We start from the raw sequence: 142,011 nt of genomic DNA, 5'->3' as shown, positions 1-142,011 counted from the left end.
TTATTGAACTTCGTTTTGAGTCAGGGTCTCATGGAGTACAGGCTGGCCTGGAACTCAAGAGTGCAGCTGAGAGTGACCGGGTGACCCCGATCGCCTGCTTCAGGCTCTCAAGTGCCAGGGTTATAGAGCTGTGCCTGGCGTCAATTTTTATTTTTAAAGATTTTATTTATTATGTATACAATACAGTGTGCTGCCTCCATGTATGACTGCAGGCCAGAAGAGGGCACCAGATCTCATTGTAGATGGTTGTGAGCCACCATGTGGTTGCTGGAAATTGAACCTCTGGAAGAACAGTCAGCATCCTTAACCTCTGAGCCATCTCTCCAGCCCCGCCTGGCGTCAATTTGCTTGCTTGCTGGTTTGTTTATAGACTGGCCTTGAACTCCTCTTGTTCCTGCCTCCCGCTTGCTGGGGTTACAGGCACGTGCTACCACATCTAGTAAGGTACTTTCAACACTGAATCATCTTCCTAAGACAGGAGTGCTGATATTCACCTGTAAATCCCAACGCCAAGGGTCTCCAGGGGGAGGGTCAGGAGTCCCTGGACAGTCTAGGCTATATAGCAAGATCCTGTAACCAAACAAAGCAAGTCCACAGGCATATTCAACAAACGGAGTGCTACACGGCAGCCAATTGCTTCTTCCGGGCTCCTCTTCCTTCAGCTGTTATCAGCTCTGTCCCGCAAGGCCGGGGCCACACCTCTCCTTTCCCTGTGGTCCTCCCTGCTTCCTCCTGGGGAAGGCAAGGACTTTGTCACCTTATCCTCCTTTTCTGCCTTTTGCGGCCTGTGCTTTGTTTGATGCTGGGCTCCTGGTGAGGTAGCAGTTCCTGTGTGTCCCCTGTGCTCCAGCTCGGTCTCTAAGTTATCTGGGATGATCACCAGTGTGTGGAAACCGTTGGATGTTTAGGTGGACACCCACATTAGGCCTGACTTCCAGCACTTGCCACGGCTCACTCTGCTCATCACGCCCCCCTCTGTAGACAACAGCACTCTGCTTCCTCCTGTCTGCAATCCATCCCAGGCCCAACACCTGCAATGCCCTCCCTTTCTCTTTGCTAAATCAAGTAAATGCCCTTTGAACAATGTGCTAACTGTCTCCCCTACTCCGGGAAACCTTCCCCAAATAACCTGTCAGCCGTCTTCTCCCTTCACTCCCAACACCTTGCAGACTATAACAGGACTGGCCTCTCTGTTGCACGTGCATGTGTGAGTTATGTCTGTGGGTTTAAATAATAATAAAAGCAGTGTGTGTGTGTGTGTGTGTGTGTGTGTGTGTGTGTGTGTTTGCCAGACAGCACACACAGAGGTCAGAGGTCAATTTATGGTCACACTGTGCAACTCCTTCCACTCTGTGCAACTCAGGTTGTCAGGCATGGCAGCAAGCGTCTTTACCTGCTGAACCACCCTGTCCGTCAGACTACGGCTGTTAAAGATCATCCCTTCCAGTGGGACCATGACACTGGTTCCCAATGGTGAGTTAGGCACAGGCTGCTGACCTATTGTGAGGAAGATGGCCAGATCAGGCTTGGCATATAGGAAGACGGGACAGCGACAGTGTCAGGTGTGGCGGCTGCTGTGACCTTATGCAGGGTGACTGGAAGCATGACCTTTCTATGGAAGCAGGGCCCTTCTGACCCTACTCCACAGAACTCACCCTCACAGACAGGGCTTGTAGATGAGCTGCAGACCCCATCACTGTCATCCCCAGGGCAGCTCAGAGAGCCCAGGCTCTCTGCACTGCGGAAGGATGAGGCTGGGCTATTCCAGTGTCCGTGTTTGGCTTAGCACATAGTCCTAGACTGTTATGTGGTTTTACATTCAGAGATGCCAAGCTCGAAGCACGCTTGCTGCTCAGTCCGGCCATCAGGCCCGGAGTAACCTTTAGGTGCCTCCTGGCCCAGCAATTGCTTTGTTTATGGTTCTGGTTGGAAAATGAAGATCCCTCCCTGCCAGCAACTAATCTACCAAAATAAACAAGATTTCTGCTTTCTCGTGACAAAGACAGTCCCTGCATGCCAATCTTAGGGCTGCCAGATTGCCATTTCAAGTGGGTGCAGCCAGAGGGCTTGTAACTCGCAGGTGACTGCACAGGAATGAAGAAAACTCAGTCAAGAGGGAGCAGAGAAAAGCGTTTCCTGGGAGTTCCTGATTCATCCTTCACTTCTCCGCCAACGAGTCTTCATGCCCTTGGCTCGATGCTTTCCTTTTAGCCACAGCAAGCAATCCTTGTTTTCCCCCTGTTCTATTTGGTTTGTTTTCAGCTCTCTCCTGAAGCAGCGCAGCCTGGCTGTGCTTCCAACCACACCAGTGCCCCGTGGTTTGTTTACTATTTTTTAATTTAATTTATTCTAATTTTTGTTAGTTTATTATTACTTTTAAATTTTTATTTAATGTGTATGGCTGTGCACGCTGTGTGTGCAGCACCCACAGAGGCCAGGAGAGGGTGTCAGACTCCCTAGGACAGGGCTCACATATGGCTGTGAGGTGTTGTGTGAGTGCGCTGGGAATAGAACTTGGTTTCTATAAAGAGTGCTCTTTAACCCCCAAGCCATTTCCCCAGCCCCCTCTTTATTTATTTTTTGAGACAAGGTTTTACTGCATAGTTCAAACTGGACTAGGGTTCACTTTGTTGTCCAGGCTGGTCTCCAACTCATGGCAATCCTCCTGACTCAGATCTTGAGTGCTAAGATTGCAAGCATGAGCCACTAAACCTGCCTTAACAAGATTTGGACTAGCATATTGCCTGCCTGCTTGCCTTCCTCTTTTTGTCCCTCCCTCCCTTCTATTTTTTTCTTTTTCTTTTTACTTTATTAAAAATAACAACAACAACAAAACAGCCAGGTGGTGGTGGCTCATGCCTTTAATCCCAACATTTGGGGGCAGAGGCAGATGGATCTCTGTGTGTTTGAGGCCAGCATGGTCTACAGAGTGAGTTCTAGGACAGCCAGGGCTACACAGTGAAACTCCAAAATAAAGAGTTATTTTGTGTGCGTGGGTGTTATTGCCCGCCTGTGTCTGTGTAGCACGTGAGGATCTGATGCCCGTGGAGGCCTGAAGAGTGCATCAGATCTGCTGGAACTACAACTATGGAGGATTGTGAACCTCCTGTGGGCACTGGAACGGAACCCAAGCCATCTGCAAAAGCAGAAAGTATTCTAAAAGACTGAGCCATCATTCCAGTCCTCCCTTTTTCCTGAGAGTATTTATTTACTTATTTTAATTTTTGCGAACTCAAGTCCTCTATAAAAGTGACAAATAATCTTAGCTTTTGGGGCCATCTCTCCAGCCTTTTTGTTTTTTGAGACTGAGTCTCATGCAGCCCAAGCTGGTTCCATACTTGCTATGTAGCCAAGGATGACTTCGAATTCCTGATTTTACCTCCCAAGTACTGGTGTTACAGGCATATCCCACCACACCCAGATCTTTCTTTTAAATTTCTTTTTATTTGTTTGTTTTGCCTATTGGCACTTTGCAGGCCTTTGTCACCAGGATTCTTGGCTTGCCACATTTTTCTGATGGGTCTGGTCCTTTCACCTAAGACAACAAGCTAGAAATGGCACCTAGGTGGAGGGGTCACTCTCTCTCTTTCCTAGGACACTGGGAAGGAACAGAGACCACTCTTTGGAACAGGAGGCACAGCTGTGCATCTGCCATGCAGAACTGCTGAAAGTTGGCATGGTTGTGCTCAGGTAGACAAAGCACGAAGTGTGGGGCCAGGAGGGAGGGCGGCAGGGGTGGCACCAGCCAGGGACCACGGAAAACGACATGGGGAGTTGAGAGCGAAGAACACTGTCCCCTCCTTCCAGTCCCTGCTGGGAGCCAGGCTCTGTGATCACACTCCTGCCTCTGGGAGCCTCTTGGGTTTAGGTCCCTAGTTGGTGGGTTGATTAAGAGAGGACAAAAAGGCCCCTCCCCCAGTCCTCACACACCTCTCCAACTCCTTGCCTTCTCTGCCTGCTCCCGATGGCTTTGGCATTTGGGTGTCTCTGGCAGGATTTTATCTATAGGTATTTTATCTCTGTAGATCCCAGGAATTCCCGGGGCCAGCCAGCCAGCCAGCCTTGTGTGTGTTTTTAAGGTGCCTAGTGTTAACACAGAGTGAGGGCTTCAAGGGGCTCATGGTTGTTCCTGGGGTAAGGAAAACACAGATAACACTGGAAACACGAAGAGCATAATTTCCTTATAGACAGCTCAGGAAATTTCATTCTCTGTCTTCTGCTTTCTTCTCACTCCTATCAATACTATGCTCCCCTCCCCCCACACTCTCCCCTTCTATTTATCCTGGAATAGTTTGGACACAACACCTCATGGTGCCTCTTTATCTAGATCATTCCCAGAGAGACAAAGAAGTGGCCTCAAGTGTCTCTGGAGTGTCTAGGCAGAGAGAGGAATCTAGATGAGATCTAATTAACAATTTACAGGCTAGACTGATTGTGCTGTTTGCTGTTGTGAACGCACAACCACCATGCACACCAGGCGCTGTGCTGGGTTTTGGTGGGAGCAGCGAGCGGCACAAAATGAGCAAGAACAGCTCTGGCTGGCTTCAAAGTACCCGTTCTCTATGCGTTTCTGGCATTGCTTGAGCTCCGAAACTTCATGCTGCTCGGAGTCCTCTGGAGTATAGTGCTTTGAGGTGCTAATAGAAATAAGATGGGCGGTGAGGATTGACGCCCACACCTGCTCACACATGCACTAGCACAGATGCCTGAGTGCACATGCCACACGCGTGCACCATACACACACCCAGAAGATGGGTGCAACCCGAAATCACCTGCTGGAGTCATGGCATTAATGTCGGCGAAAAGCTCACCTGAGCTTTCTGGGTTGGGATTTCCTGTAACCCAGGGTGGCCCTGAACTGGATATGTAGATCAAGCTGGACTCGAACTCTTGATCCCGTCTGTACACATGGCCCTCATCGGAGTTTTATCTATCTATCTATCTATCTATCTATCTATCTATCTATCTATCTATCTATCTATCTATCTATCATCTATCTATCTTAGCTATTTAGTTATTATTTACATTTATTATGTATACAATGTTCTGTCTGCATATGCTCCTGCAGGCCAGAAGAAGGCACCAGATCTCATTACAGGTAGTTATGAGCCACCATGTGGGTGCTGAGAATTGAACTCAGGACCTCTGGAAGAGCAGTCAGTGCTCTTAACCACTGAGCCATCTCTCCAGGCCCCCATCTGAGTTTTGATCATCGTAAGAAATTTATATTCTATTCTAAAGAAATATAGGTTTTCTTTAATTAATTAAATGTAATCATTTATTTTACATCCCAATTGCAGTTTCCCTTCCCTCCTCTCCTCCTATTGGAGTCCCCCCTCCATCCCTGCCCCCCCATCCACTTCTCCTCTGCCTCCTCTCAGAAAGGGCAGTCCTCCCATGAGTGTCAACAAAGTATCTAGTTGAAGTGGGACCAAGTTCCTCCTCTGTGCTATGGGCTCTGTGCTCTGGGTCAAGGCAACCCAGCATGAGGAATAGGTTCCTGGAAGCCAGCCAAAGCGGTAGGGACAGGTCCGTCCACTAGGAGTCCCACAAGTATACAGAGCTAGACAACAGTCACACACATGTAGAGGGAACTATAGGTTTTAATGTAAATGAGCCTCCCCTTCACTAGCCCCCCCCCCCCAAGTGCAGCTATAACACAGAAAAGCGGGAAAGTGGGTTCATGCTTGCTTTGTTTCTTCCTCCCTCCCTCCCTCCCTCCCTCCCTCCCTCCCTCCCTCCCTCCCTCTCTCCCATCTCCTTCTCTCCTCCCTCTTTCCCTCCCTCTCCCCTTCCTTTCTTTCTTCTTTTGGTGTTTCCAAGACAGGGTTTCTCTGTGTAGCCCTGGCTGTCCTAGAACTCACTCTGTAGACCAGGCTGGCCTTGAACTCAGAGATTTGCCTGCCTCTGCCTCCTGAGTGCTGGGATTAAAGGTGTGCATCACCACCACCCAGCTCATGTTCTCTCTCTCTCTCTCTCTCTCTCTCTCTCTCTCTCTCTCCCCCCCCCCTCTTTTTACCTGGTCTTCTTGATACATTATACCCAAGGGACACAAGTGTCTTGAGGTCCTCATCCTCCTCTCTCCTCAGGCACCTGCTAGCCCTAACTTTTCCTGCCATTTCTAACCTTTTTCTACCAGGATCTCCCATCCTCTCAAGCCTCCTAGTCTGGGAATCCCTCCCTCAACTTCCCTTCTTTCTGGGCCTTCCTTAGACAGGCTCCCTGTTTGGTTCTGGCTCTGGTTTGTGTGTTTGGTATTGTTCTGGGGCTGGGGACACAGAACCATTGAGACCAAGGCAAACAGTGGTAGAATAAGAAGGCACTGGTGATCCCATTTACACTTCTGGAAATTACCTCTTGGGTGTGTGTGTGTGTGTGTGTGTGTGTGTGTGTGTGTGGCACGTGCAGGCAAGCATCTGTGTATTCGAGTGTGCCTGAGTGGATGTGGGCGCCACTCTTCGACTCCCACCTTGATTCTAAGGTTTTTATTGGTCACCTGCTCCTTAGATTCTGAGCTGTGCTGGACACTGGGAGCAATGTGAAGGCAAAATGGAAATGTTTCCCTTGTTTTGCCAAGCATGGTGCTGCAGGCACTTCTTCCCTGCACTTGGGAAGCAGAAACTGGAGAATCAGGAGTTCAAGGCCAGCCTCAGCTACAGAGTCAGTCTGTGTCAAACATGCGCACACACATACACAACCAACAGAAACAAATCATTTTGTATGCCAGTGATGTTTGTGAGTTGCTGGGGAAGATCCTCAGGGCACTGTGTAATTCTGAACTGTCCTACGAAGCCAAGAGGATACAGTGTTCTGAGAATTACAGCCAGCGCTTGGCCTGGTCAGGGGAGGTGGCCAGGAAAGGCTTTTCCTGAGGAAGAAACCTTTCAGCAAAACACAGCAGGGGTTAGCAAAAAGAGAAGGGGCAGGATTGAGGGCAGAAACCCTCTGGCACAGCAGATACCTGTGTGTGAGCCTCGAGGCTGGGAAAAAGAGAACATGAGGAACTAAAAGGAGACCAGTGTGGTTGGAGCCAAGACAGACGAAGGAGAAGCAGAGTAAGAACTGGATCGTAACTGTATGTATTAGCTTAGATGCCAAGCCAGCAGAGAACCAAACAGGCCGACTTGTTCCAGAGTAAATTAAGTAGGAGCGACTTTAAGTAAAATAAATTAGCCAAGACTGGGAGCTCAGTAGGAGGTAAACTCATTCTTATAAATACTCTAGCCAGGACAAATGCCGTAATACCGGTGCTCAAGGGGCTGAGACAGGAGGATTGCCAAAAGTTTGAGACTAGACTGGGCTACCTAGTTAGACTTTGCCTCAACAAACAGAGCAGCTGGGGCTGGGGAAACACCCACCATGCAAGTCTGGATCCCCAGCATCTACATAAAGAGGATGAGTGTTAGGCAGTGGTGGCGCATGCCTGAAGTCCAGCATTTGGGAGGCAAAGGCAGGGGGGATCTCAGCATTTCAGACCAGTCTGGTGTACAGAACAAGTTTTAGGACAGCCAGGGCTGCACAGAGAAACCCTTTCTCCAGAAGCCAAAAATAAATAAATAAAACAAAAACAAACAACAACAACAAAGTATCTGTAACCCCAGGGCTGGGGATCAGAGAGACAGATGGATCCCTGAAGCTCACTGGCCAAGAGTTTAGGTTCGGTGAGAGATCTTAGTGCCAAAAAAAAAAAAAAAAAAAAAAAGTGGGAAAGTGGTACAGGAAGGTGTTATACCCAAATCCGCAAAGTCCCCACACAAGCCAACCAGGAAACTAAGAGTTTCCTGGTTTGCTATGGAAAAGCAAAGAGCCTTTATTTTAATCAAGTTTGCAAACTCGGTCTCTCCGCATGTTCAACGTATTGGAATAACTGGAGAGCCCCGAGCTCAATTAGAATTGGGTTTTTATAGTGGTAAAGGTGGGGGAGAGGGGTTTCTGAGGTTCAGGGCCCCTGATTGGCTGACATTTGTCTAGGGGTGTCCTGGTGAGGTGTGCTGGCAGGTGTTTCTATCTATAGCACTTGGAATGCCAGGCATTTCCTTTGAATGGTCTGCTCTTGGGTGGGGGTCAGGCAGTGCCTGGCTGTGGTTCCTCCTGCAACCAGGCATTGCCTCAGGGTAAACTACTGAGACTCAGACCTCTTATTACATTTATCAAGGGCCGAGTTCTACTCTGGCAGGTGATAATGGTTGGAAATAAAGAACTTCCTTTGAGTGACCTGCCCATACTTAGCTTATCATAGCTGGCCCTGCACAGGTATCCAATGTTGACTTCTGACTTCCACATGTATGTACACACATGTGCATAAAGATGCACATGTGTTACCCGCCCCCCCTACACACCACAAAAAATTTTAGAGGACAGGAAGTAGGAACATGAACTGGAGAGATGGATCAGAGATTAAGAGCATTGGCTGCTCTTTCAGAGGACCTGAGTTCAATTCCCAGCAACCACATGGTGGTTCACAACCATCTATAATGAGATCTGGTGTTCTCTTCTGCCATGCAGGCATACATGCAGGCAGAACATTGTATACATGATTAATTAATCTTTTTTTGTTTGTTTTTCGAGACAAGGTTTTCCTGTGTAGCTTTGGAGCCTGTCCTGGAACTCACAGAGATCCGCCTGCCTCTGCCTCCCAAGTGCTGGGATTAAAGGCGTGCACCATCACTGCTCTGCTAAAATAAGTAAATCTTAAAAAAAAAAAAAAGAGTGAGGAGCAGATTTATTGAGTGAAGGAGTGGCCAGATGATAAATGGATGAAGATTAGGTTCAGTATTCCGTGTCCTATTTCCCAGCCGCGTTGCAAGCAGAGGCCCAGCCTGGCTCCTTTCTCAGAGCAAATCACCCACAGTGCTCTTCTTTCTCGTTGCCATGGCGTTCTGTCTACTTGGCTGTCAAGCCACTGTCCCATTGTATTAGCGATGGCTTGCTGCTGACCTCTCTTCCCTGGACTCTGATCTCCTTGAAGACAGGGGCTTCTTTAAGATTTTGTAAAAATCTCCAATGCTTAACACAGTTCATGGCGCGTCAAAGGTGCCCAGTAAAAATTGGTTTGAAAAACCTCGCCCTGACCTGCCATACAAATTTAACTAGACTGCATGATAATCACGATGGATGAAGGATACAATTGTCCATGATTTCTATATCCTAAAAAAAATTATTTTAAGAGGGTTGGCTACCTCACAGATCTGCTTTACAACAGTTTCTAGCCGGGCTTGGTGGCCCAAGATTGTAATTCCCACTGGGCAGGCCGAGGTAGAAGATCGTACGCTCACAGCCTGGTCGCATAGCAAGTTCTAGGGCAGCCTGGGCAACTCGGCAAGACCTAGCTAGAAGAGGATGTAACTCACTGATAGAATACCTGCCCAGCATGTCCAAGGTCCTGGGTTCAGTCCTCAGCACTGCCGAATACAAATTGTTTTAAACTTTTTGTGATGTGTGTGTGTGTGTGTGTGTGTGTGTGTGTGTGTGTGTGTGTATGTAGGGTGTGCATGCGAAAGCTGGTGCTCTCAGAGGGGAGAGGTACAGGATCAGCTCTGGTGTGGTCCTCTTTAAGAGCAGTACACACTCTTAGTCACCAAGTCTGCAACCCTCCAACATCTCTGTATCTGTGAGGTGATCGAATCTAGGTCATTGTTTTTCTAGCGTATTTTTCAGATTTCTGTGGGTGTGCTCAGCTGGCTCCTCTAACCAACAAGACCCAAGTCGGAAAAGCCAAGGGACTGAGTCCTCAGGCCTCTCGTTTCCAAGCTATGCGTACACAAGTATCCTTTGTTTTGTCTCTACCATACTTCTGGCGGCGGCACATACCTTTAATCCCAGCCTGTGGATTTCTGTGAGTTCAAGGCTAGCCTGGTCTGGTCTACTGAGTGAGTTCCAGGACAGCCAAGGCTACACAGAGAAACCTTGTCTCAAAAAACTAAACCAAACAAATGATACTTCTGTTAGGCGTTTAGCTAAAAGGTTAAATGATTTGCGCAAGATCACGCAGGAAATGGGTCAGACCCAGAGCCTTTCCTTTTGTCCTCCTCCGCTGTATTCCCTAACCCCAGGCTTTCCCACCAGCCACCTAGAAAGGGCACAGTTCTGAGCTTCGACAGTCCAGGCCAGCGGTTCTCAACCTGGAGTTCGAATGATCTTTTCACAGAGTCACATATCAGATATCCTGCATATCCGATATTTAAATTGCAATCCATAACAGTAGCAAAAATTACTTACAAAGTAGCAATGAAAATAATTTAATGGTTGGGGGTCACCACAACATGAGGAACTGTATTAAAGGGCCACGGCGTTAGGAAGGTTGAGAAGCACTGGTCTAGCAGATGCTCCTGGGCTCTTTGGGCTTTGTTCCCACTAAACCACGCATTGGCACTGGTGGGAAGTTGCAGGGGCCCATCAGAGGCTGCAGACATTCACTATACCGCAGGGGAGACAGCTGCATGAGCCGGATGTGCTTCCTCTCACCCTCTCAGAGACACAGTATGACTTACAGCTACCGAGCTGGAGACATCACAGCGTCCTATCTGGAAGCCAAAGGGAGGGGAGGCTTTGTGTACTGAAGATGGTAGCCAGAGGGGAGGGAAGCTGGAGCCAGGGAGCCGTTAAGCCAGCCGGAGATGAGGCTGTGTTGGCAGTGAGTCACAGATGCTGATGACGGTTGGCTTCCAGAGGATGTGACCCCGAATTTGCCTACCTGGGACAGGGTACTTCGGTGTCCTTCACAAGAATGAAACCAAGCCAGCTGCTACTCTTTCCCTCATTCTTGGAGACCAGGTGGCTATAGAATTTAACGGTCCCATTCAAACCCCAGAGAAAATGGCACTTGTCTTCCATAGAGACAATTATATAAGTCACTCTGAGTGCCGGGCATGGCGGTGCATACCTGTAATCCTAGAACACGGTAGGCGGAGACAGGGAGATTACAAGTTCTGGGTTAACCTCAATCACACAGGGTCCAAGGACAGCCAGAACTATGTAAGACGCAGTCTCAAAAAATAAATAGAACAAAAAATTGCTGAGCTCTGAGTTCTCGCCATTTAGTCAAAGACTAAAGGGCAGTCCCCGTTCTCAAACTGTTTATAATCTAATAGGAAGGTAAGCGCTCACACAAACATTGTACCTCAAAAAGGATGTTACAGTCTGGTTTAATGGAGGCAAAGCAGAGCAGGCGCCTGGGAGGACATGGGGCTTGAAAGGGGCCTGGAGTTAATCTGGGAGCCAAATGCAATCACGTGCCTATGATTCCAGGCCTCTGAACAGCTTTTGTGGCTGCAACCTTCCTCATCAAGGGCAGTGATGATACTAACATCAGTGGAACTCCTGAGAAAGGTGGTGGGGATTGAGAATGTTACGGCTGAGGAAACTGAGGCCCTAGGAGGTACCCAAAGTCAATCAACTGGAAAGAGTTGGCCGGGAGATGCAAACCTAGCTAAATTCGATCTGTAAGCAATGGCTGCCTCCCAAAGTGAAGTCCCTTCCCAGAGATGCTGGTGGCATCTGTCTCTCTGGTGCCAAGCTTCTAGGCTGTAAAGCCCCTTGGGGGGCTAGGTTAGGAGAAAGGACACCACACATCTCAGAGTCCTGAAGAATGAGATGAAAGTTCCCTAAGCCAAGCATCAGGGAGGCGGCCTGTCAGTCAAATGCCTTCTAGGCCTTAGTCTCAGTCCCAAGCCTCTCTGGATTCCTAAGGTCTTCCTCACCCTCACAGGTAAACGAGCTGTCAGTCTGTCCACCACGCTCAGATGTTACCTTAGGATCCCGATGAACCAAGGTGGTTCGTGCTGAGGCCTGGAGGTGACCTAGCTGAATTCCTTCAGTCTCTACCTTTATAGCAACAGTGGCTAATGGCACAGCCACTAAGAAGCTTCCTCTTTGCTCTCCCTGGCCACAAAACAGTGACGTAAGAGTCATTTCCCTCGATTGTGCAACACAAGACTCCTGTGACCATCACTCCGATACACTGAGCAGCCCTGCCATATCGTGGGTTTTTATACTTTGATCCACCTGGCAGAGGCACGCGGGTGCACGGGGTGCGGGGAACAGAGCGAGGCATTCCTCTCACGCTGAGAGCAGGCTGCTGCCGCTGGCCCATCCTTCTGCTTTTTGATCCAGCACACCCAGCGTCTGCCACGTTCAAGGCCAGCAGCCATCCATATTGCCTGCCGAGTTCCTCAGTGGTCTGACCTGCTGGCAGCCAGGAGTTAAGTGGATCCCTTCACCTGCTGGGTGTTTATCTGGGACACACGGTTTGTGGAGAGGGACCCACCAGAGAGAGCGAGATTTACCTTCTCAGAGCTCCTGGAGGGGAGGGTGGTAGCGCTGGCATGACGAGATTGTTCCAGAATCTGTGCCCTTACTGTCCACAGGGACAGGCCCCTGTGCTCTGTGACCACGGTGTGGGACTCTGGAGGCTCTCATGCATATGACCCATCCTCTGGTGGGTCCCTCACTCACACAACTCAGAGCCTCGGTTCCTCGGGGTCTTTCCAGCAACCAAACCCCTGGTCTGGAGAGCATGGTAGGTTCCTATGGCAATGGGCCTTTTAGCTGTTTCCATGGCAACCAACACTCAGACCATCTAGTTGCTAGTCAACTGACAGCTGTAAGTGAATCGGATTGAGTTTACATGAGCTGAGGGCTAGGCCCTGGGATCCTCTGGAGAGGAAAAGCTACGACCACCCTAAAATAACTCAACTCCTCAAGACTTTTAGACAACACTTAGGGAAACACACAGCCACTTTCTACCCTGGATCGCACAGTTCTATCCACATTCCCAACACACACAGCTGAGCATCTTGGGCCTTTCACCATGGCACACACTAGTTTATTCCCGGCTCTGTCTCCGCTCAGAGGGCTACTGGGGCCAGCGTAGCATGAATTTCAAATGATGCTCATCCCACTGACTTTTCGACACTCTGCTCCATGTCAGCGTTGTTCCTGGGTACCACACCTTTGTCGCCAAACCAACCCCCTGTGGGAGCACTGCTCTTGGATCCTCTAAGCACAGGTGCTTGTCCCTACGGACAGTAAGAAAATGGTAATGCAAGATCATCTTGTCTTAGTTGCCCTCACCCACTTCAAGTCCTTTTCTATGCCTGGGGCATTCCCAGAGACCACTCCCCTTATCAATCTCTGTGAATCATCATCATATTTTCTCCTTCTTTCCTTCCTCCTTCCTTCCTGAGACAGGATCTCACGTTGCCCAGGCTGGCCTTGAACTTGCTGTGTAGCCAAGGATGACCTTAAACTTAACCTCTAGCCTCGACTGCTTAATGCTAGGACTCTGAGCATGTGCCATGCTTAGATTATTACTTATTATTGTTTGTATTTGGTAAGGACATCAGTACCCCATTGTCCTTGTACACAGATGACAACCTCGGATGTCAGTCCAATTTTGAGACAGATGTTGTTTGCCACTGCATATAGCAGGCTAGCTGGTATAGGCATGCTGGGATTATAGCCAGCATTTTTGCAAAGTTTTTCCCCCAATTTTATTTTAGGTGTACCTGTGTTCTGCCTATATGTTAAGCACTATGTGTGCAATGCCTGAAGAGGGTGTTGGATCCCCTGGAACTGGAGTTACAGAGAGCTGTGAGCTGCCATGTGGGTCCTGGAAAGTGACCCCCGTCCTCTAGAAGAACGGCCAGTGCATTAGCCAGTCATCTCTCCAGCCCCACACTGAGCTTTATAAGTGGGGTCTGGGGATGGAAGGTGGGGTCCTCATACTTGTTTGGCATCCCCAGTCCTCACTGTGTCTTTTTTTTTAATATTTATTTATTTATTATGTATACAGTGTTCTGTCTGTATGCCTGAAAGCCAGAAGAGGGTACCAGACCTCTTTACAGATGGTTGTGAGCCACCATGTGGTTGCTGGGAATTGAACTCAGGACCTTTGGAAGAGCAGGCAGTGCTCTTAACCACTGAGCCATCTCTCCAGCCCCCCTCACTGTGTCTTAACACACACACACACACACACACAAACACACACAAATGACTTCAAAATCAAGCACACAGGACTTCATTGTTCTACTTTTTTTTTTTTTTTTTTTTTTTTTTATCAGCATGAATAACTGGAGTCCTGAGATCTACCTGCCTTGGATTCATGTAAGGCAATGGTTCTCAACCTGCGGGTCTCAAACCCTTCGGGGGGGGGGGGTCACATATCGGTATTCTGCATATCAGATTTACATTACAATTCGTAACAGTGGCAACAAAAATGATTTTATGGTTGGGGTCACCACAACTTGACTGTATTAAATAAAGGGTCACAGCATTCGGAAGGTTGAGAACCACTGATGTAAAAAGAATTGCTCAGAAAGCCGGAGGCTGGCATTGAAAGTGAAGAACGCTTTGTATACCTAGGAGTCAATGCCTCTGTGTTAATGACTGTGAACTTTCTGCAGAGCTGACCTTTCAAACTAATCCTCCGGTGGGAGCCCTACCTATCTCAGAACTGCAGGCTCCACTGAGCCTCCCAGTGGCTGGTAGGGCAACAGTTCTAAGCTGCTGGGTCCCCTCCCACTCTGATTGTAAGGACACAAGGACATAGGCTAACGGAGCTTTTTGTTTCTTTTCTAATATTTTTTCACACGAGGGCAGGAGTATGAAATTCGGGGTTGGGAGCTGTTAGCGTCTATGGAGCTAAAAAGAAGAATATTTTAGGAACTGGGAGATAGAGAACTGAGTTTTCTCTTTCTCCTGGCCCCTCAGCAAGTTTCCACACAAAGATGATAGCTTTATTTTTCAGAGGAGACACATCACCACACATCAGACTGAACCTCCCGATTTTCCTATTTCTAGACAAGAAGCAGCCTAGCCCAGTGGCTCCCACTGACAAGAGTGTAGACCACACGGCCGGACTCACGTAAGTCTTCCACGTAGCCCCATTTCCCTTTGTATTTGACTGCACTGTCATTGTCCCTGGCCAGTGCAGTAGGAAAATCAAACTGAACACGGAGGAATGAAATCATTTAAAGTTCACATTCACAGCTGATTGACTGGCGGAGCCAAAATGTACCCATAGGCAGTTGGAAGCAATGACCTCAGCAGGTAGCTCTTTTGGAGTTCACGTGACTCTGACTCACAGAGCATCCACGTAGGAAAACCAGGGTGGGCTAAGCATGAAAGAACACACAACAGACACCATGCAGTGGGTGGGCCGCTTGCTGTTAGTAACTTCATTACTGACCCGCTGCTGTCCCCTGGTGGTTGGCCTGGGAAACTCACAGGTGGGGAAAGCTAAGGATCTAGGCGATGTATGGGGCGCACACCTGCATTCCCGCATTTAGGAGGCAGAAGCAGGAAGATCAGGAAGTCAAGGTTCTCTGATACATTATAAGTTCAAGACCAGTCTGAGCAACACCAAACCTTGTTACAAAAATTTAAAAATGGGGGCTGGAGAGATGGCTCAGTGGTTAAGAGCACTGACTGCTCTTCCAAAGGTCCTGAGTTCAATTCCCAGCAACCACATGGTGGCTCACAACCATCTGAAATGAGGTCTGGTGCTCTCTTCTGGCCTTCAGGCATACACACAAACAGAATATTGTATACATAATAAGTAAATAAATAAATATTTAAAAAAAAATTTTAAAAACGGACACGGATTTCATACAGCAAACTGAGACCCATGACCATACTTCTCACTTCAAGATTTAATCAACAAACTATTATCTGTTTTAATGCCCCCCCCCTCCGCACCCCAGACTGGGTCTCATTTAGCCCAGGGTGGCCTTGAACTCATTATGTAGATAAGGTTGGTCTCAAAGCTTTGCAGCAATCCTCCTGCCTCTGCCTTTCAGTGCTGAGATTATGTGTGTGGCTGGAGGTAGCAGTGGGAAGATGAGTTCAGGCACACCTGGAGCTCATGATCCTCCCGCCTCTTGTGGGCAGGGCCTACTTATTTATTTGAACAGGATCTCAGTACGCTACTCAGACTGGCTTGAAACTCACAACCCTCCTGCCTCCTCAGAGCCCCTAATCTTTTACTTTTGTTTCTAGGCTTGCGGATTATGGCAGGTGATGTCCCAGTCACCACGCTCCTTCACTCCTCTTAAGGTATCGCTATTCATTAGGTAGTGTTTGCTGCTCCAAGCATGCTTGGCGGTGTGAGATTGTGTGCAGTGAAGCAAAACAATGTCTCTCTCTTTCTCTCTCTCTTTTCAAGACAGGGTTTCTCTGTAGCTTTGGCGCTTGTCCTGAAACTCCCTCTGTAGACCAGGCTGGCCTCAAACTCACAGAGATCTGCCTGCCTCTGTTTCCCAAGAACTGGGATTAAAGGCGTGCGCCACCACCGCCTCGACAATGTCACTTTCTATGGATAAGGTCCAGCTCATAAAAAAGAAAATGAGGAAAAGGGCAGTTTCCCCTGGGTGCCTGCTTGCTCTGGCCCTGAACACAAATGCAAGAAAGGCAAGCTAGTATTTATTTATCAGAAGGTTCAATCTTCCCTGCAGAGGGAGGATACATGTTAATACTGTTTAAAAAAAAACAAAACAAGCACCTGCAACCAAGTATCATCTTTAATGAAAGCCTCTGAAGAACAAGAAACAAGAGCTGACCACAAAGAAGAGCGGAAAGCATTCAGAGCCAACTTTCTGCTGCACCTCTCAGCCAGTCTCTGACGTCATCTTACGGCACTGGTTTAATTTCAGGTTTGATTTCTCTTCTATTTCTTCCCTTTCCTCCAGCCATGGCCTCTCACCCCACACAGATACAGGGTGCCAAAGAGTTTAGCTTTTGATCTCCACTGGAATCTCCCAGCAGAAGAGGTTTTGCTTTTTGTCATCTTCAAGCTCCCATTTCACCACCAGCTTTATCTGGAAAAAGAAAAGGAATTGGGAAATATGAAGCCAGAACCTGATTTTTGTTCTATAACTGGCTTCAGTTTGTACCTTCAATCCTAATTCTTTTTAAGTCATATCATCTTGTAGCCCGATTAGGATATGACCTTAATCCAAAGAGTGAGCCAAATTATACCAATGATATCATTTAATCTAGTCCAATTTATCAATGTAATTTTTCAAGTATAATATTTCTTTCCTCTCTCCTCCTCTTCTTTTCTGTTTAGTTTTTATAAATTTTATTTTATGTGAATGAAGTTTGCCTGAATGTATATATCTGCACCACTTGTATCCCCGGTACTGGAGTTACAAATGGTTGTGAGCTGCTTCTTGGTGCTGGGAACTGAACCTGGGTCCTCTGCAGAGCAGCCAATGCTCTTGACCACTGAGCATCTCTCTAGCTCCTCTTTTCTGTTTTCTTTTTCCTTTGAATAATTTATTTTTAATGCGTATGTTTGTTTGAGGGTATTGGATATCCTGGAACTGGAGTTAAAGACAGCAGCGGCCACCATGTGAGTGCTGAGAATTGAACCGGGATCATCTGGAAGGGTGGCCAGTGCTGTTCACCGCTGAGTCATCTCTCCAGCCCCTTTCTTTTTCTTTTTTAAAGACACAGTCTTCATAGCTAATCCAGATTAGCTTTAAATTTACTATGTAGTACGGCCTTACATTTGTGGCAATCCTTCTACTTCAGCCCCCTGAATTCTGGGATTGTAGGTGGATGAGCACACCTATCAAATGTAATTCTAAAATCCTTTACCTCTCTTTCCTTTCTTCTTCCCTCCCTCCATTTGTTACACAGCTTTACTGACCCGGAACTTGCTATGTAACTCAGGCTGGCCTCGAACTTCTGGTCCTCCTATTTCTGCCCCCAAGTGCTGAGATTACAGGTATGCATCACTGAGTTTCACTCTTAGGTCAGAGTCATGTAAATAGAGCCTTACAAATATAATAATTTTAAATTTAAATAGCTTCTCACTTAATTGGCAAACTTCTACAGCCCCTTTCACTCTTAGGTCCTTCAGTGTAAAGAAATTTTCTTGTCAGCTAGGAATGGAAATGCCAAAGCAGTGGTCTCAGCCTAAGGGCCGTGACCCCTCTGGGTGCGGGGGTCAAGTGATCCTTTCACAGGGTCACCTATGACCATCAGAAAACTGATATTTACATTATGGTAGCAAAATTACAGTCATGAAGTAGCAATAAAAATAATTGTATGGTTGTGGTGACCACCACAAGAGGAATTATGTTAATGGGTTGCAGCATTGGCAAAGCTGAGAACCGCTGGTCCACAGCCATGTGGAACCGATCATTTCCAGGACAACTACCCTGTATAGCTGTGTAGCGACAGAGTTTAAGGTAACTTCCCCCACCCCCACCCCCTGGCCTCGCCTCTTCCAGACTGACCTGGAACTCACTGTACAGCCAGTCCAAGCTGTTTTGAATGCACATCAATGAGGCCTCAGCTTTCCAAGTGCTAGGATTATACAGGAGCACACACCGCTGTTGTCTTAAACTGATTTCTGTTCATTATCTCATTTGATAATCTCAAAGATCTCAACTTTGACTTGGTACAGTCAAACTAGGAGCTGTGTGGTCACTGTTGTTTGTTTCTGGAGCTACGGTCTCACTTCTGCATCACAGGCAGCCTGGAACTCTGGAATTCCCTAAATAGTCTTGTGCTGGAGAATATTATTTTAACCATGCAAAGGTGTGTTGCATTTTTTTCTGCTGCTTTTGTTAACAATGAAAAGATGTGTTGTATCTGTTTGATTGAATAAAATTAACCTGGGATTGAGGAGCAAGAAAAGAAAAAGGAGAGAGGACACTAGGAACTGGCTACCCAGCCACACAGCCTGCCATGGAGCAGGAAGGACAGAAAAGTGATACAGATACAGAAAAAGGTAAGACTGGAGAGATAGCTCAGTGGTTAAGAAACAGAAAAAGGTAAAAGCCCAGAGACAAAAGGTAGATGTGATTACTTAAGAAAAGCTGGCTAGAAATAAGCCTAGCAAAGGCCAGGCATTCATAAGCAAGAATAAGCCTCCGTATGATTTATTTGGGAGTTGGGTAGCAGGCCCCCTAAAAGAGAGAAAAAAAAAAACAAAAAAAAGTCTAGGCTGGCCTTCAACCTATAGCAATCCTCCTGTCTAAGCCTTCTAAGTGTTGGAAGTGTGAGCTATTGTCCCATCTGATTTTGTAATTTTTTTAGGTAGGTCTCACTATGTAGTCCCGGCTAGCCTTGAACTCAGAGATCCTCCTGTCTCTGCCTGCTGAGTTCTGGGGTTAAAGATGTGCACTAATATGCCTTTTCTTTTTTTAAAGATTTAATGAGCCACCAGGACTGGTAGCCACCACCGCCCGGCTAGCTAAAATCTTTTAACCCTGCACAGGCTTTGGACTTAGAGACCCGTCTCTAAATCTAAGCACCAGGACTTCTTGGTAAAGCATATTTGGACTCTGTCTGTAGTACATGAATTCAGAGGCTTAGAATTCTTCACTTATAAGTCAGAAATAATATCACCACTGCACAGGGAGGCTCTGAGTGAGGAACTGGTCTATAAAAATGGCATCCTCGGGTCCCTCAAACTTATCTCCTTTCGCACAGGCCTTTCCAGCTTCACCAGAAATGAGAGGCCCTTTGCCCCAGTCCCTGTTTCTCACTCCCAGCCTCCGCATCTGACCCAGCCCCAGGGCGTCACTTACAGAGGGGTATTCACTCTTCACTGGGAGTTTATTCAGGTAGCTGTAGGTCTTGTCTTTCTGGATGGGGCAGTTGATTCCAGACTTACAACCGTCGGACTCAGGGATGGGGAAGAAGACGGGAAGTCCTGCCAGGATGCCGTACACTGTGGCAGAGCTGTTCTCCGACTGAGTGCCTAGGAAGACAGAGAGTCAGGCGGTGAAGGTGACTGTATTTGTAAATTCTAAGGCAAGCCATCAAATTCACTCTCAAATGCTAGAAGGGCTATAGCAGTAGACCAGAGGCCTCTTCCTTCCACCATCTCTGTCTTCATGGGTCACCATTAGCAACGAGCTATGGTCCACGTGATAAAGGAGCTGGTTTCTTTCCTTGCTCCCCATCAAGGGAATCAGGCTACTTAGACAAATAACCTTATCTACCACTATAAGGACCACTGGTTTCTGCCAGAGTGTACTGTGGGTTTTAAATGACGGCAGAGACAGGCAATCCTTTAGATACTTTGTAAAATTAAAAGAGCTGTTAATCTCTTGGTCCCCTCCAGCGTCCACACTGAAGACAGTCAGGAGGGGTAAAGTATTATCAGATTAGGGCAACTAGTCACTGCAATTCTCAGGCAGGACTGAAGAGGTTCTCAAGAGACCGCTGTGCTCCTCCCTCTGACCATCAGGCTATTGAGACAATGTGCCCCAAAGAAATGAAATCACACCCCCTCCAGCCCTGGAAGAGAAAAGATGGAGCCCAAGGTGTCAGGAAAAGAAGGGACTTGCCCTTGCGATGCAGGAAGGGTAATGACAACCTGGAGACAGGCCAGGAACTGAGCATATCGAGGATGAGGCTGGGCCTCCCTTGTCAGGCTGCCAGGGCCCAGACCTGTACCCCCAAACCTTTAGTAATGTTACATGCTGTTAATGATATTTTGGAGATCCAGCGTACAGGCTGTGTTTCAGTCTTTTAATTTTTAATAATAATTTTAAAAAGCCTAAACTCAATTTAGTTAGTAGGGAGGGGTGTGAACATGGCACAGCAACGCATAGGTCAGAGGATAACATCTGGGAGTCTGCTTTCTCCTTCCACCATGCAGATTCTGGGGTTCACCGTTAGCTGTAAGTCATCTCACAAGCTCTTCATTTTATTTTTTAAAATTTATTTATTTTTACTTCATCTGCATTGGTGTTTTGCCTGCGTTAATATCTGAATGAAGAGGGCTGGAGAGATGGATCAGAGGTTAAGAGCACTGGCTGCTCTTCCAGAGGTCCTGAGTTCAATTCCCAGCAACCACATGGTGGCTCACAACCATCTGTACTGAGATCTGGCGCCCTCCTCTGGCGTGCAGGCATACATAGAGGCAGAATGTTGTGTACATCATAAATAAATCTTAAAAAAAAATCTGAATGAAGATGCCAGATCCTCTGGGAATGGAGTTATAGACACCTATGAGCTGCCATGTGGGTGGTGGGATTTGAACCTGGGTCCTCTGCAAGAGCAGCCAGTGCTCTTAACGCTGAGTCATCATTAATTTTATTTTTATAAAAACACGTTTAGTCAGCATCATAATTAGACTCTTTCTTTTCATGCTCAACAAAACAGCTGAAGAAAAGTATCCATTAAAACCTTTCCCTGGGGAGAGGGCGCTGGAGAGTACCAGCTGCCCTTCTGGAAGACCCAGGTTCAATTCTTAGCACCCACATAGTGGCTCCTCACACCCATATCTCCAGCTCCAGGGGATCCATCACACTCTCCTGACCTCTGTGAGCACCAGGCACACACGTGCGCACATACATACATGCTGGCAGAAACCTTATACACATAAACCTAAACAAAAACTAAACACTAAAGACAAAACAACAATTATAAAACAGAACAAAACACAACCCCCCACCGCTGGAATGCTATCCACCTTCCACACAGAAATGAAAATAATCTGCTCTACAGTTAGTCACAGACACTGCCCAGACACACGAGAGAGTGGGCCCCGCTTTGCTGAGGTCACAGCTGTTGACCTGTGGCTTCCTGGTCACTTGCACGGCTCGCCTCTCCTGCCACGTTACGTTTCCTAGCAGCAGCTAGATCCTCTGCCACAGACAGCTGCTGTGGAGCTGCATCGACAGCTTGGTTCTGTGGTTCAGCTAAGTACACTTACCCCACAGGGGCCAGAGCTCCTGCCTGCAAAGTCTCCTCCAGTCAGAGGGCCAATATTTGCAGACAAATTGTTGTAGCTGCCAAAATCACCACAGCGTCCACAGCCTCCAAATGGCTTCCATCATTACCAAATCCATTATAGCTATCCCACTGCCATCATATATACCGCCACCACCGAAGCCACCATGACCACTAAAGTTCCCTCCACACCTAAAACCACCACCAGAGTCTCCAGAACAGCTCTGACTTTTGGGCTGGATGAAGGACTAGCTATTTCTTGCTTCCACAGGGTGGGTCTTACTTCACAGCTGTGGGTATACGTAGGATGGTGTTTTTGAATGGCAGTCTTATCCAAAGGGTCTTGGTTGTTAAAGATAACAAAACTAAGTTCCTCTTTTCCTCCCTGCCTGTCACTCATGATTTCAACCACTCTGGTCTCAGAGGTGATGCTCTTCAGTGTCCTCTTCGATACTGAGAAAGATCTTTCTCACGGGCGAGTGGGACCTGGTCTTTGAGGGTCTTCTCCTTTGGCTCTCTGGCTCCATGACTCTTCCAGACACCGTATGTGGCCCTGTAGTTATGGCTGTACCCACCTCCTCCACAGTGGTGTAGTGATAAATACAAAGACCTAGAGTGTTGGTGTTTGGGGGAGTGTTCTCTTTTGCTCAAATGGCTCCTCACTCTCGTCAACCGTACTGAAACTCAAAACTAGAAAACAGAGCTTCTGTAGCTGTTGGGGCACCTCAGGAGACTGTATTTTTATTATTATTATTTTTGAGATAGGGTTTCTTTACATACTCTGGCTGTCCTTGAACTCACTATGTAGCCAGGCTGGCCTCTGGAGGTTCTCTTGTCTCTGCCTCCGGAGTGTTGGGATTAGGGCTGCGCAGCACTCTGACTGATTTAGGAGGCCCAGTGCTGGGGCCACAAGCCTATTTCCAGGACGACCATTCCTGGCATTTACATGGATTCTGGAAATCAAACTGAGGTCCTCATGTTTTTGGTTTTGTGTTGGTTTTTTGAGACAGCGTTTCTCTGTGGAACAGCCTTGGCTGTCCTGCAACTCGCTCTGTAGACCAGGCTGGCCTCCAGGTCCCTGCCCTGACTTCCTTCAGTAATGAACAGTGATATGGAAGTATAAACTGAATAAACCCTTTTCTCTCCAACTTGCTTTTTGGTCATAGTGTTTCATTTCAGCAAAAGAAACCCTAACTAAGACACTAAACTGGATGGAGCTAGGCTGGCGGCCAGCAGGTCCCCATCCCCCAGCCTTTGCACTCACAGTACTGACTTACAGGCATGCGTGTGGCACACCTACCTTTTCATGTCAGGGCTGGGATCTGAACTCAGGTCCGCATGTTTGGGCAATAAGTGCTTTTTCCCAACTGAGTCATCTCCCCAGCCTTTAGTTTGTTTTTTTTTTTTTTTTTTTTTAAACAAACAAGCTAAGGGGATAGGATAGATCAAGAAAGAAAGTAGGGCGCTCATTCTCTGAGCAGAGAAGTGAGCAGTGCTAAGAACTCTGAGTTCTAGATAGTTCATGGGAAAGCAAACGAGGGAAGGAGTCCAGACAGTTGCTCTGTCCTGAAATAAGCATTCTGTACTTGTCTAGATTCTTTACATTTTTAAAAAATTTAATTTCATTTATGTTTATGTATGTGTATGCACACACTATGTGCGGGTGCCTGTGCAAGCCAGAGGATACCCTGTAGCTGGAGTTATAGATGGTTGGGGGTTCCATGTGGGTGCTGGGAATCCAACTCAGGTCTTCTTGTTTGTTTGGGACAGGGTTTCTCTGTGTAGCTTTGGAGTCTCTCCAGGACCAGGTTGGCCTTGAACTCACAGAGATCCGCCTGTCTCTGCTGGGATTAAAGGTGTGCAGCACCACAGCCCAGCTCAGGTCTTCTTTAAGCAGAGCAAGCTCTCTTAACTACTGAGTCATCTTTCTCTGGTGCAAATCTGCTGTCTTTAAAGTGTGTGTGTGTGTGTGTGTGTGTGCGCACGCGTGTGCACAATGCACTTGTAGGAATCAGTTCTCTCCTTTGACTATGTGGCTTCTAAGGACTGAACTTGAGTCATCCAGCCTGGTGACAATTGCCTTTACCCACAGAGTCACTTTACACATACCTTTTCTCCTTTGAGATAAACCATCAGTTCTCAACATGTGGGTTTCAACCCCTTTTGGGGGCAAACAACCTTTTCACAGGGGTTGCATATTAGATATCCTGAATATCAAATATTTACATTACGATTCATAACAGCAAAATTACAGTTATGAAGTAGCAATGAAAATAATTTTATGGTTGTAGGTCACCACAACATGAGGAAGGGTTGCAGCATTAGGAAGGCTGAGAACCACTGAGATAAGATCTCTCTCTGTAGCTGTGGCTAGCCTGGAATTTTCTATAATGAGGCTCCTTTTGGGCTCATGGTTCTTCCACTGAGGCCTGGCTTGAAGGAACAGTACGCAGAATGTTAAAGATTTGTTTCTCTCCTTTCTTCACCCCCTTGCTGTCTCAGTCAGGTTTCCAGGACCAGGCTGCGCTGGACACAGCAGGAACCCAACATGAGAAGGGTGTCTGAGGACACAGTTGTGGCCCTGAGCGTTTCCTGCTGAGAGACATCACACAGACAGCCCGCAGCAGAGAGCTCTCACATGGCTGGCTCTGACTCAGCGCAGTCTGCACGGCTCCTGGGTTTCGCAGTCTGCATGGCTCCTGGGTTTCGCAGTCTGCATGGCTCCTGGGTTTTGCGTCATCCTCTTCTACGTTGTGAAACTACTACAGGATTCTCCCCTCCCCACTTCTAGTCAGAGCTATAACTTAAAAGCGCTCCTTTTATCAATCCAGCCCTTCAGGTTTCCTTTTAGAACACGAAAAGTAGTAGCTACGGAGCCAGACTCGGTCCTGTCCAGCAACAAAGTGAATTCTAGTTTTGTGCAGGTCAGAAAGGACGTTGACAAATCCCTGCCAACCAAGCCATGGTCTCCCCTGCTATATCACGGTTCAGCGTGAAGGGAAGGCAAGAGTCACAGTTACTCACCACTAGTGAAGGTAACATTGACACTGTAAGACTGGCCTTTGTGTAGCTCACAGGGCTGGGTGGGGCATGGGCTCACATTCACCTCCTTTATAACTCCGACCTTAGAACCTGCAAAAAAAAAAATTAAATATGAAGAAAAGACTGCACTGAGGTTGCAGGTGCCTCATGGTGAAGTGAGTATTTTCTGACTGCTTTCCTGAAACGAAGTCCTTAGGACAAAGTACGGTTAGATTTGGGGCTGGGTAGATGGCTCGAAAGGTAAACAAAGCACTTGCTGCACAGTATGAATCCCCAGAACCTTCCTAAAGCTGGCTGCAGCAGGGGGCATTTGCAATCCCAGCGTTCTTACAGAGAGATGGAGGTAGAGAAAGGGGAATCCTGAAAACCTGCCAGCCAGCCAGCCTGTAGGATGCTGCCAGCATAGCCGCAAAGAGACCTATTTCAAACAAGGCAGAAGGCAAGGACCCACATCTGAGACTTCCTCTGGTCCCTACATGTCCCTAGATGGGCACCTACATCATATCCCGACATCTCCCTCCTCCTTCCTTCCCCCCCCCTCTCTCTCTCACACACACACACACACACACACACACACACTAACACAAAAGTCGAGAATCTTGGCACTACTAAAAATCAAACTTATAAAATGAATGAAAAGCAAATTGATTTCTTGGCAAGCAGAATACTAATATTTATCAAATTAAGAAATATAGTGAGACAACGTTTAGACAACACTATATGAAAAGGACTCTATTTAAAAAAAAGGGCCAAAAAGAAATAAGAAAAAAAAGCCAGGCATGGTGGCACATACCTTTAATCCCAGCACTTGGGAGGCAAAGGCAGGCAGATCTCTCTAAATTCCAGGCCAGCCTGGTCTATCAGGACAACCAGAGATATATAATAAAACCCTGTCTCAAAAAAACCAAAAAATAAAAAATAAAAACAAAACCCCTAAATGCTTCCAGATTCTTGTCTTGCTTTTTCTCATTCTCTCCCCCTTTCCTGTGAGGGTACTTGGAGATGAACTTGGAAATCTTTATATCTTGAATTCCTTTTTTAAAAATTAATTTATTGTGGGTGTACATGCCTATGTTCCACAGTGCATGTGTGAAGGTCAGGACAACTTTTAAGAGCTGGTTCTCAGCTGGCGATGGTGGCGCACACCTTTAACTCTAGCACTCGGGAGGCAGAGGCAGGCAGATCTCAGAGTTTGAGGCCAGCCTGGTCTACAGAACGAGTTCCAAGACAGCCAGGGCTACAAAAAGAAACCCCGTTTTGAAATACAAAACAAACAAACAAAAAAGGAAAGAAAAGACAGAGAGAGAAAGAAAAAAAAAGGAAATAAAAGAGTAACATTAGTGGTCTGGGTTAGTTAGTCAAACTTGGTTTTTTAAACCAGTGGCGCCTGAACCCCACTGTTTTGTGAGAGAGTGCTGTGGGACTAAGAGGAGCCGCCACCTCAATCCTCAACAGAGGAATGGCCCTGAAAAGAAGAAACAGTTCCCTCCTTAAAGCTGAAGTTCCCCACAATACTTCTGCTTTCCGGCCAGTCACGTTCTCCAGGCAGCCGCTAAGAGGCTCGCTCAGGGAGTCATGAGGACTCTGGCTCTCACAGGCAGATCTCAAATCTTGACTAAGCCATTAAACTTGGACTTTTCCCAGAACCAAACAGAGGAAGACAGAGGTCAAGATCTTTATAGTTCCAAAAAACACTCAGGGCCCCAGCTGGGCGAGGTACCAGGTTGGTCAGTACCTGCAGCTCTTGGACAGTTGAGGCAGGAGGAGCCCAGTTTGAGGCGAGCCTTGTTTCAAACAAGTAAACAAACGAAAAACAAACTTAGGGCCCAAGCAGGGCTGATTCACTCAGTCAAGACCAGCTTCACTAACTGGTACAGTAACTGTTGTTCTAGCAGAAGAGAAGGTATTTGAAAGAGATACTGGGGGGCTGGAGAAATGGCTCAGAGGTTAAGAGCACTGACTGCTCTTCCGGACGTCCTAAGTTCGATTCCCACAACCACATGTTGGCTCACAATCATCTGTAAGCACTCTTCAGGCATGCAAGTATAAATGCAGACAGAACATAGCAAATAAATAAAATCTTTAAAAAAAAAGATACTGTGTTATCAAGACTCCCAAAACAATGGACCACAATGGTGGTGGTGTGTGGGGGCGTGTGTGACATGCTGGTGCCAGCCAGATGAGAAACCTGCTTCCCAGGAAGAGATTTCAGTTCCAACAACAGGTCAGACCACCTTGTAGGTCAGACTTGAGCTGACTACCTTATTATTCATACCTCTTACCCTCAATTTAAATACGAACCTCTTAGTACCCCCAAAAACTGACTGGTGGTTCCTTTGTTATGTTCTTCTTTCCAATACTGCCACACTGAAAAAGCTCCTTTCTCAGCTTTTCAATATTACTTACTCTTTTCCAAAAAAATTTTAAGGTCTATTTATTTATTTAATGTTTTTTTTTTTTTTCGAGACAGGGTTTATCTGTGTAGCTTTGGTTGTCCTAGAACTTACTCTGTAGAGCAGGCTAGCCTCAAACTCATAGAGATCCACCTGCCTTTGCTTCCTGAGGGCTGGGATTAATTGTGCTAGGTTTATTCATTTTCTTGGGTGAGAATATGCTGCCTACACATATGTATATACACATGGTACCCATGGAGGTCAGAAGAGGGCATTGGATTCCTTAGAACTGGAGTTATGGATGGTTGTGCGCCACCATGAGGGTACTGGGAACCGAACCTGAAGGAAGAGCAGCAAGTGCCCTAAACCACTGAGCCATTCCTCAGGCCCCCTTTACTTGTCTCTTCAACTGGCATTTGAGATGAGCAGCCAGGGCCCAGGCTTTTAGCCTACACACTCCAGGACAGTTGCAGTTATGAGAACTCCATCCTAGATTTATTTTCCTCGCCAGTAAAATTACCAGGCTAAGGGCTGCACAGTTGCTGAAAATAATATACTTGTAACTACTATTTATGTTTAAAAAACAATGGTCAGAAACACAAAGGTAATTCAAGCCCCTGACACTGGCCAGCAGAATGGGAGAGAATGAGTGAACAGCCTGGCAATAGTGCCCGGGATAGCGGAGGTTAGCAATGCTTTTTGGTGATACTCCTCAGCTACAGTAACTGAGGGGGCAGACTTACGCCTATCACCTGGGTCTGACTTCTTACCAGCCCAGCTTCTTACTGTGCAGCCCGCAGACAAGACACTCAACATCTGGGGCTGCCCTGAGGGCAGATCTGGAACACGGTGGCACCACTGAAGTTGCTGGCTGTGATTACCATTACTTCTGATTCGGTTCAGGAACTAGAACAGCTGCTCCTGGGTGAGTAAGCGAAGCCCCTCTGGCACAAATGCTAAGCTTCTCACCTTAAATATACTTCGTGGGCCGGCTATGTAGTTACCAGGCTAGCTTACAACTGTCCATGCAGAACACATGACAGCGCGTGCACTTGATCCTCTCTCCCTGGGCTCGCCCTCAGGCTGGAAGTGTCTCTTCAAAGTCCCTCTCTTATCACACCAATCCTTTATTACAGACCCTGGGGGTCAGTAAATGACACTCCGCAGTCCCTATCTCCTAGCTTGCTCCCACTCGTACTCTCGGCACCCTCGGCAGTACGAGAAGCACCCTCCCACTCCATCTCATGATAGGTGTCCAGGAAAGTTGAAAATTGGTGCTTGTGTCCAGGCTTCAGTGGCCAACTCTACCTGCTTCTCCAAAGGTAGGTCACATGATCTCAAGGGATCAAAGGAAAGGGTACTTACAGTCCTTTTGTGCAGTTTTTTTCTTCCTGCCCCCTGACAAGAGGTTCCCGGACTTCAAATGTCAATAGAACAAACCCCTCAGTTCCCACTGCAAATATTGCACAAGTAGCTCACTGGCTTCCATGTTTCCCGTGAGGAAATTCCACCCCAGGAGAAGGCAGGCACAGAATGGAATACAAAAACTTCTCATCTGGGCCCTGAAATGTTCACTTTGTATTTCCTAATTCAAAATCTGTCACAGGAACCCCCCTTTCTTTCAAGTTCTCTAGGGCCGAGAGACAGCTCAGAAGGTAAAAGTATTGTTACCAAGGCTGGCACCTGAGTTTCAATTCCCAGAACCCACATAGAGGGAGGGGGAGATCCCTGCAAGTTGTCCTCTGACCTTTACATATATGCTGTGCCTGTGCGGGCCCTCCTAACATACATATACACAAATAAACAAATAAATAAAACAGGAAAGACAAGTTCTTCCCAGAGGTATATACCTGCTTTAAAAAAAAATGCAGGCATGATGGCACATGACTTTGAACCCAGCACTCCTTAATGTAGAGACAGGTAGATCTTGGTGAGTTCAGGCTGGTCCACAAAGCTGTCTCAAACAAAAACCACTAGCAACAACAAAAGTACTGGAGTCCAAAGTGGGTCACAGAGACTTATCAACCTCCTGCTCCCCAGCTGCTGGATTTTAGACAAGTTAGTCCATGTGCTTGGACTGCCTTCCTGTGACAGACGGTGAAGAATGAGTTAGTAAAATTAATTGGGTGTCTTCATCCAAGTGCTGGTCCTAAGCTCACAAAGGAGGGGTGGGAGGGAATAGCTCTGTCTTGCAAGCATAAGACCAGAGTTTAATTCCCAGAACCCACATAAAAATGCCAGGTAATAGTGGCACATGCCTTTAATCCCAGAACTCAGGGAAGCAGAGTAAGCCTGGTGTACAGAGTGAGTCCCAGGACAGCCGGAGCTACACAGAGAAACCCTCTCTCAGACAAACGAAAAAACCACTCATGGTGGCACAAACATGTAATCTTGACCTGGGACAGGTGGACAGGAGGACCACAGGGATCCTTGGCTAGCCAATCTAGACTAATGGTGAGCCCCAGGCCAATGAGAGACCATGTCTCAAAAGAAATGGATGACCATGTCTCAAAATGAGTAGATGGTGTTCTTGAGGATGACCCCTGAGGACTGTACTCTGGCTACCACATGCTTGGGTACACATGAACACACACACATTAAAAATAGAATAAAAATTTAAGCAGCTTTTTTTGTTTGTTTCGAGACAAGGTTTCTCTGTGTGGCTTCGGAGCCTGTCTTGGAACTAGCGCTGTAGACCAGGCTGGCCTCGAACTCACACAGATCAGTCTGCCTCTGCCTCCCAAGTGTTGGGATTAAAGGCGTGCACCACCACCTGGCAAAATTTAAGCAGTTTAACAAAGGGAAAAGCAGTACTTTAAAGGAACAGCCACTTTTAGCTAGTCTTCTAGATTAGCATCAGTGAAGGCAGTGGTCCTTAGTGATCAGTCTAGTTCCACAGGACCACAGGGCCATCTTTGCTTTTGCCTTAACAGGAGCTTTGATAACACATTAGAAACACTATTAATTCCTTCATCTACCTTTTTAGTAAGTATTTACTGAGTAGTTAATATTACCTGGATACTGGCTACAAAGAAGCATACTTAACTTGGTTCCCCATTCAGTTGTGTGACTTTAGCTACCCCACCCCTACCTACTCAATAAGAGTTACCTGTGTGCCTTTGAGTGACCTGTGTGCCTTTGACTGCTGTACCTGAGGAGGCCAGAGACACTGGACTCCTTGAAGTTGGAGGTACAGACAGTTGTGGGCCACCTGATGTGGATGCGGGGAACTGAACTCTAGTCTTCTGGAAGAGCGGGCACTCTGAACCACTGAGCCATCTTTCCAACCCACCTAATAACTCTTTAATTCAATGATGCACTGTGGTCTCCAGGTTTTCCTCCTGCTCACATGTTTTACAAAATCAGTTTTTGTCTTTCGTTTATCACTGCTCCTTTCCACCTCTAACCCCCGCCCCTATCCCCCACTGCTCCAGCTTTGCCTCAGCAATTACTTGTCTAGCCTGACTGGATGAACTCGGGGTTTCTACCCTCTCTTATATTTTCCAGTAGAAAAGAATCCAGCGGCAGCGTCGGGAGGGACTTTGGTGTCACAAGGAATCACTAGAAGTAGGAGTTTTACAGGAGACACGATCATGAAATTTGTTAGCCCAAAGGAAACCCTACTTTGTCAAAGAATTAATTACGAGAACTGGCTTTTGTCTTGTCAGTAAGAGAAAGGTGGGGAGGGGGAGCTCTGAAAGCCAAACTGGGCTACAAAGTGAGACTGCCTCCTACCCACCCACTCAAACCCCAACCAAGGAGAAAACTTCAAACGAACAAAGGAGAAAGGTGAAGATGCAAGGAATAAAGCAAAAGAAATTCTCCGCCCATCCCCTCAATTCGTGTCGGATGCAGGCTCGCTGTCTACCCTATTGTTTTATTTTTGCTTTTATTTATTTATTTTTTCAGGCAGGTCTCACTACATAGCCTAGGTTAGCCTTGAATTAGCAACACTCCTGTCTCCACCGTAGAGTGCTGCGACTACGTGCCGGCTTGATTGATGTCCACCCAACAAACTTTAGAGAACTTCAGCCCAAAGTTCGCCTTGAGAGTGTAGAGATTACCCCAAAACAAGCGTGGCAAGGAGAGTCTAAGTTGTACGGAGGGTTAAGTTTCAATCAAAGCTGGTGGTACCTTCGGACCCAACCCAGCCCGTTCCACCCTGGGTCTGAGGCTGAGCCCCCACGTTCTAGTAACCCGCCCAATCCAGCCCGCGGGTCTCCTCGAGTGGGCTCAGTGCTCACCGCAGTCCTTGAAGCGCAGGGGCTCGGCCCGGATGACGGCGACGAGCGCCAGCAGAAGGATCGTGCAGCGCAGGAAAAACATGGTGGAGAAGAACGCTCCGCAATCTAGGAAGAATAATGCAGCTGCGGCGGCAGTCACAAGATAAACTTGCGGACCGAGGGAGGAGCCGGGTCAGGCCACTTGTGACCAGTCACCAGCGAAGGTCCGCCCGCGCCCCGCCCGGAGCTCCAGGGCGCCAGGCGCACAGCTGGCTCTTTATCTCCGCCCATCTCTTCCCCTCCCAGGCAGGGCCTGCGGAGATCCCGCTCTTCTTTGCGGTCGTCCCACTCTATTGGTACCGCCCCGCGTCGGCAATTGGAAGTGTTTTCAGCCAATCAAAGTCATCTTATCTTGTTATCCAATAGGCACATTTGGGGGCGGGGACTCCGCGCAACCCCGCCCCTGCCCTATTTCCTCGCCTCCCGAAGCCCTGGCCAAGGCGGGGATTTGGACCAATGCTAGGGGCGGAGCTTGCGGAGCAAGATGGCGGCCACCAGGCCCTTGTCCCTAACGGCTACGGCGTTCAGGGCGGTCATTCCCTGGCGCCAGGGCAGGTACCAAGAGTGGACAGTCACTTAGGAAGGGTGTTGGGTTCTGCGCCTCCAGGATAGATGTGAGACTAAAGCTCCCGGGGGCAGCTTTAGTTTGGCAGTTCAGATACAGGCGTCACCAGGTTTGGGTGCGAGGCGGCCGTAGAGGGCATCAGGTGCCACTTCGGTCCCCGGACTTATCCTCCTCCTCATCGCAGGCTCCTCGCGCCCTCTCCCGGGCTCTTGACCCGGTGGGAAGCGACGTCCTCCATTCCAGAGGCTGGCGAGGGACAGATCCGCCTCACAGACAGCTGCGTCCAGGTAGGAGGCCGGGCGCGGGGCGGCGGTGCCCAGGAGCGCTCTAGAAGAGCTCCCTTTCATCCACCCCTTTATCACCGCTTGCATGGCCTTCTAGATCCTCTTTCCTCCATTTCAGAGGCTTCTGGAAATCACCGAGGGGTCAGAATTCCTCAGGCTGCAAGTGGAGGGAGGTGGATGCTCCGGATTCCAGTACAAATTTTCACTGGATACAGTTATTAACCCCGACGACAGGCAAGGAGGACGGATGGGTCGCTAGAGGCTATCAGAGGGATACAAGTGACCCCAGTTTAAGACACACCTTTATTCTAAACTTTAAAGTGTTTAAATATGCTCAACGCCACCACTCTCCCCATACTGTGAAAATCAGCAAAGATTTGTCCTATTATTTCAAAATAAGGAAGGACATTGGCTTACGTAGGGTCATTTGAGAGAGGCTGAAGTAGATTCAGGCCAAGTCCCTAAATGTTTCTCCTGTTCATTGCATTGAACTTTTTCGCTTCAGATAAAGTCAGCACCCGGTAGAAGCCCTAAGCAATATTCCGTGGGTTGGAGAACAGAACGTGCACCTTTGGCCCCAGGGTGTTGGGTTCTTGGCATTGGTTATATTCGTCATTAATTGCTTTCCTCTTGTCTTTTCAGGGTATTTGAACAGGGTGGGGCAAGAGTGGTGGTTGACAGTGATAGCTTGGCCTTCGTGAAAGGGGCTCAGGTGGACTTCAGCCAAGAACTGATCCGAAGCTCATTCCAAGTGCTGAATAATCCTCAGGCCCAGCAAGGCTGCTCCTGTGGCTCATCCTTCTCCATCAAAATCTGACACAGGGACAGGTGACCTTGGGATTGCCATCAGATTGTACCAGTGTGGAAAAACTTGGGAATAGTAGAGCTCTAGAAGTTTCTTTCTTATCATGTCCCACTGTCATTTTATTTAGTTTAACCCGGGAGCGTTTTATTTTACCACTATTAATTATGGAACATGAAGCTTTTACTCTTGGCCGCAATACTCTCCCCTCTCCCAGCACAATGTTAAGGCCACGTCCAAGTGTTGTTACCTCAACTTTAAGCACTGATTGGAACCCAGTATAGCACCTCCAAGACTCCAGAATTTGGAGTTAACGTCTCTACCTTCAGACTTGTTTGTATATATGTGTATAGCTGTATATAAAACATCTTCCTAAACTATTCCTTATGTTTCAATCAGGGTCACTGTTTGGGCAGCTTGAACACCAGTTACCAGAATCAATTAGAAAGGCAAATGAAATATTCTCTTTTTTTCCTTTCTTCCTTCCTCCCTTCTTCCTTCCTTCCTTCTTTCAACAGTATTATAGGTAACTCTGGTTCTGAACTCTCAGTTTTCCTGTCTCAGCCATGTTACTACTGGGACTGGTTCATTCCTTTTTCTTTTCTTTCTTCCTTCCTTTTTTAATTTTTTTTTTTTGAAATTTTTTTTGGTATGTGTGTGGTCACACCCTCTCCCCCCATTGGACCCAGGGCACTTACCTGCCTGGCAAACCCTCTAGCACAGTGTTCTCCTATCAGTCCCATTGGGTGTCACACATCAGATATCAAATATTTACGTTAGGATTCATAATAGTAGCAAAATTACAGTTTTGAAGTAGCAAAGAAAATAATTGTATGGTTAGTGTGCCACCACAGCCTGAGGAGCTGTGTTGAAGAATCGCAGCCTCAGGAAAGGTGAGAAGCCCTGCTCCAGCACTTGAATTATGAGCCTAGACTGCTTTATTTTTTTATCTGAAGCTAGGTCTCTCAGAATTTCCCCGACTGGCCGTGAATTCCCTCTAGTTCTGGCAGGCCATGGACTTTGAGTGCCCGGTCTTAGTGTCCCAATTAGCTGGGGTGTCAGGCCTGTGCAGCCCAGCTGTATGGCAGTCTTTGAACGTGTTAGGGATTTCTCGTGTCCTATGAAGTCCATTCTCCACTTATATTATAGGGAAAATACATTCCGTTGTCACACTCATGAGTCTGCTAGGTTTTCGAAAACCAAAAGAGTCCTCCCAGCCCACTGAAAAACAATTTGGCCAGACCTCTGTTGATGTCTGAGTTACCTGAAAAATAGCCTTTCTATTCCATGCCCAAGAGGTGCTTCAAGATTCTGTGACCATTTAGTAATTGAATTCATGTAGAATATTTTGCTTCACCTACTTATTCTATATAATATCTTTGGTTTTATGATTAGGGGAAGTGGTTCCTTCATTATTTGTAGATAATAGAAAGGACTTTTTCAAGAGTGCATTCAATATAAGATGAACAGTAAAATTTGGATTTCAGATGTATAAGTAATTTTGTGTTATTTAATCCTTAATATGTATCATACTTATAGGTCTATTAGACGTATATTTGCTAAACCTTCTATTGCAAGCCATTGATCATTAGAGTGAAAGCTGTTTTTGTTTTTGTTTTCTGAATCAGGATTTCTCTATATAGTCCTGGCCGTCCTTGAACTCACTGTGTAGACCAGGCTGGCCTTGAATTCACAGAGACCCCACTGCCTCTGCCTCCCAAGTGCTGGGATTAAAGGTGTGTGCCACCACCTCCAGCCAAAAGAAAAGTTTTCTTTTATAGAACATCAAAAAGTGGGCTGGAGAGATGGCTCAGCAGTTAAGAGCACTTGCTGCTCTTCCAGAGGATCTGGGTTTGAGTCCTAAAACCCACACAGCAGCTCACAACTATCTGTAGCTGCAGTCCCAGGGGATGGGTTTGATACTTTCTTCTGGTCTCTGGCACAGGCACACACTTGGCACATACATGCAGACAAACATCCATATACACAAAATAGAAATAAAACTTTAAAACCCAAAAATGCCACTAGAAAAGGGACATGTCACCTTCCTCACACGGGGCTCAAGAGCAGCGTGTTTTCACAACCGTGCTTCTTTACGAGTCAGCATTAGCGTAGCAGTAACTATGGAAACCGTCAAGAGGAGTTCCAGTTATATTATGCTGGGCGCCCCGGGTTATTTTAAGTCTTCCATTTTAATCTCGGGGCGCTAAGAACATCTTTGCTTTAATTGGTTTTCTGTTTCCGTTTTCATCTTCATAATTGGCACAGTCCATCTTGGCAAGCTTCCAGTTATTCCCAGCAAAGTCTCGTGTTTTCTAGACATTTCTTCATCTGTTTCTTCATTTTCAAGTTCTACTGTGGCATCTTGATAATCTTCTGCTTCGTTTGTAAGATGTTAACTTGTTAGTCTCAGGATTAAGTCCCTAAACGCGTTTGTCCATAGAAAGGAGTCCTGCTCTATAATAGCGCGCTCGCTTCCAGTTCTGGAAACCCGAGCACCAGTGCTCTTCCCCAGTGATGTTTCTTGTTCCCTGGGTTCAAGCCCAGTGCCCTCTGCACGAACTTCATGCACTGTAGACTTTTGGATAACTCAGTCCTGTACTCAGATGCCATGAGCCCCACTCCACCTAAGAAAAGCTTTATAAAACACAAATTCTAATACTTTTTAAGGTACTTAGGTGTGACATTTAAGTGGACTACAGAACTTGAAACAACTGTCTTGAATGCTGTGGAGCCCAGAACTGTTTAGATGGGTATTAGAAAAAGATTCCACACCACGTCACAACAGATAACTATTAATACTGTGGGAAACCATAGACATCTGGACTCTGGAAGAGTTACTGGTCAAATGTATCTTTTCTCCCTATCCTAAGAGTTTGTTGTAGAGAAGAGAGGACCTAAATTTTGTTCTTAGCACTGTGTGAGGAGACTCATAACCTCCTTTACCTCCACCTTCAGGGGACCAGACACCTTTCTGGACTCCAAGGTCACATTGCACTCATGTGAATATATCCCCCCCCCCCCCCATAATAAAAGCAATTTAGCTGTGCGGGTATGGTGGCACACATCTTTAATACAAACACTCAGGAGGCAGTGGATCTCTACTAGTTCAAGGCCAGCCTGGTCTACACAGCAAATTCCAGACCAGCCAAGGTTATATAGTAAGGCTGTTGCAAACCAACCAAAAAAGCTTATTACAGCGAAACATTTATATATGTACTAGATAGGAATTAACACCATCTAGTAAGACAGTTTGCCAAAGAAAATGGAAATCAAGTTTGGAATCAGAAACTGACATTTTCAGTGTGGGAAAATCTTGGAAGTAGTAAGCAGATCAGAGGCATAGGGGGCAGAAGGGAATTCTGGGAAGTGAACAGATTCCTTACCTGCTTAGGAGCAGCTCACTGTGTGGAAGCACTTGTGTGTATGAGTTACTAAGACTGAAAGTCAGTGACAATAGCTGGGCCTAAGATTTTCAGTTCAGACTGCTAACAGCCTTTTTCATTATTAGAAGAGATTTTACTACATTTTAAAGATTACAACCTATTATTGTTGCCAGGTGGTGATGGTGCACACCTTTAGTCCCAGCACTCAGAAGACAGAGGCAAGGGAGTCTGTGAGTTTGAGGTCAGCCTGGTCTACAGAGTGAGTTCCAGGATGTCGAGGACAGGCCTTGACAAAATTACTTCTTACCAGGGTAGGGGCGTGGGAATTTAGAAACATAAGTAAAGAATATGAAGACACACACACAAAAAAAAAAAACAGGACAAAACCCATAGAAAGTATCGGGAGGGCATTCCAGGGACTGAAATCACCTGCGTTTATTTTTCCACAGTTTTTATACCCAGTGTAAATGGGGGGGGGGGTTAACAAAAGATTTTATCAACATGATACAAAGGACAACTCAAATAGTCAATTGCACTAACTCTCTGAGACATCAAGTCATTAGCATTCTGTTGTCTAGGTAGCGAAGCTGCTCTAGATCACATATCCTGAAGGCTGCCTCTCTCCAGGTGACCTCATAGTTAAAAAGAAGGAGCAGAAGTACATTTGCCTATCCTTACCACCTGTCAGGATGGCATGGATCTACCTAAATGAGCTATTTTAATGTTAAAAAAAAAACAAGCAATCACATCCTGAGTTGGGATGTGCAACTATGCTTGTCTATCATTTGAGCAACCTCCAAACTCTCTGACCATCAGACAAGGTGGAAATGGGCCCACATTTTTTGGGCCTCCACACCAGAACAGACAGGGCTACACAGAAAAACCCTGTTCCAAAAAACCAAATAAATAATTTTTTAAAACTATGTGTATGGGTTTTTGTATATGTTCCACATGTGTGTAGTGCCAGTGAACCAGAAGAGGATATCATGCCCTGAGACTGAAGTTAAAAATAGTTATGTGCCACCATGGGGTCACTGGGAATCAAATCCCCATCCTTTGGAAGAGCCGAACAGTGCTCTTAACCATTGACCATCTCTCCAGCCCCCAGCATCTCTCTAGCCCCCAGCATCTCTCCAGCCCCCACCCAGCATCTCTCAGCTCCCGAGCATCTCTCCAGCCCCCAGCATCTCTCCAGTCCCTGACCATCTCTCCAGTCCACAGCTTCTCTTCAGCCCCTGAGCTTCTCTCCAGCCCCTAAGAGCCTACTCTTCAAGAATGTTTTTATAGGTTATTGATATAGTAGTTTTAAAATTTCCAAGCACAAGCAGAATAGCTCTTGTTGCTAAATATTCTCCACTAAATGGCAGTGGCCAAGCAGGCAGAAACAAGGTCCCCTAGAATGTCAGAGCCTATGTCACTTGGCTTCTGGTAATGGAAGAATTGAATTCTGTATTTAGAAAAAGGCAGGTTGGGGAAGTGCAAAAGTAGTCATTCTTCTTATTTATGGAAGAATGTCTTTCAGAGGACTTAATCCTGGCGGTGGGGACACCTCTTGAGGCAGCTAAAGTGTCAGAAGTCTCAGAAGAGTGACTCCCACCCATGGCATGATAGGAACAAGGGACACTGGGCTATTTGCTTGCACTAACAAACAGCAATATAATTCTCTACAAGCCCTTTCTGACCAAATGCCCTCTTCCTGACAAGCCATAAAGGCTGGCAGACAAACATTGCAAATTTTACTCACTGCTAATACATATCAACAGAAAGATTTTTTCATTCGCCTTCCGCCCCGGGGCCCATTTTTTTTTTCTCTTTCATTTCTTGAGCCAGGGTCCTGCTTGGTCACCCAGGCTGGCCTTGAACTCATTCTATAGTTCTAGCAAGCCTTGATTTTGCACTCCTTTTAAGAGTAGGTGGGATTACAGCTGTGTGCCACCAAGCCCAATTTACCAGAACTTTTATAAAAAGACTTTTATTATTTGTGTGTATGAATGTGTATCTGTGTCAATGTATGTCATGTATATAAGGGTACCTGTAGAGGCCAGCATAGTATGTTGGATCTCTTGGAGCTGGGGTTATAGGCATTTGTAGAACTAACCAACATGGGTGCTGGGAACCAGACTCCAGTTCTCTGGAAGAGCAGGAACGCATCTTAACTACTGAACCATCGTTCCAGTCCCACTAGAGCCCTCATTAATCCTTTTCGCCTTTTTGAGGCAAGAATTTTAATGTGTGGCCCAGGCTGATCTTGTTATACCCTGTCAGTTCACATTGGCCTCAAATTCTTGCTCCTCCTACCACAGCCTCTTGGGTGCTGAGAATTACAGGCATGTGTTCCCATATCCTGTATGTAAGAGCTAGCCAATAAGAGGCTGGAACTAATGGGCCAAGAAGTGTTTAAAAGAATACAGTTTCCTTGTAAACTGTATGCATTCACCTATCTGTGTGATGGGACCGCTGATTTTAAGAGATTAGGTGGAAGAGATGAACAAGGACTGCCCATGCTTGAGAGTTTGTTTGAGGATGATTGCTGTGTGGTGTCATCTTCCACTTGCTATTTGGATCCCTTGTACAGAATTCTCTGCCTTTGTGTATGACAAGAGGAAAAGATTTGATGACCACAGCTGACTGCCAACAGCCGAGCCTTGGAAGTCAATGACTTGAAGATGTGGCCATGTGCTGCACTACGCATGATTGACCAGAAGACCCTTGCAGGGATGTGATGCAGGAGAGCTTTGCACGTGTGGCTTTTCTGGGGTGTATGTCAAGACTAAGGAAACACGCCCAACTAGCTGAAAGGATTGTATGCGAGGAAAGCAAGCATCCCTCTAAGCCGGCTGTGCTGGGAAGACAAGAAGGTGTATTTCTTACCTAAGTATCTGTTTGCAAGGGACCAAGATTAGAGAGTCATGTTAGGTGATGTCAAGTACAGTTTTCTTTGGTAATCATATGTATTTCCATATATGAGCTTTGTAGTTCATTGAAGTTGCTTTTTGATGGGGGATGGGGAGAAAGGGTGAAAAAGGTGTTTGGGTAATGTTTGCTGTAACTCTGGAACTGAGTTCTGTTCTTTGGTCTTTTGTTGCAGCGCCTCAGAGGAGGGCTGACACTTAGCAGGCACAACCAGAGAGAAGGAGTAGGTTAGGCCTCCCTGTGTCTTCTCTGAGCTGATGTTACAGATCTGGCCTTCAGGAGGGCCTAATATCGCCCAGTGAGTCACACAGTTCGTGTGTTTGCTGAAAGGCAGAGATTTCCTTTGCTTCCCCCACCCCCCTCTAGGATTGCAGTCTGCAGTTGCTCTCTTGGAGTTCTTCCCCTGATGTCAGGGTCCAGCCTCAATGGCTCTATGGGTTTGCACGTTCCAGGGAAGGACTTGCAACAACAATACCTTAGACAGAGCATCCTATAGGCAGTCACTCCCTGGGTCAAACCTCCTGTCATATCCTTGAATGAGCAGGAATAGGCTTGAATTTTCTGACCTTTGGTCAGGGTGGAATGGATCCACTTCTGTGGGCTCCCACACCCTATAAAAGCACTATAGAGCTGTTTGATGGAAATTTGCTAAAGAGATTTCAAAATGATTACTTTAATTAAAATATAGATAAATATATAAAAGGAGAGGGCATTGAAGCAATGGTTAGCCAGCAGCTGTATTTAAAAATATTTTATTTTTTCTTGAGTAGGTAATACATCTACAAATTTAAAGGGGGCAATACAATAAAAAACAAAACTCAGTATTTTATTTATTCCTCTGTCACTCTCCCCATACACCATATTGTTTTCAGGAGTTTAATCTTATAAATATAACATTTAATAACACATGTACAGGAGTACTTGCTACAGCATTGTGAGCAAAGGTAGGCAATGGAATTGGACTGGTTGAGAAAGTTCTGGTTTATTCGTTCCACAGAATAGTATACAGCTATAAAATAGAATGAGACCATTGTTTATTATTTCGTCTCGTTTTGTAGTTCAGGCGGCTCTAGCTCTAACGGTCCTCTTGCCTCAGCCTTCTGAATGTAGGTTTGATGAGTGAGTGCCCCAACACTAGGCCACATGAGATAATTCTTTAGGAGGAAGTATAGAAGAACAAGAATATAGCTGGATGTGGTGGGCCATACCTGGAGTTCCAGTACAAAGGAGGAAGAGGGTTGTTGGTTCTAGGCTAGCCCGGCCTACTTGGTAAAATCCTGTCTCCAAAGAGAGAGGGGGGGGGGGCACTGTGCAGAGCAGAACAGCAGGCACATTATTCCTGTTTTAATAAAAGACACTATGTGCGTGCAGCATGACTGAAGGCTGAGCAGGGACACGGGTGGGGGCTCTGAGGGCAAGTGCACAGTGCCAGCAGGGCATGCTTGGGCAAAGGATGGGTGTAAGGTGGAGTGGTGAGGATGAGGTTACAAGAGGCCCACTCCCCTCTTTACACAGACAGCAGCTCACCTTCCACCCTGTCTACAGCCTGCTCCCCCATCTGGTCAGGACATCTCTCTTGACAGGGTGTTTAGCCCGCCATCTGTTTATGAGCACACGGTAGCAGTCGTTTCTAATCTTCTGCTATTACAACAGTGTGTGATGGCATCTTTGGTGAGAGTAGATCTGAAGGTTACAGTCCTGGGAGTGGGATTTCTGGGTCAGAGAGCTAGCTTTGTGCCTGCGAAAGCCAGCCATAACGTGTTCTTCAGGTGCCACGCAGCATCTGCCTCCCCCGGTTGCCGCGAGTGTGCCTGCTTCACCAGAGCCTTGCCACCTTAGCCCATCTCTAAAAAGTGTCCTCGCTATTCTTCCCCCTCTCCTGATGCATTAGGAAGGGAACCCCAGGATCTTAGGTACCCCAGGTGAACACTCTTATCAACCGAGCTAAATCCCCAACTAAATAGCATTTCTGTTAGGAACAAAAGAATATTTTCATTGATTTTTGTCTGCTGAGGACACTTCAACTGGGATAATGGCCTAAAGAAAATTATTTAAGCTTCCTGTGTCTCAGTTTTCTTGCCTGTAAATAGGAATAAGGTAGTAAATGAGGTTGTTGTATGATTAGATGAACTTTATGCGTAACCCTCATTACAACACTCAGATACAGCAGGCATTCAGTTTGAAGTTACATGGCGCTGACGACCAGAGCAGCAGGCAGGACAGGGCGGATTTAAGAAGTAGCAATCTTCTCCATGGCTTCTGTCACATGCATCCTTGTTACATCACTGCCAATCTGGGAAATGCAGCAAGTCTGCCTTGTCTTAGGACAGTATTGAGCCACCCACACTGGAGTCCAGTCCCCGGGGGCTGGGGGAGCTGGACATGGAGCACCTGCAGGCTCATTTCTAATCTAATCTTCAGACCTAACCAACATGGTAAAGTTGGTATAACAGGAAATAAACACAGGCACAGGAAAGTCCGGATGAGCATTCCTTTATTCCACCATGCTCCTGAACTCCCAGCTAGCCTGTATGGAGGTTCATCTCTCAGAGGGGTTCCAGACATTCATTTTTTCCTGAAGGGAACAAAGGCAAGGCTTTCTGAGTAGAGGGGATAAGCAACATTGAAAACCTGGCTTCCTTAGTCAAGACCAACTAAAAGAGAGACCTTGTGTTGTTAGTCCATCAATCATAAAAGCCCAGAAGAGATGTGGTTTCTGACGGGAGCACGTATCTAACAAAGGTCTTTGGAGATGGGCACTGTATCTTGTGGCAGCCCTCGCTGCTGGTGCAGAGCGGCTCTAAGGTGGCTCCAAGTACTTATTTCCCCAAAGCTACTCGGTGTTTGTAGATTTGTATAATCCTAGCTCCTCCTTCCATTGCAGCTCCCCATGTTTTAAGCCCTCTCTTGCTGCTTTCTCAGCTCATTCCTCTTCGTTTGTGTTTCTTGTACTCAGCAAGTTAGAATTAGTCTCCATCCTTGAGACGAGGGAAACAGGTCCCTTTCTGGGGCCACAGACTGTTACAGGGTGGAGATGTGGCAAAAAGAGGCCACACCAGCTTGACTGGGTGGTTGTAGTTCAGAGAGGTGGCGTTGGAGCTGCCCCCCAAACTTTTCCAAACCCTGTCTTGCTCCACAGATTGTAAAGGGCCCTCCCAGGGCAGATGTAGCCACTGTCCCAGTTATGGAACCGTCAGGATGATGTGTGGATCACAGCTGGAAAGAGGTGCCTGCAGCTTTTGCACAGCCTAGGGGAGTGGGTGAGGACTCTTCTGATGCGCGTCCTCCAGCGAGGCCCCAAGGACAGGTGGTAGGCTGTGTCTCCTGGCCAGTGGCTGAAGCATTAAAATACTTGTGGTGTCTGAGCCAAGCAATGGCATAGAGGCAGTGGCGGAAGCTCACAACCAGAACTAAGCTGGAAGAGAGTTTGAAAAAAAGCAGGCAAGGCTGGCAGAACTTGGCTACAGAGCCCTGGCCTGACGACATCACCTTGTCTTCCCAGCCGCGATGTTTTCCCAGATGGGAAGCCATCTTAAGTTCCCAGCCTACCACTGAAGCCATTTCCAGATAGCTGCCACCAGTCATCCCTCACTTCTCCTCCTTGGCCGCACAGTGTGGGGGGCCTGGCTCTGCCACATAACCTGGGGAGCAGTGGCAGCGATAGGAACCCTCTGTGTTCTCACAGTGGCCATGTGCACAGAGTGCTGCAGGTCCGTTCAAGTCTTCACACTCATTCACGTCTATGGAAGCAACAAAGAAAGCTGTAGGGGGCTCTCTGGCCGTCTAGTCACCAGCCCCTACTCCCTACCCTGGATATGACACCCAAACCAGACAACTCAGGGACAAAACCCAAGAAGCAGCCATCTCTTAGCATACCCAGGACCATGACTTCTTTCCCTGCTTCTCCTCTGTTGGGGACTATCCATCCAATGATTTTCCCAGGAAGCGTTAAACCCTCCTTGGTGTTTTTTGCAATCACTACCTTGACACATGCCCACTAGGGGGCAGCAGCGTATTTCCAAGCTTTCCTAAGCTCCCTCCTACGGTAGCGGTCATTCTCAGAGCTCCAAACTTACCCACACAGGCCATGTGGGCTGCATCCAGCTGGAAGCCTTCAAAGCAGTCACAAGTGTAGCCCTCCCGCACGCGCACACAGCGGCCATTCTCACAGCCATTCAGGATGCCACATTCCTCAGCCTGAAGTCCTTCGAAGGAGGCCAGTGGTTCTGAGAGAGGGTCAGAAAGAATAATGCTGAGGCCTGTGCTTAGACCCCAGTCTCTCCCTAGGACCTACACCCTCTAGAACAAAGGTTTTCACTGTTGAGTGCCAAGGGTGGGGTTATATTGGTCTCTCTCTCTCTCTCTCTCTCTCAGATTTACTTATTATATTCTGCCTGCACATATGCCTGCACACCAGAAGAGGGCACGAGATCTCATTACAGATGGTTGTGAGCCACCATATGGTTGCTGGGAATTGAACTCAGAACCTCTGGAAGAGCAGCCAGTGTTCTTAACCTCTGAATCATCTCTCCACCCACCTCCCATTTTAAAAGTTAGTCTTTTCTTTCTTTTTAAAGATTTACTTATTTATTTTATGTATACAAGTGTTCTATCTGCATGTACAACTTTATGCCAGAAGAGGGCATCGGATCCCACTATAGATGGTTGTGAGCCACCATGTGGTTGCTGAGAATTGAACTCAGGACCTCTGGAAGAGCAGCCAGTGATCTTAATCACTGAGCCATTTCTCTAGCCCTCGTGTTGATAGATCTTAAGAGTCCTAAAGAAAGACACGGAAACCGAAAGCCATACTGTCCTGAAGGTTTAGAGCGATAGCCACTTGTGGCAGTGTTGGACCCAAGCCTTTTAATGTGAAGTCTTGACTGACCATGACCAGTGTCCTTCCCTTTCCCATCTTTACCCCAACAGTAATATGACTGGCAGGCAGATGAAGGGGATGAAGGAATGGTAGTGCCCATCTTTTCTCCAGTTTTGCTACACGTACCGGGATGACTGGCCACATAGTGAGGCTGGAGTTCAGAGGGCTGCAAAGGAGGCTCCAGGACCGGCGTGTTGTCTCCTAGCTCACTGGCTATGTTGGAGAAGGGAGGCTCGGGAACAGTGTCCTCTGGGCCCAGGTAGTTGTAGAAAGGGGTTCCATCTGGGCCATAGAGATTGTAGGGCAGATCGTCTGGGCCAGGGCCATACTCATAGCCTGGCCGGAAGTGGATCCCTGCTTCCCGCTCTGCCTCAATCCGAGCCACATTGCACAGCTGAGCATAGACTTCTGTTGGGGAGGAAGGGGAAAGGGAGCCGGACTTTAGCTCCAGCTAGCTAAAACTTGGCAAACTGGTTCATTGGGCTCTTGCCCAAGCCGAGAACATGTGGGGATTCCTGGCCACGCTTGCGCCTCTCTCTGTCCTGAACAACTGGGATGAAGGATGAAGCCACTGCTCAAATTGCTCTCCTCCTCCTTCCAAGGTGACAGCACCCCTTCCCAGAGCCACACCAAGACCCGCAGGCACCTTCTTACCAGAGCTCCTGGGGGGGCACAGGGCACACTGCTGGCTCCAGGCCTCGCCATCCTGGCAGCAGCATTCTGTGTAGGTAGTACGGCGCCCACGCAAGGGTTGGCTGCACACGTCATTGGTGACTTTCTTCCAGCAGATGTCCATGTGGATGTCATGGTCAGGGAAGTCCTCTGGTGGCACAGACCCCAGAAGCAAGTGAGTCCCAGATCAGGCCTGTGCCACCCGGTGCCCACGCCCCCATCCAGTCACCTGTGCTGCTGGTACTATTGACACAGCGTTGGCCACTAAGGTCCAGGATGAGGGGAGGACTGCAGAAACAATGGAAGGAGCCTTCTGTGTTCATGCACTCCCCGTTCTCACAGACCACGTCCTGGCATTCGTTGTGATCTGTGGCGTCAGGGAAAGGTGCAGTGGGTGAGTGACCTTTGACAGGCAATGCTCAGGGAAGGATTTGCCTCAGGAGGCTCATGAAGATGCCCATCCCAGAAGGGCTCTCTCTAGAGACAATATCTGACAGCGTAGAGCTCCCCTCACCTCAGACCTGCCTGCTGCAGTGGGCATCTTTCCCAGGAGGGGGGACTCCCTGCAAGAGTGGGACTTGGGGTTAGCAGGCCCTTGTGAGTCCTCACCCTGGCACTTCCTGCTGGAGGCATCGTAGTGGTAACCAGGGTTACACAGGCAAATGTAGCCAGGCACTGTGTTGAGGCATCGGCCATTCTGGCAGAGAGCAGACCCGAACAGGACACACTCGTCGGCATCTGACGGAGGGCAGGGTGAGGTAGAAGGGAAGACACGGCAGGAAGGGAAGCTTAGAGCCTACATCCAGCAAGTTGTTTGTGTTCTTCTTGACTTAGCTTCTCTAAAATACTGTTTAACCTCTTGTAATGAGGATTAAGAAATGCTAATACCCATAAAGCACTTTAAGTAGTTCTTGGTATATAGCAAGCACTCCAGGAAAGCTGCTTTTTTGACTAGGGCGTTCAGTTGGTACAGTGTCTGCCTTGCATACATGAAGCCATTGGTTTTATTCCCAACAACACACACACGCACACACACACATGCACACACACACATGCACACACATATACACATACACACACACACACACACACACACTTTCTGTTTCCATTATCTCCTTCTCAGGACTAGCTTCTCAGGACTAGTCCTGAGACTAGTCCAAGGGGCCCAGTACCTGAAACTCTCCAATGAGAGTGAGCTCCCCAAAGTGTCTGTTTTGGTGGGGGGAACCTGTGTGGCAGTGCAGTACCCTCGCTCTGTCCCTCTGTCCATGTATGGGAGAGGTGAGGTTAGACACCACAGAGCACCCTCTAGACTTGAGGGCACAGGGAAACTGAGCTTAGGGTCATGTGAACACTCTGGGAGAAGCTTAGTTAAAACTTTCCAGTTAAACATATCAGGAATAGAAGTGTCCCAGAGCCCAAAAGAAAGAAACTACCTGGAAGCCAGGGCTGGGTGTAGATTTCCTGGGACCTTACAGAGAACCAGGCCAGGGTTTACTGGGGGCAAGTGGAGTCTGGGGAGGAGGGTGTGGAGGCTGATTACCTGTGTACATGTTGTGCCCAAATGTCCAGGTTCCTTCCACAGGGATGTAGCCTTGACCACTGGGGCAGAGCTCACTGAATTCAACTGTGTAGGAAGGCGTCCAAGCTCAGAGAGGGAATGGTATGTCTCCCCACCCCCACTTTTTTACGGTTCTAATTATATAAGAGAGGCTGGCCTGGAGCTTTGCTATGTAGCTCAGACTTGCCTTAGACTTTCTTTCTGTTCCAGCCTCCCGAGGGCCGGAGTTACAGGCATGTGTAACCCCTGGCTCCTTTCCCCTGTTAGGTGTCACCCTGCAAACGGACCCCAAGGGTCTTGGGAGCCCTTGAAGCCTTACCTGAGCCCTCAGATGGGCAAGGGTCACAGGCTTTTCCCCATCTGGCACCCTGAGTACAGCAGCACTCGGCCTTTGTGGAGTTCCATCCCAGGATGCTAGAGCAGGAAGGACCACCATTACTCTCAGAGTAGCATTCCATGCGGATGAGGCCTGGAGTTGGGTCCCCTGTTGGGACCTCTGGGATTCTCTGAGCTGTGTGTGACAGAAGCCCCTTATTAGTGTCTGTTCATGACCCTCTGAGGTATCCCTGCCATCAAGTTGGTCTTTGAAATATAATGTCTGTACAGAGCCTTATGGTGTACATGATCTCATGTAGTACCCCAGCATCCCTAGGACTGGCTAGTGTTATCCCCTGCTACAAAGACACGGCACCTAAGAAGTTACATTATTATGGAGTGAGATGGGGCTCTGATGCCCAAACACCTGATGTTTCTAGTGTACTATTTGCCCACAACCCCCATGGGCAATATCCATCTCTGGCATGGCATACCTTCTGCTCCTCAGGGACCCCAAGCCCTTCTCCCTGACCCCCATTTTCCCTTACAAAGTTCCCCTTGATTTTTTTCCCAAGTCATTGAAGCCAGCAGAGTCCTGGTCCAGCCTGAGGTAGAGTGGCAAAGGGGAGGGTCGGGTCCATCTGAGCTCAGTTTCAAGGTCTCCTTAATCCAAAAGACTCATCCAAGGATTGGGTGGATTCTGGGTCTCCACTAAACTCAACCTGAGGTCCTTGGGGGCTACTGTAAGTACCATAGCACCCCTAATTTCCCTAGGTCATCCTAGACCCTCAGGGAAATGTCTGGAAGTGAAGGGGCCTGAGTCTCCTGGGTCTCACCTCCAGCCACCCGAGGACGACAGCGTCCTTCTTGTGCGTCGTATTCCTCAAGGTCGCTCGTGCAAAGGCACAGGAAGGAGCCTTCCACGTTCTCACAGAGTGCAGCCCCACACACCGCCAACATGAGTTCACACTCATTCACGTCTGCCAGGCACAAGGACAGCCTCGTGTACAGAGAAGACGTAGCGAATGCACCCTGCCCCCAATTCCAGCAGGCTCTCATCCCACTGCCCCCCACCAGGAGAACCATGCTCGGAAGAAGCAAAGGTGGGTATGAATTAGCAGGGAGGGCATCGGTGGGCAGAGAGCAGGGGAAGGAAAGTGGGACAGAGTTGCTGAAAGTGGCTTTGACCGTGAACAAAGAGAGTGCCCTCCTCTGGGCACCTCTTGAGCCCCCAAGTTCTCCAGGGAATTGAATGGGGCAGAAGGTCTCTTCCTTCTTGTGCTTGCTCCTTATGTGGCCGGACTGGCCGTTCTCCTACAGCCCAGCAGCAGAGCTAGCTGGAGGGGATTCTACCTCCCTTGAGCTTGCCTTGCCCACCCTTTGGGATCCTGTCATGGAGCTGTGTGAACATGAGTGGTTGGAAGAGGGCCCTATCACTTCCTTTCAAGAAAGAAAGAAATTGGTAGACATAAGAAGGTCCCAAGGGCCTTTCCTAGCCCAGACCTTGGGTAGCCCGCAGGCTTCTCACCAACACATTCCCAGCCTGAAGGTGAGGTCTCAAAGCCCTGGTCACACAGGCAGCGGAAGGAACCGTCCGTGTTGTCACAGAAGCCATGGTTCCCACACACAGTGTCATTGGCACATTCGTCTATGTCTGTGGGGTGACGGAGACTAGGGTAGAGGGCATGCACGCTCACCTGTGTGCTGGGAATACTAATGTATCTGGTCTGTTAACACTAAGATTTGCAAACAAAACAAAACAACCCCCCCCCCCCCCGCCCCGGGCCCAGCACAAGAAAGCTTTGGCTATACATTCTTCTTCAATTTTTGGGACAGCTTCGCTGTATGGAAAATACACAAACAACTGCTCAAAGGGTACCAGCGGGAGAAACTGTTTCTAGTTGGATGCTTGGAAAACCAGATGTCCTTAGCCTTCCTCCTTCCTTTACCCTCTCCACCCCCACCCCTCACCCCACACCACCGCCCGGTTCTACTCACCAATGCAGTCTCCGGTTGGGGCCATGTAGAAGCCAGGCTGGCAGCCCAGGACACAGCGGTAGGAACCAGGGCTGTTTTCACACCTCCAGGCTCCACACACTGGCTCTTCCTCATCCTCACACTCATCAATATCTGTCCCCAGAGCCATGAGAGGGGGGCAGATGTGTGGCTAGGTCACCATTCTGGCCCCACCTTGCTGACCTGACAAGCTCAGAGCCCACAGCTTCTGAGGTCCGCTTCAGATCAGCATGCTCAGCTCACCCCAGGAGATTAACTCAGGGGGGATTTCCCTGACCTAGCAGGGCTGAGCCTTTAGGAAGAGAACTAGACACCATTTGGGAAGCCTCCTCCCCTCTGATCCCCAACAGAGCACTTTGCCATTTTCACCACAATGGAGTTCAGGGAGTTTCCATCAATGTTTATCTCCCTTATTCAATTTCAAGATCATCTGTAATCATCTGTCTTACCAAAAGACATCGAACATAGCAGGTGTTTAATATCTGCTGAATGTTTTTGGCTTTTAAAACTACTTTGTGTCTTCTGCTGGCACAAAGATTCTGTCTTTGTTAAGCCAGTCCTTGCATCATCAGAAGCTCAATAAATGCATTATCCTTTGAATCCTGTAGAAAATGCTGTATTTCCTGGGAAGCTATGTTCCTTAGTTTAGGGAGCTAAGGACCACGGAGGGACAGAGGTGGGTAGAAGTGAGGCAGGGTCCCATCCAATCCCTAGAGTCCTTACCCACGCACTCTCCGCTGTCTGGGGACGGCTGGAAGCCGGTCTCACACAGACAGTTGAAGGAGCCCTCTGTGTTGACACAATGCCCTCCCAGACATGGGTCTGTGGCTGCACACTCGTCAACATCTAGGAGAGAGACACCAGTCAGCAGATGCAAGCGTGGTTCTCTTTAGAGCTTGTTTGAGCCCCGAGCTGCTTCCTTTGGACCTCAAGAAGCCCATAGGAGATCCAAGGAGAAGCTCAGGGCAGGAAGATCAAGGGACAGCCCAGGCCATGCTGTGGGGAGGCTTTAGTGCTGGCCTCCGTTAGCAGAAGAGTGACACCGAGACTCTGGAGAGCACGCACAGTGGCCACAGGCACCACAGAGAGGACCCTGCAGACTCTAGTCCTTCCTTACAAGCCGGGATCGTTTCCATCTCCCCAGCCTTCCCATTTTCTCTTCCTTTGGTAGGCCGTTAGCAAACGATTCACTTCAGCAATGGTGTTCAGATAAGACTCTAGACATAGCCTTTAGCTCCTGTGCTGGTGGACCTTAGACACGACCACACTGATGTCTTACCCTGGCATCTGGTTCCCCCCTCAGCGCTGACAAAACCGGGTGCACAGAGGCAAAAGAAGGACCCCTGGCTGTTGAGGCACTCGCCGTGAGGAGCACAGTGCTCCTCCTCAGAACACTCGTCCATGTCTGTAGAGGCAAGATGAGACAGGGGTGACTCCAGGGTGCCCTCACCTCTGCAGATCCTCACTGTCCCCAGCTCCCGATGGGGAGACTTGGGGTGCTCACCTTCACACATGGTGCCATTGACCAGTTGGAAGCCCTGGGGACAGAAGCATTGGTAGGAACCTTCCGTGTTCTTGCACTGGCCTCCGAGGCAGCTGTTCTGGGGACCTTCACACTCATCCACATCTGTAGGGTCACACAGGGAGGAGGCAGCTGATGGTGGCGCCTTCCAAGGACAGGTTCCAAGGGAAACATCGCTAGAGGCCCTATCACCTGCCTGAGGGGACAGATCCTGCTATGTTTATCTCCCTTCTCCCAGGTACCTGGGAGAAGCTAATGAGAGAGCCATAGGGAGAAGGACAGCAGCAGATCTTCCCATTTGGCTCGGATCTGACTGGGCTCCTTCATGCCCCGTAGTCCTGGCCTAGGGAAACCAAAGCCTCCCTCCTGTGTCTTGGCTGAGAAGCAATGGGCAAGAAACCAAGGAAACAGATGCAGGGAACCTGAGAAGGTAACAGAAACTCCCTTCTGCTTGTTCGTGAATTTGGTTTGAGATAGGATCTCGTGTAGCTAGCTTTGGCCTTGCCTCTCACTGGCTAGATAGCCAAAGATGAGCTCCCGACTCTCCTCCTAAGTCCTAGAATTGTAAGCCCGGGTCATCACACCTGACCCGCCCTCCACCTACCCTACCCCTCTCTCCCTCTGTAGCTTTGTTGGCCTTAGACTTTTAGTTTTCCTGACGAGGTTTCCCAAGTGTTGGGATTATAGGCATTATTAACCCTATTACAAAGCACCAATGGCCACTCTAGAGCAGTGGTTCTCACCCTTCCTAATGCTGCGACCCTTTAATACAGTTCCCCATGGTGTGCTACCCCCAACCTTAAAATTATTTTCGTTGCCACTTCATAACCATAATTTTGCTACTGTAACAAATTGTAATGTAAATATCTGTGTTTTCTGCTGTTCTTAGATGACTCTTGTGAAGGGGTTGTTTGACCCCCAATTTGAGCACCACTATTCTAGAGTCTTGTCATAACAGAGTCTCAAAAGTCTAGGCCAAGGCCCAAGAAACGCAATGTGTCTCTGTCTCTTGTCCCTTGGTGCTGCTGAGACCCCGCAGCCCGTGCACCAGTGCCTTCATGGCGGTGAGACTCGGGTATCTAGCCACTTTCCTGACTGCTTTCGGGGAGCGGGTAGGAATACGAGTCCTCAGCCCCCATCCTAGGTTTAATGAGGAGCTCTTGTTCCTTTTCATAAAGGCTAGGTTGGTCTACTGTGTTCCACTTGTGCTTTCCTTGCGGGGGAGGGTCTCCTACCTTCACAGGTGTTGCCCAGGGCACTGGGCCGGTAGCCCTGCTCACAGTCACTGCAGGAGAAGGAACCCACAGTGTTCGTGCAGACTCCCGCGGGGCAGACTCCAGGGAAGGCACATTCGTCCAGGTCTAGGCAGACAGACGACCGTGGCTGTGGAACCAGGAACGCAGTCCTACCACAGCTTTCTCTCACAACACCTCTTGCCTATCTCTGGGTTGGAAGAACACTCTGGACCTCTAGACAGGGCGAACACTGGCCATATTCTATAGTACACTCCCCCACTTCCTTCCTAGAAAGCTCCATGGGTAACCCCACCCCCAGCTTATCTCTTTTGAGACAAGGTGTCACGTAGTTCAGGCTGCCCACTGTGTAGCTAAGGCTGGCCTTGAATTCCTGATCCCCAAGGCTGGGATCATAGGCAGACACTATTGTACGTCGCTTTAGATTCCCTCCTGTCTCTGGGACCATTTGTCTCCCCTCTGAACTTGGAAGTTATAGCAATAGAAGCTCTCTTGCGGCTATGTCTCCCAGAGTTCTCTCTAACCTAACCTGGAGGATTAACCCCTGGGATCAGCCCGAGGCTGGAGGACAAACAGATGTTCTTTAAAAGGGAGGAAGGCCTATATTCTGTCCCTCCTATCACCGGCTGTCTTGTGTTACCTTCACAGGCAGTGCCGGCTTCGTTCACCCAGTACCCACTCTGACAGACTGAACAGGTGTAAGAGCCTTCGGTGTTGAGGCAGAGGCCCGTGGGGCATGAGGCTCGGCTGACACACTCATCCACATCTGAAACAGACCATTGAGTTCTGTATGGGATTCTGCAGAGCAGACATGCCAGAGACTCATAGGTAGGCAGGGAGGGTTAAAAGGTCAGGTCGGGCCTGGAGGGCTAGTTCAGGAGTGGCTTCAGGGACTGGCAGCCAGAGGGGAAGATGCTGCGGGTTAGATTTGTCTGTGGAAGAATTGGTGCTACATCTTTGTACCTTGGCAGCCCTTCTTGTCCGGGGTGACCTCATAGCCCGGCTCACAGGAGCATCTAAAGGAGCCTTCCACGTTGATACAACTTCCATGGGCACAGATCCCAGGGGTCAGGCACTCGTTCACATCTGTGGATAAAGTCCAAGATGGGGCACTGCCTCCTCTCTTCCTTGCATTGTCTGCCGCTCTAGCAAGCCTAGATCATCTCAACTATGAGTCCATGGAAGCAGCCTTCAGAGGGAAACTACACAGCCCTGCCCCTTTATTTCGTCTAGGCAGAACAGGGTCACACCCTCCTTAGTGCTCCTCAGCCCCCCATAGTCATACAGAACACCCTGCTTAGCCCTGGAAAATGAAGCCACCTCGAACGCTAGCAATAAAGCATCCAAGACCCTGATTCACTCCATCGTGAGTCTAGTCCTCATTAGTCTCTCACCTGCCACTAAAAAACCCCAATGTTTTACACCCAGCAAACAGTTTCAGTACATGGGTGGGCAGTGTGGAGAGAAGCCAGGCCATGCCTGGGTGGCTGTGGCTGTCCTGAGGGCCTGGGAACCGTCTGCCCTCTCATGAGCTTCAAAGCGTCTATTCAAAGCATGGCCCCTCCTGGCATCAGAGCGTTGGGCCTTGTTCTCTGCGGGGGCTGAGGGAAAAGAGCACTCCTCTTCCCACTGACACGGGGCTGTTTGGGAACAAGAAGCGCTACTGCTATTCAGTGTCCTTTTGTAGAACTCCAGTGTAGAAAAGCAGAGGGCCTGGTGGCTGGCTCTTGTCACCACTCAGCTTCTCACCCCGATCCACAGAGGCCAACCACAGAAGCTTCTGGAACTTTGGGATAGAGCATCAGAACGGATGTGGCTAAGCCCCAGCAGAGGGGCCCACCCTAGCTGATTCAGAGGGCAGAGTCCCATAACCGAAGCACACCCACGTCGTGCTCAGTGTTGTCTGAGAACCCAATCCGATGATGGGAGACAATGTCCTCTAGGTCACTGCTGTCTGCCACCTCTTCCCCTCCCTGTCTGTGGGCTCAACCAGCCATCTCAAGGCAAAACAGCCCCCTCAGTGCCTTGGCAACCAGCCCTTACCTACACAGTTCCCGCTCTGGCCTACGTAGCCCTCCTCACAGGCTACACACGTGTAGGAGCCAGGGGAGTTGACGCATCTCCCATCAGGGCAGCTACTAGGGTGACGGCATTCATCGATATCTAGAAAACAAGAGCCCCTCCCTTGGTCATCTCCGAGAACCACAACCCATGGGTATTTCATGTCTGCAAATCTTTGGCCCTGCCCTGTATGGCTAAATGGATGTCAATTTCCATATCTGAACACCAGGAAAAAATGAGTTTCCCTGTGTTCCCAATGCACCTCCCACACACAGTCCTAGAGCAAAGATAAACGAAAGGACTTAAAAAACGGAAAGACGGCCCAGGTCGCTGCAGGAGACTGTGGGTACTGTTAGCTGTAGGAAGTCAGAGAACTGCATGTTTCAGACTGGATCATTTGGGACAGTCCCTCATATCACCCTTGGTGACATCAGGCAAGGTAGGAAGATTGCACTGGCCAAGAGGAAAGGACCCTGAGTCTGCCCTACCTGCCGTGTGTCAGGTACATTTGCGGAAAGTGTGTGTAGCCCTGGATGTCGGGCATTTGGGAGATGTAAAACTCACTCATCTTCAAACAGTAGCTTACATCTTCATTTTCGGGGTATGTATGGTTTTGTTTCTGAAAGATTAGTGATAGCCAATGAGGTACGCATGGATATGACGTAGGTAACTTGGGAACCAAAGCATTTCATCGCACGCAACCCTTGAGTGTCTTCTTCCTTTCCTGGTGACTGGGCACAGTCCAAACATTGGCTATTCTTTCTGTCTAGTACCAGAGTAAGGAAGCCTGGGTCAGAGTTCTCAGCTGATTCTTGATGGACACAGGACACTGGTGAGATATAAGATTGACTGTGTGCTCTATAGCTGATTTGGAGGTTGGTTGTTAGTGAAGCAGAACCTAACGCGAGCTGCAATGATCTGCCCAGACTTCTTCTTAGAGCAGAGCCCCGGGGAATGACAGTGATGTTAATATGTGAGCAGTCTGTCAGGGAGGGAAAGAGAGAGAGGTCAGAAGACCAGAACAGCCCTTAGTCTCCCCCCTCCCCGGAGCCAGGGGAGCCTCTCCTGAATGGGGAGTGGCTAGAATTGCACCATTAGATAAGCTCATCAAAGGAGGCCGAGGAAAATTCTGGATCGAGTGGACTCCATCCCCAAACAACCTGAGGCTATTCCACGGAACTCACAGTAGCTAAAGTGGGGCTTGTCACCGGATAGAGATCCTTCTGCCTAGTCAAAGGTTTGAACTTTAACCTAAAGTTATGGAACGCCTTGGTAGATTCCAATATTCTGGTTTGTTTTGGGAACTAATTATTGCTGTATTCCCAGCCCACGGATAACACACAGCTGGCACCCAACATGTGTTTGCAGACCAGAAGAAGAAACAATGTGCCTAAAATAATACACATTATCCTCTTAGTGTAAGGCTGCTAAAGAGACTGCTAGAGGGATCCAAGGAAAGGTCGCACAGGACTAATCTGTGAACCTGCCACCCATACTCTGGGAGGACACTGTGGCACCTTTCCAGAGACCAATCTCTGTGTGGGGAACTGAGAGGGGACCCACCTGTGTTCCTGGTGAGAGTACGAAGTGGGAGTGATGGGCAGGAGCCAGAGTTCAGGGGACCTTGGGTGAGAGTGGGGGACAGCCAAGGCCCTGACAGTGTAAAGGAGAATCATACTCTCTGTCCCTGGGAACCCAGAGTCCTGGGTATGATGGAAATGTCATTGAGACTGTTGCACGGGCCACTGTCCAAACCTCACAGTCTCTCACCAGAGACCTCGGGTTTCCATGGAGAGAGTAGTTCCTTCGTTGGAGACAGAAGAAAGGGAGAGGAAATTGCCTGGGCTCCCGGGGTGATGGGCAGGGTCTGTGGTTTCTGATGGAAACCCGGAGAAGCGTACAAACTACATCATTCTTTCAACAGCCCCAGAGTGTCTGCCCAGGGCCAAGAACTCAGCCTGACCTCCCAGATGAGGTGTCTGTCTAGAAGCTTTCCTCCTGATGGGTCAGAGCCATCCAGAGTAGGACATGGATGTGGGGGAGTTGGGGCATGACAGAGAGGGGGCCTCACAGTGTGCTTGGGGTGGCTCTGCACATCTTGTGTATGAGAGCCGATCAGTCCTCGGAGAGGAGTGTGGCAATTTCTATTTCCAAACATGAAACATTAATACAACCCAGACCTGTCTGCTCTGGAGCCTGTGCCCTTAATGCAGACGGTTAGTATAAACCTGATCTTTTCAGTGTTCTGGCATTCCCTGGTTCATTTCCTTTTCCTTTTTTGTAAGTCCTGAGGTTAAATGCATAGCGCTGTGATGCCCAATGAGGCTCTCTTAGCGCGGCCAGCTGGCACTTAGCAGGGTACCTATCAGGAGCTGCCAGGCTATCTTGTTTCTATTGATCTAATCAGGACAAGGGGATGGGTTCCAGCTTGGATCATGCCTAGGCCTGAGTTTGAGGTGGAGGGGCACTAAGAGGGGATCCCTGAGAGAAGGTGATCCCTGGGGTGAAGACAGTTTGTTCTATACCTGTAGATGTTTCCCCTCTGCTTAGATTTTCTGGGGCCTTGCTTTCCTGGTAGTGGACTGGGGAGAGGTCTCCCCTTCACAAGGTCCACGAGTTCACCTTTACTTCCAGGACTCTCTGGAACCAGGTAGGACAGATCAGACGTTATCCTGTCTTACCTGGTTCCAGATAGGTTAGTGGCAGGTCCAACCTTGTCTACAAGGAGACGGGTTAGCAATGTCCTAGCCCATCTATTAGCTGCCTGTGAGGAGGGGGAGATCTATTTGTTAATTCATTCGTTCATCAACCAGCATTTGCTGGGTGACTATGCACATGCTAACTACATACATGGTCCACCCTCTGGGAGTTTATATATTAACACACTTCAGTAAGAAGACTAAAGGTGCCAGAGAGATCAACTCTTCTCTGCTATCTACAGAGAGAACACATTTTCCAAGGTGATGGGGACAAAGATGTGCAAAGATGCGCATTTCTGTGGTGTCACATAGATTTGCATTTCCCTGCTACTGGGGAAGACAGGATGCTGATGTACCACCCAAAAGGCAGGAGGGCTCAGGGATTCATAGACATGTCTCTGCCAGTGGGAACTGGCTTAGTGACAAGGGACTCGGTGGAGGACAGCTAGAAGGGGAGCTGGTGGTCTGTAGTGTGTGGGGCAGCAGGTCGGTCTGTTATCCTCGCTCCTTACCTTGGCAGTGTCCTTTCCTGACCATGACATAACCCCGATGGCATTCACAGTGGTATGAGCCCTCAGTGTTGCTGCATTGCCCACCGCTGCACACCCCAGGCTGCTCACACTCGTCTATATCTGCAAACACACAGGGTGGTCCCGAGTCAAAGCCTGCCCTGGAGGATGGGCATCCTTCCCAGAGGCCGTGAACAAGGCTGCTAGCTAAGGGAGGCACGGATTCTTTGAAGGGATTCTTAGGTCAGCTCTGAGACTGTGGTCCCTTGAGTTCTTTTCTCCCAGGTGTAGCTACTTCTAGGGCTCATGGGAGCCCTTTTTTCCTCCTGATGGAAGGCCTGGGCTTGAGGTCAGGTATCAGTCTGTATAATGTTCTCCCTGCCCCAACGTTAGTACAGTAGACACGGAATCTACCACTAGAATGCTCCTCAAGGATGGACCTTCTCAGAAGGACAGAGAGCACTGCAGGCAGCCCAGGGTCTATAAGGTGCACCGACACCCCCCTCTGAGACTCTCCACTGCCAACAGAGGAGAAGAGGAAAGGATCTCATAGGCAGAGCAAAAGGCGGAAGTCTGATGGGAAAACCTGATTGACCCTAAAGCCCAAACTTGGTCAGGCCACTCCCCTGATGCAGTTCCCCAGCTCCTTGCCACCCGGGCCCTACTTGCAGTTTGGCTTCCAAACCCGGCCCCAGTTCTGATGTATTTGCTCATCTGCCTGCCCTCGCTGTTATAATCCTAGCTATGGCAGATTCCCATGAGTTCAGCCTCCAAATCTCTGTTCACACGCATGCCTCTGCTGGGAGTGTCTCTTCCCTCCTGGTGACCAGCAGATTCCTAGTCCCATCTCAGACAGTGGCTCAGTGTACCAGCTCTGTCCTGTGACCACTCCCTGACTCCACCGCAGACCCATCCGGGTCTCATCTTTGCCCCCTTAGGGGAGTGCCTGGCAGTAAACATGGAGGAACGCTTGCTGGCCTCGATCAGGCATAAATCCAACGTGCTTTCACCGCGGACATCCTTCCTATCATCCGGTTCACAGTGGAGCCTCCGGCAGAGCCGTCACACGCATCCTCACTCAGCCCCCAGGGAGATCCTGGCCTTCAGTATAGCGCAGACCCAAGAACCTTCCTGGCAACAACTCTCCAGGGAATTCAGGAACAGCTGTCTGAACTCTCGGAAGCTCTACTGCCAACGCAAAAGGAAAGGGAAGGCTCTCGAAGACAGAATGAACAGTGGAAACCTGGTGGAAAAAACCGGGTGAAGCCAGAACCACTCCCTAAAAAACAGATGGTGCTGGGAAAACTGGTCATAGAGAAAAATGGAAATGAAAAAGGGGGTTCCTAAGAGCCATGCAAAGGCGGACCCCAGTTGGAGAAAGCATCCTGGAAAGAGTAAATAAAGTGCACAATGTCTTTGTGACATAATAAAACCACCATGCATTAAAAATAACGCAAAAAAGGGGCCAGCCATGGCTCAGTGGGCAAGAGTTTGTCACCCAAGCCTGGCAACCTGAGTTCAACCCCAGGACCCACAGAAAGATGGAGGAGAGAACCAACTCCTCAAAGCTGTTCTCTGACTTCCACACACATAAAACAAATAAGATGAAGCAGAGTACACAAACTACACCCACAAAGTTATGAGAAAAGGCAACAACCGCACTTGGAAAACAAGCAAAGACGGGATCACGGATCCTGTTTACAGGCTGAGGAAAGCAGCTCACAAATGAGGAAACCAAAGGCCGGAGTGCAGAGATACACTTATTCCAAGGAAGGTCATATGCAAGCTCTTAGATAAATCCTTAATGTTGAAATAATTTACATTTATTTCTATTTAAATGACCGTTAAACTTGTAATGGTTTAGAATGATTAATTTATACATACGAATCAATGCTAGATTAAAATAATGAAACGCTGTTTTGTGAGACTGGCAAAACTTAGAAAGTAGATGTTAAATTGGATTAGGGCCTTCAAAGTGGCAGCCAAGCCCCAGTGGAAGCTCTTCAGCTGACCTCAGGTTCCTCCCGTTCCTACAGCTGTCGGGGCTGGCAGAGACATCTAGACACCAGACTGGCAAAGGGCAGAGCCTCTTGTCTGGGTCAGTCCTTGCAATACTAATCCCCGTAGCCATAACTTGTCTATGGCCAGCTCCCAGACTGGACCTTCAGAGAGAAAGGCCCCTCACCACAGCACCCACCCAGGCTGCCTGAAGTTTGGAAATCCCCTGTCCCCTGCCTTTCCCCTGGCTCTGCACACTGCCATATGCGTCACCCCCTTCCTAACAGCCAGACGACAGAGCCATCTACCCTTAACAAACCCTCCTGGCAGCTACTGCCCACAGGACAATGGCCAAGAACTTCAGCTTGGCCCCGGAGTCACATCACAGATTGGCCTCAGCCCCGCCACTTCTGCTAACAAGCCCACACTCCAGTCACCCTGACTTCATCCTAATTCCCAGGGCATGCCAGGCCTGCCCAACATGCTTGCCTGTGCAGAAACGGCTTTCTCTGGACTAGTGACCCCGTCCACTCCTGCTACTGCTCCTCAGGTACCTGGTACTGCGCATATAAAGGAGGGGATCATGGGATGCAAACCATGCTTTGGAGACGGCGTGATTTTGAATCTATGTCCTGTCCTGCTATAATAAGGCGCAGTGTCCGTGGGTGTTTCAGCTCACCTCTCAGAGCTTCCTCTGCTAAAGCATGAAGTGTGGAACTGAGGACTGCCAGGGTTGAAATGGCGGGCCTTATATATAAAGTGCTCAGGGTGGCTCTGTGTATACGTGCTCGTCAATGGGACCTGCTATTACTCTACCCCAGTTCAAGGACCCACTCAGGGAAACCTTCCCAGATTCTCTGCTCTAGTCAGTTGCTTGCTCATCTAACTCGACAGCGCCATTATTCCTGCTCATGCATTTGGTTATCTTCAGACCTTCAGCCCAGGGCCTGGTACCTGGCCTCTCAGAGCTGGAGTCCTCGCTGAGCGCTAACCTGGCTCCCTCACACCGCTATTAAGCGGGGCTTCTCTGCCTCCCTTCCTCACATAATGAAGTGAGAGGACTTGGATGGCTTTGGATTCTGAGGGCCAGATCCTTGGAACCAGACGCCGAGGAGACTCTGCCAATGGAAGGATTCATTGCTCCAGGGCCACGCCGGGGGAACAAGTGATCACGGCCAAGCCCATGACTGGTGCCAGAGATGTGAGCCCCCAGAACAGGTAGGGCCGTTCTCAAGGTGCAAGTTTCCCAATTACTTCTGGGTCTCCAGGCACTGTGTGGAAGAGACTTCCTTATTTCTTTGTGAACTTATTCATTTAAAAAAATGTACAGGAGTGTTCTATGTTATAAAAGGGTTTGCACGGGGTGCTGTCTTGTTTTATGTCAACCTGACATAAGCTAGAATCATCAGAGAGGAGGGAGCAGTAGTTGAGAAAATGCCTCCCTAAGATCAGACTATAGGCAACTTGTAAAGGCATTTTCTTAACTGGTGATGGATGTAGAAGTGCACAGCCCATCATGGCTGGGGCCGCCCTGGACTGGTGGTTTGGGTTCTCTAAGAAAGGTAGCCATGCAAGCCCTGAGAAAGCCAGTGAGAAACCCTCCTTGGCCTCTGCATTATCTCCTGCCTCCGGGTTCCTGCGCTGTGGGAGTTCCTGCATTGGCTTCCCTCAATGAACTGTGATTCAGGTTATGGAAACCAAATAAACATTTCCCTCCCCAAGCTGCTTTTGGTCACGGTGTCACAGCAATGGTAACCATAACTAAGCCATACAGGAAGCCTGCTTAACAAGAGTTGCCTAACTGCAGCCAGGCCTTCTTGGAAGACGGTCAAAGCCTGCAGCTATCCCCACTGCTGGGGACCAGAACTCCTTTCCCAAATGTACAAATGTCCCCTGGTCTGCTGAGAGTCCAAACTCCTATCCTGATGGTCACCCTCATTCCCCAAAAGAAAAGTCTCCTTGTCACTCGAGTCCTGGCTTTTGGTCCCCGTCACCAGCCAAGTCTCTGGCTTCCTCTTGGCTCGAACCACACAATTCCTTGAGATCTTTGCAAACATTGCCATTTTCTGGGTTCCTCTTCTCCCCTGTGATCCCAGCATAAACTCAGCTTCCTCGCAGATCAAGGTCAGAGTGCTGTCTCCTTTCCCACAGCTCTGGTACTCCCCAGTGGGAAAACTCTGCATGCCTGCCTCTTCTTCCACCCCCACTGCAGGGCCTAGCCACGAGGTGTTCTCCTGTGCCATCCCAGGCCTAAGGTGGGTCCAACTTACCTTGGCACTCCTGTGTGTCTCCCAGAGTGGCTAGTGAGTAGCCGGGATAGCAGAGGCAGGAGAAGGAGCCCACACTGTTGACACAGCGCCCTCTTCCCGCACAGGGATTCCTCAAGCACTCGTTGTCATCTGATGAGGAGGAGGCAGGGAAGAAGGTCATGGAGGCCAGTGTGCCTTTCTCTGGGCATCTGCCAGCAACTTGCCCACACTAGAGGATGGTGCTATGTGACATGGAAGGGGTGTGGAAGCAGAGGAGGTAGAGGCGGAGATGAAAGTCTCCAAGGACAAAGCCACAGGTCAGCCTGCTGGGGCCTCTTAGGCCCTAGGAATCCTTGGGTGATGATCAGTGCCTCCTCCCTGCCCATTGTCCCCTTCCTTCAGTGACCCCACAATCATTTCCTTTCTCCTTCAAGCCCACAGTGAATGTTTCTCCTTTACACAAAGTACTGATCAGGAGAATGACACATTTGATGATTTTTCTTGGCTTCAAACATGTTCCCAAGGGGCAGCCCTGGTGAGGCCTTGGTCTGCTCTGTAGCTGTAGGCAGAAACATGGCTACTTTGAGGTGGGGGAATGCTAGTTCTGGCTTGGGACCCTTTCTCCTAGAGTCTGTTGGCCCTCACAGTCTGGTCATAGCCTGACTTAAGGTCTAGTTAGATGTGTCCGCAGGAACTGCTCTCCTAAGCTCATCAATCATAGCACTTTACATACATCTTATGCAGCCTGACTTCTTGACTCAGACCCCACACCCTATTCGTATTTGCCTCCACCACTCAGCAGTCACAGGACACCCTGTAAATACCCGTGCAATAGGCCTGGCTGGGGTGGAGCCGGTAGCCAGGGTTGCAGAGACATCTGTATCCATCTGGAAGGGTCACGCAGGTTCCAGGGCCACAGATGTTGGAAGCCCCAGCGAAACATGGATCAAAGCCTGCAGAGATGGGGCAAGCAGAGATAACGGCTGAGTGAAGGACGCATGAATGCACTCGAACCGGGTGGGGAGACAGCAGGGGCAGGTCCAGGGGTCTCAGAAGACTGCTGGAAGTCTACCTACCTTTAGCACACCCTCTCATACCACTGTATAACACGGTCTCAGAAGACTAATGGCACCTGTGCCTGGGCTCTGAGTCACTTGACAGAGACCTAATGGCTTCTGGTAACCCATGTTTCCTACAAATGACTCTCACCCTCATCCTAAATGTGGGCATAGCTCTTACCCAAAGAACCAGTGCTAGCCACCCCCAGAAACTCTTACATATCTTCGCATAGACTGACAGGTCTTGTGAATAGGTTACAGAGACTGAAGAAACTAGCTTATTTTTTCTCGTATCTCTAATATTAGAGAAGTACCTGACACTTATGATGAATGAATGAAGGAATGAATGAACCAATAAACAATAAGGGAGCACTGCTCTCATCTGTGTCCACCCTGTTGTCTTATCCTATAACCCACATACCTAGGGGTCCCTTCCCTGCCCCACCACTCTGAGAGAAGCCAGAAGCCCTACCAGAGTGGGTAAAAAATGGTCCAAGTTGGAACACAGAGGGGCTTCATGGCATTGCTAATGTGCCCTGAACTGAATGCCTACAGTGGCCTATGGAGCAAGGTCATCTTCTCTCTAGCTTGGTTCCAAGTCTGTATTAGCTGTCCCCAACCAGAACCCAAGTGTCCACTCAGAAGGTGAGGTTGGAAGACAGCAGGGCAGCAGCTGGATTAGACACAAGATTGAAACTGCTGCTGGTGGCTCTGCCACCCGCATGGTTGAGGACCACTGCTGGGCCCAGTCTGGCTTCTCTGCACTGTGGTCTTTTCTCCAGGAGTATTTCAGCTGTCAGTCTGAGTACTCCCCAGTAGAGCCCCACACACTCAGCCCTTCCTGCCTCCTTGGAAGGAGATGCTTCCTGAAGTCCCAGGAGACTTCCTCTGAATCCTGGGAGAGGTCATCTGAGACCGCTCAGGAAAGCCATGCCCCATCCCACCTGCAACTTTCTCTGCACCAGGCTGCAGGCATTCTTCTTTCAACGCAGAAAATCCAGAACTCGAGCCACCCTCGACTCCTACTCAAGGTGACCTCCTAGCTAAGAGCAAAGTTAGGGAAGGCAGGCAAGAGAGCACAGGTGTGCAGAGAACACAGGCGACACTACTACACTGGTAACCTTGTAACCTGTACACGACACTACTGCAATGGTAACCTGTAACTTCTACAGGACACTACTACACTGGTAACCTGTAACCTCTACACGACACTACTGCAATGGTAACCTTGTAACCTGTACACGACACTACTGCAATGGTAACCTTGTAACCTGTACACGACACTACTGCAATGGTAACCTGTAACCTCTACACGACACTACTGCAATGGTGACCTTGTAACCTCTACACGACACTACTGCAATGGTAACCTTGTAACCTGTACACGACACTACTGCAATGGTAACCTTGTAACCTGTACACGACACTACTGCAATGGTAACCTGTAACCTCTACACGACACTACTGCAATGGTAACCTGTAACCTCTACACGACACTACTACAATGGTAACCTTGTAACCTCTACACGACACTACTACAATGGTAACCTTGTAACCTGTACACGACACTACTGCAATGGTAACCTTGTAACCTCTACACGACACTACTGCAATGGTAACCTTGTAACCTCTACACGACACTACTGCAATGGTAACCTTGTAACCTCTACACGACACTACTGCAATGGTAACCTTGTAACCTGTACACGACACTACTGCAATGATAACCTTGTAACCTGTACACGACACTACTGCAATGGTAACCTGTAACCTCTACACGACACTACTGCAATGGTGACCTTGTAACCTGTACACGACACTACTGCAATGGTAACCTGTAACCTCTACACGACACTACTGCAATGGTAACCTGTAACCTCTACACGACACTACTGCAATGGTAACCTTGTAACCTGTACACGACACTACTGCAATGGTAACCTTGTAACCTCTACACGACACTACTGCAATGGTAACCTTGTAACCTGTACACGACACTACTGCAATGGTAACCTGTAACTTCTACAGGACACTACTACACTGGTAACCTGTAACCTCTACACGACACTACTGCAATGGTAACCTTGTAACCTGTACACGACACTACTGCAATGGTAACCTTGTAACCTGTACACGACACTACTGCAATGGTAACCTGTAACCTCTACACGACACTACTGCAATGGTAACCTGTAACCTCTACACGACACTACTGCAATGGTGACCTTGTAACCTCTACACGACACTACTGCAATGGTAACCTGTAACCTCTACACGACACTACTGCAATGGTGACCTTGTAACCTGTACACGACACTACTGCAATGGTAACCTGTAACCTCTACACGACACTACTGCAATGGTAACCTGTAACCTCTACACGACACTACTGCAATGGTAACCTTGTAACCTGTACACGACACTACTGCAATGGTAACCTGTAACCTCTACACGACACTACTGCAATGGTAACCTTGTAACCTGTACACGACACTACTGCAATGGTAACCTTGTAACCTGTACACGACACTACTGCAATGGTAACCTTGTAACCTGTACACGACACTACTGCAATGGTAACCTGTAACCTGTACACGACACTACTGCAATGGTAACCTTGTAACCTGTACACGACACTACTGCAATGGTAACCTGTAACCTCTACACGACACTACTGCAATGGTAACCTTGTAACTTCTACACGACACTACTGCAATGGTGACCTTGTAACCTCTACACGATACTACTGCAATGGTAACCTTGTAACCTCTACACGACACTACTGCAATGGTAACCTTGCTTCTCCTGAACGAAGTCCCCAAACAAAGAGCCTCTGTGAAAGGCACATTCCACAGACAGGTGGACTTTCCAGGGACCTCCCTCATACCACCCCTCATCACTATGGTACACCATAGGGAGCCAGTTCTGGACACTTGAACAACCCTGTGCAATATAATTCTGTCCCTTCTCCAAAACCTTCCATGGGAAGGTGACAGCCACTGCCAGGGCCCTCACTGACTCAGCCCCCTCTCACCTTGCCTCCTACTCTATGAGTTCCTATTCTTCAAGAGGACCCCACCCCCACGTCCAGGAAGATCCATGGCTTCCCTGAAGCCCTCTGAGTAGGACAGTCCCTCCAAAGAGCGTTAGTGCCCAGGCACAGCTCCTGTCTTTTCTAGGTAGGCTTTGTGACCTTTGGAGGATCAGACCTGGACCACAGCAAGATCAGAGTTGCTGGAGAGTGTTCATGTGATTGAAGAAGCAAGAGCCTTGCCCTCAAGTTTGCTTCTGGGCAACCACATCTCCCAAAGGTGGGGGCAAAGAGCCTCCAAGAACTTCTGTAGCTACCTGGGGGACTCTGTGTCGCCAGGACATTACCGGAGGGAATCACTTTCTCTTCCTCTGGGCTTTCTGGAATGCCCTGTCCAGGCAATGGTGGTGTCGGTCTCCCGGTGGCATCCCCTGGAGAGGACAGAGGGGAGGAAGTAGGGTCCTTGGGCTGGCAGTGGCCCATCTGTGTTCTCTGATGTTCAGAATCCTAAGAACCCTAGGGCTCCCACCATCTTTTGGCATATCTGGTCTCCTCCCCTTGTAGTAAAACCAGGGACTGCAGAAATGACTTCTTGTCTAAGGCCTGCCAGCTTGCTGGAGGAAGAACTGCTCCATGCCCAGTTTAACATTCTGCTTTCACTTGTAATGCATCTTGCATCTCACAAAACGGTGCTGCAAGCACAAGCACCCAGTTGCCATGGGAGGCAGCAGGTGTCATGTTCACATCATGGCAGGGAAAACTCAACATCCTTAACTCTGAGCCCAGCTCTGGGGAGAGGTCAGCTCAGGGTCAGGAGGTAGGATGAGGCCACTGGAGGAGAGGATTCTGGAGCCCCATCAAGCTGCTCCTTCAGCTAGCACCTCCTCTTTGACCTGATTGTCTTATGTGTTGAGTGGTGTCATGAGATTAAGAAAAGAGTTCAGTAGGTAGGAAAACATTTGCAAAGCATCATGGGATCACTTGCTAACTGTACAGTCCCTTAGGGACTCAGTGTTCCTGGAAAGGGTGCTGACAAGCCGCATCACACGCTACCTCTGATTGGAACCCACAGGCCAGTTCTCAGGTACTCATTCCATAACTAAAACTAGGTTTCTTCTTCTGGAAGCTTCTAGGAGGAGGAACTCACCTGGTACCCAGGCAGGTAGGTGGGGAACACTGGTTGTGATCTGCACAGAAATGAAGGTTATTTTGGGGGGGCTAATCTGTTACTCCTAGGACACGTTTCTTTCTCCTCTTACCCCACCTCCTTCCTGTCCAGCTCTCTCTGGTAGTGAGTTTTTACTGCTGGCATGTATTCTCTAGGTGTTTTCTATCCTTAACTGACCAGCTCCGCTTCCTTCTAAGTTGTAGCAGTTAAATGTGTGCCCACTACCAGCTCAGTGTTGGATGCACAGCAGAATATTAGCACTTATCAAAGCTGCGATGTTCATGTCATAGATAACGTAACAGAAATTAATTAGACCATCCAGGGCCACAAGTCCAGTGTGGCAAAGCCCGGAGTCACAGCCATACTCGGTGTCCCTCACCACAGTTACGGACAGAGACAGCTGGGGACAGGGAAGGAAAGAAGACCAGCAGAGGACAGAAAGGCACTGGGGCATTGCCGGGACTACGAGGACATGGAGGGAAAGTTTTGGCCTGAGAGGACAGCACATGGTTGTTTTGATTTTAGACAGGGTTTCTTTGTGTAGCCTGGATGTCTTGGAATTCCACCTATAGCCCAGGCTGGCCTCTGCCTCCCAAGTGCTGGAGTTAAAAGTGTGCACCACCCTGTCTGGCTTCAGCACATGGTTCTTAAGCAGGAAATCAAGGCTACTGGAGAAGCGGTACATGGAGACAGGTTAGCTCATCACCATCGGGAGATGAGTAGGAACCAGCAGACTGGTCAAGGTCTGGAGGAGGATGAAGCAGATTCACTCCTCTGGAGGAGATGCTCAGAGATGCTAAGTCCTGGCTGCACAGGGGGACCTGGGCCCAGGGAAGGAGGGCAGATGCCCTCTCCTCAGTGAAATGGCTGGAGATGTTCACAGCCGTGCTTTTGCTTTCCCACGAGCTCCTCACAGAGGGTATGTGTTAAACAAGCTCAGAAAACATGCCAGATTCAGGACCAGCTCTAGGCTTCATGCACAGCCACCAAGCTTGAATGGCAGCCAGGACTAAGTACACAGACACATGGGCCCTTGACTCCACTTTGTGATTTCTCCAAGTAAAATCCGGCATATGCTCCATCCTTTTTTCCTGCTCTCCCGAGACTATGCCTGCGGTCTATGTCATTCTCCATCTCACCCTAATCAGGCTCCCTGGCAGGAAGCCTCACTCACCTGAATAGCCTGGGAGTCACCTGGGGAAGGAAGATGACATCATGAGCTCCAGGAGGGGAGGCAGTGACCTTTGGCTCTTCGCTCCCAGCCTGGCTGCCTCACAGTCTACACTCCCCCTGCACTCCCCGCAAGATGAGCATCACACAGAGTGCAACTCTTTTTAGTCGCCTCAGCCTGTCAGCTCCTTTTGGGGACCCACCACCCCAGAAATCCAAGGTTCTCACAGAGCATACAGGTAGCCCAGTTCACCTGTCAGTTGGAGAAAGGAAGTCCCCTGCATTCTTTCCAAGTCTCCAGGGACAGACGTTCCCATCAGCCAGCCTCATTAGACCTATAACAGATCTCTCTCCTGTGGCCCTGATCAAATGGGTTACTCTCCATCTTCCTTGCTCAGGCCATGGACTAAGGGAGGACTTCCAGGAAGGAAATGCATTGCCTCTGACTGGGCTAGTGCCCGCATCTGTGGCCACTGAGTTCTGTCCTCACTTCTCTGTCCCAGATTCTTGGAGTAATTCTGGCAATCTCCTAGTTTACTTGGTCCTAACAGCTTTCCGGCCTCCTGGACTGGGTGACTTGGGCATGATCCGGCTGTTTTCCAGAGCACCAGCTGGAGAACTCAAGCATAAGCTCTTCCTGGACCACACGTCTTGAGCCCCAGAAAACGGTGCTGCAGTTACCGTCCTAAACCTAAGACCTGGGCAGGGAACTATACGGAAAAGGAGGGTCCTTAGGTATCTCCCCCAGCTCAGATACCTTTGTCAGGGAGGGTTTCAGCCTCAATCCAGGTGTCGGTGACTGCCCGGAGTGGTTGCCTCTCGGCTGCCCCAGGCAGAGGTCCACTGACCCTCTGGATCTGTTCTCTGAAGGGGCTAGCCAGTTCCTCCTCCTCCGCTTTCCTCATGGACAGGCGGATGTCTGAGCTCGAGTAGGTGTACCCATGGCCAGCAGGGCAGATCTCCCTGAAGGCCTCTAAAAAAATGACAGAGGATGAACTGAGCCATGCCACTTCCCAGGGCCTTGTTCCCCACCTTCCTTCCCTCTAGGGGATGGGACGATTGTGGCTGTAAGTGGATTCCCGGTCTGGAACATGGAAGGGTAGACTGAGCCTTCTGGCTTGAAGCTAGGGGCGGGGGAGGGGAGGTCTACCCAGGCTGGGGAAGTGGCCATTGGCTTTGAGCAAGTATCCTGGTGGCCAGAGCTGTGGTGAGGATGGGGTTACCTGTGCCAGGCAAGGGGCACTTTTCACACTTGCTGCCCCAGGCTTTGCCCACGCGACTGCAGCAGCAGATCTGCTTGGTGATCCTGTGTATCAAAGGCAGGGTGCAGGTGCCAGCTCCCAGCGAGCGGTAGCATAGTCCCTGTTGCATGGAGACAGCCTTGTCCGCTGCAACAGACAGAGCATGTGGGACTGGGCAGGGAGCCGGTGGGAGGAGGAAGCACAGAAGGCAGTGGACAGAGGTGGGGTCAGTCATTGGCACCGAGACTAGCCCGGCTCATGTCCCACTCTGGAAGTTCGGATGCTCACGGGAGCTTTGGGAGGAATGGCTGTGGTGGAATGCCCCCACATCACTTCATAGTGTCCACCTGATGAGGCCCTGCCACCCGCATGTGAGGGCAGGACCTGGGAATACAGGTGCTGCCTTCACCTGCTGCCCTTGAGTGTTTACTAAAGGCTCCATGTGCTCTTTAAGATGAGCAGAGAGCAGTGTGCCCTGAGGGCCACAGAAAACCTCTCTGGGAAGATGAGATGAGGTGAGAACCGGAGGATTGTCAGAAGCTGAGAGGACAGCGATCTTGTCTGGGTCATCCTTGTCACTCAGGGCCATCCACGTGTCTGGGGTATATGTTGAATCGATCATGGATGGCTCACTTAACTAAACAACCAGGACTGAATCCAGGTGTGTAGCTCAGTGGTGGAGCCCTTGCTGAGCACGGCTAAGCCCTACACACATACACATAAACACAAGACAAAAATAATTCAGAAAACACTGAAACCATACATCCTTTGGAGCTAGAAGCAAGTGAATATTAAAAAATAGTCTCTTATTCTCTCAGTAGGAAAATGTATGACCAACAGGTTGGAAAGAGGCTTAAATCTTTAGAGGCCAGACCAGACTGTCAGAGGACAGAGGTGTGACAAGAGCAACAGCCACAGTTGAGAATTAAAGATTCTGAGGAGCCCTGGTCAGTTCGAATATCTGCTACCCGCTGGGCTACACAACGCCCTGGGCCGCAGCTTCTTTATGTGTGGAGTAATGATGCCAAGGGCTGCAGGCACTCGGGCTGATCTGGCATGTATGCCAATGCCTCAGAGTTGTGGCCCACCACCCTGGGCTACTTCCTGATTGTAAGACTGAAGTTCATATCCCTGGTCACAGTGATTGGGACAGAGAGAGGCACTTGAGAAAGTAAGCCCCCTACTGCTCAGCTTGGCGACTTTTCTTGGATTATTAGAAAACAGGTAACCATGTTCAGACTGAGAGCCTAGGGTATGTGGAAGCTAATGTGGGATGTCTCTCTGTAGGCTGCGAATACATCTTTTTCTTTTTTTCATTTTGGTTTTTTGAGACAGGGTTTCTCTGTGTAGTGTTAGGGCTTGTCCTGGCACTAGTTCTGTAGACCAGGCTGGCCTTGAACTCACAGAGATCTGCCTGCCTCTCCCTCCCTAGTGCTGGGATTAAAGGCACGCGCCACCACCACCTGTCCTGCGAATATGTCTTATTACCATTGATTAGTAAAGAAGCTAACTTGGCCAATACCCAGGTAGAATAGAGCCAGGCAGGAAATCCAAACAGATACAGAGAGATAAAGGGCAGAGTCAGGGAGATGCCCCCAGTTGCCTGAGAAGCAAGATGTTAGGTAACAAGCCATGAGACTCGTGGTAAAATATAGAATAATAGAAATGAGTTCATTTACGTTGTAAGAGCTAGATAATAATAAGCCTAAGCTAATAGGCCAAGCAGTATGTAATTACTCTTAAGCTCAGAGTGGTTATCCAGGAACTGGTGGGTGAGAGAATTCTCCAGTTACAGAGGCCACCTTTGAAGGAGCTGGGAAACTAACCCAGGAAGCAGCAAGGCAAAACTCCTGGTCATTGTGGGGAGTTGAATCCAACCAACAAGGTCACATTTGCTCCCTCTCACTTCCTAATTGTGCTCATCCATTAAAGCGGTGGGAGTTGGGTTTCTGTGACTCCTGACTGAAGAAGCCTTCTTCACAGGGTCACAGAGATGAAACACAGCAAAGCAGACAGTCACACCCTGGCAAAGGTCAGGTACCACATGCATACCCATCAGCTCCTGAGTCCTACATCCTCAGGGGCAATCTCTGCCTTCAGTGGTCGCTTCCCTTGGGTTACTGTGGGGACACGCTCTATCCCTTTGCATCCCAAGGTGGGATATAAGGAAGCCAGATCAGCTTCCAGAGATGGCTTTATGCCCTAGTCAGGTGGCAGGAAGTCACCAGCTTGCCTTCTCCAATGAAGGTGGGGGAGCATAGTGAATCCTTGGAGGAAACTGGAGGGAGGAGCCTTGGGAAGGGAGAGAAAATAAAGACAGTGGTCCCCTGCTTCTCCAAATTGTTGTATTGGGGTGTCTTCCTGGCATTCAGACATGTCGGGTGTTAAGCACCTGATAAAGCTTTGTTTTGTTTTGTTTGTTGTTGGTGTTGTTTTGAGACAGGGTTTTGCTATGGGAAACTAACCCAGGATAGCCTGGATATCACTTCATAGACCAGGTTGGCCCCTGCCTCCAGAATTCTGGGGTTAAGGCGTGCACCACCACGCCCAGCTTGATAAAACTTTAAGGGACCTGGAAAAGGAAAGACTATAAGGTCCTTGGGGCCTTGATTAGCTATTATGGCACCACAAGCTGACTGACCAGTTCTCCCATCCTGGTTCTCTTCCTCTCTGGACTCTCACTGTCTCCTGTCCCTAGAGATGTCAGGTCCAGCCATCCTTTCTGCAGACCACTACCTCTGGGTGGCAGCAGAGTTTTGTTCCTCCCATGGCCTTCCCAGACCCCATAGCGGGCACTTTGCTGCCAGCCAGAGAGCTCTGTGAGCTAGAGGTGGCCTTTAGGGGCGGCTTTTATTGTGCTCTGCTCAGGTCTTCCTTCCCAAGAAAAGCCCCCTATGAGCTCTGGGCACGAGGCCACGAGGTCTTGGGAAATTCGCCACTCTGGGTCTGGACTGTTTCCCCGGAGGGTGTCTCTCGCCCTCAGCCCCACCATCACTCACATACACAGCGGCTCCTCGATGGGTCCAACATGAGGCCAGGCCTGCAGGTGCACAGGTAGCTGCCCCTGGTGTTCACGCACTCCGAGTCCTTGCACAGCCCCAAGGTCAGGCACTCATTGATATCTGCAGGGGTGGAGGAATGTCGGAATGCCCATTCAGCCGAAGCCAGGGAGCTGGGAGGGAGCTGCCATCCCATAGCCAGGGTGGCATCTCTCTGTGTGCCTTGGTCTTCTCACTCGCCAAACATGGGTCCTAATAGTAACCACCCGACCACGCTGGTAGAATAATTCAATAGGAAAACTGCAAGCTGCTTCACTAACTGGCACATAGTAGCCACCTTAGTGTGAAAGCTAACATTTGTGGAGTGACTACTGTATGTTTCAAACTCTTTTAATATTTGAATATGACACCCCCATTTAACCTTATAGACCGTTTTGCCTGGTTCTTTTGTCCTAGTTTTATAGGTGAAGAAAAGCTCCAGGACTAACTTGCCCAGAGTGACTCAACTCTTGGTGACTCCGGCAAGTGGCATGGGGATTGAGGAAACAGGTGGACAATACTGTCTGGACTGGAGGGTGCCTGACGGGCAACCAAGTCCCTTCTAGTTAGCTCTCTTCAGCGTAGGTCTGCAGGAAGCTGGAAGCAGGAGGCTGTGGGGACAGTGCTGAGGGACTGGTGAAGAAGCGGCAGGGGTCAACAGGAGGGTAGGAAAGCATTTGTCTGGTAACCCCTGCCCCAAACAGGCTACATGAACCCCGAGCCCATCAGAGGCTCTTATTCACCCTCAGGTAAGAAAGGGCAATAGCTTAGTCCTGGTGTCTAAACTTCTGTTGCTGTAAAATGGGAATTCAAAGCCTCATAGTCTGAGCTCAAAATTGGGGGCATCTTGGTGACGGTTCCTCTGTTGGTGACCATAATTGCCACTTGATGCTGAATGGGAAACACCTGTGAAGAGCTTCTGGAGCAGGGTGTAATTTAGGCAGCTCAGTGCTGTCAGAACTACCTGCTCATCCTCAGGCCTTGAGGAGATTGGCACAGATGAGGCCGCAAAAGATGGCCGCTGAGAGGACATCCTTGGTAGGATGCCTCACAGCAGCAGAGGCACTGAGCGATGCCCCTGAGAGCTGGGAAGCAAGCCGGCCCATATCCCTCCAGACTGTCACCAGTCACATCTAAACGCAAGCCTGATTTGCCTCCCCTGTGCTTCAAGAGCTTCAGGGCTCCTCTTCCTCCTCCTCCTCCTCCTCCTCCTCCTCCTCCTCCTCCTCCTCCTCCTCCTCCTCCAGGGAGCCCTAAAGCATGATGCGGTATCCAAGGCCCTCCCAAAGCCCGTGGTGAGCAGGTCGTTCTCATGAGACATTGTCACCTCCTGTGTGCATATAGGCTGTTTGCCCAGTGTCCCTCAGATGCTTCAGGCAGCCCAAACTATCCCTTGGCTTCTCTTTCTGCTTAGAAGATCTGCAGCTGAAAGATTTACATTCACTGGTCTAGTACTACCTCTTCCAGGAAGGCTGGTTCTCCTAGCCTGGATTGGGTTCTACCAGGGGATCCCATGCGATCCATCAAAAACCTGCTCTGGTTGTATTTAACTAGGCGTGTTTAACTAGGCATGCTTAACTAGGCGTGTTTAACTAGGTGTATTTAACCAGGCATCTGCGTTCTCCTGGTCATGGACTGGGTCTTTCCATTGCTGTGTACTTAGCAACTGGCACAGATTGGATGTGGCACCTACCCTGGCCCCATCCTCTTGTTCTCCATTACTTCAGAGACAGAGAGATGGTGCATGGGGGTGAAGAAGTAGGGTCTGGAGCTTGGGAACCTTCCCAGAAGCTCCGTGGAGGACAGGCAGGGAGGGAACTCACTGAAATTCTAAGAATAAAAGGCGAAAATAATTCTCCTCACACCCACTAAGATTCTGGATCCACTGTACCCTGGGTTTTAACGCTGGGTTAGGCAGGGCTAGCAGTCTGCACTTAGGCTGGACCAAGCACCTTTTCTCATCCGTGAGTCAAAAATCCCTTCTGTGGTCTGGCACCCCATAGGTGGTCAGCCACTAAGGCTTCTGCAGGTCCCTCTCTCCGGGAGAAAACTTCTGAAAGGGGCCTTAGGGGCATTCGCCACAATATTACCTCCAAGCCAAGCTGTTTGTTTTACCTCAAGCCACACAAACAGCTCTCTACCCCGTCGCTGGAAGTCCTCTGAAGGGAAGTGGCCCCAATTCCCACTGACCCTGCCATTTCTAGAGACACTCACCACAGGAGGTCAGTGGTCAATACAGCTCCAAAATCAACAGAGCCTTCACTCAGGGCCTCCCTCTGTCACAAGGTCTAGTCCCTCTGTGGTCTCTAAAGCAGACCATCCCTGCCTCAGTTGGCCCATAGATACATCAGCGAGGCCATCAAGATGGGGCAGGATTAGGCTTCATGGTCCACCTACCCATGCCGCCTGTGCCCCCCTACTACCCCAGTCCCTGGCTATAGGCTGAGGCAGCTGGGAAGGAGGCCCAACCACCTAGCCGTGCTCTGACGGGAGGAGCCTACAGAGGTTTCATGGTGGTGGAAATGTCCCGGAAAACTGAGTGTGTGTGTAGAGTTTCCAGGTAGGGGTTAAACAGAAGTGGGCAAGGATGGGTGACCCCAGCACCCTGGATCTCTCAGCACCCTCAAGTAAGACCTGATAGTCTGAGATCCCCAGGACCACAGTCGCTTCCACAGTTCCCTGACCAGTAGAGGCCTCCTAGGCAGTGGCAGGTTCTCATCCTTCCTGGGGTGCATATCACCCCAGCATTAGCAGGCAGGATCGCACCCCCACCCTTCCGCTTCACCCAGCCCTGGGGTCATCTTACCTTGGCAGTGGCTGAGGTTCAGTCTCTTGTACCCCTGGGGACACTCCAGCTGACCATTTTCTATCACTGGGGAGGCTGAGGAATGAAGATAGACAGGTCTCATGGGAGGGCCTTTGAACTTGTCTACCCTGTGGTCACAGTCTGGATGTCTCAGGGTCTGAGAAGCCTGAGTTCCTCCAAGCATCTCCCTGGACAGCTGTTCCACCTTGCTTGATCCTCCTAGCTTATTTTGATTTTTTTAAAAGACAGTATTGAGTGAAACGTACCAGGCCACACAAAGACAAGCCCAGCCTGATCACAGTATTGGTGTGGAATCTGAAAAAGGCAAACCTACAGACTCAAAGAGGGAAATGACAGGTATTGGGAGCTGGTGGGGCAGTGGGGAAAAACCACGGAAGCGGTTTGGGAGCTGGGAGTCTAAGGGTGTGAATTTCAAGACAGGTAAGATGATTCAGCAGGTAAAGGTGCTTGATGCCAAGTCTGACAACCTGAGTTCAAGTCCCGGAACCCACAGGTTGGCCCGAGAGAAGCAACTCCCACAGTGGCCCCCTGACTTCCACATCTGCATGCCGTGGCAGGAACACACCACACATACACACCATGCATGAGTATGAACACATACAAAACAAACAAATAAAGAAATTAGAGTTATGAATTTCAGAAGGGAGAAATACTATCTAACTAATAACAAGGCATTACATACTTGAGGATCGCTAGGAGATTTTAAGCAGTCTCACCCTTCCCCCAAATAAACACAAAAAACAATTGAGCCTATTAGCACGCATATCAATGCAAAGCGATACACATATTTTGTGTCTGTGCATATGTATGTGTGGCATATGTACTTGTTCATATGGGTGTGATGCAGGGGGGTGTATGTCCGTGTAGGCACATGCACAGGACGGAAGTCAATGTTGACCTGTCTTCTTTGATTGCTTTCCACGTTGTTTTTTTGAGGCTAACTAATGTACAATGTATTCTCATTTCAAAATATCATATTGTGTACAATATATACATATATATTTCAGTAAGAAAATATTTTTAGAAACTGAAGGGATGCCTTATAACCATAATCCCAGCACCCAGGAGGCCGAAGTTCAAGCTCAAAGCCAGCCTGAGACAGAGCACAAGACTCCATCTCACATAACAAAAATAATTTGTTTTTTTAAATACTAAAAAAAAGTTTTGTCTGAGTTTATACCACATATATAGCTATAATATTATATGCAGAATACACTCTACCACATTCACATTTTGCAATATAACATATTGTCAAACATGCTTTTTTGTGTTATTAACTTTTTATTTGGAAACCATTATAGATACACAGGAGGCATCTGAATGGCCAACAAGGAAATGATATCAGTATTTTGATGCTAACACACATCCTGCTTTGATTTAACAACATCCCTCTTATGTCACAAAGACAGAAAGCCCCTCTTGATACTAAATAACAAAAGGAAAAACATTGTTTTAAAGTGACAGCCCAGTGAGTGTGGCCACCTCTTGGGTTTGATCCCCAGCACTGATGAGAGAGGAGATTGAGGGAGGGAGAACTTGAGCTGATAATTCCTGAGCTAAGAAGAGAGACAAGGAGATGATGACTCAGTGGCTCAACACACTTGCCACCCAACCTGCAACCTGAGTTCAGTCCTGAGGAGCCACATGAAGCAGAGAACTGATTCTCTGGTTCCAGGGCATCCAGCACCCTCTACGGCCTCTCCCGTCCACTCAGGTGCATATACCAGCACATAGACATAACTAAACATAATTTTTTAAAAATAATGCAGTTTTTCTGGGCATGGTGGTTCACACCGTAATTAGGAGGCAGAGGCAGGCAGATCTCTGTGAGTTCAAGGCCACTCTAGTCTACATAGCAAGATCCTCTCTTTCTCAAGAAGAAAAGGAAGCAGGATTGACGCCTCCATCAATTGTACAGCCAAGTTTGAGGAGACAGAACTCAGGGCCTTGTACTTACCACTAAAGTCCCAACTCCTCTTGCCCCATTCCTTTGATTTTTTAAAAACAGGGTCTCACTGTGTAGTGCAGATTCAACTCTCTATCCCCACCTGCTTCAGACTCCCAGTGCTAGGAATCCTAGTGAGCTACCGTGCATGCCTGGCCGGAAAATGTTTTTCTGAGTACATAGCTTTTACTTATTAGCCACTTCTCATGGTACTTAGGGGGAGGTTTGTTACCAATGGGAGCCGAAACAGTTTTGCATCTTACATAGTCTTCTTAGCCAGTTAGCTTTCGCTATTCATGTCGACATATATGATAGGCCCTGACTCTTACCCTGTGCTCTGACTGATAACATGTCATTACACAGAGTGTCCTTGCTGTGTTTCTCAGGACTGCATGTGATTATGTCACTACTAGTTTCTTGGGACCACAGGTTCTTAGCAGGCATTTTCTAGAATCATTCCTCTGCTCTGTCAAGACTGATTTAGGCGGCTGGAGAGATGGCCCAGAGGTTAAAAGCATTGACTGCCCTTCCAGAGGACCTGGGTTCAATTCCCAGCACCCCACATGATGGCTCACAGCTGTCTTTAACTCCAGTTCCAGGGGATCTGACTCCTGCACACAGACATACTTGCAGGCAAGACTGATGAAGTCAACAGAGCAATCGGAACCACAGTAATTGTAACATGACAAACTCAGACACATTAAGTGCCAGTTGCCTGGAAACCCCACCCCAGGACATGTTGCATGCCAAGCAAGACATGTGGACAGATCAAGTGTGGATATACACTAACCAGGAAAGTTTAATGCTTTCTTTACTACTGAAAAAAAATATAAGTTGAGGTTCTAATTTTTCAATGACTTGACCCATCTTCTCTGAAGTTTCGCATGAGGCTGAAACTCTGGACTAGGACACCACTCTGACTAAGCGTGGATTCTGACACACAAAGTGAGACAGAAGGATGGGACTGAAGCTGGGGACATACATGTCCCTGGCCTGGGGCCTGATGGCATGTGCTGAGGACAGAAGGGAGGGGCAAATGAAAGGACCGGAGAAGTCAGAAGACTAGTGGATTGGATCCCGGCAGCAGACATTGCCAAGGGCAGAAGCTGGGAAAGAATAGTTCAGAGTGACTGCCAGGGCTGAGGAGTAACGCCAAGTGAGCGTTTGCCTGATGCCTGAGCAGCGAGGACACTGGGCCATGCCGTCCTCTCTTCTATCTCAACAGTCAGGAAGGGGTTTTGCCCCCACTTTTCAGAGCAGGAAAGCACAGCTCAGGGGGGTAAGGAGACTGGCAAGAGCTGAGTCAGGGTCGAAAGCAGACTTCTGCCACAAAGGCCAGAGGGAGACAGAGACACACAGAGAGACAGAGACAAACAAAGAGACAGAGACACACAGAGAGACAGAGACACACAGAGAGACAGAAAGACACACAAAGAGACAGAGACACACAAAGAGACAGAGACACACAAAGAGACAGAGACACACAAAGAGACAGAGACACACAAAGAGACAGAGACACACAGAGAGACAGAAAGACACACAAAGAGACAGAGACACACAGAGAGACAGAGACACACAGACAGAGACATAGAAATGCACAGAGACACACAGAGAGACAGAGACACAAGAGAGACAGAGAGAGAAAGAAGAGGAAAGGAAGGAGAGGAGAAGGCTGCGAGGAGAGGAGGGAAATGTGAAAAACTGCACCAGGTCAGAGGAGGAGAGGCTCTGTGATCAGGAGATCTAGAAAGAGAAGGTGGCCGGAGAGGTGGCTCAGAGGTTAAGAGCATCTGCTGCTCTTGCAGAAGACCCAGCTTCAATTCTCAGCACTGATAGGGAGGCCTTAGAAGCGTTTGTAACTCCAGCCCTAGGGATTCAACACCTTCTTCTGGCCTCCCCAGGTACTTACTGCGTGCAGGCGGTGCACAGATGTGCACAGACATACAAGCGGATAAAACATACAGACATATAAAAATAAATAAACACAGAAGCTGGCTACGATGTGACTCGGGTGAACATGCCAAGGACACGGAGCCTTCAGTGGTCTCACAGTCGGTATTCTGACACCTGACAAAACCCAAGTCTCTCTGAAGGGCCCAGTCAGGATCAATTTGAACTCTAAACATTTGAACCATGTAGGGCAGATGTGGGTAAGTGCTCAGATAAAGAAAACGGCCACGTGGCTCTGGGCATTTCTGGCCTCTGCCCTTGCGTTTGCCCATCCCCCGCTCTTCCTGCTACTCACAGATGGGGCAGAAGAACAGAGCACCCATGACTGTAGTCTGTCTTGCTCTGCTCATTCCATCCCTCAGCTCCTGGGATCCCCCAAGGAGTCCTCAACAAAGACAAACTAATTGCGGAGACAGTTTTGGCCCTGATTCCCCAGCAGAGCTGGGAGGAGACAGTGGAGACATGTCTGGCCATAGGGCTATTTACACAATGCCAATGTTGGCCTGTGATGACAGGTGCCCACAGCAGGGAACTATGGAGGGTGCCTGATGCATCGCTTCCATGAAGAATAGACTCATATTTAGCCTGGAAGGCCAAGCTTGGGCTTCTGAGCTGGCTGGAGGCTTGCCCCGGGTTTGCACACCTCAGGCACCTGGGCGTGCTGGAGGGCAACCCCACTCCTCTGGGAGGAACAGTGTGGGAGCACATGGTAGCCAGGACAGCCAGACACACAATGAATTCCTAGATTGGCTCCAATTCGGAGCACTGTTCCTCCTCTCTTCTGTAGTTCAGCTGTAGAAGACGGGGTGGGAATTAGTTGGTAGGGATGCCGCGCTTTGCTGAAACAATGGCTGTCGGAAAGATATTCAAAATTGGCTCAATCCCAGGAGTTAGTTCCCTTTTCCTTCCCCTGCCATACCCTTCTTTCTTTCCTCCTTCCCTCTTTCCCTCCCTCCATCCTTCCTAACTTCTCTCCCTCCCTTCTCCTCTTCCTTCCTTTCCCCTTCAGCTGCTCTTGATCACGGTGTTTTATTACAACAACAGGAAGCAGTCGATAAGGAAGATACCAAGCTCTTTCTTGTGGAATTGAAGCAAACTCTAAGCCTGTGAGACCCTGAACACAGCAGCTATTACATCCTAGCAATGATCACACTGTCCACGATGTGGACTTTCTCTTTGGTCCAGTGCCATGACCCCCTCAATGAGAATGGACATTCCCTTCAAAGATGACCCCCATCTGTTTCCTCGGAGAGGCCCGAGAGTCATCATCACTACAAATAGCGAGATGGAGAGTGGTACCCAGTCTACCTAGTCACCCATGCTCCAGCCCTTCCTAGAGTAGGTCAGAGATGCCACATATCACATTTCCACCCCTGCAAAGCAGGGCGGGAGCTAGCTAAGCCTGGGACACAATACCCAGGTGGCTTCCAATCCTTTGGAAGAAGCTCTCAGAGCACCACCCAGCCAGAGATAACAATTCCTCAGCTTGACTGGAGTTTACATCCCATTTCTCTAGGACAGGGGACTAGTGTCTCAATCTAGGTCCCGAAGAATAGAAAAACCCTCCCCCATTACAGCTATTCTCCAAGCTGAGGTCCTCCAACTTTTAAATACCTAAGCCAGAGCTCCATAAATTCACGTACAGACAGTGAATTACAGAGCACTAGAAGCATCAGGAAAAGACGGACTTAGGCGTCACGTCCTTCTGAACGATGGATATGGTATTCCATGACACCTGCAAGTATCATATGGATTCACTGCAATGCGAAGTCCTTCCAAATGCTCCAAACAAACAGCTGCTAAGGGTGGCGCTGACAATACTGTCATTGCTGCTGTAACTTGTCCTAAGGCTCTCTGCCTCAAACCTCCGCAAAGCCTCACAGACGCAACTTTCCCCAGGACTGACATCACAGAACTACCCCCATCACACTCCTTATGGAACAGAGCTTTTGTTCAGTGAGTTGGTGATGAACCTTCAGCCACTCACATAGATCCTCGTCCTCTCAAGGCAAGCTACCTCCCCCCTCTGGAACACCTGTTCTCGATAGGTGTAGCACTTGCAGGAAGGATCTTGGTACCTCCAGGCACAGGGCGTTTTATTGCCGGGCATTTGCAGTCTCTAGTAAGACGCACCCTTTCTCAGTTTCCAGCTGAGCTCTGCTTTCCAGAAACAGCTACCCTTTTACTTTTTTTTTCTCCTTGGAACCCCTCAGAAACGGCCTCCCTCCTTCTGTCTAGGGCAATTATTTGAGCATACCTCCATTAACACTTAGGCCTGGGTTACACGCTGCCAACTGGCCTGCCTGCCAATTTTGATGGGCAAGATCCTTCACGCACAAGTCACTCATGGACTACGAGGCTGGCGTGCATACTCCTTCCCAGTCTAGTCCCCTAGATTGTGTTTCTTGCAAGCAGGTCCAGGTCTTCCCAGGACGATAAGGACCAGACACACCGTGCTTTAAGCGCCCTCACTCTCTGCAATCGTAGATGAGTTCTTCAGCCTTCTCGGGGCTGCATTTCCCCATCTGTTACACGGGCTTCAAGATCCCCAGCTTGAGCTAGTGCCAATTAGATGAGACAATCAGGTAAGATGACAGTTCAGCAAGTGGCCGGCATTAATGTTCACAAGATGCTGTCTTTCCTGGAGGACAGAGGGACAGAGTCCCTGGTCCCCCGAGAACCAGAGAGGGGGCCTGGGTTCTGAGGTAAATGCATCCCAGGCCAGGCAGATGGAAAGACATTTTCGTGGCAAACAGCTGGAGCCCACCACTGCAAGTGGTGCCAGCCCCGCCTGTTCCAGCAAAGGGGCCTTGGGGTTGACATAGCCAGTGCCAAGCCTGATGAGGCAGCTGCCAACTTTCCAGTTAACCCAGATGTCTGTCTTATATGGAAAGTCAAAAATATGGCCTCAATCAAAGTGCCTCTCGAGAGCGGTGTGTTCCCAGACTTTGGCAGGACACTGAAGACACTCTGGGCTAGGACCTTGTACTAACTCCCAAGGGGTCAGGAAGGCAGGGTTGGAGCTAAATCCCAGAGGTCACAGGGGGACGTGCTGTATCAGTCACTCAGAAGGAGGCAAAAGGCGGGGCTCACAGTGGGTCTAAGCTGACTCCTGGAGCCATCTCCCTGAGGAATAGGGCTCTGAAATTCCTGGAGAAGAAAAGGGAATTGTCTGTGCTGTTAAAATTGTGACTTCAAGGCAGTCCTTTTGTATGTTAGAAATAGTAGCATGGGGGGCTGGAGAGATGGCTCAGTGGTTTAGAGCACTGGCTGCTCTTCCAGAAGTCCTGAGTTCAATTCCCAGCAACCACATGGTGGCTCTCTACCATCTATAATGAGATCTGGTGCCCCTTTCTGGCCTGCTGGCATATGTGCATACAGAACACTGTATACATATTAAAAATATCAATCTTAAAGAAAAAGAAATAGTAGCATTTTACAGTGACTATCTTCTACAGTCGGGCATGGAGCCTTGAAAGACCGATATGACCTGGGAGAAGTCATGGAGTCATGTGGGTCCTAGGCTTCCCATTCTGTTGCTGCCATCATGACTTGACTCTGCTGGGGAAGAAAAAATTTCCCCTCAGAGACAGAGTCCCATTTTATCAGAGGAGAAATAAAAGTAAAGCCGTGAAGGATGAGAATGTTCTCGAATCCAGAAGCTCTGCTTTTCTGGCCAAGCATTGCCCCAAACTCCTTCAGCAGCTTCTTTTGTTCTCCGGTGCTTGCGCAGTAGCTTGCTTGCTGTGCCACTTAAAGGGACAGCCCTGCCAGCCTTGGGGGCAAGGTGTGGCGCTAGATGTCTTGGCAAACTGTCAGAACGAAGAAGGTTCCTTAATGTTCTGCCCCTTCCCCAAGCAGGGCGCTGCTGCAGTTTCATGTGTTGGAAATGTTTACGTTGCCCTGGTCTTTGTTATTTCTTGCTCAGTATGCTGGAATGCTTGCCATTCCAGGGTCTGTACCCTGCTGCCCAGCTTGCTGAGCTGTGCCAAACACTGGGGAGGGTGGGAGAAGGTTGGGGCACCACCTGAGGGATGGAGGGAAAGAGCTGCGCTTTAAGTGTACATATGGAGGTTCAGCCTGAGTTTTGCACCGCCACATACGTGTAGTGTAACTGCTCCAGAGATCTTCTCCCATCTCCACTGGGGCTGAAGTCCAGGCTCTGACTGGTCAAAGATGGCCAGCTCCGCTAGGATCAGGGTCCTTGGTCAACCAGTGGGCTAAACTCACAAGACTGGCATACAGCCCAGACCTTGAGTGGGGCAGAAAGGCAGGCAAACAGGCCCCGAAGCACAAACATTGGCCTTCTCACTCATTCCCACCTTCCAAGTGAGAGTGTCTTTCAGAACTGGTATTCCGGTCACTGTGCACTCTAGCCCCTACTAGGAGGAGCAGGCCAAGGATTTCTTACTGATGACAGCCATCCCTACAGCCTGCCTCTCTACATCCTGCTTAAATCTCATGACCAGTAGATAAGACATTGAAGAGAAGAGGCAGGCTGAGCCGGGCGGTGGTGGCACACAGCTTTAATCCCAGCACTCGGGAGGCAGAGGCAAGCGGATCTCTGTGAGTTCGAGGCCAGCCTGGTCTACAAGAACTAGTTCCAGGACAGGGTCCAAAACTACAGAGAAACCCTGTCTCGAAAAACAAAACAAAACAAGACAACAACAAAAGACCCTAGTATAGAACCTATGGGAATCCTCTCACGTAACTTGAAGTCACTTCTAGATTGATTATAATATTTTATGCAATGTAAATTATGTGCAAATTAGCACTGTGTAGGTTTTAGGGACTATGACAAGAAAAAGTCTTGTGTGTTCAGTAGAGACCCAACTATACAGCAAATGAGGTGTGAGGTGAACGGAGCTCACGTGACTGCTGTAGACACAGGATTACAGAGCGGGGGAGGCTACGAAAGCACATGATCACATAGCAAGCGCTTCATTTCGTGTGGGTTCAGCATCGGACCCTGCGAGAGGCAAATTCAAGTTTTACTTCTCGGAACTTGGATGGTCCTTTAAATATTTTTTTAAATTCATTACATTTTTGTTTATTTTTGCATATGGGCTTGTGTATACGTGTGAGTGTGTGAGCATCACACTGGCCATGTGGAGGTCACAGGACAATGTGTGAAGTCGGCTCTCCCACCGTGTGGGCTCCACCGTGAAGGACTGAAAACAAGTTGTCAGGCTTAGTGGCAGGTGCCTTTGCCTGCTCAGCCATCTTACCGCCCTGTCTTTCAGATATTTTTGACGACCTGAAATGGGTTGAGTCTGCAGTTACAGAATTGCAGCTATGGGGCACCATCTATAACATATACCATGTAGTCCCTCTCATGTAATAACCAAAGCAACCCTGTAAGGTGACACTATTACCCTTCAGTGCCAGACTTCACAAGGAAGGGGACCAAGGTAGAGAGAGACGAGCAAGCAGGGCAGGGACTGGCTCCTGACGTGTGTTGAATGCTGAAGTCTGAGCTGAATACCACCCTTCACGGTTTTCCAGAAACACACCGTACTGGGAAACCATCTGCACTCACGTTTAGTGTGGAAGATTTCGTCACCATGGCATTGTTGAGTGAAGCTGGGGACATCCCTGCTCCTCCCACCTTTGGGCTGTGCTCCAGGCCCCCCACAAAACCAGCTCACAGAGCTGACTGCTGACAGGTAAGAAGAACACATGCCAGGCCCAGGCCCAGGAATGAGGCCTGGGAGTGGGGGCGGGGAGACAGGTTGAGTAGGAAGAAGCCATACTTAAGTACAGGCACCCGATCACCCCTCCAGACGACAGAATAAGACCTCTATGAGCAGTGTCAGTGACTTTTTGCTGACTGAATCCTCAGTGTCTGGCACGTAAGAGATATCCAGCTAAGCCTGGCATGGTGGCACACATCTTTAATCCCAGCTCTGGGGAAGCAGAGGCAGGTGAATCTCTGGGTTCGAGGCCAGCCTGGTCTACAGAGTGAGTTCCAGGACAGCCAGGGCTACACAGAGAAACCCTGTCTTGAACAAACAAACAGGCATCCAGCCCATATCTGCTGAATGAACAAAGGAATGAGTATGTGTTGCGTTTTAATCAATCATCCAAAAGGGGACAAGGAACTGGGGCTCTCACACCCTAAGGTCAAGGGCATTTTCAGGCAGGCAGGCACTCAATTTTGGTTCAGGAGGGGCAAAGGAGGCCTAAGGCCCTCGGAGAAAGGAGGGAGACATTCTAGGTTCCTGGGGCCTAGGTGAGCGCTTCCCCCTAGCCCTCCACCTTGGCACCAGTACTCACCTGGTCTGGGTGGGCATGGAGTACATGCGGTCACCCCCCAGAAGGTCCCCACACTGCCACAGCAGTCCTCCTGAGAAGTCAGCTCCACCAGGGGGTTAGCACACTGGAAGAGAGACCATAGGCACCTCCTGTGACAGCTGCCGTCCGCGAGCCAAGGGTCCTAGCCTCAGCTCACAGAAAGCCAGTATTTTTTGAGTCCAAACTCTAGGTGGCCTTAGACGGGTACCAGTGACAGCTAGCTCCTCTACAAGGGACTTCTGTGGCCCCCTTCCGTGGTGGCTCAGGGGGGAGACCCCGCCTCTCCACATTCAGCACCCCCCCCCATTTAGACAGAGACTTGGTAGCTTAGGCTGGCCTTGAATTCACTATGGAGCCCAGGATTACCTTAAGCTTTTGATCCTTCTGCCTCTGACTCCTAAGTGTTGGGATTACAGGCCTGCACCACCAGGCCTGGTTTATGTGCTGCTAGGGATCAAACTGTGGGCCTTCCGCATATGAGACCAGCACTCTACCGACTGAACTGCATCCCCAACCCACTCAGGTACTTTTGTGCTGTGCCTTCACCCACATGGGAAATGGAATGAAGAAGAAAGAGAAAACTATAGACTGGGGAGCCATAGCCGTCCTGGACACCTGAAGAGCTGAGATGGAAGCTTTGTCCTCACCTGTCCATTCACAGTGCTCAGGTAACACCGGCCTAGAAGTCCCTGATGTCTGGACAGCACTGGGGGCGGTGGCCGAGGGGCCTCTCCAGCCTGAGCAGGTATGCTGTTGCTGGCCCAGTGGCTGTGGCTTGGGCTGGCAGGGGACCGATGAGAGGCTCTGGTCTCCACACTGTTCTCGCTCAGCACAGGATCCACCTCACCCCGGACCCGTGCCACCTGGTGGATCTGCACAGAGGCCTCTGGCGGGTGTTGAATATGCACCTTCACCAACGAGGGGTTCACAGAGGCTAGGCAGAAGGGCTGGGGTCAGAGCCAAGACGCAGGCCACTACCTCATTTTTCTGCTCTAGGTCGGGCAGTCACACTCCAGACTGTGTGAGTCTCCAAAAGCCCCCTTCCATTTTTTTTGGCCTGTCTTGTGGAACAGGAACAATGCCCCGCCCCAGATGGGAGGAAGTGGTAACTCCTCCGTGGAAGGCTCTGCAGTGAAAGCTACACAGTTCTTTCTGATATCTCCTTTGTTGCCGTGTGCAGCCCTGAGTACCATCGGACCACAGACAAGCCACGGTCAGTGAATTCCTGGGGGTCATCCCAACACACAGCCTTCATAGACACTCTGGGGTCAGGCCCTTCCCAACTCCTAGAGAATCCTGTATGTTTGTACCTTGAATTTGTCATGTATTAACCGAAGGCAGGGAAATGAAATACATGTAGAATTCTACCCCAACCCCTTCCCCCTCTATTGCCCAGGCTGGTTATAAGCTGTGCTGTCTTCCCCAGCGCAGGGCACACACACGGAGGAACCGTGATGGAAAGCAGATGTGTGGGGGATGCCGTGGAGACTGGTACCCACCCAGCGTAGCGACGGTGACAGCACACGCTCTACCTGGTGCGCCTCACAGGCTGGCTGCCCCCACACTGCTGGCACTCACCGAGTTGGTTGGAGAGGGGCAGCATGAAGGTGGATTGCTTCAAGGGCCCTTCCAGCAGGGCTCTGTGGTGGGAGCCTCTCCCTGGACGCTCCCTGTCAGGCTGTGGGGCAGGCAGATGGCAGAACTTCCCCGTGGAGTTGGCTGGACACCAGCACTCGTCCCGGCCAATGCAGCGTCCTCCATTCAGGCAGGGGATCTGGCAGAAATCTGCAACGACACTCTAGGTGATTGACAGCTGACCTCCAGTTGGTGACAAGTAAGCAGGCGGGTGGGGGCTTGGAGGGTGTAGAACCCCTTGAAATGTGGGGCCTTTCCTTGAAGCCCTGGAGTAAAAATAAACAACTAATAACTAGCCTTTTAGAGAGACCTCCTCGTTTCTCTCCTGCCCGTTAAAGTAACCTAGAGCAAGGTAGGGGCTTGGTTCTTCCCTATCAAAGCAACTTGGACTTAGAGAGGTTGTGTGACTTGCCTGGAGTCACACAGCCAGGCTGGGACAGAGCTGGGGGTAACATTCACTCACTGCCGTGATAGATAACAACCAACAGAGCTACAGGACAAGAGGTTCCACACCAAGGAGTCCCCAAGAGGCAGCCCCGCCCCCACCGCCCCCACCATGCCTAGATCATCTGTTGGAAGGGGACTCACAGATACGGAAGCCAGACTTGGGGTCATGCCCGTGGCCACCCTGGCTGTACAGGGTGGTGGTGTGGCCCTTCTCGCAGCTGTTGGCACAGCGCCCGCGGGCACAGGTCTGCTTGCAGATGGTGGGAGTGAAGACCACCTTGATCTTCTTGATCTTCTCGGTGAGGTTCAGCCCTGCAGAGAGAGGGCTTGAGTCCTGGATGGAGCCAGAGCATACGACTGATCTCCAAGCCTGGTGCAAAAGGCCCTTCGAGTGAGAGCGCATCCTACAGCACTTGCTGAGACCCGGACAACAGGCCTGCAGACACAGTAGGGCGAGGGTGTCAAGAAGTGCCCAGAGATGCCCCCGTAAGCTCATGCCGTGTGCACACTGATATGTACTGCAACGAGAGGAGCCACTCAAAGCTGCAGGGCAGTTCTCACATGTCTACCAGATATTTCATTTCACTGTTGGGCCAAGGTAGAGCGATATCCAGGCACCCTCATTACACAGTCAAAAAGTACAGACCCAAGCCTTGAGCACAAGGACAGGGAGGGCAACATAGCTCCGACGGACAGAGAAGGGGTTCCCTAGGGGACATAGAGGCAGAGAAGGCCTGAGGCATGGCTAGAATCAGGTTTGGGAGATTCGGTTACGAGCTTCATTAGCAGGGGTGAGGATGCCAGCAAAACATCATGGAGGAAGTGAGGGCTGCAGACGATGGCGGTGTGTGGGGTGGGGGTTTCCTGGAAGAAGCAGCAGATGGCTGCGCTGGTCCAGCACTGGCGTTTGCAGAAAGGATAATGTGGAAATGCATGAGTCAGGGAATTGAGGCCCCCAGCAGGATGCGGAGGAAGCAAAGGCAGGCAGAGATGACAGAGCAGGAGACGACAGACTGCCGTCAAAGTCCTAGGGTTCAGACGGATCAGTCTGACACTCTGGAACTTGGCACAAAGCAAGTGCACCAACACTGCTTGTCAGTCGGCTGAAAAAAGCTAAGGACAAAGTGACAGCGCTGTCCTTTGAGGGTGAGCAGCGGTGGGGGAAGAATGGGTCAGATTTAGATGTTCTGTTCTCCTAGGTCCAGACACAGGGCGACCTTACCCCAGGAGGGTGAGAGGCGGTTCACGTGGGATCCCGGTTGAATGCCATCTCTCAGCTCCAGTCCTGGTCCCAAAGGCAAGGCGTTGGAAGTCAGCTGGCCGTTGGCACTGGTGGCTGGATAACGCCGGACAGTCCTGGACAGCCCTGTGTGCTGCTGCAAGGGCCGAGTCTGGCTGAGGCCATTCAGGGTCCTGTGGAGATGACCATGGCCTGGGGGTTTGCATTCCAGGAGCAGCGTGTCTCGACCCTCCATCATCTGACCGCCCTCATTACACGAGAAGAATGCTCTCCATTGAGGTGCTTTCCCCCCACGCATACACGGCTGACTCCTGGATGTATAAGTGCCCAGATAAAAATCTAAGGGTGGCCAGGCTTTTAAGGAAGAGGACCTACCCCTATTGGAATATTTAGGAAACCCAGCCTCTCTGGGCCTCGGAACCTTTGGCTACAACATGAAGCATCAGACTGTCCTGTGTGGCTCTGGCATTCTGGGAGGCTTTGGCCACTCAAGGGTCAGCCCAGCACTGAAACCATGGTGTGTGCCAAAACCCTGCTATTTTTATCCACAGTGCAGAAGATAAATCCCAGGAACATGCGCATGCTAGGCAAGCACTCTATCACTGTTACATGTCTAGTCCTATTTAAAAAGTTTTTCTTTGAAGCGTGTCCAGGGCCAGCCTCAAGTTCACTGTCCTCTTGCCTCCCCAGTGCTGGGATGACAGGTGCCTCCCCACACCCGGCCTGGCCACTTTCCTCGATAACCCTCTATGTAAATTACCAATGGAATTGGTGAACATCAAATACACATGCTTAGGTCATTCAGGGGCAGAGCCTAGGATAATCTCCCAATTAATTAATTAATTAATTAATTAATTAATTAATTAATTAATTAATATAAAAACAATGGAACAACCATAGTCAAAGAGAAAAAATAATTCATCATCTTCCATTCTAACACAGCAGATACTTTCCCCTATTTTTCCAACCTTTGCTCACATATATGATTTTATAAGATTATCGTCAGCTGTAGATACAATATTTTTACTTACCATTATGTTCTATTTTATAAAATCACACATTTCCTCCTTATTTGTCATTCTCCCTGGCCTGTGGTGGTTCATCTCAATCACTGCTTGAGAGACATACTCCTATGGCATTTTCAGATGGCTGGTTTTCACTGTGGAAAATCTCCCACGTGTGATATATTTTTTCCTGTTAAAATAGTCCTCTAGGACCGGGAGATGGCTCCGTGGGCAAAGGCACCTGCCACCAGGCCTGACCACCTAACTTTGATCCCGGAAACACACGTGGTGGGAGAACAGACCGCTGCAGGTTGTCCTCTGGTCTCCACGTGCACACCATGGCCTCCCACAAGCAAATAAATCAATTGTGTGCAGGTGCACCTGCACAGGTGTGCGAATGTGTGCGGCGGTCGGAGTTTGACACTGGGCGGCTTCCTCAGTTACTTTACACCTCGCTCTTCTGATGGGTTCTCTCACTGAACCCTGAGCTCACCAGCCGGGCTAGCGTGGGTCCAGGGAGCCCAGTGTACCAGGCCGAGCAAACACACACGTGTAGATGGGAATGACGATGATGAGCAGGACCGGGAGCTCCGTCTCCGCCTCCCTAGGGCTGGAACTGCAGGTGTGTGAGCCCATACCTGGCCTTGTTCCCGTGCAATGCTTGGGATTGAACTCAGCTTCTCTCTCTTGTGTTCGTAAGCCCTTCAGCCACTGAACCATTTCCCCAGCCCTTGAAGTTTTTAATAACAACTTCTATTTAGCCATTGTAATTTATGTGTTTGAAAAGCTTTGAATAATAAACATTTTGAGAACACTTATGACGTTAGGATTGACTTAGTTCCTCAGGCTACCAAGACTATCAAAGATTACAAACATCTTCAGCTTTAATATATTTCGGTGCCTTACATCAAAGCATGTAAGTCTCACAGTGTATACATGTATCAAACCTTACATAGAACCCCACCAATATACATAATTTTATGAGTTTTATGTATCAGCTAAGATTTAAAAGTGGGTTTAAAACTTAATAAAGCCCATAAGTGTACCACACAGAGCACACACTCGCAAGCATAGCCTATAACAGTAATTATTGTCATCGTCATTATTGAGAGTTTGTTGTGTAGCTCAGGCTAGCCTCATAATTATATTTTTCCTTTTGAGAACTGGAATTACAGGCCTGCACTGCGTATTACTCCCAGCTTTATTGTTAAATTTTGCAGTACATTAATTGAATAAGCATAATAATGGCACTTCGATGTTGCTTTTCTCTCCTTTTAAAATTTTAATTAAAGAAAGTATTCTTGTGTCAGGTGGTGGTGGCACACGCCTTTAATTCCATCACTCCGGAGGCAGAGGCAGGTAGATCTCTGTGAGCTCAAGGCCAGCCTGGTCTACAGAGTGAATCCCTACCTCGAAAATCAACAACAAAACATTGTTTTTGTGTGTATAGGTGTGTGGCTCTGTAGGGGTGTATCCAGGTGAGTACAGCTGCCTGCTGACACCAGAGCCATCATATCCCCTGGGGCTGAAGTTACAGGTGACTGGCAGCTGTGGTGCTGGGAACTGAACTTGTGTCCTCTGTAAGCACAGTCTGTGCTCTTAACAGCTGAGCCATTTCTCCAGCCCTCCCTTCTTAAAAAAAAAAAAGATACTTCTGGCGTTGAAATGCTGCTCATGGATGTATTTGTTGCTTGTTCTTTGACAACCGTCTGAATTGTTTGTCTCATAAACTTGAGCAGCTCTTCTGCGTGTTTGTTATTGGACGGCCTCTATTGTAAATACTCTAGCATTTTGACAGGGCATGAGCCACTGTATACACAACATCTGGACCATGGTGGGTGTGAGGCCATGTGAACAGGGAAGCTGAGAGGGGCTCAAGACTCACCCAACATGATATAATCGCTAAACCAAGACACTGGGATTCCAGATGGGCCACCCTGACTCCAGAGCCTGTGTTCTGTGTCAGCCCAGACGCCAGTGGAAGCGAAGCCAGTCTGGTCTTAGGGCTCTCTGCACCTGTCAGATCCTACCCCCTTTCTTCCTGCTGGATTCTGTGTCCTAACAGGATACAGTCTGGGGTCCTTGCCCCCTCCTACTCCAGAGTGGTTGCTTCCACATGCTCAAGCCATGGGCACTCTGCCAGCAGAAGCTAGACTTGGACAGTAACAGAACTGGTTACCTCATCTACCCCAGGCCTCATGGCACAGGCTCCTGGGAACCTCACTGCTATTCCCTCTAGAAACCTCCGCAGCAAATCCTCTTCCTGTTTCTAGAGATTGGGGGTTGGAGTAGGTGAGGCTCTGTTCGCCATGCAGAAGTTCTAAGAGTGAAAATGGTCCGGAATTAAGACCTAAACCTCAGGCCCACTCCTCTCAGGAGATGATCAGCACCACCTGCTACATCAAAAACAAAGTTCTTCCAGTGCTTCCGAGAGACTGTCCAAGAGATCTCCATCAAAGATCTTCAGGGCCATCTGAATTACTTCTCAGAGAAGAACACCGGGCAAGCAAGCCTGACTCCCCTAGTCATAGAGAGAACCTGGATGCTCAGAGGAGAGAGGAAGGGGTTTGGAACAGAAGGACGAATATGGCCTCCCACGGCAGGGTAACCTTAGCACATTGCTTAGCTCCTCTGAACCCATCGTCCTCAGCAGCAGCAGGGTTAGAATATCTACTTCACCAAGCTGTGGAGAGGGCTGAGAGACTAGGAAGGCCATGCAATTGCTTTATTAAGCCAAGTGAGCGCTCATAAGAGGGAAAGCATGGCGGGATTTTCAAAGTGCGTGAACCAGGGCGCAGGAGCATTCTGCCCAACAACCAACAAGCCCCGAAACACAAAGACCAGTGACTGAGGATGAGTTCTCTGAAACCGTGAGCCAAAATAAATAATTCCTCCTATGTGTTGCCTCTGTCAGGTCTTAGGGCTCCCTGCACCTGTCAGATCCTACCCCCTTTCTTCCTGCTGGATTCTGTGTCCTAACAGAATACAGTCTGGGGTATCCTGTCAGGTATTTTGAACAACAACAACAAAATCAACCAGCATGGATGGATATGATGCTAACACACGCAGGAATGCATACTGATCATCACCACCATAACTTCATAAGGAAAAGACTTTCAGTTCTAAACATCAATATTTGCATAGGCTTAACTTTATGAAAATCTCACTACTAATACTTTATTTTCCTTATCATTTCACAGACAATGGAAAGTCTGCCACAGGCTGGTACCAGGGGTGCCCCAGGATCTGCCAAGAGAACCTTCTGACTGCTAATGCTGGAAATCTTTCAACAAGCTTAATGAGAAAAGTGTTCCCACATCAGATGGTTGGGACCTGCAGGCATATAATGAGGCCATTCAGTGAAAAGTGCAGGGTGTCTTCAGACCCTGCTCCCCACACTAAGGCTCCAGTGATGTGAAAGCGCTCCATCTTTCTGCTTAGGAGACGGACAAATGAAAAACGACCCCGCCACAGCATGTTTTAATCTACCAGACTAGCCAAACTCCCAAAGTTTAATAACATGCGTGTTGTCGAGACAGAAACAGACACTCTCAGCTGTTGCTGGCAGGACCTGAGCTGAGAGAGCTCTCAGAGAGCGGCCGGATGGTGCCGGCTCTTTTGGCACAGTGCGGGAAGACTTTGAGTCCTACGGTCCACCTCTGAGGCTGGGGTGCGGATGAACCTGCTTCGCGGTGCTGCTGTTTTCCTGCCCCTATGGAGGCTGCTGCTTCCCCTGAACTGTAAGGGTGGTGGCCAATCACTTAACTGTGATTTCCCAGTCCCGTGTTTGGCCAATGGGAACTACCTGAGAGGGTCTCCTCATTGTGAATACACAGCTGATGACTGTGTCCAACGGGAGGCCACAGCCCCTTTCTCTCAAGGTAGAACAATTTTGAACACTCCATCCTCAAACAAAGCTTGATTTCCTGGGGACTCCTGTCCCTGCTTGACTGTCTCTACTGTCCTACCCTGCTTCCCTCTCTCCTTGGACCACTTCTTCACTCTAAAGGACCAGTCCAAATACATGTGTTCATGTCTAGAATGACGCAAACATACGCTTTCCAGAGCAGCATTGTTTTGAATTAGCAATAAATATGTTTTTACGGAATAGAAGCAACTGAGTAGCCTCCAGTAGAGGAGCGGTTAAAGCAGAGATGGCCGCAGCACAGAGCCAGGTGTCTTAACAGCTCTTTCGTATCAGGAAGGAACACTCTCCAAGACATATTGAAATGTGGCAACAAAACAGCCCAAATCCAATCTCCCGGCTGTTTTGTACAGGCTGTGACCTAACAATGGTCTTTACATTTTTAAACAGCTGGAAAAACAGTTAAAAGACTGTTTCTTGACATGAGAAAGTGATATAAAATTCAAATGTAAGTTTCCATAAATAAAGTGTCCCTGGAGCGCGGCCATTCACTGTCTACGGCTGCTCTTGCTCCTCAGCAGCCCGACTGGGTAGCTGCAGAAGCCATATGTCACAGGAAGCTGAAAATATTTACCATGTGGCCTTTTATGGAAAAAGTTTGCTGACTTCTGGTATAAGGGGCACGTAAAGTTGTAAAAAAAAAAACCACTGAAAATATGGATGCATGTTGTGCATATACATAAAGTAATCTTAGAAGGAAACCTGGGAAATTAATAATGGTGGCTGCTTATGTGGGAGGAGCAGGAAGTGGAAACTCAGGTCACCTGGTATGAAGGCTTTTTGTTTTGTTTTATTTTAATTTATGGGTTTTTTTTTTATTTTCTAGACAGGGTTTCTCCATAGCTTTTGGTTCCTGTCCTGGAACTAGCTCTTGTAGACCAGGCTGGCCTCGAACTCACAGAGATCCGCCTGCCTCTGCCTCCCGAGTGCTGGGATTAAAGGCGTGCACCACCACCACCCGGCTAATTCATGTTATGTGCATTGGTGTGAGGGTGTCAAATCCTCTGGAACTAGAGTTACAGACAGTTGTGAGCTGCTGTATGGGTGCTGGGAATGAACGTGGGTTCTCTGGAAGAGGAGCCAGTGATCTTAACCCCTAAGCCATCCCTCCAGCCCCCTGATATGAAGGTTTATTGACCACTTTACTCTCTGTACCAGTGATATCCGTCATACGCACCCTCTCTTGTGAGCCTCTCTATAACCTGGTCCCCAGTGTATACACACAATCCCTACAAACAAACAAGACAACAAAACAAACTGGGATGTATGAAAGGTTCGCGACTGTGGAAGGTTGCAGAATTCATGATGCATAGAAGCCAGGTTACTAAACCAGGTTCACTTCATCCTGAATCTCCTCTCCTTTGCTGATTATTTCCATTTTACAGATGAGGACACTGAGGCTTTGACATAGAACAGGCTTGAATCCATATTTTGGGGGCCTATAACACCCCCTTTAGGCATTCAGGAAGTACTTACAGGGCTGGAGAGATGGCTCAGTGGTCAAAAATGCATGCTGGCTCTCTTTCAGAGTACTTGAGCTCTGTCCTAACATTCATACCAGGTGACTCATGACCACATGTAACTCCAGCTCCAGGGAATCCCACACAGTCGTCTGGTCTCCTCAGGCACCTGCATATGTGTGTGTGTGCGTGCGCGGGCGCTCATGTACAAAAATCAAGTAAATCTTTTTTTTTGTTTTTGTTTGTTTGTGTTTTTGAGACAGGGTTTCCTCTGTAGCTTTGGAGCCTGTCCTGGAAACTAACTCTTGTAGACCAAGCTGGCCTCAAACTCACGATGGAGATCTGCCTGCCTCTGCTTCCTGAGTGCTGCAATTAAAGGCATGTGCCACCACCCGGCTTTTTTTAAACATTTATACCTGCCTATCATGGATCCCAAGAGGAAACACTTTCTTTCCTCTTGGATCCACTGACTGGCACTCAGCAAAGGTGAGGAGAGCCAAGATTAGTCTCAAGGCTCTGATGGTAGTGGTAGAGAGGGGAGGGCTAGAGGTCAGATAGAAGGCTTTGGCTGTGGTCTGGGCTGCAAGTGGCCAAGGATAGGACCAAGAAGAAGGTATGGGTTCTAGAGCTATTTCAGAAGTAGAGATGGAGAAAATCCCTAACAGAAGCTTGCATGTGGGCATCTTGGATGGGAACGTACTCTGTTTCTGGAAGCAGAGACTTGCGTGTCTAGGCTGACCTTGAACTTGTTATGTTGCTGAGGATGATCTTGAACTTCTGATTCTCCAGTCTCCAGTTCTCAGATGCTGGGGTTGCAGATTAGGAGCCCAGGTTGCAACCCAAGAGAAATGGGTAGCAGGGCTCTGCTTTTGTAGCGTGAAGTGTGGTTAATGCCTCAAGTTGGCAGAAACCCAAGAGGCCAGTCAGTGCTGCAGCCACAGTGGGGGGAGGGGGGAGGACGGGAGGGGAGCTGATCTCTCAGGGACCCCTGCTGAGCTCAGGCCCAACTCTGCAAACACCTCCTGACTGAAGGGGGAAAATCTGCTAATGAGCTACGTGGCCTCAGTTTTAAGTTGCATTCCATAAATCCTCCAGCCTCCGGCGCCTGCTGCCACTTGTCCACTAGGGCACGGTTGAACAAATGAACAAGCAATAAATTAATATCAACGGAAAAATGTGGCAACAGATCGTCACGCTTCACTCAGTAGTCCAGTTCACTCTTTCCATGGGCGTGTGTGTGTGTGCCTAAAGCTGAGTGGGTTCGGGCTTTTTTTTTTTTTTGGTGTTTGGGCTTTTTCTTTTTCATAGACACACAGGCGATCATCTTAGCTTCTGCTAATAAAACTGCTTCTAGCTAATTACCATCATGGGATTAACTGTCCTCGTAGCTCGTGGTATTCCTTGAGACTCCCACATGCTCTGACACCTAAACATGTTGAGAAACGTAAAAGTGAGGGGAGAATACAGAAAGGCATGGGGGGGGCAGGGAACATGGCCTAGCTTAGAGGCAAATCAGAAGAGGCTACGCCGCTGATGATGCCAGAGGAGGGCGTCAAGAGAAAGCGACAGAGAGGAGATGGTCAAAATATTCTGCTTCCCGACTGCAGGCACAGTTCCTTGTAGGTCAGCATCCCTAGATCCTCCCCACTGGCTCCTGCTTCCAGAGGATCTGGAACCTCAAAAGGCCCAAAGGGCAAGTCTGGCAGATTGTTATCCAGTCCCCTACTGGATGGCCAGGCAGGCCTCACACCCGCACCAGGATCAGATGGCCCCTTGCCATGCCTCCAGGGACTTATTTTTTTTTTAATAAATAAATCTTTTTTTTTTAAGATTTATTCATTTATTATGCACACAACATTCTGCCTCGATGTATGCCCGCACACCAGAGGAGGGCGCCAGATCTCAGTACAGATGGTTGTGAGCCACCATGTGGTTGCTGGGAATTGAACTCAGGACCTCTGGAAGAGCAGTCAGTGCTCTTAACCTCTGAGCCATCTCTCCAGCCCCTCCAGGGACTTATGATAGACACTCAGGGGCTGTTTTCTCAGTGGGCAGCTCTTAGGTGGGGACCAACACCTGTTGCTGCATGGCAACAGCTACACTGGCGCTGTCGTTGCTATCGCCGATCCTGAAAGACTGAGAGCCCCTCCTCCAGATGTGTCTTCCTGGCTGCACGGTGTGCCCATTCACCCAAGCCTTCAGCCCCTCTGGACAACCCGACTCAGCCCAACTTGGCTGCCTGTGAGTCACACTCCCTGCCCTGAGGCTCTGGGCCCCTAGTTCTTTCCATGGTCACACCCGGGTCTGAGAGGACGACAGGTCTGGCTCACAGACCCCATGGGATGCCCCTGCCAAGACTCGGGTTAGAGGTGCACCAAGCGGGGCAGTCTTTCCTAGCCAGAACCACTCCTGCTTGGCTTCCCCGGCAGTCAGCAGAGAACACATTTCCAGAAAGGTCCATCAGTGCCAAAGGGAGGTAGCAGTTCTGTGTGTCCTGGGGAATGCTGGGGGAAGGGGACACCCAGCTCCTCACTGAGGCCATATCCCTACCCCAAGGACAACCCCAAAGCAGGTGCTGCCTTGGTTTCAGAGGAGGCTCCAGAGATGCAGAAGATCCTTGTCCCTCTCCTCCGCTAGCTGCAGGGCATTTTTTAAAGCCAGCAGTCTATCTTGTAGGCCAGGCCCTCAGCATGTCGATCACCTTTACTCTCTTCTGCTGCCTGGAAACCAGGCTTACCCCTGGGGTGCCTCAGCACAGAGGTAGCAAGAAAAGGTAGCTGGAGGGGGCTGTCCCAGTACCCAGGAAAAGCCCTTCACTTTCTACCCAGCATGCCCACGTGACAAACTTTCCAGGCAATGGGCATTCCATTCTCCTCCAAGAGCTTTCAGCCAGCCTCCTTCTGGGCCCAGTAGGACCATCCTGGAACTGAGCCAGAGACACTGACTCTCCAGAAGAGAAGGGACTGAGTCTTACCCTCTATATCGTACAGAGACTCAGAACATTACTGGGAACCCAGTTGTTGCCCCAAATATTGATTACATTGCACTTTAAACTTCTTCATGATTTCCCTAGCTCTCTCTCTGTTGGAGTCATGTACCCATCCCTGGAAAGGCCTTGTTTCCAAGACTGGGCCAGTGTCATCTGGAAGACTTCTCAGCTCATAGGGAATCTTGATTTCATGAATTCGTAGTTCATCCTGGCTAAGGTGTGCTTTCGATGCCCTTGGAAGGTGTGCAATCCCACTGGGCATTATGGGAAGGGCACCTTGCCCTCTGAGACAGGGAGGCAGCAGTCCTAGTAAACCCATAGCCACAACTGAAGTTGCCTCACTACCGTGGACTAATCCTCTTGTCCACTGTGAAGATTTGTCACTCGAATTGGTTTAATAAAACAGTGACTAGTAGCAAGGCTGGATGTATAGGTGTGACCAAACTAAGGATGATGGAAAGGAGAAGGGTGGAGTCAGGAGTTTTCAGGTGGACACAGAGGGAGAAGGAGAGGAATGTGCCATGTTAATAAAGGTACTGTCACGTGGCAGAGCATAAATAAGGAATATGGGTTAACTTAAAATGTAAGAGCTAGTTAGTAATGAGCCTGAGCTATTGGCCAAGCATTTACAATTAATATTAGCCTTTGAGTGATTATTTGTTACTAAGTGGTCAGGACAAAAAAGCTCTACCTCTGTTTACACCCTACTTCCTTCAGGAGGCTGCAGCACAGTACCAAGGTAGGATGACCAGAATACAGGCTAGACTATAGCCCTGTTTATCCTGTTACGTTTGGTGCAGTGAACAACACAAACGACCACACCCAGTGGCCCAGGAACTAGGTCCTGCATGTGAGCATGTCAGAAGAACCCAAGAGAAGAAAAGCAGGATGTTACAGGGGTCAGGAAAGTCATGGCCAAGTAAGTTATCCAACCCAAGCACTCCAGGCCTCCTAAGCAGGTGTGGTCCTGAGGCTGGAGTTTTCTAGAGATGTGAAATGTGAGCTGGAATAGGGAGTGGGAAGGGCAGAGAAAACACTGACCACAAACGGACAGATGCAGAATGTGCAGGTGGTGATGCCCAGTGGGGAACAAGGACTACCCAGTCAAGGGGAAACAGGATGGATCATGCATATAGCTAAATAGAAGGCTGTCCTCTCCTAGAAAAAAACTGGCCTCCTTCTGGGCTCTGCCAGGCTGTGCTGAGCATTTCCCATTCGTTCATTTAATAATCATTAAAGTTAGGACACAGATCTTCTGCCTAGTTCACAGATACAGCATGAGAAGCTAGGCCAGTTGTCTAAAGTTGCACAGCCAATGAGAAACAGAGACAGGTAAACTCTGTGTGACTCTACTTAGCATCTGAGCTAAAGAAGGCCTGGTTTGGACCTCATCTTATAGAACTCAGCATTAAAGAGAAACCTTGAAGAGGTGTTGTGCCACCACCCCCGACCCTCAACACCCACCCCCCTCGAAACTAATAGGAAGATCAGGATGCTCCCTCCCTTCTCTTTCCCACTGTCTGCTCTTCCAGATTGCTGGGGGCTCTTAGGAGAAAGGCATGAGGTCAAGCCATCCCAGCATTCCTATTCCTGCAAAGAAAGAAAGAGGAGAGAGAGAGAGAGAGAGAGAGAGAGAGAGAGAGAGAGAGAGAGAAGGAAGGAATGAGGGAAGGAAGGAAGGAAAGAAAAAAAGATGGGAGGAAAGACAGGAGGATGAAGGGAAGGGCAGAAGGCAGACAGGCAAGTAGGCTGTGCCTGGACAAAACCCTGCCAGTGTCTGCTCAAAGCCATCCCCTTTCAAACATCTCCTCCAACTGGCCTGAAAATTCAGTTGGGACACACAGAACGCATGGCAGAGGGGTGAATAGAGACTGAACCCTCACGCCAGGGCTTATTTAGTTTGGACTCTCTTTTGGGAGATGAGGCTGTGAAAGCTAATTACACAGCAAACTCTCTCTTAAGATGGGTTGATGTAGGGTAGACTCGTGGGAATGCTGAACTCAATGGCCAAAGGTCAAAGCTCTGTGAGCTAGCAAGAGACTGTCTCAAAACACAAGGAGGATAGCTCCTAGATGCGGCACTCAAGGTTGCCCTCCGGCTTCCACAAACCCAAGCACATATGTGTACACATACCCCTAGACACACACATACACAAAAATATAACAGGGGAAAGCCATAGGTGCCACTGAGTGAACCGTGAACACTTTTGGTTTAATGAGAATAAAAAGGTCTTTGCTGAAGCTGCTAGGATCTACAAGGCATCTATCCACTGGATTACAAAGAGGGAGAAAATATTAGCCCCGTTTTTGCCATCACCTCTCAGACTGCAAAGGGCATAGCCATCTTTCTCCAAGGAAGGAGTCCTGGAAGGGCGCCGTCTCACTGGCGACTTGGATCCAGATTCCGACAAGTAGCTCTGATGTAACCCAGCACACATGGGTGGACAAGCGAGGCCGTGGTCAGAGCTGAGGCGCCAGGAGGAAAGCGCTGTGTGGGCAATCGGCTGGGAGCGCTAGAGGTTTTGATTTATAATCTTTGTTTTGCAAGACTCGGGGATTTTTCCCTTCAAGAAGCACTCAGCTTCCTTGAATTTTAGACCTTCCACAAATATTGTTTTAGGAGAAATGAGAAGAAAAGCCGCCCCCAAATGCCTGCTGTGGCTACTCACTTCCACCATGAATCAGAAGCCCAAAACCACAGCTCTGGGGCTCACAGGGGAACTAGGCGTTTTCACAGTTCGTTACTGGGAAGCATTTAGCAACCGTCAGTGTCATCTGCAGACAGACAGGTGGACACGCAGACACAGACATCCCTCTGGGTCTGGAAGGCAGGGAGACACAGACATCCCTCTGGGTCTGGAAGGCAGGGAGACACAGACATCCCTCTGGGTCTGGAAGGCAGGGAGACACAGACATCCCTCTGGGTCTGGAAGGCAGGGAGTCCTGGGTTTGCATACCTCCCATTCTCTCCTTCTAACCCATTTCTAGAAAATTGCCTGGCTCAACTTAGATCTCTCCTTCTCTCCCTTAGCCCCCCCTAAGGGAGTGTGTGTGTGTGCGCTGACCCCATGAATGCCACACATAGAGACGAGTATATATTTTAAAATCTCTTCTCTCTCTCTCTCTCTCTCTCTCTCGGTTATCCTAACACTACTGGACTTTGCCGAAGCAGTTTTCACCTGGGAAGCACTCATTGGCTTTTCTGGCAGTGCCCAGTGAACTAACTGATGGCAGATTTACAGATGGAGTAACTGGAAAAACTACTGGACCCATAAATCAGAAACTTCCTCCACATGCCTGGCAAGGGGTGAAACCTGATATAGCTGTGAAAGCCTTCAGCCCGAAAGGTTCTTGGAGCCTGGGAAACCTCCGCCGGGACGATGGGGGCACCAGCTCCCTGTCGCTCCTTGCCCGGGCCCTGTTCACTAGGGCTTTGCCCACCTTTTCTCTCCTCTTGAATCTTCGATCCTTAACCTCTCTTCCTTCCAAATGAAAATCCTAGAGGCCTAAGTCCACCAAGTACAAGCGTGTTTCGGGTTGACACAGGTTGTCCTCCATGTCCTCACTGCAGAGTGACCATGACAGAAAAGCCTCTCACAGGACACTGTGAGGATGCTCAGGTGCTGGGAGGCCCTTATGCCTGCCTGGGGGGCCCCTGACATCCCTCTCAGGTCACACTAGGCCCCGGGAGGCTTCTTCACCCTGGATATTACCCCAATGGGGAAGTCCAGGAAGAGATCAGAAGGAGGAGGAAAATGAACAGAGGTCCCATCCCTAGCCTCTAGACAAGCAGCCTGGTCCTGCAGCTGTGCTGCTTTGGATCCTAGCAACTGCCTCTTGTCCCTTAAAAGGAGATTTGATGTTGCTACCAAGTTCCACGGGCCCTCGTTTTCTCCTCCCCTGCCCGCACCCTGTTAAACAGACCTTTTATTAAATTGTGCCCCCAGAGTCCCTCTGCTTTCCTGCTGGAACTCAGATCCAAACAAGAAACACTCCTCACCGTGGGGTAGGGCACCCTGAACTGGGTGACTCAGCACTTTCTCCTAAGCCTGTCATCATTCAACCATAGCCGTGTGCGGTCAAGCATGCTGTGGGTGGTCAAGCATTAGCAGGAGCCCTATACCCTGAGCCTCCCAGAAGTGAAAAAGGACCCGCCACATCCCACAGCTGGCGAGCAGAATCATATGAAACCTTGGTCTGTGGGACTTAGGAGCCACACTCTCAACCCCTGTGCCTTCTCGTCCCCAGTTTTGGGTTAGGAGGAACCCAGAAAGCACCCCAGCTTCCTCATTAAGACTCCAGCAGAGGTTAGATTAAAACAACAACCATACTCCATTCAAAAGACCGACAGTCTAAGCTCTGCATTACCGCAGCCCTAAGGTTCAGCCTTCTCACGCCGCACTAAAGGCATATTGCCAACCTCACTGTAACCACCACACCACGGTTCAACTGAAATAATATCACCCTAACCACAGCACCAGTTCCCCCAATCTCAACCTGAACGATCCACCACCATAGCTGGAAATCTAGACCCACTATTAAAGAACAAGGAACTCTAGGGACCCCCTCAACTCTGCTCCTAGGAGCTGCCTGCCCTGTCCCCATTTATACTTCAAGGACAATGATTAACAACATCCACTTCCTTACCTAACTCTAAGCTGGAGACTTTCATGCAGGCATCTCAAGGAGGGTCAACAGTAGGGATGCGGAGAATCGTCGCAGTGGCGGCGGCGGTAATCTGTGGCCGTCATCACTGACCTGCAGGTTGTGGCCAGTAGGAGACCAGTAGCTTAACTCTCAGTGTTTGTAAAGAGCTGGGGCCGGGCCTTGAAGAATCCTTGTAATAGTTTGCAAGTGGACTGTGTGTGAGAGGCTTGATCTCTAGGGTGGTGCTATTTGAAGTTGGTAGGATTGTTAGGGAGATGTGGGTGGGGTGAAGGACTAGCAGGAGGTCCTTCAGCCACTGGTGAGGAGGGACATAGCATCAAGGGGGACTTGGGACCCCAGCATCTTCCTCGTCATCTCTTGCTTTCTAGCCATGAAATGAGCGTCTTGTTTTACCACACCCTCTCTCTGGCTTGGCCAGAGGTCTGAAGCAATGGGTCTGCTCAATCTTGGACTAGAACTTACAAAACTGAGTCAAAAACAAACACTTGGGTATTTTGTTACACGGATGGAATGCTAATGCAGTTCTGTTCTAAAACCAAAGCCATGGCAGCGGCCTGACAGTCCTCGGCTCCAAGAGGCTTTTGGAAAGGAGAAATACTCAGATTTCATCAGAGTTTGGTGGGGGTCTCTTTGGACCAGATGGCCTCATTCAGACTTACAGGTGGGGGAAAGGAAGAGGGGATTTGGGGATTTGGGGACTGTCTGATCCCTGACGGTAGCAGATGGAGTCTGAAAGACTCCTGGTCCCTGTTCCCCTGAGCAAGCTGAGGCTTGCCTCCGCAACCTAGACAAGTCTGCTTTGAGCCAAGCATAGCAGGAGGAGATTCCCTGGCCCATTTGAGAAGGCCTCCGCCTTCCTCGACACTGCTCCCTGAACCCCTATCCCTAGGGTCAAAGCTGGATTACACTCCCTGGGCTACATCTGGGCTTTACTATGTAGTTCTGGATCATCTGGAACTCTTTCTGTAGACCAAGCTGGCCTAAAATTCACAGAGACCCACCTGCCTCTACCTCCCGAGCGCAGTGATCAATGGTGTGCCCCACCTGATAAGCCCAGTCTTTTTATATCTACACAAATGCACCCCAGGGCCAGCCCTGTCTTGACCAGGGCCCGACTCTCTAAGTCTCAGATGTCTCTGTTGGTTGGGCAGATGCTAACATTACAAAGGCCTAGAGATCCTTCCACCTCTCAGGGAACGTAGAGAGAAACTCCGTGGTCAAGCCCCGCTGGAGAAGACTAGCTTGAAGGAGCTTTGTGAGGGAAGAGGGAGACAACAGCCCCCCTCTCACCTCTCCTGGGAGGAAGCCAAGACTGAAATCACTCATCAGTTGCACTGGGTCACAGGCTGTGCCACTCTGTGGGTGAGAACAGTGTTTGCGACCACCCGGTCACTCTGGGCTCCGCTCTTGGGCAGCAGTGGGGAGTCAAAGGACGCTGGCAAACCTCAGGTGGCCTCTCCACACTGTACAACTGCCTCTGCTAACAGCAAGGAAGGGGACGGAGGAGGTAAAGGAAGTTCTCAGCTGAGATTTAAGAGAGAGAAAAAGAGGGATGGGGTGGGGGAGGGAGGGAGAGATGGAGGGAGAGAGGGAAGGAAAGAGAGAGAGACCTTTTCCAGAGCAGTAAGTACTTGTGCCTGGTTTAGAACTTTTCCACTGATTTGTGTTCTCTCATACAGGTAGTGACAATGTGTAATCATCATACCCCAAGTCAGCTAAAGCTACCCCTAGTGGATCTGTTTGTCCTACCTCCCTGTGAGCTGAATCTGAGCCCTTCCTTTGTTCCAGAACAAATCCACACAAGCTCTCTCTCTCTCTCTCTCTCTCTCTCTCTCTCTCTCTCTCTCTCTCTCTCTCACAGACACACACACACACACACACACACACACACGTTTTTCTGTCCTCAAGTCTTCGTGGCAAAAAGAACCTGCCCACTGATGGCTACCATACGAAAACACTAGAGTCAGATACCGTGCAAAACGCCTTACTCGGCTGGTGTCATTTCACCCTCCCCGTGATCCTATCAGATGGAGACTATTGGCTCTGAGAGATTAGGGTGTGTGCCTAATGTTACACAGATGGTGAGTGCAAACCCTGAACAAGGGCCAAGGCTTATCTGAACCCCAGACCCACGCACTAACCTGAAATATGGTCTACAGACCAGCGCATTGGCTAACATCCCTGGGACCACATCAGAGATGCTTGCTTACTCCAGACTGTGGAATCAAAAGCTGTGTGTTGACAATTTCCCAGAAATCAGCTTCGAGGTTAGACCCTGGTCTAAAGCAGTTTCCCATGGTCCACTTGTCTTCTGGAACCAGCCCCATTTCCCAAAGCCATTGCTCAGTTGTTTCATAGGTGGGCAGGCCCTCTGCCCAGCTAGGGACAACAAGGTACCTTGGCCTCCATGGGCATCCTGCCTGCTGCTGTGACTTTCCAGGACCCCCTCTCTGATTTACCTTTAAATGTACATCGAAATGGTGCACAGGCCCGAGCCTCTACCCAGTGCTCTTCTGAAAGGGCTTTGGCCATCACACTTCTTGCAGGGTTGCCCCTCCCAGACATCTCACCCTCCTTTCCACTCCTAGACTGCCCTCTGTGTCATGTCTCTCCTTTGTCTGGACAGGCATGGCCTGTCCAAACTGCTCTCAGGACAGAGGCCAGCAGCTGCTTGGGAAACCTGGCTCGGCTCACAGGAAATGTTTAGCACGACCAGGCATGCGGGCTTTGGCCTCACAAAGCAAAACACAGCTGGGTGGACAGCAGCCTACAGTGGGGCACTTAGACTTGCCCGGATTTCATGCTTGGAGGTCTCAGGGCAGAAAGGGATGGGACTGACCTGGAGGCTACCAGGTCACCACAGTAGCCTCTGGCCTGAAAGCTCGTGGAAGTCGAGCACAGCCCTACTGTGGGCCAAAGACTTCTCTCAGACGTTAGGACAATATCCCTAGGATACAAAACACGTACAACCTAGACTTCTCCCCTTGCAGTCATTCTTCTACAAATGGGCTGAGCACCTGTACCAGGTCAGGCAACGTGTTAGATGTCAGGGACAGTGCGTTCGTGGACAAGCAGGAACAAGTGTAACGAATGTCCTATCTGGAGGAGTGTGAAAGCGCTATAGAGGGAAACATGGCCTCAAGCTGGCATCGGGCATGTGCCTTGACACAGGCCTGTTTGCTTGGGGCTCGCTACATATATACAGTATATATGTATGTATGTGTGTATGTGTGTATATATATATATCATATACTATGTTATATATCTATAACAATCAGGGCAAGGGCTAGGCCCTGCCCACCGGCTTATAGCTAACCCCAGGTCATCTGTGGGTTCACAACTTATAACAATCAGTGCAAGGGCCAGGCCCCGCCCACCAGCTCATAACCAATCCCAGGCCCTTTGTGTTGAGCACCAAGACCCTTGATTCTGCCCTAACATTTGCAGGCAATGGCCGTAGATGACTATTGTGTTGTGATCTTGGAATTCCCTAAGGCTCTCAACCTGAGCTCACCTACTCTTTCTCCCTGTTTCTGACGGCCCTTGGAAAGCACATGTTTGGGCACTCAGACTCCCCACGCCTACCCTGCCACTTGCTACCTCAGAGTAGCCTGCCTGTGCCTCCTACTCTCAGAGTTACTTCATAGCTCCCGCCTGTTCGTCCTCCTCTTCCTGCCACTCTGCAGATCTGTCTCAACCTGGCTGCTAAGGACCTGACCTCAACATCCATCTTCCCTCCCCTTGGTTCTCTTGGCTCAGAGACGGCAAATCTATTTTCCCCTTGGTTCAGCAAGACAAGGTCGGCTGCAGCATTTCAGAAAGAACTCCCTAAGTGGATGCGAATGGAAAAACCAACCCAGAAAGCTCAAAGCAAACAGTATCCTAGAAAGGGGCCGGTTTACAAAGTTCAGATTTCTAGTCCTAAGCTAGAGAACAGTCTAGCCAGATGCGGAGTAGGGGAGAGGGCAAGAGGGCAGGGAGTCCGCCCATCAACTCCCCTCCTCCTTTTAGTCTACACATTCCCCCACATGTACCTCCCCCTCCAAGGGGAGAAGTTTGGTGGAGTGAGCAGAACGGGGTCTCTTTATTTTCGATGAAGGAATATATCACCATAGAGATATCACTGTGCAGGGTGAGGAGATGGAGGAGATGGAGGAGGTGATGGGGTGAGGATAAAGCGGGGAGGGATTTGGAAAGAACACGTGCACCCAGTGCTGTCCAAGCACGCTAATTCAATCCCACAAACCTATGACATACTTGTTAGCATTGTTGCCTCCTTACTGATGAGCAACTGTCCCACTGGCCCCGACCCCCACCCCCGGAAGGAGACTTACCTGGCTGATAGTAGTGGTGGTGCCAGTGGCTGTATTCTGGTCACAAGGCTTCCTCTGGCCTCGCTGCTCCTGTGAGGGCTGGGTGCCCCCTCCACTGAACGTCTTGGCACCGGCCTGGCATTCTGGGGGTCAAATTCCTCCTCAGGGATGACCTCTTCACAGCGTGCCCCACGGAAGCCAGAGCGGCAGACACAGAGCTGGGGCCTGCTGCAGGAGCCCCGGTTCTGACAGGGAGGCTGGCACACAGCTGAGGGGACAGGAAGAAAGTGGTGACAGAAGGGCCAGGTACTGGAAGGTCATGGGCCAGCCACCAATCTTACATTCTAGGGGCTTCTGCTCCAGGGAAAGGACCTTGCTGGGCCCCATAGGAAGCCTTTAGGAAGCTTCTGGAACCATTTCTAACCCTGCTACCGACAGGTCTCCAAGATGAGTATGGCTTTGAGTTTTGGACAAGAGTTGTGAAGTGGGCTCTCACCACACCACCACAAGGATGCCGGGAAGGGAAAAAGATCATCTGGCACCCTATTTATGCTTAGGTAGCCAATTGGCTATCTAACACCTAATACAGACATTTTATTTCTTGTCTTCTGGTAGCTTCAGAACTTAAAAATAAATATTGTTACTGAGTAGATTTTTTTCTTTTTTATTATTATTACTTGATAAATAATAGGAATAAAAATTTCCACTTCCTTCCCTCCTCCCACTTCCCTCCCGCTCCCCCACTCACCCTCTCCCCTCCCCTCCAGTCCTAAGAGAGGGCAGGTTACCTTGCCCTGTGGGAAATCCAAGGCCCTCCCCTCTCCATCCAGGCTTAGGAAGGTGTGCATCCAAATAGACTAGGATCCCAAAAAGCCAGTACATGCAGTAGAGACAAATCTCAGTGCCCTGATCATTGGCTTCTCAGTCGGCCCCAACTGTCAGCCACATTCAGAGGGTCCAGTTTGATCCCATGCTCGTTCAGTCTCATTCCAGCTGGATTTGGTGAGCTCCCATTAGTTCAGGCACACTGTCTCAGTGGGTGGATCAACAACCCCTCGTGGTCCTGACTTCCTTGGATATATTCTCTCTCCTTCTGCTCTTCAAGTGGACCTTGGGAGCTTGTTACTGAGTAGATTATCAATAAATATTATGAATGAATGAATGAATGAATGAATGAATGTCTTTATGGGAAAGGTCAGGCATTAGCCTAAGAGCAGTTGATTGCTGTTTGCTTGTCTCCTGGCTGTCACGTAGGAGCTATGTAACCTGAACTCACTGAGCCTGTTTTCTGGTCAATCATGAGGGTGGGCTGAGGAGGCGGGGAGAATCTAAGGGCCTCAAAGACACCACTCCCAATCTGTCTGTATCGTCTGCGAGCCCCTGCCCTCAGTCTGTGACTGTTTTGGGCACTGGGATGAATCGGCCCAGTGAGTCCTAATCCAGCCTGGAAACAGGGTGGAGGCTGACACTGGGTGTTGTCCTATAAACTGGTTCTCAACCTGCGGGTCAAACAACCCTTTCACAGGTGTTACCTAAGACCACCCTGCATGTCAGATCTTTACATTATGACTCACAACAGCAGCAAAATTATAGTTATGAAGTAGCAAAGAAACCAATTTTATAGTTCGGGGGGTCACCACAGCGTAAAGGCTTGCAGTGTTAGGAAGGTTGAGAGCCACTGTGCTAAGCCTTCACCATGAGCTCATAGTGGACATGACTTCTCTCTTTCCTGGCCTTTCCCTCCTTACAAAGGCCGGAGACAAACCCAACAATCTGCAGCTACCCGGAATCCCCTGCAGAGGTTCACACTGGGATGGAAAGCCAGGCCTCTCTCTCCCACGACCTCCCTGGAGGACAGGTGTGACTCCATGGTCCAGGTCATTCTGAGTATTCTCAAACAAGGTCTCCTCTGCCTGCCTTCATTCACTCAGGAAGCAGTTGCTGAGCTATGCTGAGGGCTCCATTGTGAAGACTAAAGTCATCTTTCACGTGGGGTTTGCAATCCAGTGAGGGAGAAGCAGGAAGCTAAAGAAGAACAGCGTGACAGCGTCGGGCAGACAGAAGGGTGACACAGTGTCCAGGCCATCCAGGAGAGGTCGTCCCACACGTCACCGAAGAGGGAGCAGTAGGGAGTGGACTGGAAAGATTTGAGCACACTTCCAGAGGCAAGCACAAAGTCCTGGAGGCTAGGAAGAACGGAGCATGTTGGGGAAGGCACCAAGGACCCCTGGAGGCCACTGGCTGGTGGGGAGAAGCCAGTAAGCAAGGTCATTCAAGGTCTTGGAGGAAACCGAGACCTCAGTTATGTTAAGTACATTTTTGGGAACCATCAGATGTACCATGCACTGCTCAGACCACATGCCTCAGGGGAGGGGTTCACAAGAAATCTCTCTGAAAGGAATTCCACATTCCAACAAAACAGACCAGTTTAGAGGAAACTCTGCAGTGGTAAGTTTTGGGTGTCATCTTGACTGGATCTGGCCAATTATAAGGAGGTCGGCTGCTACCAGCTACGTAAGTCTCCTCCCGGGTCGGAGGGAGATAAGCTACTGAGCACATTTGTGAGACATTTTCTTGCTCGAGTTATCTGAAGTGAGAAGACCTGAAATGCGGGTGGTATCGTCCAGCTGCAGCTAGCTCTAAGGAGGCCAAGGGGGAAAGCTTTGCCTTTTGCCTGCTTGCATTCCTGTTGTCTTACTTGTAGGTTCATCTACCCTGTTGTGTCTTGAGCTGCTGCTTCCATCCTTCAAGAGAATCAGAGCCTGGTGTGGACTGAAGACCAGTGATTCCCCAGAATCCTCCAGACCATCACCACTGAATGGAGACCACTGAGGCACTCGGCCTTGTGGACTGAGCAGCTGCTGGGCTGTCCATCTCTCCAGTGTGAAAGCAGCTTTTGTTAGCCTTCCCAGACAGTATCATACAAGCTAATTTAACAAGTCCTTTTAATACATATTCATTCTATTGGTTCTGCTCTTCTAGAGAATCCTGGCTAACAGAAGCTCCAAAATTCTAGCCCATGCCATCTCCCCTTTGGGAACCTTATGTTTCTTTATCATACAGGTACACACTAGCGTTGATGACCTCCTAACTCCCACCTTTAACAATACTCTAAGTCAACCCAGTCCAGCTGAGCTTGCTTTCTGGCTTCCTAACTTGGCCACTTGTCTAAGAGCTACTATTCCCTCAAAGTCACCTCCCCATCCCTGAGGATACATCTTCCAGCGGCTGCCTCCTCTTTGGAAGAAAAAGCAAAAGCGCTTCCTCGGCATGGCCCTGACTGAGCTCATCCAATGGATGGGTTTTGTGTTGTGTCTCAACGTCCCCCTTAGGAGTGCAGTCATCTTCAGCTCCTAGCATACAATAGCACAGCCGTCTTCTTCACGCTGGCAGTTACTCCCCAGTGGGTGCTGACAATATACCTTGTATATAGAATCTCATTTAATCCTCTCTACAACCCTCTGCAGCAGGTATGATTATGAGTCCTATTTTACCCATAATGCCCATGAAAGTCAAGGGGGTTAAGAGACTTGCCTAGGGTCACCTAGCAGATAATGGAGCCAGCATTCGAATCTTGGACTAAATAGCCCATCCTTACTCTTGCCTGCCAACTCCCAGCACGACTTACGTGGATCTTTTTCTCCTACAACCTCTGAGCCCTGGCTTGGAGCTGATGATGAGACAAAAAGGATGTGTTGGCTTTAAATTATGCACCAAAGGGGCCATTGTAAGCCCAGTCCCAGGGAAGCTGCCCATCCCGGGTTGGCCCTGATACGCAATGGAGGCTTTAGGCCCATTTGCCCTTCTAAAGAAGGCCACATGGTAAATTTCTAATTATGAAGGAAGATGTGTGCCAGCTCATTCATCTGTTTTGATGAATATTCTTAGGGCACTCACAGGGTCTAAGCTGTGATATAAAAAGTCTTGAGGACAATTATAGAGAAAGGACACACAGGTCCATGGGGCCAGTGTTGGGTTGGCCAGAGTTCTAACTCAGGCTGGTTAGAGTGATAGTTAAGGAAAATGTTTGGGGATGTTATTTTCAGGTGTGTGACTTTTGTTCAACTCTGTGAAGCTGTGTTACTGTGCCTGTCTAAAACACCTGATGGTCTAAGAAAGCGCTGAATGGCCAATAGTGAGGCAGGAGCTGACAGGCATAAAGTATAAATAGAAAGCAAAACAAGGCTCAAAAGGCACAAAGATAGAAAAAGAGGAGGAGGAGGAGGACATCACAGGCTAGCCACCCAGCCACCCAGCCACCCAGCCACCCAGCCACCCAGCCACCCAGCCAGTCACGGAGTAAGAGTGAAAGCCAGATATAGAGAAGTAAGACAAAAGGTAGATGGGATAATTTAAGAAAAGCTGGCAAGAAACAAACCAGGCTAAGACTGGGCATTTATTAATAAGAATAAGCCTCCATGTGGGATTTATTTAGGAGCAGAGTGGTGTACCCCTCAAAAAGCCAAAAGAGTAAAAAGTCCCAGAACAGGAAAGTTTCCTGGAGTAAGAGATGCTGACCAGCCTTTCTAAAGACAAGAACATGGGAAAGTCTGCCAGCAGGGATATTAAAGGGCCAGGCTACCCAGTCCGTAGGTGGTAAGGGGAGGAGCAGGAAGACCGCTGAAGGAGTCTAACCATGAACTAGACCCGAAGGCCATGGTGTCTTCCTCGGTGCCCCCATGCCCCTCTCTAACCGGTCCCCATTGAGCAGATAATTCCAGAGACTTGCAAGTAAAACCCTTTCCAAGACACAAACTGCCACCCCAAGATTTTAGCCAAAGCCTAGACACAATTTTGTCTGCCCAGATATAACTAGCTACGACCTGACCACCTGCCCGGGCCCCTGTCACCACCAGTTCAGCCATAGACACTGTCTCCTGAGAACAGCTTAGCAGGCAAACACTGAGGAAGGCAGATGTGCCCTGGGCACATACAGAGCCTGGTTTTCATTTAGGATTGGAGAGATCACATGAACTCACACCTCTCACCCAGCAGAGACCACAAACCTGGCGTGCATGAGAGGAGGGGCATGCAACTCCCACCTCTGAGCAAGTGATGCTTGCCTCAAAGGCAGCTTTTTAAAAAAAAATTTTTTTTGTTGTTCTTTTTTTATTTTATGTGCATTGGTGTTTTGTCTTTATGTTTGGGTAAGGGCATCAGATCCCTTGGAACTCGAGTTACAGACAGCGGTGAGCTGTCATGTGGATGCTGGGAATTGAGCCTGGATCCTCTGGAAGAGCAGCCAGTGCTCTTAAGAGCTGAGCCATCTCTCTAGGCCCCCCAAAAGGTGGCCTCACATCTCTCCACACCTCTGAAGTGGGGTCCTGACACTTCCAGAAGGTCTTTTCTCAACCAGGAATCCCATTCTCAGGGAGGACTTCAGTTGGTCTAATGAACAGCTCACAGAGAATGAGTGGTCAGGAGAAAAACTGGATCTGCCATTTTTCTCTGTCTATTGTATCATCATAAAATAAAAGTCATAAGACTTCCAGACCAGCCAGCTGTGTTGATAGATAAACACCCTCATGGGAAAGTGACCTTGCCCAGTTTGCCGAGGCAACCTTCCTTCCATGTCGGGAGGGTCTGAGGTTTGAACCAGCTCTCACTGGCTTCCTAGAGGCCTGGCTTGTATGGTTTCCATTACCGGTTTGTTCTGAGCCAGTCCTTATAGGACTGGATCATGAGCTCCTCTTTTCTTCCCTACAAAGACACCTCTAAAAGGCTCACAATGGTGGCTCCAATTGCCTAAGAAAAAGAAAATTCTGAAAGTTTTTTCTCTTTTTTTCCTTGTGTTAAATGCCCTTTTAAACTTTCTTTTGGCGTACATACATGTGTTAACATGTGGGCGGGTGCACAAGTGTGTACCGGTACTATGTACATGTGTGTACATGGAGGCCAGAGGTGGGCAATGGGTGTCTTCCTTGACCCTTCTAAAGCCACATGGTCCGTTTCAAGTTATAAGGGGAGATGTGTGCCAGCTCACGCTTCTGCACTCACAGGGTCTGGGATGTGATAGAAAAAGTCTCTAGTACACTTTACAGAAAGGTCACACGGGTGCATGGGGCAAGTGCTATGCTGGCCAGAGCCTTTAGCTCAGCTGGTTGGAGTGACGCTAGATGCTAGGAAGCGTCCACCTCAGACTGAAGCACGGTTTTCCACTCAAACCTAGAGTTCACCATTTGGCTAGGCTAGCTAGCCAGTTTCTTCCAGATATCCCATGTGCCTGACTCACGGGACTACATACAGGCTGTCACGCCATCCTGCATTTGTGTGGGTGCTGAGGAATGAACTCTGGTCTTCGTGTTACACATCAAGAATTTTATTGTCCTCAAGTCATTGCTCCAGCCCCTAAAACGGTGTTTTGCATATGGCTGTTGTTTTTAAATTCGCTTAGTTCCTTCCACTTGGGAACCCTGAAATCTGGTCTCTGTACACGGGCTCTCTTGTTTTTATTTATATTCATGTGTGCATGTCTGTGGTACAGAAGGGGTGCAAGCATGAAGGTCAAAGGGCAACTCTGCAGGGCCAGTTTACTCTTCTGCCTTTACTTGGGTTCCGGGATGAATCAGGCCATTAGGCCTGTGCGGCAGGTGCCTTTACTAGCGGAACCGTCGTGCAGGTGGTTTGTTTCTTTTGTTTTGTTTCTTGATGTTGTAGTGCTGCATGAAATCTAGTGACAGTGTGAGAGGGAGTCAGAACGACTGTGTTTAAAGGAGACCCATGGAAACAAATGAGCGCAGATCTCAAAATGTATCAAAAGCTTTCTCAGCAAATTAGGAAACAACCTTCCTCAAGACCCAGCAATACCACTTTTGGGTATATATCCAAAGGATGCTCAATCATACCACAAGGTTGTGCTCAACTATGGTCATAGCAGCATTGTTTGTCATAGCTGGAACCTGGAAACAACCTAAATGCCCCTCGACCAAAGAATGGATAAGGAAAATGTGGTACATTTACACAATGGAGTACTACACAGCGGAAAAAAATGACATCTTGAAATTTTCAGACAAATAGATGGAGCTAGTAAACATATTGAGTGAGGTAACCCAGACTCAGAAAGGCAAATATAATATGTACTCACTCATAAGTGGCTTTTAGACATAAAGCAAAGAAAAACCAACCCACAATTCACAACCCCAGAGAACCTAGACAACAATGAGGACCCTAAGAGAGACATATATAGATCTAATCTACATAGGAAGTAGAAAAAGACAAGATCTCCTGAGTAAATTGGGAGCATGTGGATCACGAAAAAGGGAAGAAGGAGAGGGGGGAGGAAGTGAGGGAAGCAAAGAAAAATATATAACTCAATAAAAACAATAAAAAATGTATCAAAAGCAAACTGACCATCTCAGAATTGCTCATAGCGGGAATTTCTAAGGTACCAAAACAAGGCACTGGAGGAAAGGCAGCTCCAACAGGCGGTGCCATCTGAAGAGAGAAACTCCAAACTTGATGGACTTTTCCTCCCCAGACAGGGTTTCTCTGTGTAGCCCTAGCTGTCCTGGAACTCACTCTGTAGAGACTGGCCTCAAACTCACAGAGATCTGCCTGACCCTGCCTCCCAAGTGCTATAATTAAAGGCATATGCCACCACTGTCTAGGGGTAAACTTTTATACCCAGCTCAAACATCCTATTTTTCTTATTGAGGAGAGATTACACTTTGCATTTAAGAAATTAACTCAGTGGGTGTTTTAGGCTCTAACGGATCTTTGGTTGATTATTGCTGGAGAATTTTCAGCATAGCATTGTGGCGTCTCGGTCAGTCCTCTGGGGTTGGTTCAACAGAAGGTACACAGCTAGCCTCTCCTTATTGCAGGACAGCACCCTTGTGTAGCCAGAGGCTGTACTGTTCTCCGTCCATTCATAATTTGGACTCTTCTGGAACCCTGCCTTCTCCACCCTCCCCTGGCACTCTTCTTCACTGAACATTAGGTATGTGGAGAGTTCAGCCCTACAGAGTCAGCAGGATGTCAAAAGATAGGAAGAAACAAAAACTCCCGAAACTGCCCTGAAAGCAGGAAATGGATGAAAACACTATTCCCAGACACCCTCACCTTTTTGGGTGCGCCCCTACTACCTTCACTCAGCTCCAAAAGTTGAGCAAAGGTATACTCCGACTTTCCACCCAAAACACATACTTTTTGGGGAGGAGACCAAAGTCAGAATGGGAAGGCCTTGGGGAAGAAGGTTCTAGAAACAGTGCCCACTGTGTAAACAGATGCTACCTTCCCTGTTTCAGATCCATGAAGATCATCTGCTTGTTAGTAGAACGGTCAGGAGGTAGGGGGCCGGGGCCAGAAGGATATGGTCTGAGCCAGCTCAGCCACCCCGGCTGTGTGACTGTGGCACTTCTCGCCTTTCTGAGACACTTCGCTCCCCACTTAGGCTTGCTGCTGATCCGCTTTCTACAGATCCTGGCAGAGGACACCAGCTGCGCTTTGTAGAACTGCCCATCCAACACGGCAGCCGCAAGTTGTTTGTGGTTATTTAAGTGTAAATGGGTTAGATTGAGATGTCATAAAATTTAAAACTCAATTCCTCATTCTCATTTGCCACATCCAAGTGTTTACTAGTCACATGTGGCTTGTGGTGACCATATTGGACAGCAAAATATAGAACACTTCCATCACGCCCAGCATTCTAGTAGTCAACCCACAAAGCTAAAAAACAGCAATGGGTGGGGGCCGGGTGGCTTTTGAATTTCTTAGCCGTGCCCCGTTCCCCTCAGCCAGGCCTAGGCGAGTGTGCAGAAGGAAGTACCACAGGACAGACAGACGGCCCCTTCTTTAAGTTTTGGCCACCATTTCTTTCTTCTGGGTCCCAAAGACACGGTGCTTTTCTCTCTACAGTCTGTGAGGTGAGGCGTTGGCTTTAAGATACCCCACCTCTACCAAGCTCCCTGATTGTCCTATATTCTGCCTCCAGGGCCCTAACAACCTGTCCCCTACTCTGTGACTCTTTCTCAGCCAAACCCTTTACAGATCTGACCGTTTCCAACTACCCACACCACTTGTCCCAGGCCCTCCATGGGCACCTCCCCTTTAGGATGTGTTTATAAGGGCAACACTTTGGCCCTAAAGGCAGAGACCCTCAGAACCCTCTGTGGACTAATTCTTTCCACCGAAGCCCCGTGAGGAGGGCATTACCTGTCAGAACCTTGGGCCTGGGCCTCCAGGCTATGGAGAAGTCAGAGCCCCAGGCCTTGCCCCACTCCTACCACAGCTGTTCGGGGCCACTGCTCTCTGGACTGCAGCAAACGGCACTGGGGCTCAGACCCGCCAAGCGCCCGGCTCCAAAATAGCAGTTGTATTCCCATAAAAGCCTCTAATGAGAGAAAGATGCCATTTTTGGCCCTTTGCACACTCTCTGCAGACGCTGTCTGGCAGGCCAAGTGGGCCTCTACTGTTTGGCGGTCTGAGGGGAGGAAGGGAAGGTGTGAGTCAGACTTTGGCCCCAGCCTCTAGGCCTGGACCGCCCTGTTAATTGCTTTAACAAACGCTGCGATGCTAGGCCACTTGGAGGCTGAGGGCCAGGGTCTGGGGCAGAAAGCAACCCCAATTCCCACCAGCCACAGCAGGCACGAGGAAGGAGACTTCATGGCATATCCACCCTGCAACCTTGACTTGGTTGTGAGAGGCCAGGGTTTTGGTGGTTCTAGTTCCAGCAGGGGCCCCCAGCAATGACGCACAGGACAGGCACTATCAGGGGTACGCCTGTGATGCGCCTCTTCCTGGAGAGTAGCATCAAGGGCATAGAAGACAGCGCTATGGCTGATGTGTAGCCATCCACCCTTCCTACCCCCAGCCCAGGGCAGAGCATACAGGAAAGTGCCACCTTGCCATCATGGACTGTCTGAATCCTAACCACATGAAGGCAGGAGCCACTCCCGCTGGCAGACTGTGTCCTTATCTAGAGTGTGGCTCTGCATCTGTGCATCCAGTATTTATGGCTGCACAGAGTGATGAAGAAGATAAACTCTGTCCATTCCTTCATGGAACCTCCACATTTATCAGAAGAGTATCAGAAAACACATAACAAAGGAACGGAAGACCAGAAACCAGGATGTGAAGACATGGAGGCAACAGTTAAGGGGCCAAGGTCCAGAGAAAACCAAGACTGATGAGGAGCGAGTCTGAGCAGGGTGGCTGGAGGCGGCCCCTCTGAGGAGGGGAGCATGGTGCGGAGACCCGAGGCCAGGCACACAGGCAGTGGATGGAGGCAGAGAGCCGGGAAAGAGCGGCATTTGCTCTGGAGGAGAGGAGGCACAGTCCCTACAGCCAGGCTAGATGTTATGAGCGAGACAGGGTAAGGGCTAAGAGCCAGGCTGAAAGGGACTCTGGCTTAGGGACCCCCAGAGCAGAAGGCCATCTGATGCATTCAGAGGTAACGGAAGGAGCAGCCAGGGCACTTCTGCAGACATCCTGAGCGGATCACCGCAGACACCCAAGACCTGGGAGGCATCGTAGTGAGGCATGCACAGTCCACATAGGACTTGAGAAGTGAAGACAAGCAGGGTGTGGCAAGGAATGATGACAAACATGAGCAAGAAGGTGGCCCATGTGCCCCTAGCTGTCTGGGATGCCATTTCAAACAGGAGCAAAAACTGACTCGGGGGAGAGAACGCATGAGCTCATTTGCACAAAGTGGGGTTGGGATGTCAGGGAGACAATCACGACAGACACTGAGTAGGCAGCAGACTCAGGAGCCTGGGACCAAGAGAGAAGTCTGGCCGGGAGTGTCTATACACATGGGCTAGTGGCCCCAAGACAGTGTCTACATCTATGAGGAAGCAGACCACTCCAGGGGCAGTGCAGCCAGAAAGAAAAGAGGAGGGCTGGGAAAGTCCTGGAAAACCTGTCGTTTAGTAGCAGGTACAGAAGCTGCAGTCAGCGGCGTGCATGCGGAGGGCAATAGCGGGTGCAGAGGGAGCCAGCACCTGGCTTCAGGAAGCTTCTGGCTGAGGACATCTCATAATGCAAAAAGCCTCATGGGAAATATATACTCGCCACAAAGAGTACAGTACTCTACACGACATCATCTGGAGGCTGCGTGTTTCTTCCTACTTGGGTCTCCATTGCGCTCCCATGATTTCTTTTGAATCCTCCTATCTTCCTCTCCACCATTCCCTAACGACCTCTGTGTAGCTGTCCTCACGTGTGAGTCTTCTGCAAGTGTGAGCTGGGTGGAATCAGACGAGCACCCTGAGGGAAGCCAAGGGGAACCCAGAAAAAGAGAAAGAGGGTCCTCGCAGGACTGGGATAAGAACCAGAAGGAATACTGACCCAGTGCCTACCACACAATGCAGAGGCTCCAGACCAAGAAGTCGGGAGCAAATGCACACCAGGCCTCCAGCTCCAGGTCCCCTGAGCAGCAGGGAGGGTGTCTGGGAGAGCGGACAGAAGTTTGACAACAGAAAGGGATGTCTCAGCTTAGCCGAGGAAAGGCATTGTGCCTCACAGAAATACACCATGCTGGGGACAGCGAGATAACCCCTGTCCTCAGAAATCAAAGTCAAAATGACAGCTCTGTGTCAAGAACCTAGAGAACACAACAGACCACGAACAAAATGTTTGACCTAAGTTACTTCGTTTGTTCCTTACAACTCTGGAAGGGAGCAGTGATTGTTCGTTGCAGAGGGCAGAAGAGGACACTGAGACACAGTCTGAGCAGCTTGACCAGAGCCGCACACCCACCAAGTGGGTCCCTAGCATAGGCTCTGCAGACTGTAACAAACACCATATGTCTAGCCATGCGCCGGGCTGTCTGCACAGCTGCTCACTTAGCAGGAAGAATGGGGGTAAGAGCTGGAGACTACTGAACCCCTACTCCCTGGCTTAGACAACTGTCCAGGTTCATCTGCATACGCGGGGATGGGGATCCAACCCAGCCTCATGAATCATTGTATTAAAATGCAGGCTTATACAAATCTCTGCGAGTTTGAAACCAGCCTGGTCTATAGAGAGAGTTCCAGGACAGCCAAGGACAGCTAAGGCTACACAGAGAAACTCTGTTTCAACAAACAAACAAAAAGCCAGGAATAAGATGGCTCAGTGGTTAAGAGCTCTGTCTGCTCTTCCAAAGGTCCTGAGTTCAATTCCCAGCAACCACATGGTGGCTCACAACCATCTGCAATGAGATTTGGTGCCCTCTTCTGGCTGCAGGGATACATGCAGGCAGAGCACTGTGTACATAATAAATAAATAAAATTTAAAACACACACACAAAAAAAACAACCCAGGAATATAAAGGACTTATGGTGACCTGGCACACTGTGAGAATTATAGATTGTATTGCTGCTAATACCAAAGACAAGCCTGTGTACGTTGTCATACACTGTATGATAAGACTCAACTAAAAAGGGACCTGGTGACTTGCCCAACGATCTAACACTAGGGTTGAACATCCACCTCCTTAGACCTGATACCAGAATCTAAAGCATAGACTCTTAACCTTCAACCTTATTACAAGACTTGGGGTCTAGAGATGGGCCCCTCCTCGGTCACTGTAGGTCCTCCCCAGAGCAGCCCCAGACCCTGTGTATTCAAGTCAAGATAGGAAGGCTGGGGGAGGTTCTGAGCCCCTTCCCCAGTTGTGTGGAGACAGGGATGAGCTAGTGTGAGAAAAATCAAAGACTCTTCTCAAACCAGCAGCTGTAAACAGGACAGTCACCTCACATCCTGCTGCCCTTGCCCTCAGTCAGCTGCCTCCACAGACACGTAAACACATGAATCATGCAGAAGAACTGGCAAGGCCACAGAAAAAAGGCAGATACCAAAACCAAGGGAGGAAACGGTGGCCCAATTCCAGACCCCACCAAGGTAGAAAGAGGAACTAGGGACCCAGCAATGTGGTATCTAGAGACACAGCAGCCCCCCAGATTCCAATGACTCTGGGAGAAGGGAACAGACTAGCCAGGGTGGTGGCATAGTGTGTTAGGACTTAGGATTGCTTCTGTGAGTGAAGAGAGGGACCAGGAAGAGGTAGCAGCTGAGCCAGGACCAGCACTTCTAAACACAGAGAATAAATTGAGTTCTTGATACATTACATCAAGAAGCCAGATATAATATATCTGGGGAGCCAGAAGAGAATCCAAGTTCTCCACATGGTGTGGGGTCCAACACTGAAATAGGGTTATGTCAGACACTTCTCCTTATCTCCTCTCATCTCCCACCTGCCTGGAAGACACCCCATGTGGACGAAATTGCTAGTACAGAATCCTGAACATTCTCCGGCATGGCCTCTCCCCATCCCTAAGGGCAGCTGCGTAGAGGGGAGGGGGCAATAAGAAGCCACTGGGGAACTACAGAGCCAGCTGTCAGGGTTGGGAGTTAAGAGCTCTGCATTCTACACAGCCCTGGGCCCGGTTATCCAGGGCCAACACCCTGTCGCTCACGTGGTTTTTATTAGGCTCATTAGCAGCAAAATAGCAACAAGCAAACAGCATAGGGACCAACTAATTACCACATAGCTCTTTATTGGGAAGCCCTCTTCCAGTCGGGAAGAGCTGCCAGCCTATAGCCTGCTCTGAGAGTTAGACAACAGGTTTGGGAGTGTGTGTGGCCTAACCAAGCTGGACGGAGAAATAATGGGGGGTACAGGTACCTACACATCCTCCAGCAGCACCCTCTGAGGCTTGAGGGTGCACACACGCTTGGTCCTAGACACTCTGCACTCACCCAACCTCAAGTTCCCAATGTTGAAACTACAGTTTGGCAAAGAAAAATACTAGAAAATCACAAGCGAGTTAGAAACAGCCTGTAGGCCTGCAGAGTTGAGTGCGACCTGGTCCAGACCCCTCAGGCATCTGGGCAAAAGCCCACTCCCCGTGAGGCTGCCTGTTCCAGTCAACCCAAACCTCACTCTACCAGCCAAAGGCTGCCTGCATAGACTGAGCTCTCTGCAATGGACCAATCTCCTTCTCCAACCTTGAACTTCCGACCTCGCCAGAGTCCCCAGGGATTACACTACCCTCCCCAGCGCTCAGGTGCAGAGGGAGGCCCAGGGCAGGTACCTGGCAGCAGGGCGTAAGTCACTCCCTGGAGTCAGGAGTTATCCGAGCTCCATTCTACTTCTGCCACCGCCTGACTTGTTTCCTCATCCACCAGGGTTCAGCACAGTTTGTGTAAAATGGATGCTGTAAAAGTATCGGCTCTTGCCACTGCCTCTGACATTAATGGCGGCATGGGTTATGGCTCTCCCACCCTTGAGTGAAGGGGTCCGCCTTTCTAGAAGTCCTGACTCTTCCTGCCTCCATCCTTGGTCTCCACATCGCTAAGAGGATTTCTTTCTTTCTCAACATTTAAGACAGCTTGGCAGGTTTCAGAGTAATCTGAGAGAAGGCTGTTCTGAAAACTGACTCAGAACCTAATTTGATCATCCTAGTACCAGGTCTGCCTGATAGGCCAGGATTGTGGGCCAAGGGTCAGGGCAGAGGTGGTTTCCCACAGCCCACAGTGAGAATGATGCCCCTCCCCCAACAGAGGTATTTTCTACAGACCACAAACACGGGTAGCAACACAGTGGGCCAGCAGAAGAAAATGTAGGAAGTTTAAAACATGAGCGAGAATCTACTTCGAGGAAGTTTCCATCTGGAAACACTAAGTCTCCCTTCTACTACACACTGCCTCCACTCTGAAGACCCGCTGCAAGGAAGCCAAGGAAGACCCGTCTGCTCCACATCCTGGAGTTCTCATCCAGCTCCACCTCAAGAGCAAGACGGGTGGATGGGACAGGAGATACTCACGTTTGATACAGTGGTTGGTGCTGTTTGACGTCGTCCATCCTGGGCAGCACTGTCCCCCGCAGACATTTCTCCTGTGGAGTCGCCAAAGCAAAGTTAACACAAGGATGCTCAGAGCTGGGACTCTTCACACAGCCCCCTTTAGGCAGGACTTGGGGGAGTAGTTAGAGGCCGGGAAGACTATCCCCATTCCACGGGGAGGCCACCTGGTCCAGGCACGACCACTATGGCCAAAGACCAAAGTCACATCTTGTCCCTGCCATTCCCTGTATACCTCTGGGAAGCCTCAGTCTCTCCATCTGTGCAATGGAGATAATACCTGCCTTGCTGAGTGACTGTGATGGGTGAGAAGAGGCGTCTAGAACCCAGTACCCAGAAGTCAATACGGAGCAGAGCATGGTGGTACCCTGACAGGAGTTCTAGGCCAGCCTGGGACTGGGCAAGACCTCATCTCAAACAATCAACACACACACATGCACACACATGCACACATATGCACACATGCACATGCATACACACATGCATGCACACACACACGCACACACACACACGCACACAGTAACAAGAACAAGATGGTAAACAAGTCCAGAGAGATTCAGTCATTTGCCAAAGCCATGTGATTGTCGAGTACCAGAGCCCAGTTTAAATCTAGCCTGGCAGAGTAGTAGGTAACTCAGTGAGAGAGAGTCTGCCTAGCCGGGTTGGAGGCCCTGGGTTCTATCCAGAACACCAAAACCAAAACCTCTGAATTGGTCGAACTCTAAACCAGGCTCCAAGTCGACAATGCCTCTCACCAAAAGCCACACACTGTGCCCTGTGCCTGCCAGTGCTGACAAGAAAGTCAGGTATCAACAGTCTTAAGGATGTGGATGCGTGTCACGAATCCAAACCAGGAGGAGTAGAGACCTGGGCAGCCCCATATGCGATCAGACTGAGGGCTAAGAGGGAGCCTAAGAAACAGGGCTCTTGGGTCACCGTTTAAGAAAGACTTCCAGAGTGATAGCTGGTAGGAGCAGGGGAATAACAAAGCCACCTCTGTCCAACCAGCACAGTTTTCACTCGGGAACGACAATGGAATGCAGTGTACGGGGGATGCACCTGGCCCTGACACTTTCATGAGACCTTAACTTTGGGTCCTGGTGGGACACTCACACCTCTTGTGCAAACGTTGGCCTCAGGAGTCTAGTGAGATCCACCAGTACCAGAAGATTCTCCAGCCCAAGATCTCCATCTGCAGATCTGCCATAAGCAGACAAGGGAAGTGCCCCCAAGAGGGAGTGCCCCCAGACAAGGGAAACGCCCCCAAGAGGAAGTGCCCCAGGGAAGACTTCTTTGGACAGGACAGGCGAAGCTGACTCTGACTCCCTGGGCCCCGTCATAAGGAGCAGAAATGAACCAGGGTTGAGTGGGAGGGAGAGGCTGGGGGGCCAAAGGCTGGAGTGGGTGGTCATTCCTGGGATCCTTGGGGCCAAGATGACGAGCATCTGGTGCCGCTTAGGAAATTGTTTGACATTTGAGTGGACCCCAAAGCTTATGCGGTTGTGAGAGTAATACAAAGAATTCAAAATAAATTCCTAAAGACTGCAAAGGCTGAGGCCCATTCCTGGCCCTTGGGCCCAATGTTGTGGGGCACGGCCTCCCAGGGAGCTTTCAGAATGTCCCGCTGGCCAAGAGCTTTGTCGTGCTGGCTACCTCTTCCAGCACGGTCCTGGTTCCACAAGGCTCTCCTCCCAATCAAGGCCCAAGCCTCTGGGCTCCTAGGAGAGTGCTGCCCAGCCCCCAGCCCCCAGCTCCCAACCCCGTCCCCAGACCCCAGACCCCAACCCCGTCCCCAGACCTAGGGCTTTCCGGTATATACCCAGGTAGAAGCGGAAAACAGCCCACTTATTTGGAAGTAGTGACAAGCATCTTTACGGCCTGGGAGGTCTTTGAGAGAAAACAGGCTGTGTGCCCTGGGAGTTTTCTAAAAAACCAGCGCCTGTGGGAACCCAGGACAAACCAAGGAGTCTACTTGGCTGGGAACAAATCCTGCCAAGAGGCCCCCTGAGCCATGCATCACCCCAGATGCTCTCAGGATGGCTTCACAGCTAAGAGTAGACGGTCAGCAGTCAAGTCTGCCTTGCCAGCCTACAGAGGAGTCCTAAGGGATGTCAGGAGCAGAGCAGAGACTGGCCGGAATGAAAGGCCATCAGCAGCAGGGACAGGATGGCCCTGGGAGGGTACTGAAAGAAGGTTCAGATACTCAATGGACATCCGCGAGGATCTCACAGGTCCAACCAGGAGAGCAGCTTGGAGGTGATTATCCCCCGGTACGAGGCTCCTCTGACAAGTGTCTGGTTCCCCTGCTCTCACTGCCATAGCAGTGGCTCATGCCACTAGGGTCCACCTCTGTCCTCAAAGGTTCTTTCCTCTGCAGGCTGACACAGTGCCTAACACATGGTATACATTAAATACTTCTTTTAGTCACCCGGTCCAGAGCTCCCTCGGAAGTGGGCTGAGCAATGCCAAGGGTAGGAAAGGGGATGTTAGGTTTCTATGACCAGGAAACTTAGCAGTACTGACTCCCACGGCAAAGAAGTGATTTCCTGTTCCATGGTTTTTCTAACCTACATAGGCAGGGAGCAGGTCTCCATCTAGGTCCTCAAGCTGGATCCTGTCCCTGGACACAGAGAGCAGAAGCCTCGGGATTCAGCTTCCAGAACAACAGCTGGTGCCTGACCAAAACTGGAAAGCTTCTTTTTTTTTTTTTTATTTCAAATTTTCCTACATTTCTTTTCTCTTTTTGCAAATAGTACTGCTTTTAACTTGCAATAATGATACAAAGTTTTCTTTTAATTATGGATTTATTTATGCAGAAAAATGAGTCAGGCTCTGTTTGTAATGGCAAAAAAATGTAATTCATCTAAACATCCAGAAACAGGAGGATGGATAAATAAACTGTGGTATATTTAGACAAAGGAACAATATACAACAGTTAAAATGAATAAACTTGAGCTGTATATTATCATAGTTAAGTCTCAAAAGGCTAATGAGGAAGGAAAAACATTGTAGGAGGATACAATATGCTATCATTTATCTAAGTTTCAAATATGCAATACTGTGTATTTTATGGATAGTTATATTGGCTGTAATCGTATGAAGCACACACTGGAAATATTTAGATCCAAATTTAACTGCAGAAAGAGGGAGGCAAATTTATAGAGGAAATTTAAGTTAAAAAAACTAAAAATAAAATAACTTGTGAGTTCTGTTATTTTTAATGTCTTTTAGTATTCGTCTAAAACTTCATAATTTACTTCAAAATATATAACATGGAATTCTGTTACTTTAATAATATGTTGAGGAATAAAAAGCTGGCAAGATGGCTCACTGGGTCGAAGCACTTGCTGTCAAGCCTGACAACCTGAGTTCAAGCCCTGGAACCCACTTGGTGGAAGGAGATAAAATAAGAGAATATGGAAGAAATACAAAGATGACCTACTATGAGGCTGGTCCAAAAAGCACTGAGCACTGGGAAACAATGGCTTAGTGAGTCTCCTGTAGACTGTATGGTATAGCTACACTGCTCACCACTGTACCTCAGACATTTAGCACAGTGCCTAGCACATATTTTTATTGATATTTACTGAGCTCTATATTTTTCTCTGCTCCCCTCCCTGCCTCTCTCCTCCCCCTTCAATCCTTCCTCAAGGTCCCCATGCTCCCAATTTACTCAGGAGATCTTGTCTTTTTCTACTTTCTACTACTTTCCATGTAGATTAGATCTATGTAAGTCTCTCTTAGTGTCCGCATTCTTGTTTAAGTTCTCTAGGATTGTGGTTTGTAGGCTGGCTTTCTTTGCTTTACATTTAAAAACCACCTATGAGGGGGCTGGAGAGATGGCTCAGCGGTTAAGAGCATTGCCTGCTCTTCCAAAGGTCCTGAGTTCAATTCCAGCAACCACATGGTGGCTCACAACCCTCTGTAAAGAGGTCTGGTGCCCTCTTCTGGCCTGAAGGCATACACACAGACAGAATATTGTATACATAATAAATAAATAAATAAATAAATAAATAAATAAATACCACCTATGAGTGAGTACATGTGATAATTGTCTTTCTGTGTCTGGGTTACCTCACTCAAAATAATGTTTTCTAGCTCCATCCATTTTCCTGTAAAATTCAAGATGTCTTTATTTTTTTTTCTGCTGTGTAGTACTCCATTGTGTAAATGTATCACATTTTCCTTATCCATTCTTTGGTCAAGGGGCATTTAGGTTGTTTCCAGGTTCTGGCTATGACAAATAAAGCTGCTATGAACATAGTTGAGCACATGTCCTTGTGGCACAATTGAGAATCCTTTGAATATATACCCAAAAGTGGTATTACTGGGTCTTGAGGAAGGTTGTTTCTTAACTTTCTGAGAAATTACCACACTGACATCCAAAGGGCCTATACCAGCTTGCATTCCCACCAACAATGCAGGAGTGTTCCCTTTTCCTCACAACCTCTCTGGTGTGGGATAATTCTGTATTCTGACAATTATGTTTTAAATAAACGTTGATTGGCCAGTAGCCAGGCAGGAAGTATAGGCGGGACAACCAGACAGGAAGTAGAGGTGGGGCAATGAGAACAGAATTATTCTGGGAAGGAGGAAGCCCATTTCCCCCTAGTCCTGCCCAAACACTGAAGAAGCAGGATGTGACCTGCCCTGCTGAAAAAGGTACTGACTATGTGGCTAACATATACTAGAATACTGGACTAATATAAGTTAAGAGTTAATAAGAAGCCTGAGCTATTGGTCCAAGCAGTGTTTTAATGAATACAGGTTTCTGTGTGATTATTTCAGGGCTAAGCTAGCCGGGTGGCCAGGGCGACAAGCACGCCCTCATGTTACATCTCTCCAGCATAAGTTGCCATCAGTGTTTTTGATTTTGGCAATTCTTACTGGTGTAAGATGGAATTTCAGAGTTGTTTTGATTTGCATTTCTCTGATGACTAAGGATGTTGAACATTTCCTTAAGTGTCTTTCAGCCATTTTAGATTCCTCTGTTGAGGGTTCTCTGTTTAGGTCTGTACTCCATTTTTTATTGGATTATAACACATATTTTTTTAAAAATACCCACTACATCAAAAATTCCATAAGGACAGGGTTTATCTGTCTTGTCCACTGTTATACCCCCAGGGTCCAGCATAGAGCATATTGAAGGAGTTAAAAAAAAAAAGTCTCAAGTTGTGCAGTTCTACATTCCGCCGGCAGATGGCACTTGGTCCCTAGCTCTGACTTTTACACAATGGCCAGAACAAACATGGATTGAGGAAGTTAAGGAATAATTTTGTCATTCAGCCCCTCCCCAGGGGTTGAATGGTATTCCAAAAGAACTCATTATCTACTAAATGTGCAGGAGACAAAACTGAGGAGCCAACTCTAGCACAGGGGTGTGTCTGTCGATACAGCAGGTGCCTGTAGGTGGCACCTAGCTGCTTACACACCTGTGCCCATCTGCCAGCTTTGTCTGGGTGACAGTCTGCTTTGCTTAACTTTAAGACTTCTAACAGTAACACACACACACACACACACACACACACACACACACACACACACACAAAATGCCCGCAGTATAAATTCCCCTATGACAATCCAAACTTCATCCCTAGCCTAAGCCCCTGACTCTCCTATACCCCTGGGCAAATGCCAACGGTGAGAAGTCTTGTTCTAAGGCAGTGTTAAGCTAGTCTGACATGCCATCTACAGGTGTCATTCTGGCCATCTCCTTCCTCATGTTTTCTACTGACCCCCAGGGGTCCCAGGTCACAGTGTCTCTTCTCTGAGCCCCTCCACTACTTTGTACTGCTCCATTGCACTTAGCAAATCCTTCCAGTGCTTTTAGGAATGCGCTCACCAGCACATAATGTTCATGATTTTAAGTATCTGAGGAACGGCGTTGGATTCTGTGGGTCCCCGCCTCCTTTCCCAGGCTCAGCAATATGTAATCAGGCAGTTGCCGGCACAAGTAGGAAAGCGGAGAAAGCAGAAACAGGGCAGATGTCCCATTAACTCTCCTTGAAGGGTCCTATGCGGGAGCCACTTGGCAGCATGCAGATCTGTGCCCTGCAGACTTTGGGCTAGGCCTCTGAAGGGCAGCAAGGGAGTCAGTCCATTTACACTCAGGGAAGGCCAGCTATGTGCAGGCACTGATCTGCTGGGAACACAACCCTGCTTTCATAGAACTCGTAGAAGTGAGCACATACGCAGAAACAGAAATGTATAAATGGGGGCTCTAAGGAAGCGTATGGTGAGGGCAGAGAAGGGACGAGATGCAGTGAATTCTGCGGAAGTATAGAGAAAGAGCACTGCATCCAAGGAGAACAGGGTGTGCAAAGTCCAGGAAGCAGAAACTCCCCAGAGTGGAACTAGAGGCCCAAGCATCCGGACTGCTAGCTAGGACTAAAACCAACAGGTAAATCAGGCTCAAGCCAATGGCTGCCAAAGCCCCTCTTAGCCTTACCAATGGCACCCTGCCCAGTCCGGCACTGCCAGGCTACGGTGCCTTCATTCCAGAGACACCTGGATCCTCAGGTAAGATCCCCGACCACTGTAATTCTGGGCAGGGTGTTGTTGGGGCAGAGGAGGGGGGGCCTCCTTCTGTGGTAATAGAGTCCAAGGTCCGCGGCGAGTGGGTGGTGCAAAATAATAATTTGAAGAGTTGGAGAGCGACTTGTACATTAAAAAGTGTACAAATAGTACTGACACAGAGACTCACTGGCACACAGACAGACCCAGTCCCTCACACAGCGTCGGGGCAGCCTTTCCCTCCAAAGAACGCCTAAGCCCATGCCTAAGCCCTCTGCGAGTCCCAGCAGCCCCTGAGCCCGGACCATACACTTGTCTTGGCGCGCAGGCTCACTGTCAGCCCCTTCCCGGAGAAGCATCTGTCTTCGCGCCCTGGTGTCCCCATTTCCCCGCCCAGATCCTCCACCTACTGGCTCCCTGAGCCAGTTAAACCTTCTCTGGGCCTCCAGAACCCAGAGCGCCCACCCAGCTGCCTGCTCCCCAATGGCCGATCTTGGCAATGTTGCCTGTCACGGAGCTGATTAGCCTAGCACAGAATGAGCTAGAAACGCACAAGAATTTGACGTCGGGGTTCCAGACGAGCTGGTGTCCAAGGGAAAGGATAGTAGATTTATTTTTTTTTCCCCAAAACTTTTTGAAAGCTGGTTCCGAGACCCGGCTTTGGAACCTCGGAGCGGTTTTTCTACAGTACTGAGGACAAAGGGGCACAGTTTCCTCTGGTCCCTAACGCCAGTGAAGGCAGGACCGTCCGAGACGCCCCCTCCCGCCGCGCGCATCCCTTATTCCCCCCTCCCCATTCCCTCTTTAGTGCTCACCCGGTGAGCCGCCCTTGTCGTGCAGCCGCGGGTCGCTGCGGGGTCACCAGGCGCGCGACAGAAGGCGCAGCCCGGGCTGCTGGATGTGGCTGGCCCCGGGGACTGCTTCTTCGGGTCTGGACAGGTGGCTGGACTCGACGCAGCTGTTGGGCACGGGATGGCCTCCTGGCCTCGGCCTCCGCCTCAGCGGGCCTCCTGGGGCCCCGCTGGCCCGGCTGGTTCCACTCCGAGGGCGACAAGCCAGACACCGGAGCATCAGGCTCCCGAAATAGACTGTACACCTTGGCTGCAGACGCTACGGGGTGGCTGCCCACGGGGCGCCACAACCGATTCGCATCCCTGCTTGCTGGTTCGTATCTCCCCACGGAGTCCCTTTGGGCATGACCTGTCCTCATCAAGAGAGCCACAACAAATGGCAGAAAGCTCCTCCAACGCATCCTCAGGATGCGTCCGGAGCAGCGGGTGGTGATCGAAGCCCTCATGGCGCCAGAGAGGCTGCGGAGCTGCGGGCACCGGAGACCTCGCGGGGAGATGCTCTCTATCGTTCGCTCCGTGGACTTGCCTGGCGGCTTCCCCCACCCGTCTAGGGGGGCTCTGAAGGAGCCTACTGGGGGACAGGGAGTTCCCCGACAAGTACTGTATGGCGTGAGCTGCCTAGGCTGCGCACCGAACCTGAGTCCACTGCACCTCCACGCCCGCTCCCCGCACTGCAGCCGTCTGAAGGGGAACAGGAAGGTTTTATTTTTGGAAACCGCCCCCTGCTTTTTCGTCTCTTTTATCCACGCCATGCCCCCTCCTTGGAGGGACAGCTCGGCCCCCTTATTACGGGAGACAGGAATTCCAGCAACACCCACTTTGGCACCGAGAAGCGAGCGGGCGGCGAGGGGATTAACCCGTGAGGAGCTGCGGGTGACGCAGGGCAGACCCGGGGACTGGAAGGACCATGACGTCTGCCTGGACAAGTGCACCTGAGCCGCTGATCTCCTGTCTTGAGCAAGCTCAAATTGTCCACCTGTCCTGAATGTATTTCCTGCTCCTGACCTCACGGACTCAGATTTGGAACAAGGCTGCTTTTGAGGCCTGAAGGAGGCTGGGAAGGTACCCAGACCGGAGTAATGGGGACAGAGTCTGAAGCATGCCTAGTCTCGTCGCTTCCGCCCCTGGCCGCTGGGGGCGCTAGGCGAGAATGCAGGTGTCCCTGGGGCAGCAGCCAGGAGCCGGACACCTATGGGGAAGGTCAACTGGGGGCGCGCGCCCCCTAGTGGAGCTAGCCGCACGCTTGGCAGTCCGGCACGCTCTGCCAGTGGCCTCAGCTCCTTGATCTTAATCAGCTTCCTGGAGCGTCAAGACTTGGCCTGGACCTGTGGTGAGGATGGCTGCCGCTGGAAGAGGTATTTAGACATGAAGCCTCTTGAATAATGTGACCAAAGAAGGGCATTGCCAAAGAGGGAAATAAGAAGCAGGCCTATGGCTTGTGGACTTGTGGCCCACTCCCTGGACTCCTGTCACAGCCCCTCATTCTTGGGGGCGGGGAGGGGGGATTCCCCCTAGGGAGACTAGATGAACCTCTGATTGGTCCCTGACAGGCCTGGTTCTTACATCTTGTATTGAAGGGTACAGGGATGTCGGTTGCCTCCCATCTGAGCACCTTTTCAAATCTGGCATCTTTCTCACCCATGTCTCCTGTCCCAAAGCCTGAAGGCCTTTGGCAGGGGCAAATAAGGCTTTCCTGGAAATGTTTTCACAGCTTACTATCTCTTAGGGAGGCAGAGTAAAAGCGCGGGTGGAGGGCACCCCTGACAACTTCCCGTACCAGCCTCTCCCTTCCAGAAGCTGAGGAATACTTCGTTGCAGAAGAAAGCCTCAGTACTTGACATCAGCCTACAGAACTCTCCATGACCGGCTGGCTCTCTGGCCTAGGTGAGCTTATTCTTGCTCAGTATACGGTCCACAGCCTCTGCACTGGCCTTCTCCACAGTCCACCACGGTGCCCACTTCCCTCCCCTCAAGTGTTCACCTTCCAGAGGTCAGGACAGGATTTTCATTTCACCTCCCGGTGCAAACATCACCCGCTAGAGTGGCCCTGTGTGCCGCTCAGCTTCCCCCAAGGTTCTCCCCTTACAAAGAGAAATTGTTTCTTTCCGTTCTTGTTTTCTGCCCTCAGCTCATTGGTTCCATTGCTTTGGGGTCCGTGCTGAAGGAAGGCAAAGGAAGAGGGGAACCTCATGGCAGCCTGGAAGCAAAGAGAGAAACAGGGGGCCAACGTCCCCGCTGTCCCTTGGAGAGCATGCCCCCAATGATCTAACTTCCTTCCCCTGCTCTCCATCTCTCCAGGGTCCCTCACCTCCCAACAGTGTTACAAACTAGTCATCAAGCCGACGACACATCTCCTCTGGGGAGAAACGTGAGCACCAAACTGTAACATCCTTGAACCCCTAGTCTAGAACAGCCCTTGCACCCCCAAGTCCCCACTGCCTCACACGCATCACCCTGTTCGATCGGCATGGCTCTACCGAGCTGAAATTATCTTTCTCTCTGGTGACTTGCGCAGCTGGTTCTTTGGAGGACAGTCAGCCATACCTCTCTGCCTCCCACCACATAAGATGTGTAGCTGTGTATGTCTGCATATGAGCATGTGCACATGCGTGCAGGGGCCGTTGGAGGCCTGGGGTATGGGGTTCCCTGGAGCTGGAGCCACCTGATGAGGATCTGGGAACTGACCTCTGGTTCTCTGGAAGAGCAGCAAATGCTCTTCATCTCTGAGTGACCTCTTCAGCCCATGCTTCTCTGCTCCTGACATACCTCTGACACAGGGTCCTTGGCTTTGCCCATTCCTACTGGATACAAGAACAGTCTTTGTCACTGAGATCAACTTTTAGACACTAAAGAGCCTGCTCTTGTTCAGCTCAAAGGCTCATTCAATTTAATCAATATCATATCCAATTTAATCCTCTTCCTCTCTCCTCTGCTTCCCCTCCTGCAAGCCCTATAGCGGGGAGACAGAGGTGGGGAGATAGGGCGGGGTCTGTTTCAGACTCTCCTTTACCACTGTGGTTCTGCTAGGTCAAGGTTCCACAGGAAGTGTCAGAGAAAGAGCAAGAGTCATGTTTAGTAGGTGCCCAAGCATTGGTCAGTTCTTTACATACATGTGGCAATGGGCGGGGCTTCCACCCTGAGCTGTCATAGCCTAATAGTTTCTAACCAACCTCCTGAAAATCCTGGATCCCTTGCCCAAGAGACACTCCAGTGCCTGCCAGGCCAAGCAGTGGTAAGGAGGCCACTTCCCCACCATGGAGACCACCCTAGCCTCCCAGCCACGATTCTTCATTGGCAACTGCAAGAGGGTCTTGTCATATATGTATTTGCTCAGTTCCTTAAGATGGATGCTGGGGTCTCCCAAGAACTTTGCGCTGTGTTTTGGCACAGGGAAGTGCCTGTAACCGCCAGTGATTGTCCTAGTCCCAGAGGAAGGACACCTGGGAGGAGTCACAGTGGTCTCCTCTTCTGGCAGGTGATGCCTCCCTTCACTCAGTTTCCATTAGGGTGTCCTCAGGGAAACCTCAACCCTTTCTGCAATGGTAGCCAATGTGTTATCTCCCCAGGGACTAACTGTACGCTTTGCTCTATAGACAAGAGTCAAGGTAGTTTGTACAAACCTGCTCTACTTAAAGGTGTCCTGTACTTCTCCTTAGAATGGCCTGTTTTATGCTCTGCCATTTCAGTGGGCATTCTCTCTCTCTCTCTCTCTCTCTCTCTCTCTCTCTCTCTCTCTCTCTCTCTCTCTCGTGTGTGTACATGTACGTGCAGGGGTGCACATATGCACAGTGGCCAGAGGTGTGTCATCAACCTTGGGTGTCATTCCTCAGGGGCCATCCATTTTGGGTTGTTTTGTTTTGTTTTGTGATAAAAGCCTCTCACTGGCCTCAGCTTGCTTGCTGATTGGCTGAGCTGGCCGTCCAAGAAGCCCCACAGATTCATCTGTCTTGGCCTTCCCAGCACTGGGATTAACAAGCACGTGCTACCAGGCCCGGTTTTTTGGTTTTTTATTTTAACCTGGCTTGTAAGGACCAAACTTGGGGCTCTGCTTGCAGGCAAGCACTTTACCAGCTGAGCCATCTCCCCAGCCCAGCTTCAGCTGACCTGCTAAAGCCACAGGAGGAGTCCTGGCCAACAATCTCTACAATTATTTGTCGTCTTAACTCCCCAGCTACTGTATCTCTAAAGGAGCTGATATGCTGCTCACTGTCTCCCCAGAACACAGGACAGAGCTAGAATCTAGTGGGCAGGCAAGGGATACACCTCAACTGTGGCTCAAGGAATGAATGACAGAATGCCCCACCAACCAGGAAGGACTGATATCGCTAAACCTGTTTGAAGAGAGGAAAAACTTGAGCCCTGGGTAGCGGTTCCTGTCCAAACTCTTATGCTTGCTGTCCTTGGGGACGAATGCTACCTCCATCCCCAGGATGCGCAGTCCCATCCCTTTACACTGATATAAGCCTCGGCCATGCTGACTCTTCCTGCTTGGAGTGGGTGTCCCTCTCTGCAGTCCAGGCCTTCCCCTTCTACCTGTCCAATGCCTTCAGGGCTCCTCTTCCCCAGCCACCAGTGCTCACCTCACAACCCCAAGGGCTCCTCAAGGCCAGAAACCTTGGCGTCATCTTCTCCCTGAGCTATTTTTTCCTCCTGTGTGTCCAAGTCATTATTACTGCTCCGTCTCCCCAGCCTGAATTTCTGGAAGTCTGCCGCCCATTCAGCCTCTCACTGCCGGTCTCAGCCAAAAGCCTCAGCAGACACGCTTCCCTCACCACCCGGCACCCCTCCCACTCCTCAGTGAGTACAAGTGGTCCTTGGAAATCCCCACCCTGTACTCCTGGGGCCCAGAACCCCAGTAATCTACTCCAAAGCTTGGCATCTGCTGCCCGTCTGAGCTCCATGCTCCTGTCTCACCTCTTTTGTCTTCCACATGCCTACCCCCACCCCCTGTAATTATTGGCACCCCATGACATAGCTCTTCAAAATCCTTTCTCCCGTTAGCACTCGAGTTCTGGTAGAGTTTGACTTCATTTTGCTGTCTTAAGATGTCAAAATTTGTGACCCTCGGTATGGCCCAGGCACTATGTTAATCTGCTATGCAGATGACTCATGCAGCCAACCTATAGAGCATTGTGACTGCGATTTCCATACAGAAGAGCATGAGGCTGGGGACAGCTACTGGCTTGTCTGAGACCACACAACTTGTTGATAAGCAGCAGATACAAGATTTGAACCTGGCCCACCGAAGCCCAAGCTTTTAAGGCCATATCATCCAGAGCTCCCATCACAACCAAGCAGGACCCCCACTGTTGTGACCACTAAAGGGTCTCCCGTGAATAGTCTCAAATGCCTCACCCATGCCTGCCAGTTCACAATTTAATTCCCTAAAGAACTGGGGTGATCAGAACATTCTGCTCCCCTGAGCCCCTTCTGCACAGTTCGAGAAGGGGTTAACTGTTCCCAGCATGGCCCTGACTCACCATGTGTCACTTCCCTGTCTCTGATGAGGCAGGAGAGTGCTGTTAAGCCTGCTCACACATTTGTGGAGTCTGGAGGGAAAGCATTTCTGGAAAGCCCTGAAGAGTTACTTTTAAAGGGTCAACATTGGTCAGGACCCTGCCCCACCAAGGGGGGAGGGCAGTCTGCTGGACACACGGGCAACCTAATTGCTTTCCCATGTCTTGCTGGAGTGGTGCTGGCAGACAGAGAACTACCAGAACCTGAACTAATTTGGTAAATAAGGACCAAAAACAAGGACCGCATTTCTGCTTCCTTTGCTGAGACCCAGACTCCCCACAGAATTCCAGAGATTTTTCTTCTTTGGAAGTCACTGGACCTCCAGCCCCGAATTCCTCTCCCCAGGAGAGCCTGTTCCCCTGCTCAGAACAAATAACATATTTCCTGGTTAATTGGAAGTCAGGAGAGCTTAAAGAAGGGTGATTGGGGCCCCAGTCTTCCAGAGAAGTCAGCTCGTGGGCCCAGTGTCCTACAGACACCGGCCAGCTGGGACTACTGCATGGTACAGCCTCCATCTCAAGTTCTGAAGATGGGGGTGGTACGGGATGATCCCCTCTCTCTCATGACTTCTATGCCCATAGAGGTAGGTTGTCAGGGTAACTCTGACTCATACGTCATAGCCTGTTATCCCCACAAATTCACAACCACTGGGTCTGATCCGCTGATATCTGTCCCTCCCAGTGAGTATGGATGCTGGCTTAGTGGTGGCAGCCACAGAGTAAATATTCACCCAGAGATCAAGCAGTCTGGCCTCACACTGTCAAATGTTCTGGATGAGGTGCCTTCTGCCACTGGAGCTCCGTTCAGAGCGCCCCCTGGCCTCTATTTTCTCATCTGAAAGGGAGCTGATGATGTCCTTTCCTGCGGTTCCCTCCTCCAGGGCAAACCATGCTCTGTCGTTGGGAGGGGGCTGATGACTGCCGTGCCCTGCACTAGCACGTAAAAACTACCTGGCTCTGGGCTCAGCGCCCCACGTTCATGTTCTCATCCGGTTCTCACAATAATTCTGTGAAGGACGTGTTGCGTTTCCCCATGTTGCAGGGAGGTGAAATGACTTATCCACAGTCACAGCTATGAGCAGTTACATAGCGACACTCTCCCGGTTTATCTAGCTACAGACACTAAATCCACACCAGCTTCCAAGGGCAGGGAGACTATCTCCAGCCACACTCTCTGGGAAGTAGAAATCCCTCAGCATTTGGGGTACAGTAAAGATACTGATGGCCCCAGAACTTCTGTTAGTCCCAAGCAAGGTCCCCTGTCAGGCCTGTTGGTCAGCTAGTGATGGAGGTGGGTCATTTGTCTATCTGTTTATGATATAGATATAAATAATTTACATTGGTATAGATTTTAAGGTCAATTTTGTTATATGTATATGTATTTCTGATCTTTATTAAGGTATTGTGATTATGTAGTTCATTTAAAAATGTAATGTATAATTAGGAAATATAGGTTGTTTATGGATAATCATCAATAATAGTCAAGCTTGTAGTCATGTTAGTTAGATTTTCTAGATATGCATAGATATATTTCAGATAGGCATTCTTCATATCTTTCAAAGGCTACAGAATATGGCATTTAAATGTTTTAATAAATTAGGGCTTTTCATGACAGTGAGACACGTCTGCTCCTGGGAGCACCAATCTACTTAAAGAGGAAGATGGACATCAAAGAGGATCCTTTTGAAGTTTAATAGCCATTTGGGCAAGAAACTGTTCTTGCCTGGACTGTTGCATAAACTGGACACAGAGAACCCTCAGAGAGAGGTTAAACTTGCCTAAAGGTGAGATGGTCTTTTGGGGTTCCTGACTCATGAAAGAGTCTGCGAGACATTCTGCAGGACACAGCAGAAAGTAAATTAACTGTCTTTGGAATTTCCTGCTTGATAAAAATGTCTGCTGGATACTATGGGCCTAAAGGCTAAAGATGGATGCCCCAACGGTACAAAAGAACTTTGGGTGACTGTCCAGGCAGTGAGATGTCTCTGTCATTTCTAGAGTTTAAAGTTTCTTATTTCTTGTTTACTTAGGTAATATTATATCCTTCTGGAGTCTTTGATGGAATTGAAGAATGGTTAGTTATAATTATAGTTTTCCTTAGTTATGATAAAAGATAAAATAGATATAAATATTGTAATTGTAATTCTTGCTTTATAACTGTTTTGCTATATGTAATTGTACTGTTAAAATGAAACCCTTCTTTTTTATTTAAAAAAAGGGGAAATGATGGAGGTGGGTCATTTGTCTATCTGTTGCTTTCATTGGTTAACTAATAAAGAAAACTGCTTGGCCTGATAGGACAGAAAATTAGGTAGGCAGAGTAGACAGAACAGAATGCTGGGAGAAAGAAGCCGAGTCAGGCAGTCACCATGATTCTCCGACCCCAGACGGATGTAGGCTAGAATCCTTCCTGGTAAGACACCATCTCGTGGTGTTACACAGATTATTAGAAATGGGTTAGATCGATATGAAAGAGCTAGCCAATAAGAGGCTGGAACTAATGGGCCAGGCAGTGTTTAAAAGAATACAGTTTCCGTGTAATTATTTCGGGCATAAGCTAGCCATGCGGGAGCTTGGGCGGCTGAAACACAGCCCCGCCGCTCCTACTACAACAACAAGCTAGGACATCTTGTGTCCAAGCAGACCAAAACCACCATGGCGAGTTTCAGAAGCCCTGACTCCACCCACTAAGGAGAAGGAAGGGGGTCACGTTCAGCTTCTGTTGAGCGGCTTGCCGTTGCTGGCCGAGGCTCATCTTGCCCTCAGCTTTTCTCTTTGGGGACAGGACAGGAGAGATACAAACATGAACCCCTATGCAGCCACGAGGCAGGCATTGTAATCTGCAGCTCACAAACCCAGAAGGGTAAAGTATCTCGTTCAAGGTCACCCGGGCTAGGAGTCCAGCCAGGATTCATCTAAGAAGTCTGAACGGTTCCAAAGTCCATAATTTTTCCACTATAGCACACTGGGCTCGCTCCAGGGTGTCCTACGAAGATGTGAGAAGGGCCGCTCTTCAAAATGACTGACTCCACTCTGTTCCCTCCATTCCCAGGCTCTGGCATAGGGGTGAACTGGTCTGAAGTCTCTGCCTTTAGTACTAAAGCCAAGATGTCATTTCCGACTTACTTGTACGTTTCCTTCGGTCTCTAACTAGAGCAGAATCTTCTAGAACCCCTGGGATCTGGAGCACAACAATGTCTCCTCCTTCTTGGTGTTTTTTGTTGTCGTTGTTTGTTAGTTTGAGGCAGAGTCTCACTCCTGACTGGCCTGGAACTCACCATATAGACCAGGCTGGCCTCGAACTTAGAGAGCTCTACTTGCCTCTGCCCCTCAAGCGCTATGATTAAACTCACATGCCACCATACCCTGCTGAAGTACTATTTCTTCGGCAGAGGCTCCAAAGACCTGAACCACACTGGCATCTGGAGGCCTTTTCCATCCGGGGACTTGTGTGCTCCTCTGGGGAGAGGTGAGAGCGAGAATGAAAGATTCTAAATCTCCAGGAAGAAATTCTAAGGACTTTGGGGAGAGAGACAGACCTATGCAGAATTCTGAGGTGGCTGTGGAGGAATCTGAAGGCAAGACTGGGAGGGAGCAGCTGTCCTTGGCTGTAAGTTCTCCCAGCCCGGTCACATCTTGGCCTCCTGCTGGGACAGCGACACTCACACACCCTGAGGGGTGAGGCTGGCTTGTCTGAACAAGCAAAGGGACAGCTATGGCTCTTGCTCTGTGGAGGCCGCCAGGAGGCTCACCATTTATTTCTACTCTCCTAGCCAAGGGAAGAGGATGCCGCCTGCTCCCATGAGGCGAGACACAGGTCAAGAGTGGGGACATTCATGAAGTTGGCTCTGTCTCTAGGGCCTCAAGCCCTTAGGACCAGACCTGGATCCCAAAAATCCCCAGGAAAGACCACAGACACCAGGCCGAGGGGGGAGGGGAGAGGTGCAGCCAGAGTCCACCGGCCCAGCCAGTCCCCATGACTCATCCCCTGTTTCTGTCCACTCTGGTCTGAGCGCCTTGGCCAAGGGGCCTTGAGGAGGTTGTAACACAGGCTGGCCTCTTGCCCATCTGGGCTCAGCAGACAAAAATTAAAGATCTCACCCCTCAGGAACTCACACAGACAGCAAAGACATGCTCAGTGCGGGGCTGCCTCAGAGACCAGACTTCAGGCCAGCTGATGCTGACTGCCAAGGAGGAGGGAAAAGTCTTTGGCTCCACCCCCTCCTCTGCACCCCTTGGGTCCAGCCCTGAAACCCCAAGGCCTGTTCACTCCCCTCTGCTCCCCGTCTGGTCCCAGTCTGAAGGTGGCAGTGCCAACCAGTGTTTCCTCAGGTTCCTCCTCCCTGGCCCTTCCCGCCTCTCCCTGAAGACAGTACTCCGCGTCTTCCAAGAGAAACAGACTTGTAATTACTTCTCCGTCCATTTCTGGACTCACAGTTCCGACTCTGTCACTCCCCTTGCTCAACAACCTTCCATGGCTCCCTGCTACTCCATCAATCAAGCCCAAACCCTTCGCTGGGGCTGGCCCCTAAGCTCGCCTCACGTCAGACCCTTCGCTATTTCTGCTGACGCTCAGCACATTCACTCAACATCTCCTCCCTGTCCCCTTTCCCTTTCCCGCCGCTTGCTCTAACCCAGATACCTTCGCACGCATAATTTCCTTCACCTAGAATGTTCTTCACCATCCCTGCCCTCAATTTCAAAGGCCACCTCTTCCAAGAATTTCCTAGATTACTCCTTCCGTCTAGAAAGCTTGCTGCCTCCACCAGACCTCTGTGGCTCTCAGTGTTCTTCACGACACCCTGTGCATTCCAGGCCACAGTGGATGGCACTGGCAGAGAGGAAGAACATGGAGCTAACCTCAACACAGTCCTTGACCAGTTCCACAGTGTGAGCTAAGGGGACTCTGAGTCAGATTCCTCACCAGTGAACTAACTGGATGTCTTTCTATACACAGCTCCTAGAAAAATCGACTATATATTACCAGTGACACCACAGCCCAGGGCATACGTGCCTGGACCAGGTATGAGGCAGCATTCTGAAAGCAGCCGCTTAACTGATTGGTGACCTAAGACTTCTATGGTCTGATTCAAATACAGACATCATGGGATAAATCATCTATTCTCTCTGAATTAGCAGTTAGCAGTCCAGGCTTTGAAAATCCAGACCTGGAATTCAAACACAGCGGGCAAGTCTCTGCTTTCTAGAGGTCACATTCTAGCCACGGTCATAGAACCAGAGATTGATGAAACCAGACTGGGTAGTCAGTGGCACAGAGAATTCTGGAGCATGGGTCTCCAGGCTTGGGTTTGGTCTTGACTAGTTGGCCCTTGCTGTAGGCTCGAGAAGTACACAGCCCTGAACTGATGCTCTGTAGAAGACTAAAGGCCACCACACCCCTTGCCAACCGTGCAGAGCACTTGAGCCGCTTGGGAGCACAGGGCTCTTCCGTTCCAGGTAGTTCAGGCCAAAGTCAGGTGGCGACAGGCAGCAAACATCCTTGGTCTGCATCTGCCTCTAACGGGACTCACTGACCTGCCCTCCCTCCTCCCCGGGACTCAGCTTTTTATGGATATACAAATTCAAATCCCTGTCAACACTAAGATTTATATTTGAGGAGCAGACAGACAAGGGCTATGGAGCCAAGAACTGTAGGGTCCAGCGAACGTGCCTGCAGGAGGAAACTTCCTTAGGGGACCAAGCAGTCGATGCTGTTAACAGGAAACTGAGGCCCCAAAGAGGGAGACAAACTTGTCCAAGGTCCCATGACTGATTTTGGCAGCACCCAGCCCTTGAATTAGGGTCTCCCAAGCCTTTCAGCTCTTTCTCTTTCAACTCCCATGCAAAGCTGGGAGCGATCTGACTGTCTGGGCACGAGAGGCCAGGAGTCACTGAGCATGTCAGAGCGGGGCCTTGGGGCCTGGGAATCTCTCTGATGGGGAGTGCATGTGCCAAAGCTGCTGGAGGAGAAGAGGGGTGAAGGGCAGGAAGGATACCAAAGAGATAAGTTGTCAGCATCTCACTCGTCTCGTCATCAAGCGTCCATAGTGACAGAGGAGCAACAGCCCCATCCCTGGCTCTCCATGGAGAGCTTCCTCGCTGGCAGTGCCCACCGTCTTCCTGCTGAAAACTGCTTACAGCCTCATCTCTTAAAGTATAGAAGTTCCCTCAGGTACACTGAGATGTCCCTGCACACCTGCTTCTAGCTGTAGGTCCACTCATTCGACAAGGCTCACAATGCTCTCCCTCTCACTCCACAGGCTAGGCATTGGAGATAGACAGCTAGGGCATCCTCGCTCCCTGTGCAAGGGTGTTACAGTTTGAATATGAATTTTCCCCATCGGCGCATTGCTGGACACCTGGTCCCCAGGTGGTACTATTTGGGAAGGTCATGGAAACTTTAGGAGTTGGTTAGCTGGAAGTAGGTTCCTAGAAGTAGGCCTTTGAAGAGTATACCTATTGCCCCTGGTCCCTTCCAATTCCACCCTTTTCTTTTGGCTTCTGACCTACCATGAGGTGATGAACCTTTACTGTCATATGTTCCAGCCACCACGATTGTTGTGGGAGACTGATTGCTCGTTCCCGGCTGCCGGATTCAAAATCACCACACAGAAACTGTATTAATTAAATCAACACTTGGCCTGTTAGCTCTAGCTTCTTATTGGCTAGCTCTTACATCTTAATTTAAGCCATTTCTACTAATCTGTGTATTGCCATGTGGCTGTGGCTGTGGCTTGCTGCAAGAATTGACAGAGACATCTTGCTGCCTAGAGAGTCACCCAAAGTTCATCTGTACTGTTGGAGCATCCATATTCAGCCTACAGGCCCATAGTATCCAACAGACTTTACCACAAAGCAGGAAATTTGAAGATCTGTTCTGCCTTGTATTGGCAAAGTCCATCAGTTGCTTTCTTCTGTGTCCTGTAGAATGTCTGGCAGGCTCTTTGATGAAGCAGGAACCCCGAAGGACAGTCTCACCTTTAAGTAAGTTCAGCAGTCATTTTTCTGTGGGTCCTGAATGCCCAGTTCATAACATCAAGTACTCCATCAAGGTAAGAGCAGTTTCCTTCTCAAGTAGCTATCAAACTCCATAAGGAGCCTCTTCAATGCCCATCTTCCTCTTGAAGTTACCGGTGCTGCCAGGAGCAGATATGTCTCATTGCCATAAAAAGTCTTAAGCTCTTAAAACATTTTAAATTGGGATTGATGAGAGTGTTTCTGGTAAGCTTGGGTCAATGAATAGAGGTCTTAACTCTATTGATCTCCTGTTGTGAAATGTTTAACTATGTAATGATGTGTTACATTTGTTTATGTTAGAGAATACTACTTTATCTGTGTAAAGATGTGTTACATTTATGTTAGAGAATATTACTTTAACTGTGTAAAGGTGGGTTACATTTGTTTATGTTAGAGAATATTACTTTAACTGTGTAAAGGTGCTTTACATTTGTTTATGTTAGAGAATATTTAACTGGGTAAAGGTGTGTTACATTTGTTTATGTTAGAGAATATTATTTTAATTGTGTAAAGGTGTGTTACATTTGTTTGTGCTGCATTTGTTTAACTATGTAAAGATGTATCCCATTTGTTTCACCTTGCCTGCCTAAGGTGCCTGGTTGGTCTAATAAAAAGCTGAATGGCCAATAGCTAGGCAGGAGAGGGACAAGCAGGGCTGGTGGGCAGACAGACTAAGTAGGAGGAGAAATCTAGTCTCAGGAAGAGGAAAGAGAAGAAGAAGGAGGGCACAAGGGCGAAAGAGGGACATGCCTGGGGCCAGAGGCCAGGCAGCTGGCAGCCAGACACCAGAAGCAGCAAAAGTAAGATATACAGAAAGGAAGAAAGGTT

The 142,011-nt window shown here is 49.3% G+C and overlaps 3 protein-coding genes across 5 annotated transcripts; 1 reads left to right on the top strand and 2 right to left on the bottom strand.

Annotated features, from left to right (window-relative positions):
• Positions 1 to 16,499: 16,499 nt before the first annotated feature.
• Positions 16,500 to 31,665, bottom strand: Npc2 (NPC intracellular cholesterol transporter 2). Its single transcript, XM_075947402.1, has 4 exons — positions 31,376 to 31,665; positions 24,721 to 24,828; positions 19,542 to 19,714; positions 16,500 to 16,814 (listed from the first exon to the last, which is right to left on the bottom strand). Exons 1-4 carry the CDS (start codon positions 31,455 to 31,457, stop codon positions 16,728 to 16,730), a joined length of 450 nt encoding a protein of 149 aa, XP_075803517.1. The 5' UTR covers positions 31,458 to 31,665; the 3' UTR covers positions 16,500 to 16,727.
• Positions 31,666 to 31,829: 164 nt separating this feature from the next.
• On the top strand, positions 31,830 to 36,808 carry Isca2 (iron-sulfur cluster assembly 2). 2 transcript variants are annotated; one of them, XR_012907657.1, is made up of 5 exons: positions 31,830 to 31,969; positions 32,164 to 32,266; positions 32,382 to 32,497; positions 32,906 to 34,707; positions 36,185 to 36,808. XR_012907657.1 is itself a non-coding variant. In XM_075947401.1 (4 exons), exons 1-4 carry the CDS (start codon positions 31,899 to 31,901, stop codon positions 33,078 to 33,080), a joined length of 465 nt encoding a protein of 154 aa, XP_075803516.1. In that variant the 5' UTR covers positions 31,830 to 31,898; the 3' UTR covers positions 33,081 to 36,808. The 2 variants fall into 2 exon arrangements, 1 of the variants encoding a protein (XP_075803516.1); XM_075947401.1 differs by having other exon boundaries at positions 32,906 to 36,808.
• A 3,292-nt stretch (positions 36,809 to 40,100) lies between these two features.
• Ltbp2 (latent transforming growth factor beta binding protein 2) lies at positions 40,101 to 129,331 on the bottom strand. Of its 2 annotated transcripts, none has more exons than XM_075947425.1 (36): positions 128,615 to 129,331; positions 121,251 to 121,321; positions 106,522 to 106,768; positions 88,125 to 88,315; positions 87,044 to 87,214; positions 86,399 to 86,605; positions 85,468 to 85,754; positions 84,803 to 84,905; positions 74,611 to 74,685; positions 71,766 to 71,888; positions 68,749 to 68,913; positions 68,283 to 68,498; positions 67,530 to 67,549; positions 66,335 to 66,374; positions 65,505 to 65,618; positions 61,923 to 62,051; positions 61,120 to 61,248; positions 56,855 to 56,974; positions 53,626 to 53,745; positions 52,546 to 52,668; positions 52,223 to 52,348; positions 51,565 to 51,690; positions 50,312 to 50,434; positions 50,087 to 50,212; positions 49,531 to 49,653; positions 48,790 to 48,921; positions 48,320 to 48,445; positions 47,628 to 47,771; positions 46,796 to 46,987; positions 46,459 to 46,542; positions 45,525 to 45,653; positions 45,145 to 45,282; positions 44,898 to 45,065; positions 44,370 to 44,651; positions 43,441 to 43,590; positions 40,101 to 43,104 (listed from the first exon to the last, which is right to left on the bottom strand). In XM_075947425.1, the coding sequence occupies exons 1-36, from the start codon at positions 129,094 to 129,096 to the stop codon at positions 42,953 to 42,955; spliced, it is 5,454 nt and encodes a 1,817-aa protein (XP_075803540.1). In that variant the 5' UTR covers positions 129,097 to 129,331; the 3' UTR covers positions 40,101 to 42,952. The 2 variants fall into 2 exon arrangements, with proteins under 2 accessions (XP_075803540.1, XP_075803539.1); XM_075947424.1 differs by having other exon boundaries at positions 65,535 to 65,618; positions 128,615 to 129,183.
• Between the last annotated feature and the right edge of the window lie 12,680 nt (positions 129,332 to 142,011).

The sequence above is a fragment of the Microtus pennsylvanicus genome, chromosome 14, assembly GCF_037038515.1.
Source record: "Microtus pennsylvanicus isolate mMicPen1 chromosome 14, mMicPen1.hap1, whole genome shotgun sequence".
Taxonomy (NCBI): domain Eukaryota; kingdom Metazoa; phylum Chordata; class Mammalia; order Rodentia; family Cricetidae; genus Microtus; species Microtus pennsylvanicus.
Note: the sequence above shows the minus strand (reverse complement) of the source record. Positions and strands in the feature narration are given on the sequence as shown.

Excerpts from the sequence above, each read along its gene's own strand:
- Npc2 (XM_075947402.1), bottom strand. The coding sequence starts at position 31,457 with ATGTTTTTCCTGCGCTGCACGATCCTTCTGCTGGCGCTCGTCGCCGTC. Across the intron at positions 24,829-31,375 it reads CCTGCGCTTCAAGGACTGCG|GTTCTAAGGTCGGAGTTATA; the intron begins GTGAGCACTGAG and ends TTTTTTTTGCAG. Across the intron at positions 16,815-19,541 it reads TGAAGAGTGAATACCCCTCT|ATAAAGCTGGTGGTGAAATG; the intron begins GTAAGTGACGCC and ends TTCTTTTTCCAG.
- Isca2 (XM_075947401.1), top strand. The coding sequence starts at position 31,899 with ATGGCGGCCACCAGGCCCTTGTCCCTAACGGCTACGGCGTTCAGGGCG. Across the intron at positions 32,267-32,381 it reads TCACAGACAGCTGCGTCCAG|AGGCTTCTGGAAATCACCGA; the intron begins GTAGGAGGCCGG and ends CCTCCATTTCAG. Across the intron at positions 32,498-32,905 it reads GTTATTAACCCCGACGACAG|GGTATTTGAACAGGGTGGGG; the intron begins GCAAGGAGGACG and ends TTGTCTTTTCAG.
- Ltbp2 (XM_075947425.1), bottom strand. The coding sequence starts at position 129,096 with ATGAGGGCTTCGATCACCACCCGCTGCTCCGGACGCATCCTGAGGATG. Across the intron at positions 84,906-85,467 it reads TGAGCACTGTGAATGGACAG|TGTGCTAACCCCCTGGTGGA; the intron begins GTGAGGACAAAG and ends TCTCTCTTCCAG. Across the intron at positions 45,654-46,458 it reads TGGGCACAACATGTACACAG|ATGCCGACGAGTGTGTCCTG; the intron begins GTAATCAGCCTC and ends GCCCTCCGTCAG.